The following is a 115,231-nucleotide window of genomic DNA, read 5'->3' as shown; positions in this document are numbered from 1 at the left end:
TTAAGTAGAAAAAGTTATTCTTAAGGTTACTGTACTAATGACTTAATTTAAAACATAGAATAATTTTAATAGAATATACATTACACAGGTTAAAATGTACTCGTACCATAGGTAAATTACTCTTAATAGAATCTAAATTGAATATAGGAATCATGGTAATTCCATTACGACAATATAACTATTCATAAATGTATAATTTATATATGTTTGAATTAACGTAAGTATTTAATCAGTTTTATATTTATTGGGGATGAATATCAAGTAAGTTGTTTTTTCTTTCCCTTTTTTTTTTTTAAAGATTTGTTCTGTCATAAAATTTTTTTTACATGCATTAGAAAAAAATTATTTTCGGGGCAAATTTACATATATTTATATTTTAATGGAAAGTAGTACGTACAAAAATTGTTGTGGGTACGTTTCAAGTATATGCGTTCTATGAACAACTCAGGTATGCATTCATGCAGTATATGCGCATATATTTCTAGGTCCTCTTTTTGTTTTTCATTAATTTAACATTTCTATATATTAAAAAAAACTGTAGTGGTTTTAATCCGTTGAATGAATGACTTACATATACAAAGGAAGGAAGGATTTATAAATAAAATATGCACTTGCAATAAATTTATCCCTTTCTTTCTTATAAAAAACGACAGCTAGCAGATTCGTACATAAGAATTCATCTATACCAATATTTATCTATGTTGTAGTTCCTTTTTTTTTTTATTATTTCTTGGACATAATATCTTTTTTTAATTGTTACTGTCCGTTAAATTTTAATTTATAATTGTTGGCTAAAAATATTTTTTTTTTACTTATTACTAAGAAAAATAAATTTAAAAAATGGTAAAAAGGAGCAAATATGCTGAACTAATCTAATTCTACACTGTTCCTTCATATAAGTTCCTTTCAAATGTACTATAATTTATTCAAAAAAAAAAAAAAAAAAAAAGAACCACCGGACTAATATAATTCTTGTTTTGTTCCTTTATATAACGTCTTTTCTAATTAAATCATAATTAACAAAAAGAAAAAATATGCTGAGCTACTATAATTTTTGTATTGTTTTGTTTCATACTATTATTATTCCCCTTTTTAATATTGTACCTTATACTTTTTGTTTTAATTTACTTCGGACTAATATATTTTATTTTTGTATTGTTCCTTCATTTACTTTCTTTTTTAAATTGTACCGTACTTTCCTTCAATTTACTGTTGATAAGTTATTTTACATATATATAGAATGTGTATCAACATGGTACACTCAAGCAGAACAACAAGAACAGTCAACGGCACCCTACAGGGAGCGTTGCCATCCCAAAGTGGTAGCGGCCAAAGTGTAGGAGCTAGTGAAAAAAATAGAATGGACGAAAAGAAGGGTGCACGTGGATCATCCTTCTTCACCAAGAAAATTGCTCTCCTCTTTGTTGTTTCTGCCTATATTTTTCTAAAGGTAAGTTCTACACACAAAAAAAGAAGAGAAAGGTGCATTAGCACACATATATAGATGCAGATTCGACAGGACGTTGCAAGTGCTGCACACAGTATACACATCTTATGTCATGTGACATGTACCCTCCCTTTCCTTCATTCCTAACCTTACTTCCTTCTTTCTTTCCTTCCTTCATTTATTTAATTTACCATCACTATCATTTCTTTTCCTTTTCTTCCATTATAGCATCAAGAGGATTTCAAAGGACAGGATGTGAATGCTCCATTACAACTGCATAACAATGTTGGTAGAAATTTAGCTGCAAAAAAAGATGGACCTTCACCACAAAATAAGTCTGAATTAGGAAAGAATAAGAAAGATCAGACTGGAAAAGGACGTAAAAAACCAGCACGACAACAGATCCAGCACAAGGAAGAGGGCTGCTGGTCCTTTATGCTATTCAATATATCTCACTGTTGGAGCTACTGTAGGTGCAGGAATCTTGATGACTTCGAAATAGAAGAAGAAGAAAAGGTATAGTCTGACGATGGACGGGAAGGAGAAGGAAAACAACAACAACAGGAGGGACAGCAGAAGGAGAAGTGTCAATAGATAATGCAAAGGCTGATTTAACAATGGGAGGTCCTATGAGCTATGACGCATTATTTTCACTCATTCTAGATGGAGATTTGTCGCATGAGCATATTAAGGAATACGAAGATTCATTTAGACAACACCTTAAGGATGCAGAAGCAAAGACGCCGTTAGTACAGGAACTACTACCCCCTCAGCAACGTTATGCAGTCCCCTCCTCTTGCAAGGTAGAGTGCCATAAAAAGTATGCGCCTTTGCATTTCTTTGCATCTGCGACCACACCCATTTGTGAACACATTCCATTTGTGAATATTCCATTTTGTGAACACACTCCATTTGTGGTTATGCCCATTTGTGATTACACCTATTTATTATTATACCTATTTGCGATGGCCTATTTGTGCGCGCGATGCGTTCAATTCTTTTTACCGTTTGGTCATCGCATGCCGTAATCCATCCTTTGTGAATGGCCTAACACACTTTCATTTAAACTAAATAATTAACGCTATGACACGACGTCGTCGAAGGATAATAATTTTTCGTTTGTTGCTCCCGCGCCATGGACACAAGAAATGTGACCATTCGTTCAATATAGTTTCGTATATGCCTACGCGCATATCGGTGTAATTCGCGTTATGGAAATTCTTAGTTACACCTTAGGAATTCCGCATGGAGTCCCCCTTCCCGGCTCGCGCACATTTGTGTACTTATCACAACACGGAATTATGCTTAGTTTTTTTCATTAAAAATAAGATCGTCCGCAGGTTGCACACAAAATGGATTGAAATTCTAGTTGCACAGTCCAAATAATGTTCAAGGGGGGGAACACATAAAAAAAGGGGGTCCATACTGTTTGCATCTTCGTCCAGCAGTAACGCGATGCATTAAATTTGTTGTGTTTTCCTCTGGTATATTTCTGTGTGAAAGTGCAAACGCACGGCTTGTATAATTTGCAAACATGATTATATGCCTGTATAATCGCACATATGCTCTTTTTTTTTCCTTTTTCTTCCTTCCTTTTATATATATGAATAACTATGCATGAAAAGGAAAGGACACTCCCAACAAAGGGCAGATCAAGAAAAAAAAAAAATAAGAAGAAATACAAAAAATAAAGGAAGGGAAATTACACTGTTCTGAAACTGAGCTCACAAGGCGCAAATATTATTTGTGAGGTTTGAATATTTACTATGGCAATTGTGAACAATTAGTATGAATAGAAAAATTTTATACTATATACGCTGCTTTTTTTTTTTACATTGTATTAAGTTTCTCACTTTCCTATTTAATCAATATAAGTGGGGGAAATTTTTTTTTACTTTATTTTGACCTGTTTGGAAAATTTTCTTCACTGAAGAATTAAAATGGTTATTTATTTCGTTATCAATTTTTATCTTCATAATTTTTCCTTCTTTTTTTCCTATTTTTCAAATATATAGAAACTTTTTCAAAAAGGTTAGTACTTCTTTTTCCCTTTATTTTCTTTACATACAAATACTTTTCTGAAAAGATCAGTACTTCTTTTCCCCTCTTTTTTTTTTCTTGATGTGCCCTTTGTTGGGAGTGTCCTTTCCTTTTCATGCATAGTTATTCATATATATAAAAGGAAGGAAAAAAAGAGTGAAATATGGGGAAAAAAAGAAAGGAAGGAAGAAAAAAAAGGAAAGAAGAAAAATGTTATTTTGTTCTTTACACACTGTATGAATTCTGTGCGTTTCTGTTACTTATACCCTCCCTCCATAAGGGGATGAACATTATATTCATTCAATGTGTTACATTCATTCAATGTTACATCACAAACGATGTGTTATATCACATGTTCTGATAACCTACCATCCCGCGACCCCGTGTATTATTATTTGTTCTTTTCCTTTCTCTGGTAGGCTGTCCTTGGGTAGAGTGCCTTGTGTGCGCCACAGAGCGTACTGTAGAATTTTCTCCTACTAAATCACCTATTGTTGATTCAGTTGTTGAATCATATCTTGAGCTGCTTTCTGTGAGTGCATCAAAGGTGCTCCGTTCGGTAGACCTTTTTCCTCTTCTTCTTCTTCCATTGGAATTGTTACCAAACCAAGAAGACCATGGTTTATACTAAAGGGAAGAAAAGTTGTTAGGTGGGTTGTTAGGATGGTGGTAGGTGCAAGGAAGGTAGTGTTAGGTGGAAGGAAGGTAATGTTAGGTGGAAGGAAGGTAATGTTAGGTGGAAGGAAGGTAATGTTAGGTGGAAGGAAGCTTGTTAGGGGTGTTGGAAGGAAGGTTGTGTTAGGGGTGGTAGATGGAACGAAGGAAATACTATTACTTATATTATATCACTTTTAATTTTGTAGTGATAATTATACCTTATATAGTAGGAAAGGAACTACAGTAACTCCTAAAGTGCCCAGTATAGAAGAGATGGAGGAAGTGGTGGTGGCCTTGGGGAGTGCGGCCTGTAAATCGTCCTTTGCAGCAGAGCATTCCTTAACTGCGGTTCCTTCATCTTCAAGGTCAGTTGCTGCTTTGCAGTACAGTTCTAACACTTTTGCCGCTTCACAATATACTTTATATTTACTCTTAAAGATAGAACAGTATGAATCACCACTACTTGTATGCTCCCTTATGCAACTTCTATTCACAGTTTTACATGCTTTAATAACTCCCTTGCGGTAATCTTTCCATTCGTCATCACAGTAGGGATCAATTTCCATTATATTCTTTTCTACGTAATTATAATCGTAGTAGTGTTCAAATACCTTTTTCCTGTCATTAAATTGGTCTCTCTCAATACGTTCACAAGGAATTTTACATTCCTTACCCTCATATGCGTCGTTTATATATGTACAAATAGAATTTATGTTGGTCTTAAAATGGTGCTCTGAAGCGCCATCCTTAGGTAACATACTTCCTAGCCAATAATATAGGAAATGAGAATATTCACAATAGTGCACATCGTCCTTTTTCCCTTTGGTCACGTAATACCAAGCTTCTGGAATTTGCTGCGCGTAGTCTGTACCACTCAGATATCCCTTTAGTGCAGTTTCTTTCCCAGAATCCAGGGGGTCAGCAGTATGGGTGTAAGTGGCCCCTTTTAATTCCCTATATATTACGGTTGAAGGTAATTGATTCAAATTCAGTGTCTACAAGTATAATTAAAAGGAATGCGTACATTTTCACATTTTCCATTACATAGCGGATGAGTTATTATATGCACATTATACAAGTGCCCCCCTTTGGATAAGGAATAATCCACATTACCTCAGCCATCTCTTTTGTATATGTGTGTATATATTTCTTCTTTGGTATATATATTCTACTTTAAGAGCGGTTGTTTATATATTTATACATTTATTATAAGAGGGGGAAGTGTAAGGAAGGGAACTGCATATATGGAGAAATTTTTGTTTCTTCTGTGAATGTGGATGAATATGAATATGGATGAATATGAATTGGTGAATATTGGAATTCCACATTTATTCATTCTTTCCCTATGTACTTTGTTATTGTATCCTGCTCTGTGCATGATTATTCAAAATATTTATATAATTAAACACTCCTTTCTTTCAAATCATTCCACATGTGCAACCAATATTAGGGTGAAAATGAATATGCTCAAGAAATCGTATAATAAAAAGAAAAAAAGAAAAATAAAAAATGATAGGGAACAAAATTATATATATATATATATATATGCTTTTTTATTCATTCATTTACATCGTTCTTAAGTTATACACAACCCTCATCCAGAAGTGCCATATTATTATTATACATTATTATTTATTAATATTATTTATTATTATTATACATTATTATATATTATTATTATATATTATTACTATTATATATTATTATTACTATTATTAGTAGTAGTAGTATTTACATGTATGCGCTTTGGTTAGTATGTATATGGGAGGAAGTGCAATTTTTTCTTAATAATAAATTTTAGCATATATACTATTGGTTCATGTTATATTTTTATTTTGAAGAAGGGTTCATTTAAAAATATTTGTTAACATGCATATATATGTACTACATACTTTATACGTCCAGAATATTTTTTCTCCCTACCACTGTGTGTGTATATATATTCATCCATATATATTTAGTGGGAAGAATTTGAATTTTTTAAAAAAAGTAAAGAGGGGAAGAAGGGGGGTCGAATTTCTTCTCATATACATCCCGATATTTCTTATGGATATTTTGACTGCTCATGATTGTGACTGTGATTGTGATTGTGTTCGTTTGGAATATTCGAAAACATTATATTTTCATTATTTACTTTATTCTTTGTTTCATTGATTCATGATGCGTGCACAGGGTAGTTTTTGCTCCCTAAGATAAAAAAAACATGAGCATATGTACTATATATTTATGCTCAATTTCTCCTAAAGGAGGGATTATTAAAAAATATTGTTCACATATATGCAATGTAGTATTTAGTTTATGTATACAACATATTCCTCTATTCCTCTTTTTTACACCCTTCCCATATGCTTTAATTATATACATATATATAGTGAAGGAGAAACTTCATATGTTCTTTTCTTTTTCCTTTCACCCTTTTTACTGATACTTCTTCTTTTATTAATTTCATTAATTTTATAAAACTCAAAAGGGATCACGGAGGTTGAGAAGAGTTCAGAGGTTAGAAGATTTCAGAGGTTGCCCTCGCCCTGTTTTTTTTCTCTATATGTGTTTGTACTATGTTAGGGAAAAAAAAACATATATATATATATAAGTACATATATGTATATATATAACATATACTTTCATACATATGTAGGTTCACCAACCCTATGGAAGGAGAAGGAAGTAAATGGCGGAAAGGGAAGAAGTAACACCTCACACACTTATAATTCGCAACTCATAGATTTCAATTTGGATTTACAACTTGTACAACTTATAACTTGTAAGTTTGAATTTTGGGTTTACAACTTGTACAACAACAACAATACACACAACTACTACAACAATCCTTGTATAAAACAACAAACAAACAACTACTACTACAACGAACAAACACAACAATCCTTGTAACAACAACAACAAACAATTGCACACAACAATCCTTGTACAACAACAACAATTACACACAACGCATAAGTTGGATTTGCAACTTGTACAACTTATAAATTATAAGTTGGATTACAACTTATGATTTGTATTTTTTGTATTAGGATTTGTATTTATAGTTTGTGTCTTTTGTATTTGGAACGTTGGATATATTTTTTTCGGGCTCGATAATAGTGACATCCTATCAGAGTACCTATTATGAGGAATCCTATTATTGTGAATATTGTGCGTACTATGATTGCGGTCTGCGGAGATACCTGAAATGAGGAACCTTTCTCATTTACAATTTTGAAGATTAACCCAGAACCTTCAGAAAGATTTTTCATATTTGAGCTCACATCAAACAGAACTAATAAACATAGGACCACAATAGCCAAAGTAAGTATTAGTAGGGTTCTATGTTTAAGTTTTCCATATTTACATTTTTTATACAACCTTCGACATCTATCTTTTAAGGTGGTATTTTTGTGGGTTTTGTTTCTTCCATGGGATGAATTCCTCAAATCTACACCTAAATCAAAATTTGAATCAAATTTTGAATCGAATTTTGAATCGAACCTTGAAGCGGAATTTGAATTTGATTTTTTAGGTGGTCCTTCATATGGCAGAGTATTTTTAATGGGATGGTCTTTATAACTTCTATGCTGAAATTGATTTGGAAATTGTGTTTTTGTACCGGTTCCAATACCAACTTCATCTACTGATGGTGATGATCCTGTACTGCTTGAATCGCTTCCATCTGAGGAGTCAAAACCGCTGGGCGCTGTTGTTATTCCTGCCTTGCCCCATGGCGTAGCGTGCACCATGACCTAAAAAATAAGTAAAAAAAAGGGTGCACATTCATAATTTACATAACACATAAGAATTAACATCCAAAAAAAAAGAAAGGGGGGAGGGGAAGGTTGTTAGGGATGGTAGGTGGAAGGAAGGTTGCTAGAGGTGGTGGAAAATTTTTTTTCCTTTCCTATTTTTATTAAAAAAGCATAAAAACATTGTTCATAATAAATATGTGTGCGTCAAATTAAAAAAAAAACTGTAACAGAAGCTTCTAAACTTACGTAGTTAGTATGTTGCGTCCACGAGGAGTAGAGCATGGCGAAGGTGAAAAGTATGGAAAGTTTTGTTAAAGGTATAGGTGCCATCATTTTGGTGTTTTTGCTCCTTTACTTTTATTATTTTTGTTCTTTTTCTTTTTTAATGTAAAAAAAAAGGTGTTTAAAATGAAAAATTTTTTCTTCCTTAGATATACATATATTAGCGTAGTTTGTATGATGATTATTTTATTCTTCCTTGTGTTGAACATAGAGAATGTGTTAAATTCAATCAATCATGTGTTGTATGCGCGATGTATACTGCTTTTTGTTGTTTTCACTGTAGGTGTGTTACATATATTTTTTAAATTAGAAAGAATTTATTAGTATACACAATAATTAATACGAAAAATGTGACAATTTAAAATAATGGAAAAAAATTGATTCTAATTACATATTACATGGTTCAAATTTTAATATTTAAAGCTGTCAATATTCTTTTAAGAGAGAAAAAAAAAATGTAACACCCCCTCCCCCACACCCTAACACACTTCCCTCCACAATAACAGTCACTCACTCCCACACTTACATCCCTAATCCTAAATCTTACACTCCCTTTCGATCACTCCTTTTACTTCCTTCACTTCCCATCACTTCTTTTTCCTTCACTCCTCCTTTCCTTCTACACACCTTCCTTCACTCTCATTCCTTCCACACCCCTTAACACTCCACTCCTCACCCCCCACACACACCCTCCAATGAGGTCGCCCTCTTCAATTATATATGTCGCACACTCCCCTTCCCAGTTATATATGTTGCGACCCACACACTCACTCTCTCCCTCCTCTTCACAATTATATATGTCACAGCCCCTACACCTAACCCCCCCCACACACTCCCCCATACCTAATCCCATCCAATGGGGCCGCTTTTCGAATTATATATCGTAGTTTTGACGGTGTAATAAGAGGTGCGATTTCCACAATTTGCGTATTAAATTCATATGCGTAAACTCAATTTTGCCGCTCCAATTTAGATGTAATGATGAATAGCAGCACTATAAAAGGTATAATGATAGATTTTTTTTTTTTTTCATGTGTTGGGAAGGAATGTAATATTCTTCTTCTTTTTTTAGGTTTGTTTTAGGGGGGCGATTTAGAGTTAGGTGTAGAGGGTGTTGTTAGGTGGTAAGGTGGTAGGTGGGTTCTTAGTGTGGTGTGGTGGATTATTATTAGAGTGTGTGGTGTTAGTGTGGTATTAGGGTGGTGTGGTATGGCACTATTATTAGAGTGTGTGGTGTCCTGGTGTGGTGATGTATTATTATTAGAGTGTGCGTGTGTATACATATATATATGTATATATATATATGTTACTTATATATACATATAATTATATATATGTATATTAATATTTTATGTGAGCACTTCCAAGCCATTCATGAGTGCACTTGTGATGAATACATTTGTGTACAAATCACGTACATAATGACAATATTTGTTTTCTGGTTTTATATATATATAAAATATTGCAGACACCCTACTTTATAATTTTTGTAGGGGAAAGGGCAAAAGGGAGGGTTAACACATTGCATAAACTACTTATAATTTGAATGGAGTAGGAAGGGCATGACATTACATTTAATGGTGTTACATTTCAATGGTGCATGGAATGGTATGCTACGTGCGATGATAACTTATATTTCGTCGCTGTTCTTCCCCTTGCCTCTGTTGTTGTGCACTCCTCCTTGTCGCCCTTCTGGTAGACAACGGTGTTGTAGTAGTAGTATATGGGCTAGCAGAACGTATAGTAGTAGCGTCTTCTGTTATGGTAGAACCTCTTATTGTTGAAGTGTCCGTTGAATCGTATGTTGAGGTGTCCTCCCTTAAAGTATGAAGATCGCGTACCATGGTGGAACTCCTATTTCTGCTTCTGGGGGAATTGTTGTTTCCAAAGAAGGAGTTGCTTCTTATCGAGGAAGGTAGAAGATTATACTGAAAATTGTGAAGGGCACAAAGTGTAAAAATATGTATATATGTATATGTACATTTATATAAGTACATATATATATGTATATGTAGACACATATATATATATACACTTGTATATGTAGACATATACACGTATATACATGTATGTACATATATATTTTTTTTTAATCGTAGGGGGAATAATTGTTGTAATTATTACTTTAATTATGTAATTATGTACTATTACAATTGTACCTTATATAACATAAAAGCAGCCAATGTAAGGCCTACTGTTATGGGAAGTATGGAAGATATAACAGTGGTAGTGGTGTTGGTGGTGGCAGTGGCGCTCTTGGTTTCGATCGTGGAGTCAACTGATGTTGTACGTTCTGCGGTAGGTATTAACTGGCACTTTAAATTTAGCACTTCACTTAATTTTCCCTCTTCGAATTCTTCCCCAAATTCTTTGCAAATTTGATGCCCTTGCTTCCCATTATATTGTGCTTTCATGGTCATGTAAGCAGAATTAATTTTCTCTAAGTACGTCAAGTACTTATTAGTACAGTTGGGGGTGGATGAACCATCCTCACCACCATCACCACTCTTTATTTGTTGTTGTATAGTGTCTTTGTCCGTGAAGTATTCATATAGCAATTTTCTTTGCGGGAAAAATTTACTGTGCTTTCCATTAGTGCATTTAAAGGAGCAACCATGATCACTTGTAAAACTTTCTACTGCTTTTCGAATTTTTTCCATGGCTTTATTGAATAAGTTCCTTTTACCCTTAAGTTCCTTCCATAATATATTTCCTACCCAAAAATAAAAAAAATTACAATACTCATTATTTTGGGGCGCAGGAGGGGTGTCCTTCATTTTTTGTACATAACATAGTCCCCTTATAATTTTATCTTCATTTTCCTTAATATGTTGCTCTGTGTTCCACTTATACTTTATTTGTTTCGGCCATCCGTCAGATTCACAAGTGTCCGTGCTCTCATTGAATTTTTTATAGTATTGTGTATAGGAAGGTAATTTCCTCAAATCTTTCACCTACCAAAAAGAAAAAGGTAATTGTACGCAAAACATGTATATACATATATATATGCATTTTTCATGTATGTTCCCATGTATTTACACCACCAATCACCAATGTTACTGCACATTATGCACATAAAAAGTGCTACATATTCATAATTTCCATATTATATGTGCATATAATTATTCATATTATGTGAATAATTTTCATATTTATTCCAAGTAAGTGAACGTACCCCTAAAACTCCATCAGCCGGCACTTCCGCGTCGTCTTTGAGCTCGTCCAGGTCGAGGAGGTCGAGATCGTCGAAGTCGTCTTGGTCGTGGTCGTCTTCTTCTTCTTCCTCCTCCTCCTCTTCTTCTTCTTCCTTAGAAACTTGTGCACATGCTAATGTTGGTGGTTGCGCGTCCTTGCTTTGAAAATATTTGTCATATTTTTTCATAAATGTCTTACAATTATGATCAGCATCACCACAAAGATCACCCTTCTTTCCATATGCTTTTTTAACAGCCTCCCAGTCTGCGTTATATTGTGGCCAACAAGGTTGTGGATTACCTAACGACGGTTTCTGTAATGTTCTATAGTTATAGTCGAAATCGAACAGTGTTTTACTTTCGTTAAAGAGAGGTTCGCCCATACCATCGTATATTTTACTGCATTGCCACGCAGATCCAATTTCCTTCAGTATTTTATAAATATCTTGGGTGGCCTGCACATAGTCAAACCTGCTTTCCCTTCTTATTTTTTCAACTATCCAATAGAACAGAAAACCGCAGCGATCACTATTGGATAAGGTGATACCCTGATTTTGACGTACGTAACAGCAGGCCTTCTTAATTTCATCCTTATGTGTATTTACATAAGTGCGCATGAACAGTGTACTCTGTTCCACTGTGTTAGTGTCACAACCGGAGGTACTTGTACTTCTATCGAATGCTTCATATACGTTCTGCGAAGGTAGTTCATTTTCTTCTTTCCCCTATAGAGATAATTGGGCAAATATGTATGTATTTCTCACACTTCCTATTACATTATGTATACATTGCTGTGTTCATGGCCAATTAGCTCCTATAGAAGGAGGAGATAATTTTTCCCCTGTCCCCTTTTTTTCTATCTTACGTTTGGCGCCATTTTTTTTTTTTGTAGTGGTATATGTTCTTCTTCCTTTTTATATATTAGTATATATAATTATGGTGAAAAATTGTTCATTATATTTATTCATGTAAGGGCTGATTCTTTTTAGAGCAATTTATTATAGAATACACATTTATTATAGAATGCACATTATTCATTATTCATTTTTAAAGCAATTATTTTGCTTTTTTTTAAAAAGCAGCAATGCAATTTATTATAGAATACACATTATTGATTTAACGTTGAAGTATGAGAAAATTTTTTGATTTCTTCCTCCCATTCGAGTTCTATATTTACTATATTAGAATGATAAAATTCCAACACTAATGGAAGGGAATTTATAGAATGTGTACATATATCGTACTATCGTACATGTATTATTCCTCCTTTTCCTTCCTTTAATTAAATTTATTCCCCTTTAATATTTATTTACACATACTTGAAGTTATTCACTCCTACTTGCAATTGCTCCCTTTTCCTGCAGGTGCAACTATTCTGTCCCTTCCTTTTTTTGAATTTGTAATTAAAGCACTTAGAACTATAATTCATTACAGTTCCTAAGATGCGGAAGGGAAGGAGAAGGGAAAACCTGTTTCATGTAGGATGGTAACCTACATTCTTCCGGTGATGACTTGGTGCAGTATTTGTCCCTCTCCTAACAGGTTTAGTAGTATATGGGACAGAGTACACCGTACTAGCATCTCCCACTGTGGAAGTGCCCTCTGCTGTGGTTGAATATAATGTGGAAGTGTCTGCAGTTAATGTGTCGTCTGCAAAGTGGTGACGTCGAGGGGATCTTTTCTTTCTTCTGTTGTTGTTGCTTCTGCTCGTTCCATTTCCAGAAGTGTGGTCACCAAACCAAGAAGGGAGGGATGTATACTGCATATGGAAAAAATAGTAGGTACAAATATGAAATATATATATACATTAGTTCACTTCCGTTCTTACTTCTTTTGTTTATGAAGAGGGTATTGTTTCCCTTTCCTTCCTTCCCCCTCCTTTCTAACATTATTCGTACATTAATATTACAGTTAGAATTGTACCTTATATAAAAGAAAAGCCGTCAAAGGAACTCCTAATACACCAAACACTGTAGACACTGCTGGGACGGCAACAGTTCCCCCATTGGAAGATGTGGTACCAACATCAGTAGATACTCCACTTCCACCATAACCTTCAGGACCGAGTTCAGGTGCGGGTCCAGATCCACGTGCATGCTGTAATGTACTACCTGTATGTGTGGTTCCTTCCACATGATGTTGTGCACTACCTACGGAATACATAGTTCTTGGTGTTCCCACGTTGGTGCATGTAAACTCTATTTTATCGCTACCGTTATATTTTTCATATTCATTTTTGAATGTTCTACAATACTCACCATCCCTGTGATCCGCACTTTGGCAATGATTCCAAACCTTCTTATACGCCTGAACAATATCATTGAGCTTTCTATAATAAATTTGATCACATCGTTTTTCAGTTTTGTCCAACTGTTCTTGTATAATTGCATAATCTTGATGATAATTATATACTTTTCTCCTTTGTTCAAAAATTGTTATATCATAAATATCAGGGTACACATTTTCGCATGGGTGCTCAATTTTCAAATTCCTCAATTCATCGTAAATTTTGCTCATAACGGTTGGGAATAAAGTACTCATCACATTGTTGGATACCTTTTCCCCCAACCAATAATACAAATAATAACACCATTCACTATCATTGTACGAAGTGTTCTTCCCTTTTTTTTGATGTGCTTTACACCAGGCATTCACAATTTCATCGATAGAATGATGTATTCCTCGATGTAGATTTAATTTATCCTTTAAACTTCTTTTTTTTCCTTCGGCAGAACCATCACCCAAGGTTGTAGTACAATCATTTGTGACTTTACTCAATTCATCATATGCCGATTGTGATGGTAATTTATCCCAATCATTCACCTAAAAAAAAAATATGGGAATAGCAAAACATTTATGTGTGTGTGCTTCTTCCATTTTTCTTCTATATTTTTCTTTATATTGTTCATAGGATGTTATATGAGTAATATGTGTGCGTGCATCCATTTCTAATGATAATAACATGCCGCTAGTGGTGATATCCCTTGTGGTGGTTTTGGTGACATGGTTTATGCACATATTCGTACATATATAATGGGTTCATATATTAATATGTGTGTTCTGTTCCTTCCATATATATATATGTTTATATGTATATGTGTACATATACATTCATGAATGTACTTTTTTAAATGATAACATTACCGATAATGCATCTTCGGCGGCGGCGGCTTTTACCATTGTTTCTATGTGTAATGTTCTATTACATAATTTCTTCCTTTCACAAAGTATTCATACGCACAAAAAAAAAAAAAAAACGAAAAGGAGGGTGTATGCCCCTCCTTTAATAATAATACTATTTTTTGCAGTAGAACATCTTCCTCCTTTCATTCATGGTTGCTTAATAGGAATAACATATTTTTTCTTTTCTTCTTTCTTTTTTCTTTTTTTCTTTCTCCCTTAAAACCTTCTTATTTTTACTCTCTTAAAACTTCCTCTTTCTTTTTATCCTTCCTTCTTCTCTTTTCCTTCCTTTTTTCTATATGTGTACACTATGTTACGGTGAATATATATATATATGTGTTATATATATATTATTATTATATATATGTGCACCATAAGAGACATTTATGCATTTATATTTGTTATAGAACGTAATGAAGATAAATCCTAATTAGAAGGAAGAGAATGTACACAGAGTTCACAGTTTATTAGTGTTGTGCATGCATATATGTATATTTTTTTTTCTTAATTCTCCATTAATTGTGAATGATTTAATTAAAGTATAAAAATATATATATATAAAATAAAGGGTACGTCAAGCAAACTTGTAATGCGCTCATTTCGCCTATATGTAGCAGTTTCCCATTATTAGAAAACATCAAGGTTTTTTCTATCCATGCGTGTATACGAATTATGATATGTGCGTATCGCGCACAATATTACTACTCATAAATACGGGAACCGCTTCCTCTATGAAATGCTTCCCGAAGAAGAAAATAAAGGGGGGGGAGTTGTACGCCCCCCTATATGTGGGAACATCTCATATAAAGGGGCATCTATATGGGGAGTACACTCCCCCATATGTATGGAGACCATCCCATATGTATGCGGAACGTCCCACATATATATATGTTGCAGGCAACACACCCATATATGTGTATGGGGGAACATCCTCCATATATATATGTATGTAGGTAGAACATATCACATATATGTACGTGTATGTGCGGAACATCCCATATATGTGGGGAGCATCCCATATGGAACATCCCCCATAAAAGGGGGGAGGGAACCCATATTTATGGGGAACATCCCATATGGTGCATGTATGTGGAGGGAACATCCCCCTATGTATGGGGCATCTATATAGAACATCCTATATGGAATATTCCCCATACATAGGGGGCATCTATATGGTACATTCCATATAGAATATCCCATATATGTGTATATGTGGAAGGGGAACATCCCATATAAAGGGGTGTCCCATATAAGGGGGTATCCTATATGGAACATACCCCATATGAAGGGGCATCTATATGGGGAACATCCCATATATGTATGTGGGGAACATCCCACATGTAGGAACATCCCTCACATAGGGGGGAGGGAACCCATATATGTGGGAGGAACGTATTATACCCCACACTGTAGACTTTATCACATTTTTGGGACGTTTTGTAAATGTGTATACATATATGTGGGAGATCGACGTTATCACACTTTTTTTTGTGGGGGTGGGGGAGGAACTTATTATACCCCACATTGTAGATGTTACCACAATTTTTTTGGGGGGGAGCGGAGAACTCTATTTATATCCAGTGCAGTTACTATTCTGAACACTTCACTGTGTACAGGGAACTAGTATATTTGTTATTTTTGGCAACGCCATGTTCTATAAATGAATGTAGTGTGCGCCGTTCTGTCCCCAATGCGGGGCAGCGCCTACTCCGTCCAAACAATACGTTTTCCAATGGTAAGTAGAACAATGTGGGGGTAGGTGCTATTTCCTAATGGTTTGTGGTAACACTAAATATCATTTCCCCCAAGGGAAAGGAACAACACTTACTAAGGGAGGAAGGAACAACATCACCTTCGTAAGGGAAGAAAAGGAAGGTGTATGATCCTGAAGGGAAGGAGAGGGAACAACAATTCCTTCTCCTTCAGAAGGAAGGGAAGGAACAACCTTTCCTAAAAAAGGAAGGGAACATTACCTTCCCCAAAGGGGGTACAACGTCCTTGAGGAAGGGAGGAACATTACCTTCCTGAAGGAATGAGAAGGAAGGAAGAGGGGAAGTAAACCTTCCTTAGAAGGAGAGAGTGAGAAAGAGGGGTGTTGGAAGTGTTGTTATGGTGGTGATAGGTGGAAGGAAGGTTGTTAAGGGTGGAAGAAAGGAAGGGGTCGAAGGAGGAAGGAAAGGGTTAGGGTGAGGTAAGGAAAAGGGGGGGAACATCCTTCTTCCCTGTGGGGGACAAAGGTTCCCCTTTGGGGGGACAATTTCTACAGAGAACAGTTCCTACAGTAAGTGGTCCTCCTTAAATATGCATTAAATTCCCTTAAGGAGGAAGGAATAATGTATATAGGGAGGGAATAGTGTATGGTATAGGAGGTATATGTGATCTATAATGTGCACATACACTTGTGAGCAGATATGGGATATGGCATACCGGTGTAGGGTACAAATTTTCGCCTTATAATGTTATTTTAGCAACTTTATTGTGAACAAATGCTGCTATTCACAAATCTTCCCTTTAAGAATTTTTTTTGCAGAAACAATTTTTCTTTTTTTAACTTTATTTGCTAACAGTTCTTATGTGCGGTAATTATTTATTTAACAGTTATTTCTACTATGAACAGAAAGAAATTGAACATAAGGGAAGGAAAAAAGAGGAGGAGATTCACCCTTTGGGGAATAATTTATACCGAACAAAATAAGGTATATACAACATATGTGAATAAACAATGAAAGAAAAGCTAAAGGGGAACATTCTGCTGTTTTCTCTTTTATTCTAATATTTTTGCATTTGTTCGAAAAGGAAAAAAGCAAAAAATGCAAATTTGAGAGGGATATACAGGAGAGTATTTCTAACGGTACGTTAATTCAGTTGAGAACAATTTTTTCATATTACGGGTGCATTTTCCTTATTGTGGGTGAAATTGTTCCCATATTGCGAGTGAAATTTTTCACATTACAGATGAAATTTCCATTATGGCGACACTTTTGTTCCCTCCCGGTCGGTGCATGAGCATTTCTTTCTTTTTTGCGTAATTCATCTATTCGCAATGTGCTCATGACAACTTTCTATGTAAAAATTAATGTGTTTGAAAATTCTGTATTGAGTAATATTTGTTTTCTGACAATAATTTGTTTTTAGTGATTTTCCCTTTTTTTTGGTGTTAATTCTTTCGTTTATTTTTTGGTGCCAAATTGTTTGTAACATTAATTTAGAGGGTATGTATGCGGAGAATAACTTCTCACCGTGGAAAAAAAAGGAATTGTGTTCAGCTTAAGTGTAAAAGTTGTACAAAACAAAATGAAAAAAAGGAAAGAAATGGCATGACGAATGGAATATATATGTGCAATATGTACAATAAAAAGCTTTGTAGAAATGGATGAAAGGAAAAATGAGGGAAGTAAGAAACTTTGTAATTTCAGAGGAAGCAATCATAAAATGATAATACGGTCGAGAAGGAATGTGTGTTCCATATAATACTTGATAGAATGCCTGTTCTATATGATAAGTAAAGCGAATTATTTAATAATGGGTAAAAATGACTTCGAAAGATGAAGATAAAATATTTGGCCCCTTAAAGGAGAGGTGGTTAGATGTGAATGAGTTTAGGGGGATGAGCAAAAGAACAGGGGAGGTAATATAATATAGTGCGACTTATTAGTAGTTTATGAATGTGCCATTGTACTAGGTGATTTTACTTCTCCCTACTAATAGGGAGTATATGCTACACAGGGGGAACACATATATGAATGTATTATTCTATCTTACAGACACAATTATTTCGGAAAATAGGAGGTTGGGTTAATGAAATGCTAAAGGAAATGTTGAATGAAGGGAGTAAAGGAATTGCTGAAGGGCTATGCGCAGAAGTAATGGAAGAAGGAAGAAGAATGACAGAGAGCGAGTTAGAAGTATGCGCCTTTATTGTTAAAAATTTATGGGATATGAGAACAAGAAGTAAGGATCAATGTGGAAAAGGAAATATTAATGAGGACATGAAAGAATTCATACAATGTGAAGTGCTGAACATGTGGTTATATGAATACCAGAATGCGCATTGTAAAACAGCTAATAATGTTATAGGGGGTGCATTCGAAGCAATGAAAAAACTTGACGGAGAATTCAAAATGAATGCAGGATGTAAGGAATGCGCACCCAAAAGGTTGGACCTCATAGAAATAAATGGTCATCCAATGTTAGGAACTATTCTTAGTATTGTTAAGGGAGAACAGAAAGTTATGAAATTAATAGAGAAGGAACCAAAAGATCCATGTCCACAACAACAACCACATTTAACAACAGCAGCAGCAAAGGGGACGACCGCCATCACGCCAGAAGAACAGTTTGCCAATATATTAGAAGGTTGGTTAAAACAAGGAACAGTAAGTAATGAAAATGGAGCTATAATTTCGTAACTCTTAGAATAGGAGTTATAAATTTATATAAGTATTAATATATATATGTGTGTCGAAGAATAAATGAATGTACATATAGAAGAAAGGTACTCATAAGCATATTTCTATCTGCTGCTGCTGTTTTAGGATAAAGTATGGGAAGAATTAAGAACAATATGGGAAGAACTAATAGTGGAACTAAAGAAAAGTGAGGGGAATGCAATAAAGAAGTTGTGTGAAAGTGATCCCGAGGGGGAAGTTAAAATTATTCCTTGGCACAAACCAATATGTAAAACATTAATGAAAGTATTTCTCTATATGAATGGAATAAAGGAAAATAAGAAAGGTGGGTGGGAAGAGGGGAAGTTGGAAGAAGGAAAATCTTCTATGATGTGTATAATAGGGACTGTGGCCATGTTCAAATTATTTAACGAACACTGTTGGTTTAAAGATTATATGGAATATGCACCCAGGAGAATAGCAAAATTAAGGGAAGAGGAAGGAATTAATCAGGGGTATGGGAAATGTGCATGGCTGGACTTTGATTCTCTGAAAATAGGGACAGAACTGTTCGGAGGAACAATAGTAGAGTGGATTAAGAAGGAACCCCCCGTAATTGCGGAACATGGAAATTTGGAACAAACGAAAGGAAAAGACTGGTGTCGAAACCAGAAGGTGCCAAAAAAAGGGAGGAGAGGGAAAAACGAAAATAGAGAAAAGCAGGAGTGGATGGAGAAAGAGGTAGTTGAGTTACAGGGAATAATGAAAGAGGAGAAGTACTTATCGGAAGTGATGGCGAAAGTACTTATGGAAGAAATGAGTAGGGATGGAAATATGAATGAAATAATGAGAAAATTGAAGGAGCGCTTGAACCGTGAAATACAAGGAAAGAAAGGAGGAACAAGGGTACAGACTAAGGGGACAGGGCCCGCACCCCCCAACTCGTCCGGTGGATCTAAATGTGACAAAATAAAGATTGACGGTGTTTCGGAGGAGGAACTAGGTATAGGATAAATTCTCCTTTTTAATGTAGACTTATATGGCACATAAATATATATGAACTGCATAATGTAAGGTGTTCTTTGCCGTGAGTCTACATGGCATAATGAATAAATAATAAAGTTTGCATTTGTATCCATGTTCATATACATGTTGCCTTTAAATTTTAATGTTTAGACATGTGGGAAGAGGAATTCACTGAATTTTTTAACACCGCCACTGATGACCACACGGGGTATGATTTTAAGGAGTACAAAGCACTATCATCTATTTGTGAGAATGAGGATGATCAACCTGAATTCGGGAAGAAAAAGGGGCACAAGGAATTTTGCCAAGACCTTGTAAAGAATTTGTTGTACATAGGGAAAAGGAAATATGACTGTGAGAGGGAGAATGAAGGAAGTGAAAAGAAGAAACAATCATGCATGAGGAAGTGTGACCTTCTGAATCTGTGGCTTCTTGGTTTAGACGATTATTGTGTTCCTAAAGAAATAGTAAGTAGCATTTTTGAGGGGGTTAACACTGTGAAAAATACTTTCCCGCATATGGGTAAGTACACAGAATGTGTCTACGGGTCAATGACTTATTTACATAATGACGATATGGATATGCTGAGTAAAATTATAAAATGGATGAAATTAAAAGCTCAGAAGAGGTGTTTTGGTCATGCTAATAAGTATGGTGTTTGTAGAATGCAGGTTAGGCAATATACTGTACAACTTCCAGGAATATCGGACAGTTCCACAGGGAAAGGAACAACGGATGCGAAGTTAAAACAGTGGAAGGGCGAATTTGATAATGCCAAAAAAGAGAAGGAGGCGGAATTGAACGAATTGAAGAAAGTCATACAACAAAACAGTCCACCACTACCCCCCGTCCCTCCAACAACTGATAGAGGAAAACCGACAGAGGGGCAACCACAACCAGCTGCCACTAAACCAGCAAATACGAAACCGGTTACACCGGGCGCACCTCCAAGTGCAGAAGGACCAGGTAAGATTGCAGAATCTTCCAACAGTAATACAAAAAGTGAAAACTGCGAACATTTGCAGAATACTCAGGATGCTGAGAGTATTGTTGCCTGCCTCAATTCTCAGGGAAATCAGACTTCTTCTGTAGATAATGTAAAGAACGACGATACTCCTGGTCCAGGTATCTGGGTAGCACGAGGTACTGAAGCAGGTTCTATTGATGTATCTGAAGGTGTCTCACCTACCATTTCCTCAGTTCTTGTGGGTCCTAGTCCCACAGATCCGGATAGTACTCAAAATCCAGATACTTTAGGTTCAGGTTCTGCTCCAGCAGCTGCGGAAGAGAAGAAAGATCTGGGTAAGGGAAATATAGACAGATTAACATTTGTGTATTTGGTTGCACACAACACTCCAGATGTTATTATTCCTGTTTATATTAAAAAAATAATTTCCTTATTCACTTTCTAGGTACAGGGACTGCTGGTGCTTCAGGTGATGGTACTTTACAAAGTATTGATGGTGCAGGTGGTGACGTGAAAACTGAACAGGAAGGTGGTCCTCAGGGAGATCCTGAGCCTGCATCCCCTGCTGCTGGCACTTCTGGTCCTTCTCAAGTTCATAACACTACAGTACAGACCACTCAGCCAGCACTACCAGGAGTACCAGCAGCACCAACGCTTGGTCCAAAATCACCATCACTAGCAACACATTCACCAAGACAAAGGAAGGTGAATGTACCATCCCTCCCTCGAGGGAAGGGGGATGGTTGGAAGGAAGGGATGTACAACCCTTCCGACCTCCTTACGCCATACCTTCCTACAATCCCTGTTGCCATCGCCACCTCTGTCATAAGTTATCTCCTTTGGAAGGTAAGTAAAAAAAACACTAATATAAGAAAAAAGGAAGAAAGGAAAAAAAAAAAAAAAAGGAAAATTAATATTAGAAGAGAAGAAGGAAAAACAAGAAAAGAAAAAACAAAAAAAAAAAAAAAACAAAAAACAAAAAACAATGTAAGGAAGGGATGTTAAGAGAAAGAAAAATAAGATTTCGCATTTTAGGGTGTGTGGAGGATTTCGCATTTATGGTTAATGTTTTCGGGTATAAGAACAACAATGTGGCCTGGTATTTAGCTGTTTTAAGGAGGGGTATGCATCTTAATTTGTGAATACGAAATTAAAGAAAAAAAAGAAGAAAAGAAAGAATAAAGGTGAATAAATGTATGAGCGGGTAAGTGTGTACGATTTCGCATTTAGGGATGTGTATGTAGGATTTCGCATTTTAGGGAGCGTGTGTGTAGGATTTCGCATTTTAGGGAGCGTGTGTGTAGGATTTCGCATTTTAGGGTGTGTTTGTGTTGGATTTCGCATTTTAGGGTGTGTGTGTAGGATTTCGCACTTTAGGGGTGTACGTGTAGGATTTCGCACTTGGGTTTGAAGTAGTAATTACTGTTGCATGAACATCATTTCACCCCTATTAAAGGAACATTTTCTCCCTTTTTTTTTTTTTTTTTTTTTAAGTATTTTGGAATGCTTGGTAAAAGAAGAAAACGTTACAGAAGGGCACGTCATGTACGTGGTCCTCCTTCCTTAGAGGAACCACTCCTTGCTTATGTGGATGACCAGGCAGATGGTCCACATGAATATACCTTAGTAAAGGAGAGAAAACCAAGATCTGCTCCAACAAAAACGAAGAGGCCAAAAAAACAGGGCGTTGATCGCCGTGCTGGTCATCGTGGTGTAGGTCGCCGCATGATTATTGATATTCATTTAGAAGTCTTAGACGAATGTCAAAAGGGGGATCTGCATTCGACGAAGGAAGACTTTTTTGAAATTTTGGTTCAAGAATTTATGGGAAGCAATTTCATACAGGAAAAAATGTTTCCTAAGGATGATGTTCCTAAGGAACAGGTTCCATGTTCAGATTCTGTGTTTAGGGAAGGAAAACTTTGTTCCTAAGGAGGATGTTCCTAAGGAGGATGTTCCTAAGGAACAGGTTCCAAGTTAAGATTCCGGGTTTAGGGAAGGATGACTTTGTTCCTAAGGAAAATGTTCCTAAGGAAAATGTTCCTAAGGAACAGGTTCCAAGTTAAGATTCCGGGTTTAGGGAGGAAGACTTTGTTCCTAAGGAAAATGTTCCTACGGTTGAGGTTCCTAAGGAACAGGTTCCATGTTCAGATTCCGGGTTTTAGGGTGTAGTAAATATTTTTCACTTTTTTTTTTTTTGTTTTGTTTTATATTAAATTTTTTACATGTTTATGTGTAGTGAATATAAGTGAAAAAGGAAAAAAAGAAAAAAATTTTTCCGCCTTGACTTCATTTTGACTTGTTTGGAATTTTTTTTTACTGAAGATCCAAAATGTTCATTAATTCCTTCTACAAGCTTCTATCTTTGTAACTTTTTTTTATTTTAATAATTTTTCCTCTTCTTATTTTAAAGTCGAATCATGGATGTTTAGAGAATGTCCAAATTGTGGAGGCCAGAAAATTCTTAAACGAAATAAATGAATTCTTGCTGCCCCATGAATGATCGGTGCAGTATATAATATATTAAGGTATATATATATATACTACAGGGCATATATACTGTTCATCACGTTTATAGGAACAATGTCTAAAAAGTTCAACTGCTACAATTATGTATAAGAATTTAAATGCATCCCTGACAAACACACGGAAAAACAAACAAGCGGACAAAAAAAAAAAAAAAAAAAAAAAGACCAACCGAACGGACAACGAACATGTGAATTTAAAATCATATATCCTAAACACTATCAACTATAGGGAAAAGCACATATGGTGAAAATTTAATTTTACAAAAAAAAAAAAAAAATTCCAAAACTGCGCCACGTAAAAATAGACTTCTCATATTTTAAATATGAAGCACTATTGCACGTGGGGAAAAGGAGAAATGCAACGGGGGGGGAGGGGATCCTTCGCGCCGCACAGGTGCACGACACAGCGCAGAACGACGCATATGCTCATCTACTAATCTACGCACCCGCACGGACACAATGCCCCCCGACTTCAGAACGCGCTTGAAAAAAAAAAAAAATTGGAATGCCTTTTTCCCCAGTAAAAGCACGCATATTTCGGTCGGCGTGGGGAAAGAGGAAGGAACACAAAAGGTACGTGCACAAAAAAGGGCAAAACGGGGGACAATTAAAAAAAAAAAAAAAAAAAAAAACACAACGCAGCAGCGCAACGGACTGCAACAACGCAACACACCAACCTTGATTGCATGGTGCAGACGGGCGGCGGAACGGAAAACGGGCAAAAGGACAAATGTAGAAAAGCACGGAAAGACTTCACAAAACAGTACGGAAACTTTTTCCCAAGCTATCAGCTCAAGTTAAATGAACGCGCTCCTCCATCATTGAAACGTCCTCCCTTGTGCATCGTTTAGCGGAATTTAAATTGAAAAAGGTGATTGTATAGGCTTCTGTGTACTCGTGTTGTCACGAGCATCCCATCGGTTCTGACCCCTTCCTGCGAGGATTCTCTGCTTCTGTTTGTTCTACATCTTCCATTTCATCTTCCTCCACTGCTTCTTCTTCCCTTCCTCAGATCATATTCTCATGTGCCACGCTGACTCTCCAGCGCACCCCGTCCCCTGCGGGTCGATTCGAAATGCAGTGGAATGGACACATCCAGCACAATATGTTGTTTCCGAACACCTGTCGAAGAGGGGGGGAGGAAGACGTGTAGGTGAGTCAGCCAAAGAGTCAAACGTGCAATAAGGAAGCAGAATAAACGCGAAATAAACGCACAATGAACGCACACCTACCTGCTTCGCGTTGTCCTCGCATCCCACGTTGTACATGTTATAGTCCTGGTTGTATATATCCATGTTTTCGATGGTAGTGGAATTCTTGGAAATCAATTTCAAGTGAAACTTGGTGAACGGAACTAAAGCGAAAATTAAAACGAACGTTAAAAATAAAACAATAGAAGCATATGTGTACTCCAGAGCCACAAAGGAAGACTTGTCGTGGAAACCATCCTCTATATATGCGTTTGCATTGTCAATGAAAATGTAGTGGAACGTCTGGACTGCTACTATAAACAGACAAATTAAGCCATAAAATAAAAGCTGTATAAAAAATCTTCGATTGAAAAAACCCACACAGTTGTTAATCCATGGACAGTGGTGGTCCATGTTCAGTACACATCTGTTACACGCTGAGCAGTGGTGTGTGCGGTCGGGTTTCCATACGTTACAGATTTTGCAGTATCGCCTTCTCTTCACGTCGTCGCCAATGTAGAAGCCCCAGTTGCGCGGCACCTTCCCGGGGTCCGTCGAGGCGCACTGCAAGGAGGTGAAAGTGTAAGTGATAGAAAGCGGGTGCGATTATAAGTAAGAAAAAGTACTAAGCAGAAATAGGCATAACTGCGCGAAGATAAGCCGAAGAACATGCAAAGGAGGGGGGGGAGAAAAAACGCGGCAACTAGCTATGGAGGCGAAATGCATGCACACACAGATCGGAGAAAAAAAAAAAAAAAAAAGTTGAAATGGTGAAAAGGGTGAGAATCTTGAAAATTGTATGAACAGTTCAGAAAAAAAAAAACACACACACACACGCAAGTGCAAGTGTAAGGCAAGTGCACACGCTATCGCAGCCGCGTAACCGCACAATCGAACAATCACACGCACGCTCGAAATGGGCTGCTTCAACGCACCAACTGGCTCTCTCTCCGTTGTAGAATTTTACTTTTATAAAACTTAGCAAAAACAGAAAAAAAAAGACGTGGAACAAGGCGGCTATTGTGAGGGAGCCACTCCTGTACGGGATGAACCAAGACCTCAGGACGATTCCCGTATACCCTATGTATATGAAGGCTGCAAGGGGTGGGGAAAAATAGGGAAAAAAAAAATAACATAGAGTAGGCGATACCGGTAGACACAACAGCGGCGTGAGGGCAAGCGATCAATATAACGCCGCTATGAGGGAGGGAGGTTCGTTGCAATATTTCTACTCCGCTACAGTGTTGCCTGCATGTTGGCGCGCTTACATAGTATGAAGAAGACGATAAATATGAATATGGAGCCACCTTTCTTTTTTTCTGTTTGTCCTTGCGAAGGCTGCATGTATTTAGGTCTCATTTTCTATGGGGATAGCTTTCTCTTCCAGGTGTGTACATTTAAGTATTTGCTTGCACAGAGGTACATGTGCGTGTGCCTCTTCACAGACGGGACGCATCAAACTGTGTGCTGCTGTTTTTCTCTCCTGTGAGAATTATCAGTCGCGCGCTGCTGTCCTCATTTGATTTTGTCGTTAGGTGAAAATGTGTTAATTCTTCATTTCAAGCTGTACACACATACAAGTGTCTTCATGCGCACACGGGTAAAAACCTATGACATGCACATGTACTTGCATGCATAAGTACAAGCATATACACATATATCTGTACTCTTTTATTTTTCAAAAATCAATGTTAGTTTTTACATTGCCGTGTTTATAGTTCTACAAAAAAAGAAGAAAAAAATTACTAATTACCATGGCTGTTTTTTTTTTTTTTTTTTTTTAATACTAATGGGTACATGCACACATGGACGTAAGGCTGTACTACTTTTTGTTGCACTTTCCTAACTTTGTATTAGTTTTTTTTTTTTTTTTTTTTTAACATGGAATAAAAGCGAACACTGGGGTAGTGTCCTCTCCGCCATTCTTTGCACACGCGCATATGTATACGTATATGTGAATACTTGCGAAGATGCATACATGCATATTCATATGGACACCGTGCACTCGCATTTCACGCTGCCCCCCCCCCCCCCCCCCCCCCCGTTGCGACGTCAACTGTGAGCGGTGATCTATCACAAAGACATTACACAATTGATGCATGCGCACACGCGTCTGCAAAGGTGGACTCCTTCTCACCAATGAACAATTTCGACATTCACAAGAGGGCCAGCAAATACATCACTCCACAATTTGCACACTGTAATGTGCAGTCACACTCACACTGGAGTCTTTTTTTTTACACACGCATGTATGCACATATACTCATACATTCATGCAAACATATGTATGTCCCCCTGTGCAGCCATACTATTTTTTCCCCCCCGTGGCACATACAAATAACTCATCGCTACTCTTCTGTACTCAAATTCACGACAACGAAAAATCAACTTTGTAAAAAGACAGGATAAAGCATCTGCATACTCTCTGCTTGGCGCACGTACATGCGTATGGTTAAGAGTTTACACCCACGTTGCGCATCCACCAAGCGCGTATCCATGCGTGTGCCCTTGCGCACGAGGGTGGGTGATCTTACCTTCTGTTTCGTACTACCGCGGACGTCAGAGGTGGACAGCCACACTCCAGCAGGAAAAGTCACCTTAAAAAAATTATGAACAGTTCATACAAAAAAAAAAAAAAAAAAAAGAAAATTCTCTGTCTTAAGACAAATGGGTACACCCTGTACAGTATACTGTCACATGTTCCTTTGCGTTTCGCTTCGTCCTAACTTCGCTGTGACTGTTTATTCGCTAGTTGGATGAGGAAAAATAAAAAGGTTGTCACAGTTTAGGGGAAATGATTTCAGTCTAATCGTGCATACGGTGTGTGCGCTCAGTTTGGGAGGCAAAACAATCGGCAAGTTGGTAAAGTGTGGGTAAAATTTTGACAAAGAGATGGAAAACAGATTGCAAAGAGGTGACAATTTTGTTGACAAAATGTTGACACCATGTTGGCAATACATTGACAAAGTGTTAACCAAATTGCTGCCAAATTACAGCCAAATAGCCGCACCCCAATTACTCCGCCTTTTTACCCATGTGCACACGCATACACACAAAGGAACGGACGAACGGGCGGCTAACAGGAAAAAAACAAAACAGGCAAAAACGCGCACTCTCGGTTAAACTGAAGAAAAAAAGGAAAAAGAACGAGCGGACAGACGCACGGACAAGAACAATGGAGAATAATCTTACCCCGGGGGGTATTAAAAAAAAAAAAAAAAAAAGCGATAGGAAAAGGGAACAAAAAATGAACAAAATAAACCACCACCACCCTCATACGCTGCTTCTCTTTGTATTCCCTTTTGCATCACCAAATTTATCGGTCACAGGAAAGTGAAACTCATTTCGATGGGCGCAAAGCCCGAAGGGTGTTTTTCCCCTTTTTCCATTCCTGTCCACCCAGGGTGTAAAATTAGAAAGTTGCACGATAGTACGCTCGCGTGGCTACCATAGTTGTGCGGGAAAGCTGACGGAGTTAACGCACCGTGCTGCTTCATCCCCCAAGGGGATCCCCGACCTTCGTCCATTTCGCATCCTCCGTATCCTTTCGCCTATTCTGCAGCCTGAACGGCTCGTCACTTGTCCGTATTCCCAGCTAGCGGTAGCCCTCTAATGGTAGCCCCTCAAAGCAACCGCTTAACATGGACGTCACTTTCTAATCATGCATGCGGGTTGCCCTATTATTAGGAAAGAAGCATCACCTAGGGGGAATTCTTGAACCAAGGGAAGAAGCCTCTAGTGGGGTGCGGTGCACCTAGGAATTCGTTCTCCTTTACACCTATAGTTCACTGCTGTCGTGTGTGCTTGTAGAGCACCACTTTCTGTGGCACTCGTTCGGCGGGGGAGAAAGCCACCCCATGGGAGTAGGTCGCATGTCTGTACACATGCACGTGCACCTGCATGTATAAATGTTTGCACGGGGCTGCAAGGAGGCACCACGTCGTGCACATTTCATAGGTCCTCACGTTAGAGTGCACGTACGTATCCTTTTTCGTGGTTACCTTTGCATGCATGCAAGGTTGCATGCCCCTGCCCTCACTTTTCCTCCTTACAGCAAAAAAAAAAAAAAAAAAAAAAAAAAAAAAACATGCTCTGATTTAACTTACTCCTGTTCGATTGGTAACACTCGGGGACGGTGCCTTAGAAAACTCGCATTCCGCCGTTTCGTGCGTTTGCATTTGGCCCGTTGTGTATCGGTTCCTTGCAGTTACTGAACAGCTACTTAGTTCCCTTTTCCCTACCAACGGAGTAGCGCAAAAAGGAACGCCTCGCGTGATGGTAGGTACGCCCCCGTTTGACTGCGTTCAAATGGAGACTAGTTTAATTTTCACCATGTGAGGCACTCCAAAGGGGAGTTGGCCAAATGACACGTAGTTGCCTATCGAGAGGGTGAAATGTGGGTAGGGGGAGGAGATAATAATTCACCCCTGGATTAGGTAGCTATTAAAAGGACGAACAGGGTGACCTGTGCTTGGCAACGTTTCCTTTTGGATCTGCTGATTCCATCTGTGTGAGGGAAAATACCACCCCCAAAAAACTCTTATGCACAAAAATGAATACCACGCCGGGCACCGAGAATGAAAAAAGGTACGAAAGGGACACAGGATTTTATCGAAAAAGGAATGCTAATGAGGACAAGGAGCACAGTGATCATAGCGAGTATAGCGATTCGTTTGTTGAGCATCTATTCAATGTGAATGGGAAAGGCCGTGGAGGGAGGAGGGGCAAGCTGTATGGACAACACCCCCAGTTTGAAAATGAGCAAGGGGACCGTAACTGTAACTGGTACGATGCGGGAACCAAACCAAATATCGTGTCAGGTGAGGAGGAGCCATACCCCGCACGGGAAGACGAAGAAGTGATGAAGTACTACTCACTCGTGAAGAGCAACAAAATGAACGATGACATTTTGCAGAGTCAAATTGATCACCTGCTAAACTTTAACAACAAAGTCGAGACGTATGAAGAAAAACAGAAGAAGTTGTTCCTGGGTTCGGCCAACGATGAGGAAATCGATCCGTGTCTCTACACCGGGGAGGACAACAAGGACGAGAAGGATGACGATGGTGCAGTTTTGTTTTCCCAATTTTTGGATGACCTAAGTAGGGTGAAAAAGTATCACCTGATAGAACGAACAGATGACCTCCCCCCAAGCAGTGATAAAAAAGGGATGAGTCAACCTGAAGGAGGTAATTCCAATGTTCCAGGTGACGACCTGGGTGGAAGTGAAATAACGCAATCGCTTAACAGCACACAGATCACCTTCAACGAAAAGAGACTCCTAAATATTTGCAACATAAATTTGAATAACATCCTTTATTTTTACCTTTGCTGCAATGAGGAGTATGCTTCACTGTGTCTGGAGGGGGGAGGGAAACTTGTCTACACGTATGATTCGTATTCCTTTGATAGACCCGAGGGGGGAACAGACGTTTCCAGTAATTCCTCGTCGGAGGGGACATCCAGGTCGAGCTCCATAAGTGACGAGGAGTTGCTGATGCTGCGGTATGATAATGCGGAGGGGAGTGACTACTCTGGGGAATGTGAGGAGGACTACGATGGGGAGGAAGAAAATTGGTATGGGGATGACCCCTTGTTCAGGAAAAAAACGCAGAAGAGGAAGAAAAAAAGGAATGCGAAGCGGAGCAGACACGGAGGGAAGGGAATCACCTCCACTGAACCAACAAAAATGAACAAAGAAGTAGAATCGTTAATGAACAAGGCGAACACCTACTATATTAGCCAAAATTTCGAAGAATGCATAACCATCCTAGAGAAGGTGATTAAGTTGGCACCCAGCTTACACGACCCTTTTCATCTCCTAGGTTTGATACACGAAAGGGAATACAAAAATGTGAAGAAGGCAATCAACTACTATTTAATTGCAGCGCATCTGTCAAGGAATGACTACCTATCCTGGTATAGCATCATTGAGTTGTGCAAAATAGACAAACAGTATAACCTCATTTTGTACTGCCTCTTCAAGGTGCTACGGATATATAGGAAAAAGATTGCCAAGCGGGAGAAGAAGCGCATTGGGGGGGGTGTCGACGGGGAAGACGATTATGAAGGGAATCACCACCGTTCCAGTGTCGACCCTGGGGACACCTTCCCCAAGGAGGATGACATGCATGATGACCATCTCGACCCGTCGAAGCAAAACGAACACACAAAGGTGACAAAAGAACAAATAAGCGACCTGGATGATTTTTCAAAGCATCTATATTTTAACATAGCCTTTACGTACCTTCTGCTGGAGGACTACAAGAACGGGTTGAAGTGGCTGCTGCTGCTACGGAACGCCTGCGGAGGGGAAGTCGACCCCATGGTGGACCTCTACGTGTGTGTCTGTCTGGTGGTGGTAAGAAACCCACAGGACAGTTACCACTTTTTAAAGCATATGTTTTTACGGGTGGTGAGGGGGAAGCGGGGGGGAGTAGCCTCATCAGGGGATAGGACACTCACCCGTTCTGAAAGCTGGTCTTACAAAGAAAAATCCATCGTCTGCTTCTTCATGCAAAGTCAGATCCTAAACGGAAAGTACGACGAATGCATTTTTGTGTACACCATGCTGGGCAGGATGAGTAACGAGCAAATCCATCTTGATATTTTCATCCAGTTTGTGAAGTCCCTCCTGATGATCGGCAATGTAGATTATGGTTACCTAAATAAGTGTTACTTTTTGCAAGTCCTTTTGGGAAACTACGTCCTGTTCGAGGATCTGATCTTCCACCTTGGTGAGTCGTACTACTCTCGGGGCATGTTCGACAGCGCCATTTATTTTTATCGACTAATCTACACCAACAGGAAGGGCGTCCTGTGCAGGGGTAACACTTCCACAGGGGAAGAGCGTTTCAGCCTAAATAATGCCCCCTCCCTATGCACCCCCAACCATGATACACCAGTTATCTACGACAACGGAGTGCACTTCCTCACCACGGTGTACAAGCTAGTGAAGTGCTACTACTACCTGGAGAATTTCCACAAGGCAGAAAAAATAATCCTTAAAATATTAAACAACGAACAGTTAGAAAAGAACAACATCGAAATAGACATAAAAACGCTCTACATAGATATACTACACAAAACGAAGAGACACAACAAGGCGATAAGTATTCTCCTCACCATTAAGCAGAAGAAGCTACGGTTCATGTGTTCCATTCCGAACCCCCTAAGTAACAAAGAGAGAGAAGTTCTTCTATTGAAAATTTTAAACAGAAAAAACAAACTTCTACTATACCTCTCTCACAATAGCTACATCATCCACATGTTCTACATATATCAGAAGAAGGACAGCGTTTTCTACAAGTACGATAATTTTTTGTCCAAGCGGGATGTGAACGATATAATTAAGCTGAGGGTTAACATTTGCTTCTGTTACTTCTGCGTTAAGTATAACTTTACTATTTTGGGATACCTCTACCTATACAACATTCTAATTTTTCTAGGTTCCAAGGGGGGGGCAGATAGTGCAATGACTAACCGATCTACCAACCGAGGAAACTGCATGACGGGGGAAAGTCAGCGCAGAAAGATCAAGGAACGTATTCAGAACCTGCACACCTACAGGGAGTACGTAGTGTTCCTCGTCACTTCTTTTCACATTTTCAAAAATAGGAAGAAGCCGGAGAGCCTGGAAATTGTGCACAAGGATTTGAAGTTGGTTGGCACGGAGTTGTTCTACAAGGAGGTGCTCATCTTCGACGTGAAACAGATGCTGGACCAGGGGGACGAGGCGAACGGATCGGTGAACACAGACACGAATTGCTATCCAAGCAGGGATCATCTTGGCGCTAAGGCGCAACTCCGCAGGCACCTACAGCGGTACACGCAGGGCGTAGAGTCCGAAATATTTAACAGCAAAATAATGGTAAAGTTTTACAAGTTCAGTTACAGCTTCTTCTACCTCCTGTACGAGATCGAGCAGGACTTCAAACGCATACACACCGCCATGGAGAAGGAAATTATAAACTTCAAAAGAAGGGGAAAAGACGTGAAGGTGGGGGAGGCGGATCCGGAGACGGTCGGATGGCGGTCTCTGTTCCTGCCGCCCGGGAATAGCAACTTGTACAGTGAGGGTAGTGAGCTGCCCAGTTTCTCCCCCATCAGGCAAGTTGCATCGTTTCGCCAAGTGGTGGATCCCACCCTCCCCCAAGAAGATCCCACAAGGGGGATAACACAATCTGCGGGGGAGCGTGCAAAGCGAAGCAAGCGGTTCTCCTTCCTCGTGACGAAGAAAAAAATGAACTTTTTTACGTTCGAAAATTATTTGGGTCTATATTTCAGTTTGCTCTTCCTTGAGGAGTGCTTCTTCATCGTGACGACGATGAACATGTATGAGGACGCCATACATATTCTGAGCATATATCTGAAAAATAGAAAGTCGAGCAAAATGAAGTTCCTCACGTATATGAAGTCGGTGAAGAAGGAGTTCCAGAAGCATCGAATCAGCAACCACTTCAATAACATAGAACTTTATTTCTTTAACAATGCCTACTCCAGTGCCATAAAGGAAGAAATGCGAAGTGAGTACAACAACTTCCGCAAGATGAATGAGCACGTCGATTGTAAGTATTTCCTTTTCCGTATTAATCTCCTCTTAAATAGGTTGTACATATCAAGTGGGAACTTTGAAAAGCAGATAAAATGCCTTAACGATGTATACATTTTTAAGCGAAAAGAAAAAGATGAATACAAGGTACTAAAGTATTACAGTGACATTGTCTTGACGGGAACCTTCTGCCAAAATTACTTATCGTCCATTTCAAAGTCTAGGTACAAGAACATTCTAATTACCTTTCGACTTTTCCTAGTTAGGACTTTACATAGTAAAAATAGCAACCCCTTTCTGATCTACCTGATCGGAAATGTGTGCAACCTTTCCTGCATGATTGTTAACTCGGTGCATGAGTACACACGCGCGTATGCCTTTCTGCTCAAAGGCAGGAAGGCCAACCGGCAGCGCCTACTGGAGTGGAAGGGGGGCGTAAAAGGGGTGAAGCAAATCAAGGGGGTAAAGACGGATGGTCAGGAGGACCAACTGACGGACTCGCAGGAGAACTCCCAACCGGATGATGAATCTGGTGACCAACTGAGTGATCAGTCCGGTCAACGTAGTGATCAGTCAATCCAACGGAGTGATGACCCCACGGACGAGCTCGAGGAGGAGCACTTCCTGTTCACGAAACTGAAGCTGTGCGCGGAGGGCAGGAAGCAAAACCAAGTGGAGGACAACTTCGAAACCGTGGCAGACGACCTGAACTTCCTTTTCAGCCTCATGACGTCCTACTTCAACTACGCCAGTGGCTACCGAGTGCAGAACAGGGAGTCGGTCCTCATGACATCCTTCTGCCTCCTAAACGATTACATAACCAAGAGGTACCAGCAGAAGGTTCTGGATAAAAAAAAAAAGTACCAAAAGTATTCTCTCTTTTATAAGCCATACAAGTATATTTACATCGCCGAAATTTTGTACAACTTAGGGAGGGCGCTGCATCAGCTGTCCTACTTCTCCGAATGCATGAAACTCTACCTAAGCGTCATCCGTTTAGTACAACGGGCTGACAAAGAAATGAAAAAAATCTGCTCCACCAACAGGTTAAATCTTAGCAGGAAATTTATTTACGAACACGTGATCAACATGAACCGTTGCATGTGCTACACGTGTCTCTACTTTGGCCACAAGGGACAAGCCACCCCGCTGCATAACCTCGCCAACTATTTCAGCAACCTAAACACCAAGTACTCCAACTTGTTTCTCCTTTTCTTCGACAAACGCCACCTGCTCTTCTCGGCCTCCTACAATTTGGGCGTCATTTTTAAGAAACTCAACAGGTTCGAGCAGGCCAAGTACGTGCAGCGCAACATCGTCTGGGATTGACCCAGCCGCAATGGAAGCAAAGATGTACCGATATGGTAACCGCGTCACCATACATTCGGGGTACACCAGTTTGTGCACCCTCCCCGCTGTTGCACTGCCTTTTTTTTTTTTTTTTTTTGTACCTATCATTCGTGGGGGGTAACCAAATACGCATAACTTGTTTACACACATGTGCATGCACTGTGAGGGGGTGGCCCTACTCCAGCTTCTTCATTTTGTGGCATTCTTCGCGTCGTATCATGCTGTTTTTTTTTTTTTTTTTTTTTTTTTTTTCGGGGGAAACTTTCCCGCACGAGAACTGTGCCCACGTGTATAAAACAAATTCCCCTTCCTTTTTTCCAACCGATGAGCTGAGGGGAAGCAACTCCCGTTCGTTTGTACAGAGCGGTGTGGCAGTTCATCGTTTAGGCACTCCAGGTGCATATACCCTCCTGGGCGACGTCCTACACATGGAGGAGTATTTTTTTTCCCCCGCCTCATGCACAGCACAAAAGGAGCTACTTTTAACGAGTTAAAGAAGGGGCAATGAAACCTTCCACACAGAACGGGAAAGCCTTGCAAAATTGGGGAATGACATTTTACCTTCACAAAATTTTGCCGCTTCTTCCTTTTAACATCTGCTCCTTTCCCACTTTTGCTTTTTCGTTTCCCCATTTTTCCATTTCGCCGCTCCGTTAAATGGTGAGAGAACAGCCTACAGTGGAATACGTTCAGGGGGTGAATTCCGGAAGAGCTGGCCCCCCGTGGAGACGCCAAGTACCCACTCCCGCTGACCAGATCACCTGAACAGCTCCGCCGCTCCTCCTCCCGCAGATAAAGAGGTACATCCGGACGAAGGTGATCACAAGCCTAAGCAAGTTCAAATGCTACAACATCGGGAACGAGTACACGGCCAGGAACTGGCCGAACGTGGACTGCATCGACCAAGAAGAAGAAAACGTGGCAAAGAAAACTGAACAGGAAAAGAGAAAAACAAAAACCATCCCCTACTACAAAAACTACATGCACGACTTTTATGGCAGACAGCTCATTCACAATTTGCACCTGCAAGAAATGAACAAAATGAAGAAGTTGCGAAATTTTAAAATGCCAAAAATCCACGCAGGGGATTTAGTGGAGGTGAAGTACGAGTTGTCTAGGTCTCAGCAGACCTTCGCCATTTTTCAGGGTGAGCACTCCAACGGGTGCACGTCACGTCATTACGCCACTGAACGGTGCATTGCTTCGTTACTTGACCACTTCGCTACACCACCTGGATACACCTTGTTGCTGCCCCCCTTGTAGGCTACTGCGTGGAGATACGCAAGAAACGGCTGGACTCCTCCTTCATCGTCAAAAACATCTTCGACGGTGTCGGCGTGGAGCAACTCATCCCCTTCTACTCCCCTAGAATTCTCTACGTTAAAATTGTAAAAAGTCTGCATAACATAAATGAGGAAAAGGCAAAAAGGTATTATCAAATCAGCAAGCCTATTACCAGGGACTACCGCTACATGTGGCAGTATAACTTCCGGGGCAAATACGAAAGGCCAAGGGGACAACATAAGCCCGGTATTAGGTCCTTAGAACCCAAAATTAGAAGACGACTAGCTAAACTGAAAAAAAAATACATGCGCAGAAGAATCGAAAGTAATCTATCGTCCTACATTTTTGGTGGTGTCTACGCACAGTACACAAGGAAGAGGACTAGACTAGTTCGTGCAGAAATTTACAGACGGATGCTTATCTACGCTCTCGATGAAGAAAACAGGAGGAAGCAAAAGCTGAACAAAAGACGGGAACGGGAAAGTTGGAATAACTTTAAAATTAATAGGACCCGCGGGGAGAATGCCTTTATGGCTCTGCCGGCCAGTCACCCTCTTGCGGGGGGTGAAACGATTACAGGTGAAGTGACCAGGAAGTGAATCTCCTTCGAGTGAATCACCCAAGGATGATCTTCCCACCTGTGGTGTGATAATATGGCCCACTTTTTGCACCATATACACGAATGGAACGCCACGATGGGTACCGGCGTGTTTCAATTGGGGTGTGTGTGGCAAAGTCACCACATGGGAGGGGTTCCGCATATGTGCAGTATGGGCAGGTAGACACACCCATCCGGCTGATCAGCGCAAGTGCACCTTCGAACGACGTTGGTACAAATTGTGCGGGTCGACTGGACAGGGCGGCCTGCGCATAGGGCAAGCAATGGACAAAAAAAAGAAAGGTAAAAAAAAATGGGCAAAAAGAAAGCCAAAAAAAGGGCAACAAAATGGCGGAAGAATAAACCGGTTCACTTTAAGCTGCCAAAATTTGCTTGGCGCACCTTAAGAAGACGATTCCCTTTCAAACGTCTTAAGTGTGTGTCCCGCCTACTCAGGAGGAGAAACACTTTTCAAATTTATTCGTGGAGCGGCAGCACCGGTACCCCCACTTCTTTTTCTCCCTATCATAGTAACTGCCAAAAACGGAAGAGTGGTCAAAGAGGTGAATATCCTCCTCGTACCTACTCATGACTTTAATTCTTTTCACTTTTGGGTCGATCTGATCCACTGGTTTATATTCTGTGTAGACCTCCGACTGAGTGAGTTCCTCCCCTAACGCTGCATCGTTAGATGCAACATTTTCACACTTGTACGTTTTTAAAATATCTTCTTCTTTTTTTTTAATGAGTTTTTTTTTTTTAGCTAAAAATTCTCTATACAGCAATTCAAGTTGTGTAGGCTGTGCATTGAAGTGCACGTTTTCTCCTCTTTTGTAGGTTTCCCATGCGAAGATTTCTAGCTTCTTCGATTCTATTGCTTCATCTGTATTGTTGTAGTAATTTTCTCCCTTGTAGTGATTGCTGTCATCGGGGAGATTTTTCCTTATGCCTGCAAATGGATCTTCTCTCATGCTCCTACTTTTAGGATCGTAGAAAGCTGAATTCAAGCTCAGGTTATACAGATACTTGGCTGTATCTTCCCTGATTCTTAAATTTCTAGCCACGTTTCTGTGTTTTTCACTGGTGTTTGCGTTGGTACTGCTCTTCTGTGGGTCCTCCACCCTGGTGGTTACCTTCGTTGCGTCGTCATCTTCCTCTGGGTCGTCACTATCGCTGCCAGATTGGTCATTAACATTGTCCCCATCTTCACCACCTGCGTCACCTGCACCGTCTGCACCACCGCTGCGCCTCTTCTTCCCCGTCGTGGCCTTCCTCTCATACTTCTGCTTCAGCTCCTCTGCTTTTCTCTTCTTTTTCTCCTCCACGATCTTCTCATATTCCTTATATACGTGTTCGAAGTGGTCCGGGTTGTAACCCACCCACCTGTCCCTATTCCCGTCGTACCCCAAGTCCTGCGTCAGACACACAAAATCATCGTCCTTCTCTCTGTTGGCAAAGTTAAGCTTCTTCTTCCTCGTTCTCTCAAGGCAGTATTTCTCCTTGTGTGTTGCACTTCCGCAGTTTTTACAAAAATCGGACACATTTTTCAGGTCCTTCACATACACCTTTTTGTTTCTTTCCTCTTCTATTTTCACCTTGTCGGTACCCTTGTACCGTTGGTGCTTCAGTCCTGCGGGGGAACGGAAAAGGGGGTTCACTCGGTTGGGCCGGCCTCCCCCAGATTGAGCCCTACTAAACTTTCCTAAGTCCTCTCAAAATTTTTTGCTCTTTTCTGCACGAGGATGCGCTTTCCACGTAAGGTGGGCACCTCCTGCCTTACCTGGTGCAGTCTGGTTCAGATACCATGGGGCTTTTATGATGTACTGGGGCATGTGGGGGTTTATGTCGTTTCCCTCTTCATCCTTCAGGGCTTCGATTTTGCCTGCGCTCAGGGGAAAACAAGGGAAAAAGGGGAAGTGGGCAAATAGAGAAACCGAAAAAGCGGACATAAAAACATGTGCGTAGATTATGCATATACGATCATACGCTTCGCGTGCCAACGGTACTTACCGGCCTTCCTGGCCTCGTTCAGCTCCTTCTCTTTCTTCTTTTCCTCCCTCGTGACATTTTTCGTATTCATTTTTTTCCTGACGTGGTTTCTGGTCTGTCCTTCCCCCCCATACGGATTATTACTTCCGCCGCGAGGAGTTCAACCGGGGGGGGATTCTCTGCAATTGCGCCTCGGAGGTGACCCACTTGGCGCACGTACATACAAAAACATTTATACGTATATGTAGGTATATGCCTACATGTATTAATTGCTCCTCCAACGGGGGGACTTCACCCAGGGGAGGAGGAATGCATTCCTTCACGCTGGCCTGCTCTTCCTACGTGCCATCCGTGGAGTTACAAAATTGCCCACTGAGATGATCACCCACTGGGAGGTTCATTTTTGCAAAACTGCTTAGATCTACGTATCCAATTTTTCCCGCTTTCTCATGCGAACGTTCTTTCCGCGTGTCGGAAAAAAAAAAAAAAAAAAAAAAAAGAACGTAGAGGAGGAGTCTCCTTTCCTCCTACAAGCTGTGCATAATAGTAGTACGTGCATGCGGGTGATGCAAGTTTACAACTTCGCATGTATATGTGCGTGCCGCTTCAGTGTTCGCAGTTAAGATTTGGAGAAGGCGTATTTTATGGAGAGTAAGCCTCACGGCAAAATGAGGCTCATTTATGGGTAACTCTCTCTCTCACCTTGTTCCCAGAAAAACAATTTCATTCGCGCGGTAAAGAGCTCCACACCTGTTAGATGAAAGGTCCGGTGGAAGAGAAAACTTCAGTTGGGCCAAGTTGGCTCTCCAAAGGGGGGCATATAAACCCCCTCCCTTATGGGTATACTATATATGCATATATGCTAACCCATTAGTGGGCTAAGAAAATGAGTGAACTCCCAAAACAAGTTTGAAATTTGTTTGTTGCGAATTGTGCTGTGCTCCCTCGCGGGCGCAGGGCAAAAATCTCACGATGGCAACAGCTGCTGAAGCCATGGGCCCTTTCGACAGAGTTAACAAAAAAAAGGAAAAAACAGAAAGTGAAAATGAAAGACGGGAAAAATAATAATCGTATGTGAGGTAAAAACAAGGACACTTCACAAGGAAGTTTTAACAGGGTAACTTCACAAAGATGTTTTAACGAGGGGATGAGAGAGACACACACACCCCTTGGGAAAACACTTCTTTCCCCCAGGTTGCAGGATGGTCCACACCACGTCCCCCCTTATTCACGTACCGTTTGTCACCTTAAGCTGCTCGAAAATAATAAGCCGGTACATATTTAAAATGAATTTCTTCGCATCTGCATCTAAAAACTTTTCAGCCTCCACGAGCATTTCCTTTGGAGCTCTCTCCTTCAAAACTTGGTCCACAAAATAGTTGCTAATTTGCCCTGTAATTTCCTTCTCCTCAGAGCCTATGTACTCTGTTATTTTTTTGCTTATCCATGGCTTTAACTTTGCTATTATATTTCCTTTCTGATTTAGTACCTTCCAGTCTATGGGGAAGCTAAATATGTCTTCTTCGCTGGAGGGAACCATCTCCAGGATTTTTTTCGAGTTTTCTATCACGTCAACCGTTTGGATGCTTTCAACGTCTTCAGCGGCTTCTATTGCTGCTTCTTCTTCTTCCGCCTCTTCCGCGTCTTTACCTTTTCCATCCAACTTCGCTAGTGGCCCCTTTTTCCTTCCAAACAACTCATCTTCATCGTTCGCGTTGAATACGTTTTTTAGACCTCTTCTGGTGGACACTCTGCTAGCCATTTCGGAGTCTGTGTTTTTTTTTTTTTTTTTTTTCTCGTTCACCTTTATGTTGATCGGTTCTGAAGCGGGTATTTTTCGCTTGCTCCTTCGCGCCTCCACGGGGGGTCTGTCCTCCGTCTCCTCCCCCGTGCAGTTCTCCACACAAGTCTTGTCCACGTTAGCGTTTTCCTCATTGTCGTTATTTGCTGCCTCGTTGGCGGTATTGCATTCTTCCTTCGCTTCCGCTTTTTCATTTGCCGTAACGCTGGCTTCCCCCCCGGTTGGCTGACCATCCAATGGCTCGTCGCCTTTCTCCTCCACCTTACCCTCACTGCTCCTGTCAAAAACGAAGGACAAGGCATTCATAAAAAAACTGCTCTTGGGCTTAGAAGCACTTGCACTATTTTTGCTCTCTTGTTGGTTCTGTGCTTTCCCCGTTTCGTCTTCTGGAAGTTGGTCCGACTTCTTCTCGGCTTCGTTCTCCCCCTCATCCGGGGCGTTTTTAGTGTCCTCCTTCGCTGCCTCTTCCCTGTCTCGGTCCAGTTGCTCCTTCCTCTTCTTGTCCTCCTCAGCCTCCCGCATCTCGTTATGGCGATCCAAATCGTCCAGCTCCTTTTCCTTCCTCCTCTTGGAGTTCCTCATTTCCCTCCTCTTCGACGTAGACAAATTAGCATTTTCCTGTTCCCCCTTTAAGTCCAATTCAATTAGTTTTGCAATATCCTTCTTTTTTATCTGCTGCAGTTTGTTCCACTCTTTGTAAGTATCATTTTTTATTTGCTCTTCCAATTCGATCCATTCCTTTTCCCTCTTCACAAAATCCTTTTCTAGTTCCTTCTCCTTGTTTATTACTTTCTGTATTCTTTCCCTTTCCCTCCAGTGTACTTTATATTCTTTGCTCACATATCTGCTTCTTCCTTCAGTCTCTTCGTTAGCAAGCTGCTTCTCTGTGCTTCGGTCCATTGCGTTGTTGTTCATCCCGTTGGGGTAACCTTTTTCAGCTTCTTCGAACTCATCTACATTTTGATGATTGGGGTAATTTTTGGCGTCTCCGTGGTGCATCAGGTGCCCGTTGGGGATTCCTTCCCTGGTTGCCAGGTCCATGCTGAGGGGCGTTCTTCCTATAAAGGAGCCTTTTCCTCTGGAGTAAAATATAGGCGATGGGACTGGATTAAATTCCTCCCCCCGGTAACCTGTCGTCACAATTCGTTTTTTAAATTCCCCCAGTACGCTCACGCATAAGCAAACACCTAACAGGAGCACAACGCTGAGGTGTGAACGTTCGATAGGGAAAAAAAACGATATGGCATTAACTGATTTTGTCTATGCCATTTCATCACTAATTAAAGGGTTTTCTCTTTTCATGGTATCGTTCCCCTTCCTCATCCACGTCAGCATCTTCTATACGTCACGACCTTGGTTCGATCTTCCTCGCCACCCGTTGGTTCTCCCTTTTGCAACACCACTTCTTCACTCTTCCGTAGTGAACGTGTTCGCCTTGCGATAAATACCCACTGGGGGGCTATACCATAATAGAAGCTTTAACCTACGCACCGTGGGTCCAAGCCTACACGTGGGAGTTACAGTGGTTCCATCACGCAATCGCGCTATCACGTCGATAAACTGTGCGCGTAACCTATTCGCAAAAAGAAGTGGTTACTCTCCAGAGGTGGGGCAAACTTCCATGCACGTCACATATAACCAACAGCCATTTTACCGCTGTCAGCATGCAGGCGTATATCCACTTTCGAATGCGGCTGCGAGGGGATGGGGCTTTCCCAAAATTCTGAGCAGTTGTGCAAATTTTGCGAAAAGGGCCGCGGAAAAAAAAAACAAAAAAAAATACGGAATAAAATTGCCAACAGTGGCCATAAATTAACACTACATGTAGGAAGAAAAAAATAAAATCATAAGGGAAACTACCTTAACCGTGACTTTCCCCCCTTCTGGCTCGTTTCACATTTTCCTTTAAAAACCCACGGCGGGTAAGGCAACACCGTGCCTTCTACTGGGAGAGCCATCCCACGCACGCGAAACATGTAACGGCGTGAATCAACCAACAGAGGGCTTCACATCTGAACTGACTCATGGGATATTAACATGTTTTCACCACATGCGTGGCTGCACAGTATAGTTTGTCCCCTTCCCCCATCGTCTTCCCCCTTTTTTTTTTAAATAATTTTGTAAAAAATATCTCATGAACTTTTAAGGTACATTTATATGTCCTTCTTCTTTTCTTGCACCCCCCCTTTGGTTCATCCTTTTATTTTCCAATCAGTGTGGCCGATTGCCATGTTTGGCATTATGGACACCACGGCGACGTTCCAAAATAATCGTAAGGAGGAGAGCTCCCCATCTGCTAAATGTGGCGACAAGCGCGACAGTACAATGGAACACAAAATATGGAAAACCCAACTATACAACTCTTTTTAACCACCACTACGACCCTCCGTGTGTGTATTCCCTCTTGTGGCAGAAACGTCATAGAGGAGACACTACGCAGAGGTGAAATTGTGCGACCTCCCTGTTACATGTACATAACCAGGTGGGTTGTTTTATGTGAATGCCGACCGAACGGGGAAGGTAAAGGACCTGATCGGTGAAGAACCCCCATTCGTACGCACGTTCCTTCATTTGGTCTCTTTACGTGCATCGCTTAATGGGTTCATTTTTAAACGTGGCGGAGCACAACGATGAACTGGTGTTAGTACCCACATAGCTTCACCCCCTCGGTGCGCAGATAAGTTACACGTATTGACGAATAATTGTACCTGCGGAATGGCACACTATAGGTTGTGAAAAGGACCTACACTGCAACTGTGTGATAATATACACGCACGCAAATACGTATGTGAATGGAAACCCTTTCCGATCGCCCACTTCGCTTTGGTGCATCCTTATTTAATTTTCCCTTTCATGGGAAAATAAGCAGCCAGATTGGTACTGCCGATTATGACTTCTCTCTCCCCGTATGGAGAAAACAATTGCGAAGGGAAAGCACGACGGCGTTTCATGGTTTCCCCTTTCCCATGTGCATATTGCTGCTTATACGAACACCGGCTTCCCTGCACATTTCCAACAACTATGTTATTTCGTAAACGAGGCAAAGTTATAATATGTTCAACCTGGAATTCCGCCCCAAGGGTGTAAACACAAGTGAGACAAAGGAATACCTCAGTAATCCGCTTTAAAATGTTACACGTGAGCAAAAGTTTACCTTACTAAATGGCATATGCGTGCCACATTTGGTGTGATGCAACCCAGCTGTCCTTTTAACTTAAACTCTGGGGTATTTTTTTTTTTTTTTTTTTCCCTTTTTAACCGGCCATTTGACGAACGGTGTGGGAAATTTAAAGGGGCGATCCCCAGTTATCCGCAAATTGGAAGTGGCATCCTTCACATTTTTCACCATCGGGAGAAGCACGTGCGAATGTGCTGAGGCACAGTTGGCGAAACCGAAGCGACGCGGAATGGGGATACCTTTCCTTTCCCCGTTCCTACTTATTTGTTTTTTTTTTCCCCTTTCGTGTTGATGAAGCTTTGACCCAGAAAACTGCAGCTCGGCAGTTACCCCCAATGAGGGAGCAGTCCCCCGGGGGGGGCGAGCAGTTGGCGCACACATGCAAGCACACAGGAGTGCACAAGTGCAGCATTATACATACATATATATATAAACATATATATATATATTTACATTCACGTGCATGAGTATGCGCATTTTCCTGACCGCTCCACCGCTTGAACTTTTTCTTCACATTCCACGAAAGTAAGCATTTATAAATATATATATATGACGCACGTATAAGGTGTATATTCTTATGTACGTACATTTACATGTATGTGCTTGCGGTGGGCTGGTCGTCTTTTCCCCGGTGTGCATACGCAGAGGGATACGTATTCATTCGTACACGCGTGTGCGTGAGGAGCACATTTTTCGCGCGTCGGTGGGAAGTGCACTCAACCGGCGGTGCGCATATATTATCCATATGGCAAGCGCCTGCACACACATACATGTATGTATATATATATATGTATATATACATATATATATTTATGTATACGATATATGCTTTTTTTATGTACACCTTCACGTGCGTAGTCGCGCACACCCTCTTTTTCACTCCAAATAGCCATTTTCCCGCTGTGCACAATCGCATGATCATGTTTTTTTTTTTTTTTTTTTTTCCGCAAAATTGCAGCTTTTTACCTTAACAGTTCAGAAAAAAAAAAAAAAAAAAAAAATAGCAAATTGCAATAATGCAATAACGCGGCAAAGCTCGACAAATGTGGGAAGCGGAAAAGGCCTCCCTCCACTTGAACACTTCCACCACCCACATAAAGGCGCACATGCCACACGCGCATAAACGTACACTTCGCAATATATATATATTTACATGCGCGCAAAATAAAAATTTCCAAAAAGTGAAAAAAGGAAAAAAAAAATCGTCCAAAACGCTCACCATAATTTGCATACACCTTATATACGTATATATATGCTCTTTTTTTTGACTGCGGAATATTTTTTTTTTTTTTTTTTTTTTTTTTTTTACGCATCCTTTTGACATATACATATATTTTAAAATATTTGAAAGAGATTTATTTTATTTTATTTTCATTTATTTAAAACACACACACACGCCCAAGCACTTATAGCATATACTCACCCATACACTAATTATAGCATACACGCATATATATATATATATTTTTTTCGCTTAACTAAACTTACAATTTACTTGAAAAAATGGCACGAACAAAACAAACAGCAAGGAAATCCACCGCCGGTAAGGCCCCCCGAAAGCAGTTAGCCTCCAAGGCAGCGAGAAAGTCAGCTCCAATTTCTGCGGGTATTAAAAAACCTCACAGATATAGACCAGGAACTGTCGCCTTGAGAGAAATTAGAAGATACCAAAAGTCCACTGACCTTTTAATTAGAAAATTGCCATTCCAGAGATTGGTGAGAGAAATTGCACAGGACTACAAAACCGACTTGCGCTTTCAGTCATCTGCAGTCATGGCTCTCCAAGAAGCAGCGGAGGCCTACTTGGTTGGACTCTTCGAAGATACCAACTTGTGTGCCATTCACGCAAAGAGAGTTACCATCATGCCAAAGGATATACAGCTAGCCAGACGTATCCGAGGAGAAAGATCATAAACGCGTGTACTCCGCTTAGATAACAACACCTGTGTGTAAGACTCAACAGAGAGAAGCCCTCAAACCAGAACTTCTTTACTGCTCATTGGTTTTATTTTTTTTATAAAATGGGTACTCACCGGCCAAGTGTGTGCCTGCGTGTCGGCGTATGTGAGTGTGTACGACCTCCTACGCTTGTGGGTTCCCGTGCGAGAGGAGGGGTGGCATCTCTGGTGAACCCCTACATCCGCGTCCCACACACGTGTGCATATATATAAACATATACATATGCGGGCACATGTACATCCAACCTTGCTACCGTTTTTTTCTCATTATAGCATTCGTTTTACGTTTACACTTACATTTACACTTACATTTACACCTACATTTACACTTACATTAACACTTACATTTACAGTTTTAGGTTTTTTTTTTTTTTGCAAATTTTTAAGGCTTCACTAGAAGCCATTACCATATATGGGATAAACTTCAAAATTGGGAGGCGACCTTTCGAGGCTGTTTCTCCCGTCGCATAAAAGAAAAATGCGCAGTTTGCACGTTCACTTATGGTGTAGAAAGGATAAAAAGGTGTTGGGGAACTCTTTTCCCCCGTGCGCAACGGTCAAAGACAAGCTCTTTATAAACGCCAGTGACGCTTTAGAAAAGTGGACAAGTTGTATGCGGGTGCAACTGCGGAATGTCTCCCCGCCCCCCAGAGTCTTCACAACTTACGTAGCAACGGATATTTCTTTAAATACTCCTTTACCGTATCCTTATAATAGGGTTTCAGCGCCACAGCAGTTTGTATGTTTTCCGGGAACTCCGTCCAAATTTTGTACTTCAAACATGCGTCCTCTAAAATGGTGGAAAGTTTTTTTATTTCATTTGTGTCTTCTATCCGTAAGATGACCTTGTGCATGTTGTTTATTTTTTCCGCACAAAGGTACTCCTTCACCACTTGGTCTTCCTGATTTTCGGCAATGACGGCGACGCTGTTGGGAAGGGGGTGAAGAAAAGCGTCTGCCATGTGTTTGCGCGTTTATGAACGAACGCGTGCAGGTAAGTAGGCAACCAAGTAAGCATGCATCCCTACTACAACTGAACAAACAGAGATACTTTTTTGAAACACGCAGAAAAGGTTATCCCACTTGTGTGCAAAAGCTCACCACGCATGACATGCCTGGGCTATGACAGACCCCAGCGGCCATTTCTTATCCAAGATTTCCTTGTTCACCAAAATGTACTGGACTATTGGATTTTCCTGCATTGGGTTCTTTGCAAAATTCGCTTTTGTTTTGACTTTTTTTTGTGCCTACTTTTTATATTTGCCTTTGGGATGGCAGAAGTGTCGAATGAGCAGAAAGCGCCAACGGAGAGGGCCTGACGTGGAATGTACGTAGGGGTCAAGGACGAACTTTGCCTTACTGACTGGGTGATAGCTTTTTTTGTGAATGACCCCACTTAACAGGTGAATTGCAAATACACACACAAAAAAAGGGGGGATGGTAGGATTTCTCTTCGCGATAGGCAGTTACGGAAGGAGAGCAATGGAGTGTAGAACTACTTCCATTTTATTAACACGCTTATACACAGTTTATGTGGAGAAGAAATAAAATCTGAACACATCAGGCGAATTCTATCCCCGAAAAATTTACGTTGTTGCGAAAACGGGCACGTATAAATGGGTTTGGCGTGTGCACACTGGTACTGTGGTCGAAATTGCATTGTTCTGATGAAGCACCTCTACTGAACTTAGCTTCCCCTCCGTTCACTTCTTCCCATTTGTTCTACACAACGGGGAGTTGAAGGTGCCAAGAGGGAGGAACCAGATTAACCACACGAGCTGTTATTCGCAAAGCAGATATGATCAGAACTCCAATTGGGAAGATACCACCTACCGCGGTGTTGTCAGCTTCGTCATGCAGCTTTCACGTTTAATTAATGTACCCGTCCTACGTTAGTCTTTCAGGGCACATATGTGTAGTCTCCCTTCTGCACAATCCGTAAGAGCGGCCCGCTGGGTTATCCCCCGACATTGCTTCTTTTGTTTTCCTACTGCGATGACCCAATCATGTGTATATTCGCATAAGTTCCCACTACACACAAACGGAGGTTTGCTTCTACACCGCTGTTTGGAAAGCCGCTAAACGTTCTCGTTTTGTAACTACCCCCAGTTCAAACCTCATTGGGGTAAGAAGAATAGCAAGGAAGGGGAGGTGTAGTACCGTCAAATGGGTCCAACAAATTGTTTTGCGTCTTTCCCATTTTGACATATGGGCCATTTTCGCTACTTTTAAGCAACTTCGGTGAGGAGCATTCCACAACCCTACAGAGGAAAAAGACGCGAACTAACATCGCGGTGGGTACAAAAGTTCGTATGTTTTCTCTTCTCATGTGTGCCTACCAGTTATTTCACCAAAACGTACGTTATGCACATTACTTTTTCTACACCTTTGCTATCTTGCCCGATGGGTAACTAAGCACACTCCCATCCATTAGGAACTTTTATTTTTTTTAAAAAAATGGGGCTGTAAAGAGGAGGGAAAATGACAGTCACCCAGAGGAACTCCCCAACACGGTACAGAAAGAATTTCCAAAAAATGGAAAGGTGAAATTTTCTGACCGTTATAGTTATTCATAAGTTGTGTTCGACGTTGGAAAGGCCACCAGAATGATCCATTCTTATGGCAGAAATATGATCAGAAAAAAAAAAAGAATGTAAAAAGATCACCGTTCTGGTGAGATGGATCACTTCACCTCAAAGAAAGAAGCTAAAATATCAGTAGAACAAACGCGTTGTAAATTTGCTCATTTCCTCGAAAAATTTCCCATAGAGATTTTCGTAATGTGTTGGTCTTTTGCCTAAAGGTGGGTATGACCACCCTGGGGGTGATCGTGGTGGATCTGCTTCCTTTTTGAAATTATCGGGCAAGCAAACCTCGCAATCGGGTGAGCCACTACAAAGGGAGGGACACCTCCGTGTAGAAGTCCCGCAATACAAGCACTACATATGACGATAATTGGGGCGCCCTGCCTAGCAGTGAGGATTTTACGCACTCACCACAACTAGAAGGACCAGTTACGAACATACCAAAGTTGAGCCTTCAAGGGGGACAAAAACTTGGGTGATATCTTTCCTCCTAAATGGGTACTACTACGTAACCGCATATGGGAATATTCTAACCAGCGCAGAAGGAAAATAAGGATGCACACACAGGTATACGTATTTTACGCTCTGTTCTTATTCCTCGTTCATTCCTTTTCGTGTGCATTCCCTTTGGCTGTTTTTTTTACTAAAATGTGTCATTACTAAATGGGGGAGGACCCTTTCAAAGAGAGCAATCGGACTTACTACATATTATGTAATGGCCTAACTAAGGTGCGCCTCGGGTGTTTTAAAAAGGAATCCCCAAAATGGGCAATCTTTATATTTTTCTTTATGCCTGTTGCGTGGTGATCAATTGGAACGGATTGCACAACTCTTCCAATCTGCGTCACCCTGTGGATGACTCGCCTTTAGAACGAATAAAAAATGTATACAACGTAAATGTATCGAATGGGCCATATCAATTTTGATGAGTGTATCCCCATGTGTACGTAACACTAGGATAAAATAAGGAGAAAAAGTCGACGTGTTAAAAATGCGCTAACGTGTAGATAATCAAAAAGGGGAAAAACATAAAATGGTAACCTTTCGCTGAGTTAATTTGTATTTCCCGTGAGGACGTCCCACATTTTTTTTTTTTTTTTTTTTTTTTAAAATTGCAAGTTAAGCTTTTTCGTAACTACTGCTTTTTCTTTTCTTCTTCGTTTGAAATGCATACATGACGGCGTACACTCGTCCACGCGAACAACCAAAATGGTGAAATAGGGATATCCGTTTACACGTACAAACGGATGCGCATTTATTTTGACGCACTTCGTAGGTTTGGCGAACTGCCCACTCAACGCAAGGTTTCCTTGTATTCCTATTTTTGCAATTCTTTTACCAAGCGGGAGAAAAACTTTTATCATGGCTGGGACACATGACCTCATTACACAGTATAAAATTGGAGCGCCCCAAACGAGCGGGGGGGGTGGGATGCAAAACATTCCGCGTATGTTGTGCGGTGTGTAGGGACATTTGTATACACCTGTGGCATATTACATGTGCTGCGCTAGCCTTGGCAGGAAATACAAAAGAGGAAATGCAAATCGCTTCTTTTTCTTCTTCCCCCACTAACCGACTCTGCAGCATTATCGAAGTAAATTGCCTATCCGAAAACCACAGCAATATTTTGTACAAGTGTTTGTCGAGCGATGAGTCTTTGAAGCAAAATGAAATGTACAAACAGGTGAACATATCTGGAAGCCTCATAAAAATGTAATGCGCGAAAGGAAGTAAAAAAAAAAAAAAAAAAAAAGAGGGAAAGATAACAAAACTATAGGCAAAAAGAAAAACCACATGGAAAATTGCCTCCACGTCCCTTTTGCCGAATTCCTGTTTCATTTTACGCGCCGTTTGCATGTGCTTACCCACGTCGCCTGGAAACTTCTCCCGGCATGTGCGGCGTAGTTACGCGCTCGACGTGGCCACCAGCGGGGGAAAGATAAGTTTCTTTGCTTCTTTATTTGTATCTTTATTTGTATGCTTGTTTGCTTCTTTGCTTCTTTGCCTGCATATTCTTCCTTTTTTTTTTTTTTTTTTTTTTTGCCACGCGTACACCGTGTACACTTGGCACTTGCGTACGCCCCTCATCTGTACAAGCGCAAACCACGAAGTAAAAAAAAAATATTGCCGGTTCTATATACTTGTATGTGCGTAGGTTTTGTGTGTAAGTATGATTGGCATATGCCACGCGGTTGCGCCGTTCAGTTTGTATTTTTTTTTTTGTGTCATTGTTGGGCGTTTTGCTTCTCGTCGCTTCGATTCACTTTGCTTCATTTCGTTTTGCGTTCCTTAATTTGCTTTTTTTTTCACCTGACCCTGGAAGGTGTTTTTTTTTATCACATTTTGCCTTAACCATTTTTATGATTTTCCATTTTATTTGTTTCCTTCGTTTTATCATACATTCTGCATTTGCTCATACGGATGTGTATAAGCAGGCGGTACTTTACGCAGCACCTACGTTGGTATGTCGTACACTCCGCGTGTATGACGCGAAAAAAAATTGACTACATGTTGCCTTCTTACAAACGGAGAGAGCAAACCAAAACGCGCGTGTACCCATTTGCGCAACACCACATAAGCATAGCATGCATACCTGTTTGTACATTTTTTTTTTTTAAATTCCCCCGATTTGCTTCCGCAGAGAATTGCAGAGCAGCACGTGCGAGGATATAAGGTACAAAGCGAAAAACATTTACGACTATTTGCATTTTTTTTTCAAAACGGTCGAAACGTTTACCTGACGGGAGGTGCAAAATAGTACAGCGGGAAGGAGAAGCATCCCAGCGGCGGACCACCTATCGAAACAGTTCACAGTTCTCCGCGTGGCCAGTCCCCCGTTCCAACAAAATGAACGGCCCAATTGACCAGAAATGTATAAACGAAATTCGCATGTTGTCGGCGGAGCTGCCGCTGAAAGCCAACAGTGGGCACCAGGGAGCGCCCATCGGGTGTGCGCCTATAGCACACATTTTGTGGGCCTACGTAATGAACTACTACAATGAGGACACCAACTGGATGAACCGGGACAGGTTTGTCCTTTCGAACGGACACGCCAGTGCACTCCTGTACACCATGCTTTATTTAACCAAGCAAGGATTAACCATGGAAGATTTGAAAAACTTCAGACAGTTTGGAAGTCTAACCCCAGGTCACCCAGAGAAACATATCACCAAAGGAGTGGAAGTTACAACTGGCCCACTAGGACAAGGAGCATCCAACGCAGTTGGGATGGCCATCTGTGCACATAACTTAGCAGAAAAATACAACACAAAGGAATTTCCCATTTTTGATAATTATGTATATGCCATATGTGGTGATGGCTGCATGCAGGAAGGAGTATTCTGTGAAGCCGCTTCCCTTGCTGGACATCTTGGATTAGGAAGATTAATCCTTCTATACGATGACAACAAAATAACCATCGATGGGAACACAGAGTTGTCCTTCACGGAAAATATAGAGAAAAAATTTGAAGCCTTAAAATGGGAAGTCAGAACAGTACCCAATGGAAATACTGACTTTGAAGGCATATTGAAGCAAATCGAGGAAGCGAAAAAAAACACAAAACAGCCTTCATTAATTATCGTGAAGACGTCTTGTGGGTATGGGACGAAAGTAGAGGGGACATGTAAATCCCACGGATTAGCATTAAAGGAAGAAGATTTAAAAAAAACGAAAGAACTTTTTGGTTTAGATCCGGAGAAGCAATTCCACATTTCGGAGGAAGTACAAAAGTTCTATGAAAATATTGTACAGAAAAAGAAGGAAAATTATCTCAAGTGGAAAAAAATGTTTTCCGATTTTACAGTGCAGTACCCAGAGAAGGCACAAGAAATTACTAGGAGATTTTCCAAGGAGCTTCCCCACAATTGGGTCGAAGTGTTACCAAAGTATACCATTACAGATGTTCCCGCTGCTACTAGGAATCTGTCTGGTGTCGTCTTAAACTGCATTAATAAGGTTCTACCCGAGTTGATTGGCGGAAGTGCAGACTTGACAGAGTCTAATTGCACCGCCTTGAAGGAAGAAAAAGACATAACCAAAGAATCCTTTGCAAATAAGTATATACGATATGGGGTAAGGGAACATGGAATGGTGGCCATCACGAACGGAATATATGCCTATGGAGGATTCGAACCCTTCTGTGCAACTTTTCTAAATTTCTATACGTACGCATTTGGTGCTTTAAGATTAGCCGCCTTGTCTCAGTATCACATTTTTTGTATAGCAACCCATGACTCAGTCGAATTGGGGGAAGATGGACCAACACACCAACCTGTTGAAGTTTTGGCCTTACTTAGAGCCACTCCTAATTTGAATGTAATTAGGCCAGCAGACGGGAATGAAGTGTCAGGTGCTTATTTGTGCCACTTTAAGAACCCCAAAACTCCTACCATTGTTGCGTTGTGTAGAAATAAAGTGCCCCATTTGAAGAACACCTCGGCAGAACAGGTCCTAAAGGGAGCCTACATTCTGGAGGACTTCGACCAATCGAATAACAAGCAGAAGGTCATCTTAGCTGGATGCGGTTCGGAATTGCATCTCTGCTTCGAGGCGAAGAATATTCTAACGAAGGAGCACAATTTAAACGTCCGTATTGTGAGTTTTCCTTCGTGGAATTTATTCAAGCAACAGTCTGAGGACTACCAACAGTCGGTCATGATGCACCACGATGGGAAAGTTGTTAGGTTCTACATAGAACCTGCTTCCACCAACGGGTTCGACACCTACTTTAATGTCTACCTGGGCATCAACCAGTTTGGTTACTCGGCCCCGAAGAACAAAATATGGGAGCACCTCGGTTTTACACCAGAGAACATAGTTTCGAAGGTGTTGGCCTTTATAAAGGCGCACATGCACGCGTAACGGTGGTAGCGATCCTCGTGGTGATGGCACCGGTGCAGCGTTCGCGCCATACAGTCAGCCCCCCATCATTGTACATTTTATTTTTTAAAGTACACAAAATGCACAGTTCATTAACCCCACTTGAATTAACGCTTTCTTTTTAAAAAAAAGAAAAAAAGAAAAACAAACGTCCATATTTGTTGTGCTTCACATTATTACATAGAATGAACGTTCATTCCACCCCATCCTTCTTTTAAGTAGCTGCAAACGTGGCCGCAGTTGCCTTGCCACCTTCCCATGGGGGTGACTAGCTAAAAAAAACTCAAAAACACTGTAGCAAAATGCGTTAAAAGTATATTAATAAAAAAAATATAGTATTAGTAGAGTAGAATAATGAGGAAGCGTGCCATCTTGATAATGGCTTCCGAATATGCACCCTACTTTTTTTCCAGCCCTTTCCGCTTAACCGTCCTCTACAAGCTTCTCTCTGACATTCCTGCCTCCGTTTACTATATCAATGAAATTGCTTCATCACGTGGGCAGTCCACGGTGGGTAAGACCCCCGGAGGAAACTTCCAACGGTTAGCATGCTAACATGTTAAAGGGTTAACACCACGTAAAAAAAAAAAAAAACGATCGGGAAAAACAATGTGTACAAATTGGGGAAAAAAAGGAACCGTGATCTTTTGAAGATATGCGTTCAGCACGCACATGTGACAGCGTTGGAGTGGGTGGCTACTAGGCTTCGGACAGGGATGCCCTTGTTGCGATCGCGCGTTTGCCTGGCCCTCACGGGAACTGCCTTTTAAACAAAAAAACATTCCTCACGTTGTAAGTAGATATGCCCTGCGTGGTATTCACCTGGATGTCCTCATTCTGTATGTTCAGAACGGTGCCTTCGACGACCTTACCCTCATCCACGACGAGCACTTGGTCGTTTATTCTGTTTGGCTTCAAAGGAATCACAGCATCAGACACGATGCTAAAGGACGTTTTCTCGGTTGCTATTTTTAGTATGGTATACAAGCTCTTCTTCATCACCTCTGTGACTCTCCCAATTTCGTTGTAAAAGGGTCCCGGGGTTATAACCTTTATCATAATTCCTTCGACTAACCAAAGTGGAGACTCCTTTTCTTCATTGTTTTTGTGTCGGTGTGTGTCCAAGAAATTAGATGCATTGGTAAAGCCAGAGTTGTTCACCCCACCATTAATGCCACCAGTGCCTTGGGGATCATCCCATTTTCCTAGCCCCTTGGAGGAGGTGCTGTTTTTACCGCCTCTTCTCATGCTATCGTCATACCTTTGGTTTGTATTCAAATTGTGGGAACCGGGTCCTGTCTCGTACTGTCCATTGATCAATTCTTCCGCCGTGTTGTTCTTTCTGGTGGTACCTTTTTTGTAATCCTCATTAAATCCTCCCCCCCTGCTATGTGGTTCGTTAAAATTAGTCGGATCACTTGCTCGCCCATTGTGATGGTAATTATAACTGGTGTTCCCGTTTGGGTGATTTTCGTGTGACGTTCTGCCCCAGTTTCCTTCGAAGGTTTTCTGCTCGTGCGGCAGTGGAGGGGGCGGATGCTGGTGGCTGCTATTCGTTCCTTTCCACCCGTTCGATTGGTTCCACGGGGCAGAATGGGAAGAAGCGTTTACGCCATTTGGGGCGCTTGCATCTGGGTGGTGACTTCCCCTCCAGCGTTCCTCCTCGTAGTTGCCGCCGAACTCGTTTCTGTGCCAGTCGGTGCTCTTCCTGCCGCTTTCGCTGTGGAGGGAGGACTCATACCCGATCCGGTCATACCTAGGGCTTCTGTCACTGGTGTTTCTCCACCTTGGGGAGGTGTCCAGCCCGTTGGAATATCTATCCTCCGTGATGGTGTAATGGTCCTTGAACGAATCCGCAATGGCGCATTCGGTTTTTTTCTGCCTTATGGTCTTGGGCTTAATCTTCAAGAGGAGAGTAAACTCGTCCCGCTCAGCATCTATGACGTCTCCGAGGAGGCCCTTATAAACCCCACTTAATATTTTCACTGTTTTTCCAATGAAGGATTGGTAGGTATTATTCCTTCTGGGGAGCATACTGCTGTTCGTTCGGAAGAGATTATTGTGTGTAACAATTCTTTTCTTTTCATTTGGGTTTCCACTGAGTATGCAGTTATCACTGTCCAGGACGACAAACCCGTTGTCCTCCACTTTCTTGTTGATCTTAGCGAACACTTTATTCTTCCAGATGTAGTTCACCACGGCAACTTTATTTTTGTGTATCCCTCTGACGATTTGTATGACATCCTTCGATTGGATAATATTTCCATTTTCGTCTTTGCACACTTGGCCAATGGCAGACCGCTTAGAGGTGATGGTACCAATTGTGGTGTGCAAAATTGTGTTATGGCTTGTTAACACTCGAATGTGTTTGTTCTTATCGATGTAGGTTAGTATACCAATTTGTCTGTCACTCAGTTCTATTAAATCACCGATGGAGAATCCGTTAAGGGAGTTGATTCCACCGAGTCCTTCATTGCTTATATGCTCACAGGAGGTGAGATCTTGAATGGAAGAACGAAATTCGGTATTCAACGAGGGAGAAAAAATAAGCGCAACGTTTTCTCTATAATCGAGCAAAGAAATGAGTCCACTCTTCCCTTTATGAATTCCATTGATTACGGTTACGTTATCCCCCTCGAGGAAATATTTCGTCACATCAGTTGGGAGGAATTTAAAATTTTTTGCTAAGTTATCCGGATTTATGGTTAGCACATTATCACTCACATTTGTTATAGTCCCAATCAGGTTGTACAATTCTCCCTTCATAATTTTCACCCTTTCCCCCTTCTTAAACAGGTGTAGAGAATTCTTATTAATAAAAGCTTTGGTGACGTGGAGGTTGATTTCCTCCTCGTTTGTGTTATTTCTGTTGAAGTCTCGAATTTCCGTTAGGGTTATGTTTGCATTTTCCGATAGGAGATATTTTATGTTCATTTTTTTTAGTAGGTAGCCATTTTCTTCAAAAATATTATTTTGATATTTTATCGTTCCTGGGTAAGGTCCATGTTCAATGACTCCTCCTGTTTGTTCGACTTCCTCTCGATCGAACAGCTTTTTTAATGGCCTTTCTTTTTTTTTCTTCCTCCTAATTTGTAGCGCTTCATCTAGCATTTGCAGCTCTCCATTTGGTACTGTCGTAGCATTTGGTACTGTTGTAGCGTTTGGTGCATTTGGCACGGTTGGTACGGTTGGTGCATTTGACACATTTGGCACTGTTGGCACAGTTGGTGTACTTTTGGTATCCCCCCCTATTACTGACCCTGCTGGGATGATGGCCTTGCTGCTGCCATGCTTGTTCAAGTTTGATTTACTATCCCCCATGTTGGAGGACTGATTCTTCGCATTTTTTTGATCCGACGTGGATGAGGGTCCTTTACCCGTGGAGGGATTAGCCAAACTTGCGTTGGAGTTACTACCCTTCTTATAATCGTTGTATTTATCATATTCAATTCTTGGTATTAACCTCACGATAGCATAAATGCCCTTTTCGTGTACCTCAAATATTTGCCCTATATCGTTCATGTAAATTCCTCTCTTAATACGAACATATTCATTCACCTTTGGGATGATCACTTTGGAATGACACATGGAAAAAATGGACGTCAACTCTTGCACTGGTACAATGGATATCTCATTTAGGTTAATAAACTTGAACCCTAAGAGGAACCTTTTTAACATGTATAGACTTTCCGCCTCTACATATATGTATCCTTTCAAATTTCCCGAAACGTAGACCCCCTTAATGTTAAAATCGTTGTCTTTTAACTTCATGTACTTGTAGTAAATTCCCATGGCTACATTTCTCTCTACTCCATTTTTGAATAATTTTATTAGCCACATTTTGGGACTATCAAAAGAGGTCAAACATTCCCCTTCGTCGAAGTAGTCTTCATCTTCTGACATGTCCTCATCTGTTAGCGTCTCCCCATCTGTGAGGCCATCTTTCATTTCCTTCTCATGTTCATACCGTTGAGATAGCTTGTTAATGGTCTGAGCTAAATGGTTCGTTCCACTTTTCAGCTTCATTTCGTACATTTTTTTCCTTTCCATCTTTTTTACTTCTTCGAATTCATCTACGTAGGAGCTGGCGTATTCTTCCTCCTCATCGTCGCCTACCTGCGCCTCCGTATCCAGGAAGGTCGACAGGTACCTCTTCTTGGACAGCTTTCTTTTTTTCAGCCCACTCAACCCTCTTGTTCTGCTGCCCTTTCTTTCTCTGTAGTCCTCCTCGTCATCATCATAATCGTCACTGTCATCACTATCATCATCATCGTCATAAATGTCGTCCTCCTCATCCGCTTCATCATCCAGATAGTGAGGCCTGTGCTTCTTATCTTTTTTTCGCTTTCTGCGTGCTGCCCCTTTGGAGGGTTTGTTAACCTGATTATCAGCAGCGTTATCGACGCCCGCCGCAGTTTGCCCCCCATCCTGGGGGGATCTTTCACCCTCCTTCACCTCCTCATCGTCGCCGCTGAACAGTTCGTTTCCCTCCACACTTGACCCGCTCATGTTGTTCACCTGGGTGGAGCAGAGGGGAAAAACGCTTGAGGGTCCGGCCCGCTTTTAAAAATAGGTAGCCCTCTTCCCCTCTGCACTGTAAATATATGTACGCATACACGCTACGTTATTATCGTAACGCCGCATACAGGGGGGTGGGTTAGATAAATGCGCTCCCCCAGCAGATCTGCACGTGCATGTTAACCTTCCCGCAGGAGGTACTCAAACTATGCAGACGAATTAAAAAAAGAATAAAACGGGAGGAACCTTAAAAAATTGCGCCTCTCCACTTTTGCAAAAGCTTCACGTGGCGAAATGCCAAACGGAAAAGCAATCAAATGGGTATGCAATCAACTGGGTAGGTAGTCAAATGGGTAGGTAGTCAAATGGGTAAGGCGTCAAATGGGCACGCCGTCAAAAGGATAGGTAGTATCGTGGAAACACTGTCACATGAAAAAAAATAATCACATAGGCACGAAACTGCAACGCAGGTGAATGCCAACAGGGGCATTTCAGCGAATGCGCAAATGGGCAAAAACGTCGGGAACAAGTTGCGGGCTTGATGCAAATTTATTACTGTATCAATTTGGCAAATCCCGGGAAAACACCTTCACTTCAGTGCATATGTCACACGTTATGTAAAATTGTATACGCATAGCATATATGTATTTTAATGCATATGCCAATATACAAGGGCGAACGAATTGCATGCCGCACGGTCCATCTTTGCTGCACTCAATTTGTAGTCCACTCGAGCATTTCCTTTTTTACTGCGCCGTCATGCCCTTAAAAAAAAAAAAAAAAAAAATCGGTATTATACATTTATCATTTTTTCTTTTCTCCCGTTTTGTAACCCCTCAATTTTGATGCAACGTTTTTTATTTTTATTTTTATTTTATTTATTTATTTTTTTTCTCTCCAGTGCGCGTGAAAACGAAACAGCCGTTTGTTTGCTAAAAACGGGGGAGCCACAATGCGCTGTTTTTTTTTTTGCAAGCTGTTTCACAGAGGGGAACTGGTAACCCTGTGTGCATCTAGTCACTCGTACAAATGGTAGCATGCTCGTATACGCGTTTATACAGGTGGGTACCCCGTGGAAAAGGTACATCTTCATGTGACCACACGTGGTAGAACGTCCCCTACACATTCTCACCCTTTCAGCCGCCTGATTGGACATAAAAAATACTTAAAGGGCACAATAGTCTTAACAGTATTCTTTCATCGCACATAAAGTATTAAAAAATAATAATTAAGGGTAATCAGCAATAGGGGGGAAATTCATCCCTGTGCGTTCTTCCCCACCCTGAATGAGTTTTCCTTTCCGGAAAGAAGTGGCAGAAAGGTTATAGTCGTGCGCGTATTTGGTCTCCGTACTGGAGTTGCGAAGTGGACATCCCAACTGAGCCTTTACGCCAAGTACGTAAGTGAGGATGTAGGGGAAAACGTTTATCCCTGGTTGTAGACCCCGACACGATCCCCAGTTTATATGACATAACGAACGCGCAACTGAAACCAACGGAGGATGTCCATCGCGTTGGCGGAAGACAGAACAGCTTTGCCATGCAGACGGGGCAAATATACAAAAATGTAAACCTGACTGCGCAACTGCATTGTGGTGATGCTTCTTCCACACAATAAGGTCCTTTTTATAACCCCTTCGCCATTGCAAAAAAAAAAAAATATATATATTTATTTCCTTTCGAATTTTCCCCCGCCGTTATGTCCGCAGTTTATATAACAGAAAAAAATAAAATAAAAAAAAAGATACGATAAAATAAAATACCAAACGCTAATACGCTGCCACATTAAAGGGTTAACTAAAAAATGGATGCAATTAAAAATATGAATAGGCTCAATATTCTAATTCGAATTAAGAGGGGATTCTAAAAATGGCACAAAAAAAAGGGGCGAAAAGGGAAACGCAGGTAGCAAACGCGGGGAGCAAACATGCATTACGTGGTTGCTATGCTAATTGTACAGGCACATCCAATTCGACGTGGTGGCGGGCTTCGTTCACATATACGAAAGCATACCGACGTCGTGCATGCACACATAAACGCACACACACACGTATAGGGAGAGAGGTACGAAAGTGTTGCGATGCATGCAGAACTGCACACATTGGTGATACCGCGAATGAGGCGTCCTAACTGCACGCTCGATTTGGATTCTTCAAATTGCAAGGAACGCGATGTTCCATGGGCTCACCTCCCCCAAATGTTCAACTGAATGTTCGACCCAGATTGAGCTATAGCCCAATCTCCCTATACTTGTACTTCATGATCGTCTGGAATAGCAGCAGCAGGGCGATAAACGTTATGGGGATGTAAAACGTCTGCTTCACATCAATGGAGGACAGCATGCTGATGGTCTGGCCGATGGAAACTGCAAAAAAAAAAAAAAAAAAAAAAAAATTAATAACGGAAGGTTATGAAGTATACGGGAAAACCGGTTTGATATGGACAGATAGGCAAACCAAACCGATGTGCCAAACGTGGAACAAACACACGCACGCGTATGTGACCGAACGGGGAATAGATTAACCCAAGGGGGTTACCTATGTACGGGCAAAAAATGCATATATATACACACTGACATGCATAAGGAGCAACTTCGCATGTGTGCACTTACCCAGGATAATCGTATTAGGCATGAGCCCTATGTACGTGCCCAACGAAAAGGGAATCGCAGGAAGGGAAAGGGACCCTACCAAAATGTTTACCAACGCATTTGGAAACACAGGAGTTAACCTTAAAATGGCAATGTAGAAAAACAAGTCAAGTTTAGTCTTAACCCTCTTCTTTATCTGCTCATCAAACTTATTAAGTGGCTTCCTAAAAAAATATTCTATGACTGTACGCCCATAATTCTTAAAAATAAAATACGTCACTAGGGGGGAAATTGTAGAAAGTAGGGAACAATAAAAAATGGAGAAAGCATAATTGTAAAACGCCCCAATTAGTATAGTTATGATACTACCCGTCCCTGTCATCCACCATAAGAATAAGGGAAAGGCTTGGTAAAAAATATATATTAAGGAGAGCAATAAGAGCAATATAAGGCTATGTTCATTTTTGTAGCAAATTAAAGAGTCATATAAAATTTTAATTTTCCCTTTGCTGTTCAATGTTATGAGATCTTTAAAATTTTTTGGAATCAGCGTTTTTAGTTTTTGCTTGCTTTCTGTGGTTAGGCCTACATGGAGGGATGCAATTGGGAGGAAAATAAAGGAGCATTTTGAGGGGTATGACACACACACATTTGCATTTACACGTGTGTGCATCTCTTGCGCACCGCTTAACCCCGTGTTGGCGAACCCTTCCAACCATTTGACGCACCCGGAATGAGATAAACATATATCGTAATCACCACAAGGAATGATACGAATATTAGGGAGAGGTAAACGAGGTGTAACTTCAGCTCTTTGCTTTTTACTTTTGGGAAGAATAATATATCAGTTTCGTTTCTCACATTTTTTGTTTTCTCTTTTTTCATCTTTACGACTTGCATGGTCTAGTTAAAATTGCCTGCACGTTAATGCGATACCGTAGGTGTGTGTGATGCCCAGGGGCGGTGCGGAAGCAAGAGCGCACTACGGCACATATGCGCATGTACCTATGCATGCATAGTATAACTCACGCGCTCATATATGTGTGTACGAACATATAATATGGTCCGCTAGTATGCGCACTTCCGCATATGCTGGCTAGCTTGTGCGAACTCCCACCTGTGTGCCTCCCCCTCTCGCTTGGGCTTTCTACGGGGTTCCCCTTTTCTTTCCGCTTCCTTCTATAGCTAGTAGTGTACTTGCGAGACGGTGCCTTGTCCCATAAAATAATCACGTAAATCTTTAAAATGAAACAAGCATACGAATGTGCAGTTAAATAATTCGCTTAGCTCCTTTTATAAGGCATTTTCAATTTTTATCAGCTTGTACACAGAGAAGTTCTCTTTTGCATATCACACGCATGCAATGTGCCTCCCCTACTTAGCACATATGCTGTATATTGGGGAATAATTTTTTTTTTTTTTTTTTTTTTTTTTTTGCGGAAAATATTTTTTTTTTTTTATGCTTTTCCAAAGCGTTGTGAGGTTACTAATAAACCCGTGCGTTGCTGGCGCGAGGTCCACAAAGGAATGAAAAAATAGTTAGGCACCACTTGTGCTGGTGCCATGAACAAGTCGCATAATAATTTTCCGTCCAGGCACCAACCCTTTTAGATTTTTCATTTTTCCTATTTGCATGTCTGCATTTTTTTCCCTCCTCACCATCCATGGTGCTGCCATCTCACGCTTACTTTTCGTGCAGGTGAATGGTTGCTCCAGTCCTGGGGTACTGGACAATGATACATGTTCGATCAAGCGACGGTCTTTCCTGAGAGGAAGTTCCGGCGCTTTGCGTGCTCTGCGATTTTGTGTAACCAAATTGTTGGACGCGTGTCTGTGTATATTGTCCTGTCTTTTCCCTTTTATATTTTTGTTTTCTTCCCCCATGCATGTCAACTCGTTTATGCGACCATCTGTAGCTGGCAGAATTTGCATTTCTTCCGCTCATACGTACAACAGTATGCTATATGTACCTCTGTGTGTGTGTATTTTTTAAGCGATGAAGACGTACTGCAACTCTTAATTACTGCCCAAGTGGGTGTCTTCCCATGGTTTGGCCTTTTTTCCCTTCCAAAAAAATGGAACATGCTGCGCAATAGGATTGATGTCCTGCGCCAACCGCGCGAAACGCGTCCCCCGCAGTTGCTAGCTTTTAGCATTATTAAAATTGAGAACGTTTTATTATTATCATTTTATTTTTTTTTTTAATTTTGGCTGTTTATGTTTATCACATAAGTAGGTAAATTTTTCAAAGGGAAAAAAAACAAATTATTCACAAATGCTAAAAGGAAGGAAGTCAAAAACAACTTTGCCATGTGACAACGCTCCCCATGTGCTTATACACTTAGGAGAACGTGTGTATATATATAAACATGCATTTATTTATAAACACATTGATTGGCAATTCCTTTTCAAACGTGCCATTTTCCATTTGTGCGAAATGCAAAATGGACTTGATAACAAAAAAAAAAAAAAATGAAATAAAATGAAAAAAAAAATGTGTACACCTTTGAACAAAGATCCCCCTTGTGTAGCAGCCGAAAATGTGCAAATTACGCATTACAAATATGTACAAATGGACACGTCAAATTGTTCCCTCTTCTCCGTGTGCGACGTTGTAAAATAATTGTACAGAACACTTCTATTTGTGAATATAGACTCCCCTTTTTCTTTCAAAACGGTACCCGCATTACACCTTCTTGTTTGAAAAGAACCTCCTCTTCGCACAGACCTCTCATTCGTGTGTATTACCCATGGCGCAACAGTTCTCCACGCATACGACTGTATGTTTACACATACACACGGTATACTGGTGCCTTAAAATGGAAAACTTGCATTTACCGATTTTTATCCACCCTTTTCTTCCGAATCATCCTTCATGAAATAATCAAAGAGCGAAAATATTTTGTTAAAAATGTAGTAATAATTTGTGCCTATGCAAATGCCTATTACTAGGCCTATGACTAGTCCAGTTGAAAACCCCCAAATGGATTTTGTTGCTTCCTTTTCTATTTCGTCCAATTCTTTTGACGCGAAGTAGTGGCTCAAGGACGCTCCGCCCAGGAATAACGCTGGTAGGTAAAATGCATTTCTCCTCAGGAATCGTTTAGGCATATTTTTATTTTTTTATTTCTGCCAAGGTGGACGGGCGATCTTTGTCTTCCTCTTCCTCTTCGTGCAGGCAAACGCGGGTGCGCACGTGAAGCATACGCAACATACGTTCATATGCAAATCTGTGTGTGCTCCTCCGTTTGCTTGTGCAGTCTTAACACATTCTCAGTAGTCTTCCCCTGGAGTCATACTTCAAACGTATATCACCGTAAAACAAGATGGCTTCACTTCAAATTCATAATTTGGGAAGGTATCTATCGTAAACACTGCCCATGTATTACGGGTGTGCCTTTCTCCTCATAAAACAAATAAAAAGAAAACATTATTCACCTTTATAAAATTACATATATTTCATGTGTATGTAATGCATGTATGCATTATTTTCCTGGTCATTTAAAAAGGTTTAACTTGAAGGAAAAATGTGAATACAAAAAATTGTCCATCCAGAGGAAAATTTTTTTTTTTTTTTTTTTTTCTCTCATTTTTAAAAATTCGAACTAATGTGCATATTTGTGTGGCGCACATTATTTTTCAATTTACGAATCGAGAATTTACAATCATTTAAAATTTTACACAACTTGGCGCAATTTGCACCAGAAATGTGAATTACGAAAGAGAGCAAAGAAGCGAACACGTCCCATGTAGCAAAATAATACTGACGCGTTTGTGCTGGTGGGGTATGTGTATACTTGCGCTTTTACCACGTTTTATTGTGTCGCTCGGCTTCTTTTTTTTTTTCCAATATGTAATCCCTTTGTTCTATTTTTTGGTATACCAAAATGTACATTAATGAGCAGGCACAAATGCATAAATAGGCAAATATGCAAATGCCCCAATACTCCTTTGTGTACGTTACAAGTGGCAAAGTGAGAGGCCACGAAATACCGGCAAAATAAAATAATTCGAACAAACATAAAAATTGGGATATTGAGGAATTTTTTTCTTTTTTTCCACGAACAGCGCAGATAATGACACACCGCATAATTCACGAATTTAACTCCTTTTTGTAACTCTCCGAAAAAATGCTTAGAACATGTATTATGCGCAGTCATCCGGTTCGTACAGTCACTAAGAGAAACATCTATACAGCAAACAGGGAGCAGATATCACACAGGAACATTTCCAACTTAGTGTTATGTTATGCACAGCCGCAGTCACCATTTGGACATACATTTCTCAGTCAAAAAAAATTCTTCGGGGTAAAAAGAGTTGTTCAGAAAAGAAGTTAGGCTAATTTGAATGCAGCTTGAAAACTGTATCTGCATATTAATAAATGTAACCGTTGTGACAAGCTTGTATTTAACTTCTACACCTTAAACGTTTCAGTTAAGACGGAAGGGGAAATACAAAGTTGAACAGCCGTCTGTTTTGCCGTGCATGTCTGTCTACGCATCATGAGAGTGTGTACATGTGTGTGTCACGTATTTTTCCCCCTCCCCCACATTTTTCAGAGTACATGCTAAAATTAATACAACCACACCAGGAAAAGTTTGACGCGGAAAAATACAAAACCTTTCTGGAAAAGGAAAACCTACGTGAAAAAATTGACGTAAACAACATCAACATCGACAATGAAAAGGAAGTTGAATTATATGAAAATTATTTACTAAATTATAAATACAACAAAAGGGAAGTTGAAAAGAATGCACCCCTGCCGTTGTCCCTGTTGTCATCTTCCTTCATAAGAAGAACCATTTACTCTAACAGGGAACACGTTTTAAAGAATTTAAAAAACATTAACTGGAAAAAGTATTGTTGCAATGTCAAAGGTGTGAGGTGGCATGCTAGTGGGGCATGGCGCGTCTACTTCTCTAAGAGAAATTACCAGCATAATTTTTTTGTCAAATGTGACTGCTATTTTCGAGTGAGTATTTACGGTTTTGAAAAAAGCAAAGAACTCGCCGTTCGGTATAGGAAGAGGTTGGAGTATGAGTACATATTGCTCATGAAGCGCTGGAAGGAAATCGAAATGTAATAGAAAAAAAACAAAACGAAAACGAAAAAATCATGAAAGAGCAAAAACAGCAGTAAAATTATTATAGCTGATTAAACCTCCAGCTAGCCAAATTTGTGCAATTTTTTTTTTTTTTTTTTTTTTTAACGTTCATGTAAATATGTGTAAATTTCCTACATGTTCATAATTTTTTTCAAATTTCATCACCTACTCAGGGAAAATGCTAAAAAGAGAAAAATGATAAAAGAGTTCAAAAAGAATAACCGGAACTTTGATCAGGAAGAAGATAGTGAACAAAATGACGACGAAGGGTACTACAAAGAAAATTCAAAACGCCAAGACGTAAACTATTAAGTGTGTACACGCCAATAGTTGTTGGAACTTGCAGGATAATGTTCAAATAATATTATGACAAAAGGATGAGTTTCATTTATCACTATATTTGCTTTTAACTTTATTTGCGCTCTTTCCATATGTGCTAATTCAACTGGTTATATTGTGTTAACCGTGAACATGTGTTTCTTCTTCTTAGGCACTTTTATAAACAAAATTTGTTTTTTTTTTTATTATACACTTTTTAATTCATTTCACAAATTCACTAAATTAAATTAACATTTGCTAATAGCTGAATTAATCTACATATAATTTGCCTCCTCTTTGGACCACTTTAGGGTGTAATTTAAACTCCAAAAGGTTTAAATGGTCTTTTTTTTTTCCATATGCGCAAAAACGATTATATATATGCAATGAGGTTCATAAAATATAAAATAGTAGAGTTTTTATTCCCTTCCCCCCATCCCCTAAATGAAGCTTCTGCAAAAGGTTTGCGCAACGCAAAATTGTGAAAAGGAATTTGGAGCACATAAGCATGTTTACACTCTGTTCTTTTTTTCCTTTTCGCCCGTGTAAAATTGCTGCTTGAATGTTATCAACAAATTGTAAAAAAACAAGAAAATCATTTTAGCCTTTTTGAAAATGTTGCAAATGAATGCACAAAAAAGGTCATGCATTTCTTTTTTGCACCTTTGTTATAATTTAATAGTTTCATTATTTTTTTTTTTTATTGAAAAATCGCACGTTAATTTCACGCAGTTAAAAATACCTAACAAAAATGCGTAGAATGTGAAACCGCTCTACGTTGACAAACCGTCAATTAAAAACATTCATTTGAAGGAAAGGAAACTGTAACGAGATGAAAATAAAAACAAAAGCCGACGAGCGTGTAAAAATATAGTTCCCACTTTTGCTCTACGTTATTTTATCTGTGTAAAATAACTAAATTGTGCTCCTTTTTCATGCAAACTTTTTCTTAATTCCAGGCGCAGAAACATTACTCAATTTAACAATTTAACCGTTTATATTTTTCGTAACATTGATACGCCCCACATTACATTTTTTTTTTTTTGGGTACCTTCGAACGCGAATACTTCCAAGCCTATGTGAACATGTGAGTATTTATGTAAACGCAAGTGTTCCCCCCCAAAAAAATAACTTTACATTGGGAACTTACCCTTTCGCAAAGAGAACAGAAAAAGATACGTTACTTTACACCACATATACTTCACCAAGTGGGATTTACCCTTTTGAATAAGTTCCCCCCAAATGTTACGTTGACTGTACTTTATAAATTATGGTAAACATAGAAAAAGAGATGACAAAAGAGCGCTACAAGGGTTGGCCTTTCTGAGCCATCTTTTCGTCCCTCCCCCGTGTGGCCCATTTTTAATTTTCACCTGACAACACACCGAATATATCACCTTCCCCCCCCGTCAGTTGCGGCTAAACAATGCAAGACTTTTTTTCAAAAGTAAAATTCGATTAAGTGGCGGCAAGCAGCATCCCAAATGGGTTGTAAAGGACAAAGAAAAGTATAACATATATACGTATGATAATTCCTATTATGGAGAAAACTTCCGGTATAACAATTTTATCCTACATTTAAGATCATACAAGTACTACATTGACTACATAGTAGAGAACGTTTACAGATCTGTTAAGAATTGTGGAAAATGTTTCTTTAATCCTTTGAAAAATATTATATTAAAACACAACCCAGATGTTCGTTACCAGTTAGTAGCCCTTATGGCTTTTTTCGGAACCACGTCAGCCATAACATGCTACCACAATGGCATCTACCAGAACATTATTGACGTAACAAATATGTTAGAGTTAGGCGTAGTAGATGACATGAAGGACAACAGTTTTTTCGACACGCAGAGCGAAATGCAGAACAAAAATATCGATGATTATAGTAAGGACCATGAAAGACTGAGTGACTTGTGGTAGGTTTCGTTTGCACTACATTTACATGTGTGCCTATGCATATATGCCATTGTGCACCCCTTGTGTGAATAAATTTTTCCCCGTGCATACCACTAAAAATGATGTGCAATTTTTGCGCAAATGTATTGCCCATGTTTTACCCCTCTTGCCTCCATCATTAGGGAAAGGGCACTGAAGGACGCGACGCAGAAAAATAGCTTTGATCAACTGTGCAGCTACCTAGCCATAGAGGATGGTGAGCCCATAGTAAACTTTAAGCCGAAGCATATCTGGAGATATAACATGATTCCCTATGGAGAAAATAACCCAGACACGAAGACATTTGAAGTTCCTGCACACGAGAAGCCCTTTAGATCCTTTGCATTAAACTTTACATATAATAATCTGTCAGGAAATTGGGGAGATTACATTGACAGGAGGGACAACAAGGGATCTTTGCTAAGACCGTCAAGGTACATGTTCACGGATGTAATAATACCCGCCACAAAATAATTTTAAAAACAATGGAGTTGCGAAGTTGCGTGCGTTTACACGAGTGCACGTGCGTGCGCTGCATATATATATGATGCACACCGCATACATGAAACATGCATTGCACATGTGTGTACACGTGTACGCCTTTTTTTAATAAATAGAAAAAAATTATTAATTTGAAAACGATATAAAAAAAAAAAATTATGTCATGTGCGAAATGAATTTGCTTTAATTCCTTCATTTAGCGAAAATTAAAAAAATGCAATTAAAAAAGAAATCGAGTTAAATTAACCACGACATTTTGTACACGGTTAAAAAGTTGAATGGGTACGAATGAGATTACTATAAAAATCAGTTCGGGTGGGGGTGCAGTCATGCACGGTGCGTGCCCTACCCTACGCATACACATGTACACACACATATATACATATACACATACATATATATATTACATATACGTACGCATGCGCATGCGTAAATAGACGTGTAATGGGCCTCCGCTCAACCCGGGCGGCTCCACCTACGGAACGTAGTTGTTCGCATTGTAGAAGTTCCCATTCGGATATACTCCGTCCATAGGTACTGGTACCGCCCCGGGGTACAATGGATTAAAACCATTTGGGGGAGGCATTTCATTAAAAGGGGGGTAATTCATCATGTATGGAACATTTGGTACAACTTGCTGTGCATACATGTTAAAATTACCTTGTTCGTTATTCTGCATGAAATTATGCTGGGGATTCATATTTTCTGGTAATTTATTATTATTCCCGTTGAATGCCATCATTTCAATGGGATAAGGGGGGGGAACAGGGACACCCATAGGCATAGACATAGGCACAGGCACTGGCATTGGGACGGGCATAGGCATGTTGCTGCTTTCGTAATTCATATTATTGTAAAAATTTTGCATAGGGTTGTTCATAAACGGTTCTGGTGCATTATTAAAATTCATATTTTTGTTTTGACAGTAAAAATACGCATTGTTATTTAAATCTGGTTGATTGGGATAACCATAATTCATGTTAAATTTATAGGGGTTATTATCGAAATTTTCCTCTGCACCTAGATGTAGTTTTTGCTTTTTACTTTCGCTTGTATTTATATCGTCTAATTTTCTTTTACAATCTAGGTTCATGGAATTTAAGACAGACTTCAGAACGTCGTCAAAATTTTTATTTTTAATTAATAGGTATTTTGAAATTCCCCTATGAACCCAGGGTAGTTTGTAATAATTATCATCATTGATATTTGCCGCTTGGTCGTATATATAGTTATTATCGTTTACACTTTCAAAGTCTACTGGAAATTTGCTATTCATCACGTGGTCAATAAAGCCACATGGGTTTTCATAAAAATTTGTGTAACGTAACCTTAAGCTATTTTTCTGTTTAATTTTACATAAGATGTTTATAATATCCTCATCCATGCTGTCTATTTCGCTTTGTATTCCATTTAGCTTTTCAAATATAGAAATTGCTGGAGAATTTGAATTTGCTCCTTTTTTATCACTGTCCTTGCGCGATAATGAGCCTTCTTTACCGGACCGTTTGTCCTTACCTTTTTCTTCACACACGTTTTTTTCGCCCTCCCCCTCGGCATTCTCACCATGGGAATTTTCCTCCCCTGATGCATTTCGATTCTGTTCGGTGCTGCTCTTCGCCTCAATGACTTCTTCCCTTTTGTCCTCTTTTTCATCAAACTCGTCTCCTTCCTTGCCTTCTTTGGAACTCCTCACATTTTCAACATGACATTTGCTCATCTTATCCCCGCTGTCATCCTTCGTTTCATTCATTTTCAAAAACTGTAACAGATCACTGAGGTGATGTGAATCCAGAACAAATTTTTGAAGCTTGCCACCTTCGAAAGATACGAAGGGTTCAAAAACGTCCACTACGATATCGTAGATGCTCTCCGATTCCTCTTCCTTCTCTAGATCAACAACGTGCTCTAGAACTATTGGCTTTTGAATGGACACATGTTTCTGTAAAATTCTGGGAAGATCACAAAATTCGTATTCATCTACTTCTAACACGTCTCTTAACACTTCATCCGTTTTCATAATCCCATTCGAATCAATTAATTCCTTCTCTAGGCTATATTCATAAATACGCTTTATAACTTCCGGCATGGTTTCTTCGGGGGATTGCATAAAATTCTTTAATTGAGGGGAAAGTTCGAAAAATGGTATTTTTTGGTCTAAAAATAGAAATATTTTAATTGTCTCCTTTTTTTTTTCATTCACTATACGACTAAATGTTAGCTTATCACAATCGTAATAATTTTTATTATTCTTATCATATATAATGGTTTCTTTGTCTCGCATAACCATGATGGTTGAAAAGAAGGAAGTAAATTTCATAACAGTGGTGTTGCAATAATCTATCTGCTCATTCCTGTCGGATAAATCACCGATGTCTGTGCCTGAACATTTGCTGTCCGCATCTTTCGTTTTTGTCCTACTTTCGTCTACTAAATGGCTCAAATCGTTACCATCATTTTTACTTGCGTTGCCTGGGACTGTATCCACACCAGGCGAATCAGCATCATTATCGTATTCATTTTCATCGGTATTTAAAATATAACCATGAATGTTAAATGTAAAAGACGAGGGAGAAGCATACTTGTAAATATTCTCCGAATCTGGTATTTCAATATCAGCTGGATAATTCACTTCTTTCTCGCCATCATTGAAAACGGTGTAGATGTGAACCCTCAACCTACGCCTTACCTTTTCTGTCTTTACGGTTGATGAGAATGCTTCATTAATGTAATAGTTGCTCATGTCAATACATCTATTTATCTCCCCTTCATACTTCACCAACGTTTTAATTAAATTGTAGTTTTTTTCGTCTACCTCTTTAACCGTCCTGGTAAGCACTGTGTTATATAAATTCTTAATAACATCTTCCTTCTCATAGTAGTTACTGTCAGCAAACATGCAATTCGAATTTAAACGATCTATGGGCTCCATGTATTCTGTCGAATTGTGTGCCGCCGTTCCAACAGTAGTTTATACGCAGAGGGGCGTACCAAAACAAAAGATCCAAACCAATTTTCGTAAATCCTTCCGTTATCTTCGGATATTTGATTAATAACATGCAAAATGATGCTAACAGGTGAGTTATCCATTCATTGAAGTTTTGCAATTTAAAAGTTAAAATTAAAAAGTTGAAAAAAAATAAAACTACCTTTTTAAAAAAAAAAAGGGGGGTTGGGAAAAAACGCTTGCATTCATTTTTGTACTAACTTTTAAAACTTTAAACCTTAAGAAACACAAAAAAAAAAAAAAAAGTCCACTTAACAAATTCCATAATTTATACTTCTTAATGGTAACAAATAATGAAAAATATATATATCCTCACAATTTCACTTTTTACATACAAAAACAAAATCTCATAAATAGCTGTACTTGAATGCAAAATCAGATAGAAAAAATGCTCATTAATTAAACGTGAATGTGAATGTATATGTTATGTACCATAATACATGCATATGCCATTTTACAATCCAAATGGTTGACCATTTTTAAGAAGAAAAAAAGAAAACCCCCCAAAAAATTTGTAAATATGCTGTGCTATTCCCAAAAGGAAAAAAAAAAAAAATATACCATAGCACAGATAAAGGAAACGTGCATAAAAAAAAAAAAAACTTATAAAAAAAGAAATAATCAAAAAGTGGCCTGCCCCAAAATTATATCTAAAACCATAACATCAAAAAAAAAAAAAAAAAAATAAATTTTTTTTGAAATGATGCTTTCACCAAATTGGGACCAAAAACACCCTTTTTAAAAAACAGTACAATTATATCAGCACAGACTTGAAAAGTGAAAATAATTGTCCAGGAATATAATCCTCATGGGGAAAAAATTCTGAACGATGACTCAAAAATTTTACAATTATGCATCACATGAAAAGATGCATACATATGTGTAACGCGAAAAATCCCATTTTATGCGTTTTTTAAAAATAATATGACGCATTTGAATTTTCAAACAAAACATAAAATAATAACATGGAAAATAAAAAAAAAAAGAAGGTATCATTTAAAAAAAGTCCCCCTTAGTGTATGGTACCCCTATTTGAAGCATGTAAAATAGAAGCATTTGAATAACAATGCAACTTTAAAGGATTTACTTTGCGAAATACAAGTGAGGTATACATGAATTCTTGCCTCTTAAACGTAGTACCAATGTATAACAAGGTTAACCAAAATGTTTTCATTCAAATAGGTATGTTCACAAACTCACCTAATAAGTGAGCAATAGTGCACACATGGGGAAATTTCATTAAAAATAAATCGAAAAGAGCAAAGTGAATCATTCCATGTGTGTGAAAATTCATGCCGCATGCGTATTGCATTCCATATTTTATATTTATTTGATTTTGATTCTAGCTAATTTGGTACTGTTTTAGCCATCCCCTTTTTGCATTGAATAAATTATTATACATGTACACTTATATAAACGTTTCTACCCCTCTCGTTAGAATAAGAAACAATTTTATTTGTGTGCTAAAAAAATATACATACACTTTTGCATTATTCATTGAAAGACGTCTTTTTGTGACGTAATGCGCCGAATTAAAAAAATAAACTAACATTACATCTATATAGTTAATTCTACTAGTTACAATGAACTGCGTACATTTTCCTTATGCTGAAGGGTAAAGTAACGCACCTATAAAACATGGACAACATGTCATTAGAGAAAAAAACAATAATCATAATCCGCTTGGAATTGCATTGATATTTAGCCCCAATGAAGCAGTTGTTAATTGTTTGTCATACGTGCTGCTTGCCTTCAAAATGGCTCCATCTACATACATATTACATTGACTATGAGCAAAATAGGTATTCATCTTTTTTTTTTTGGAAAATTAAAATGCATTTAATAGGATGAACACTCAGATGCGATTCATTTTCCCCAAAATTAAAACTGCATTACTTTTTTATTCCAAAAGATCATGCATATGGCCTTATTTATGCTTGTCTACTTCCATTTTCGTGTTCCCTAAAAGTTCATTTATACGAAATGTTATGTTGTCGGAACTCGTTTAAAGGACAAAAAATTATTGTAGGTATTATTATTTGAGAGAAAATTTCCTTTGTTCCGGTTTACTCCTTTTAAAGGTTTCATACTTAATACACCATGGGGAACATTAAAAACACGCTCGACATGTTGTACTATCGATTACTAAGTTCAAAAAGTAATGCGTCTACAGAATGTGCTTTTATCCTATCACTTATTCATGCATACAAATAGATTTTATGTCCATTGAAATTGCATTGCTGAGCACCACAAATCAACATAAACACGTACAGTTTACAACAAAGTTTTCACTTAACGGTGAAATTTAAATAAAAATGGAGGTTCTACAGAATGCTTTGTAAAGGGGCTTTACAAAATAAGCAAGAATAAACCTTAAAATCTAATCATTGTAACAGTACTACCTCTTTTACTCAATAAAAATGCAACAGTTTTCACAATTTAGAAAGAATGAACACGTCTCATTAGCTAATTTTAGTAAATGAACCAGTTTTATAAATTTTTTTTTCATAAATATATGATGGTTTAACTTTTAAGAATACCTGTTTTGTGTACAAACATTTGCGAAGCCCACTATTAATTATAATAACATTTTTTACTATTTTCTTTCCTTTTAATATGATAAAAGAATATGCTTGTCTTTTAAAGAATTTTTATTAGAATAAATTTCACTCGGTATATTATTACAATGTAGAATAGTATTACGCCTTATATTTACAATGTCTTGTTCTGCTTACTTTTATAATATTAAGACTTGCGAATGCAAATATAAAAATTAGGAATAACACATGTCCGTTATACTAGACAATATTAAATAAGCACGTTACACCGTGTAAACTTTCTTTCATCTCCTTTTATTAATGGAAACCATACGCATTGGGAACCTAAAATTCTTTTATAATTATCATAAAATAACATATTTTTCTATGCATATTCACTTTGTTCATAAGAACCTTAAGGGGGGCCTTTAGCAATAACAATTACTTCAGTTCCCCAAAAGTATCAATTTTAACTTTTCAAATTGTAAAAATAAAGAAAAATATTATTCCAATACATTTTTTTCCGTAAATGGAGCAAAAAAAGTTTAAGAATTAGTGCAAAATGTAGTAAGAACAACATTTATATAAAAGACCTAACTTCCTCTGGGACAGCAGGAAACACAAAATAGTAAAAAATCTGTATTTATTCAAAAAGTACTTTGTCCTTTTAAAGAATTCATAGAATGGGTAAAAAGTTAATAAATATTCAATTTTAATTGGATCGTCGAGAGACATGAAATGTACACTTATAACCAAAAATATATAAATTATGTGTAAAAACCCAACGTTCCTTTGCGACTTATATAGAAACATTTTATTGAAATAGAGTGAGTAGAGGGCGTTCAAAAAATTTATACTTCCTCCTACTTCGATATATTTTGAAGAACTTTTAACTTACACTAATTTTCTTTTAAACGTAAAATTCTAACTTTTTTAGTTCTTGTCTATGTGTACCATGTTTTCTTCACAGCATTTTTCTGCTTTTCCTTTAATTTTGTATAAAAACATTAAGGTCTTTAATTTTGTATACATAACATACACATTTACGTAAAAATTTTCGGATTGATATAGCATTTCTTAAATCACATGTAGCACAAAGACGATATTTTCTCTCTACATAATTCCTCGGGAGTCATCCATTGTGTCTATCATTGTAATTATCGGTTTCCGAATGAAGTGAAAAACATAAATATTTTTAAAGAAGGAACCAATTCACATGATTAAATGTACTTTTATGTGAAACAATTGTATTATAGAATACAATTTCTGGCCACCCTTAGCATATAAAAAAAGTAGTTGGATGAGAAAAGAACATTAATCTTTTCTTTATCAGTGGATGCAAATTTCTTATTTATGTCCTTTGTTTCATGAATTTAAATAAGAGATTCTCTGTTTTAGAATTTATTCACCAAGTTTATGTAAAACAGTGTTATTTTACGTTTATTAGGTTGAAAGGGTTCTACATTTTTCCTTCAATTCTATAGACATATAGACAGAGGAATATATGGCATAAACAATGTAATTTTTGGTTTTCCTTCAGTTCATTAAAAATCCCAGAAAAAAGAAATAGAATTTGAAAAAAATCTTATATTTTTTTCTTCACATATATATTCATTAAAATAAATGAGATTATGTATCTTTTCATCACCGAAAGTATACACTCATAATGCAAACATTTATTGTAGACGTGCATTTCAAGGTGATTTTGAGAAATGTTTCTACTGTTGCGTTGAATGAAATTAAGCTGTTTCTACATAAATTTTGAATTTTTAACTATTGTTAAAAAAAAGGGAAAAGAGGTAAAATGTGTCATTGTTCCTTGCTCTTCAATATGGTTCTGTTCTTTCAAAAGAAAATTGAGGCTAATTCATTAAAAAATATGATCTCTAGAAATACTAAAGAGCCAAGGAGCAAAATGCTTAATTTACCTATATATTTTCGTGATTAAAAAATTTCCAGTTTTTGCGCAGAGGAATATGCTAAAGCGTGAAGTAAAAATGCCCAATTACAGACAACTATGAGTTGTTTCCTTTTGTACTACAATAGTTTATTTGCTTAAACCGTTCTCCATATATACATATTCCATTTTTTTTAAAATGTAATTCATTATATGTAAGTCATAACTCTTGAAAGAGGGTAAAACAACAAGAAAAATGTATTCCCATAATTTGTGCGATTAAAAGGTTCAAAATGTTCCTGAGTCAATAATCATGTATATATTCATACCTAGAAATTAACCCCCCCCCTGAGGATGTACTTAACATTATCAGGTTCATTAGTATTTGTAAGTCTAATAAAAACATAGACGGGATATAAAAGAAATATGACTTCTTAAACTTAAAATAATTTGAAATTATGCTATATGTTAATGTTACGCTGAAGGTTCTTTTTGTTGAATTTTTGTTATCTATAGAAAAAAGTCTTGAACATAATATCTTATCATTTATTTTTCTTTTATATATATAAGTGTGCGTATACTGGAGGGAAAAAAATTGTTTTTATGTTCCACTCACAAACAGTAAGCTTCTTCATAATATTATAAAGCCATGTGAAGTAATATTTAGTGTCTAAAAAAATCGCATAAAAATGATTTACACACATTCACATAATTAACACCGGCAAAATTAGTCTCACATATAAAAAAAAAAGAATAATATTCATGAATTATCTTATATATTTTAACAATTAATAATTTAATTACAACACAATTTATTAAAAATTGATATAATATATACATAATTTACACTTAAATTATATATAAATAAAACAAATTATAGCAAATAAAAAGAAATCTTAATTATAAAAGTTTAATAAAAATAAAATTAAATAAAGTAATTATAGACTAATTAAATTTAAAATATATATTAATTATTAATATATTGTACTTAACGAGAACCTTTATTGTATTTTAAATAACAAATAAATATTTAAATAAATTATTAAATAAATAAATTGAATATATTAAATAATAAATAAAATCAATATATTAAATATGTTAAAAATAAATAAATTAAATATATTAATATGTTAATAAATAAATAAAATATTAAGTAAATAATAAAATATAAACATAATATAAAAGTAAATAAATTATGTTTAATAAATAATAAAATAACTGTGCATTAACAAATAAATTGTATATTAATTAAATAAAATATTAAAATATATTATATGGATAAATTATTAAATACATATTAAATAAATTAATTAAATATAATAAAGAAATAAAATATTAATTAATTATAAATGTATTAAGTATTAAAATGTGTTACATAATTTATAGTTAATTATATGCTATATTAATTTTATTAAATTAAATATATTTAATATATAAAAATTTTAATAAATTAATTAATCGTGTTAAATATATTATATAAAATTAATTATTAAGAATATTTATTAAAATAAGAAAATTATATATATATATATATAATTATTATATTATGTGTAATATATTAAAACATTATAGTAGTTATAAATTTTAAAAGGAACAAATGAAATAATAAATACAGAATTATAATTAGTTAATATAACAATTAAAAAAAGTAATTAGCACAAATTAATAAAATAATAATTAAATAATAAAATTAATTTATTAAATAATAATAAATAAATTTAATTAAATAATTATAAATCAAATAATTATTTAATATAATAAGAACGAAAATAATAGATAAATTAAAAATAAATAATGTTATTATTTATGTATATTAATTTATTAAAATATTATTTATTAATACAAATAATTAATAATTTTAATTAAATTAAATACTTATATTTAATTATAAATATAGTAAATATTAAATAATAATAAAATTGGAAATAATTTTATAGTTTAAATTAATATCTAAATTTAATATAACATTAAATAATCTATATGTATATATATATATAATAAATAAAATAACTAAATTTAAATATAATTTATTTATTGTTTTAAAAATATATAAAACTTATTTATATTATCTAAATAAATTATATTAATTAAATTATTTAATAATATTAAAATAACTTTTATTATTTATTATTAAGAATAACTAAATAACTATTATAAAAATAAATAATTATATTTATTATTTTATTAAAATTTAAATAATAATTAATATATTTGTTTGTATAAATTAAATATTAAACAAAATAATTAATTGTATTATTTAAGGAATAAATTATTATTCATACTATTTAAATAATTAACCCTGTATTAAATTATTAACTATTATATATTAAAATAATTTGTTCATTTTATTAAATAATTAAATTTATTTTATATTACAATATTATTTTATAATAAATAATTTATTTTGTTAAATAATTAATTAAGTATATTTATATTTTAAAATAATTTAGTTTATATTAAATAAAATATTAATATGTTTATATTTATTAAATAATTAAATTATATTAAATAAAAATATTAATTTAGTTTAATTTAAAATAAATAATTTGTTATTTTACTTTGTTAATTAATTTCCCATATTAAAATATATTAATTAAAATATTTTTCAATTTTAAGCAGTTATATAAATATAATTAAATAAATTAATGAAGCAATACCCTATAATTGAATAAATGATGTATTATTTTAATTAATTTAATTACAATATATTAATAATTTTATTTAATTATGAAATAATATTTAAATTATAATTATTAAATATTATAATAAATTAATGTAAACAAAATTTATATATTATTTTTTAATTTTACGAAATAATAAATTTAATATTTAATATTTTATATTTTATATATTATATATTTTTTATGAATATATAATTTAAATATCACTATTATCCGCATTATAAATATAATTAATTATAAATTATTTGTAAAACTTTTATTGTGTTTTATGTTTGTTATTAAATGCATTTCTTTTTATATTATTTGTATTTTTTAACCCTATTAACAAGCTACAGTTCTTTTAAAATAAAACATGAAGTTCAAAGTTTCGTAGTTTCTTAATGATTCAATTGTGCAAACTTTTAAAGGGTTTTTATAAATGTTTTTAAGCTTGTATATCGTTAAAATTTTTATTTTTGTGATTAAAGGTAAAAGGTAATTTGCATCAATTTTATCGTTATATTATGTTTCGATTATTTAGTATTTCTTATTAGCTCCTAATATTAGGTGTCTACTTTGGAAAATTCATTAAATTTTACTGACATGAGAGTAGCAAGATTTTTCAAAATATTTCAAAAAAGTTTGATTTAATGAAGAAATGTTGAAATAGGAGTGTTTTTTGCAATACTTTAATACCTACATACTTTCTGTCTAATCAATGAAAAACTGCAGTTATATGTGTATTGTGAACTACAGCAACACGAGAAACCATTATATGCAATGAATAATATGATGGACTTTATTTGAGGAATGACTTTTTTCTTTTCCTTTTCATCATATCTCAAAATATAATACATTGTGGATATAATGATATATTCATAGTTTTAATAAAACCCTTTCTTCATAGTGATATTATTTAAAAAATAATGAATTATTGAAGTGTGAAGCTGTTTAATGAATGATCTATGGAAAAAATTAAACAGTAAATGCTTAATTTAGTATATTTTCATTTGAATAAGCTTTAAAGTACTTATTTTGTGTAAAAGTATAAAGCCAAATCGTAAGGTATATCTAAAGAAATTGTTTCGCATTAAAATTTTTAACATCGAAATATTGAGGAAAATTAATTAACACATCCTTAACTAATTATTTCGCTTTCGTTAAAAGAAGAAACATATTACTTTCTCATGATATTGTCTACTCTTTTTCTTTAATTACAAAAATGTTATTTGGTTTATAACACATAATAGAAGGACTTTTCAGCGAATTTTGGTTTTTACAATAAGTATAGGTGAATAGTAACTGAAGTTACAAGTTTTTGAACACTTGTCTGAAATAGTTTCTACATTCTATGAATTATTTTTTCTTGAAAGGAAAAAAAAAAAAGTGTAAATATGTAACGTTTTACGAAAAGTTCATTTATTTCATGAAAAATGTGAAATACCACCTTGCGAAGTGCATTGCATGTGCGCTTTTTCTTCGCAAATTCCTAGCCGGCTTTACCATTTGTTTTGAGAACCCCCATATCCATGTTTACCTCTGCATTAGGAAAACCCTTAAACATGTATACATGTAATGATGATGAGCTGATATGAGTAAAAAGTTATTAAACACCTACTCAGAAGCGAGTTAGGCTTCACCTGAAGGTTCGTTGCAAATTGTTCTAAAAAAAAACTGAAAGCTCAAATTACGTGCAACATAACCTGTTAGTAATAGACAACATCATTATACGTTTGCACTGCTTTGTTTTTCTGATTAATACATTGCAGTATTCATTTTTATAGATTGAAAAGGAGTTTTCAGATTCATATCAATAAAAACACTGAATTTGAACGAAACAGTTAATTGTTTAAAAAACATCACTGATGTATGCTATTTTGGACTAAACAAATCTAACAATTGCGGTGGATGCATTTTTTAGTTTGTGTATTTGTACACACTTTATATTAACTGATCTGCAAATTCGATGCAGTAAATAAAAGGCAATTAAAAAGGATAATATATGGCCAAAGTATTCACTATTTCTCATGCATCTTTTAATAGGAGCATAATTTTTGCATTGCTTAATTCATATAGCAAGTATTATTATGTCTAATTTGTGGGTAGATAAATATGCATATTGCAGAAAGGATAATTTTTACTTTGTAATGGGTTATACGAGCTACGTTAGTGGTCATTTTCTCTTAGTTAAACTAGTGCAGAATTACGAGTATGTTATCTTTTTATCAAATGAAAAGGGATATTAAATGATTATAAATACCTGATACAGAACTTGAAGCTAATTTATAGAAGTCTAATTAGCAAAAAAGAGGAAAAAATCATTTTATAGTAGTTTATTCCATGGAAAACGAAGATTAGAACTTATTATCTTCACCTACCTTATATATATATAAAGTTTTATAGGACAACATGGTTTAGACGATTAAGAGTTTATATATCTAATTATGTGAAGAATTTGTTATATTTCCATAATTTTATACCTCTATTTTTTTACATTGATTCCTATTATTTGTGGTATGCACAATTTGCTTTTATTTCAATTACCGTTTATCATTTTACAAAAAAGGTAAATTTTACTAAATATAGTTAGCATAGTTAATGTTGTTTTCTAAATTTATATAATAGGTTGTATATCATTCAGAAATACTTAATTTGTATTATTGGAACATGTATATGTAAAAAAAATACTTTAAATAAAATAGTCCTATATAATCATTTTAATATTTTGAGCATGAGTAAAGAGAGTAAAAAAAAAAGAGCGGAAAGAAATTCTCCTGAAATTTTAAAATAACTACATGAGGGTTAAAAATAAACATGGAGCAACTATATATGCACATAGTATTAAACGAACTAAAGACATGAAAAAAAATTGCTAGAATGACGCTTTGGGGCTTATTAATAAATAAACATTTTTGCATTTTTTAAAATATAAAAATATTTATAAATTTAATAATTTTAATTTCTTTCATGATTTACACAGCAGTACTTATAAACACTTAGGTAAATACAAAACATAAAGTGCCCCCAGGATGTACATTCCTACGTTACGAACTTTATTCCCTCCTAAGGGCTTGTTTATTCCTTTTTTCTCCTAAAATGCAATAGCTATTGCTTGTCAATATTTTTATTAGAATATGGATTGTCGTCAGTAGCGTCAGGATATAAATGGTCACAACAGCAATTATTATAAGAAAAATTTAAGTTTGAATCTTTGTCATTTTTTTGAGACCCATATAACTGTACACTTCTTTGCAAACTACGTAATATGTTTTTTGGAATGCATCTATTTATTGTTGTGGCGAAATCTTTAAATTTCCCATTGCTGTCTAATTCATGGTATTTTATTAAGTTATTTAATTGGGGGGTTATTGATATATTTAATTTATTTAAGCATAAGTAAAATTCGTTCTCTGAAATTTTGTTACTAATATAATTTTTTATTAAATTTTTCACTGTGTTATTAAAAAAATCATGTGATATGAATTCTTCTTTCTTCATGTTAAAATTTCCCCTTCCCCTTAAATGATTTGAAATAAGTTCAACATTCTGAATTACATTATCAGCATCTGTTACATTTAATCCTTCCCATGCTATTGGGTTTCTATGCATGTCTTGAAAACACCGTTGTTCATTTTCATCAATATTTAACTTTCTCCATTTTTCGTCCTTTATTTTACTTACAAAGTTGTTTCTATTTTTTCGATTTTTACTGTCGTTAATGTATAACGTTTTCATTACATTTGCAAAACTTAATGATCTACTTGGGCCATATAAGTATAAAGACCTTTCAAATTCCGGAGTTATATCAATATTCCCGTTAATTAGCTTGGCCTTGAATTCGTCATCTCTTAATAAGCATTTATCCCACTGGGAGTATAATTTTCTTATAATTTCGTTCTTTTCTTGGGTATATTTATCAATGTCTTCATACCTATCCTGACTGTCCATAAATTTAGGATTAATGGATTCTTCCACAGATTCAGAATTATTTCTAATCGTTTTGGAAGGGTCATGAATAAGCCATAATTTCTTATAGTTCACAAAACCGTCTTCAGTTACAACGCAATGTTTCATCAAATAATCTATAATTGAACTTCCATACTCAATTTGAAACAAATCCAAGACATCAATAAAGGTATTATACATAATTAGTCCGTTCTTGTTTTTATCTCCTTTCTTTAATTCGCTGCATATTTTTTTCATTAACAGATCGAAATTGTCACCATGCATGTTGCAGCCATGGTTGTTGTTTTGCATTCTTTCGACCATTTTGTGAAATGTAAAATGAAAAAGAAAAAATAAGGTTATTGCTTAAGTACTGTACGCTCTGATAGGGTACATTAAAGAAATTAGACACTCAAGTAATATTATGTCTTTTTTAGTACATCATTTCTGTAAAAGTAAACTGCTTGTTTTTTCTTTCCTGAATTATTTTTTCCTCACGTTCTTTTGCTTTGCATTTTTTCTAGAGAAATATTTTCCTTATATGGCCTACTAAAATTACAAAAAACGCGTGCATTTGTATATGCCCTACATATAAGTCAAATGCGTGAAACATAGACAATTACAATTTTTAAATTTCTGATTTGTAAGTGGGGGACTAATGGAGTACAGCACACAGAGCCTTTTAAATTAGAAATAATTTCACAAAAAACAAAGAAAAAAAAAAAATGGAACAAAAACAAGAACTAAAAAATAGCTTTCTATGTTGTAGGAAAAACATTTCACGAGTATGATATATATTTTTTTAAAAAACACATTTTTGCCATTCTTGCATTATACATAATACTGCGAGCGCGTTAATTCCCACAAGCGGAGAAGGGTGTAGAATTTTCCTTATCACTCCTTTTGCACACTTTAATAAATACGATATGGTGTATTTATAGGAAAAGCTCATAACCTTCTTTATATTGCATTTTATTTTCATTTCACTTAATCGATAGTTTTATTGCTACATAAGACAACAAGTATGTGCACGGATAAGCTACTTTTAGTGGTAAAAAAATTGCTTACATTTTTTTCAATTGTAGCGAGTATTTTTACCTATTTTTTTTTGAAATATGAAAAAAAAAAAATAAATAAATAAGCAAAAATATTCAAATGGCACTTCAAAAAGGCAAAGTGCGTTCAACCTTTTCCACATGTGGGGTACTGCATACACATGCATACTTCCGTGTATATGTCACGCGCAGAGGAGCATTCTATTGTTCCTCCTTTGTTCCCAACTTAGGATTTTCCTCACTCCCCCCCATATGGCTATAACGCGCAAATGAATTTAAAAAAAGGGTGTATTGACACACGTACGCGAGTTCGTTCATGTAAATTTTAAGGCACGCAAAAGAAACTTGCTCTCCAAATGATGCACTCCTTGAAGGGACCTTCCTACTCTGGAAGCGGTGCTTGTAGCCAAGATTCGTTTTGTTCTAATCACATTGAAATGTTATTCATCCACTTGTCATTAGGTGAAAAGATGTGAATTTTTTTTTTTTTGGTAATTTTCGCGAAAAAAAGGATACTCAAAGGAGTGTAGTGCAACTTTTTTGTTTCACCCCACCGTGAGTTTGACAAGCTGGTTTGCATTTCCCAAGTGAGATTCTTTAAGGAGCATGAGGAGTAACTTCGCATTTATTTTTTCTTTATACACGCAGAAGAAGACTCATTGTCACTGCGTAGCTTGCGAAGTGTGTTTATGTGTGGGGCGAGAGCCTGTCCTCGTTGGCACAGTTGGCTAGCTTATCAGAAGGGTAAAAAAAAAAAACAAACAAAAAAAAAACATTTGAAGATTTTCCGAAAGGAAAACCCATTTATCATCTTACCCTGGATCACCGCTTCGCGTAAAACTGCTTTATATAGTTGATGAGGGAGGACTCGTTTTCGAAGTTCTTTTTTATATTCAGGCGAATGATGTGGGTACTATACATGATGTTTACGTTTTCCTCTCCAACTATATTGGAAGTGATGGTCTCGGCTGATCCCTCGTAATCTTCTATATTCAGCGACGTGTTGGAATTTACCTTTTGCGTTATCTGCACGTGGATGTTTATATCGCTGTACTTGAGGAGGCCCTGCTCGAATTTGGACGTCTCGACAAGGGGGGAGATTTTGCACTCGCACTAGGGGGTGGGGAAGCGCGGAAGTGAAAAAGTAGTTGGTTCAAGGGGAGGAGGAACACATTAGGCCATGTGTGCACTTAGATGGCGACGCCCATTCGGTCACGAGTGTCCCTACCTTGATGCCGTTCTGGATCAAGCTGTTGTAGAGGGAGAAGGCGTACACGAGGAGTTTGTACGCCTTTGTCGTGATGACCACGCTGGGGGAGTGGAAGTCGATGTGCATGTTGGCACAGTTGTTCTTTCGGACTTTCTGCAAGGGGAGAGGGAGTGGCAAGCACGTTAGGGTGCGCATATATGTGAACAAATGCTAAGGCATGGGTGTATGGCGCTACTTTGCGAGGAGGCGCACCTGGAGTATCAACGCCGAGATGGTGTCCACGAAAATCTCGTAGACAAAGTTATACGTGGCCTCGTTGGGAGGGCGCTCGGCGGAATGCGAAAAGGCATCCGTGGAAACTCCCCCGATGGACAACAGTGCAGTTCGATCAACATCCGGGTAAACAGCAAAGGCGAAGGAAAACGAAAACACTTGTTCATATTCGCTCATGAAAAAGTCCCATAGGAATGTATTCTTGGATGTGTTAAAGTGTTCAAACAAACTCTCCAAATAAATGACAGTGGAAGCTAAATAGCTAATGGCATTCTTGTTCTGATGATCTAACATAAAATACATTTTTTTAACCTTGTGCATCTTCTGTTTTAGGTTGTCCGATGTGTCCACTACTATCGAATATAATATTTTCAAAACTCTATCGTCGTAGGTTAAGTTGAGAAAGTACAGTAGCTTTTTAAAATGCTTGTACTTAATGTTTGGCTGTCGTAATTGGGTTAAAATGAATCTGGCTTTTTCGTCTTCGTCTATGAATAGGACGTCTCGGATGATCTGCATGAGCATGTGTGTACAGGACCACTTGATGGTGAGCTTTCCCAAGTAGTGTTCGAATCGGTGCAGTATGCTTAGCACGTTGTGTAGGGTCATGAGCTGGTACACGCAGAAGGAGAGGTTGACATCTGTTTCCTGCACAGTCGCGGGGTCTCCGCCCTCGCTCTCACTTCCACGGTTGGAACGGTGCGCGTAAGAGGTGGCATCACCGGTATTGTTCACATGGTTGGCACTGTTAACTTTCCTAGTGCCGCTAACTTTCCTGGCGCCGCCGACAGTGCTCGCCCCGAAGTGGAGATCCCCCCGGCTGTCTACGCGCACCACGCTGCTGTACAAAACGCTATTCTCCCGACGCACCATCTCCTCCTGCCGACCTCTTTGCAAAAAGTGGTTCTGCGAAAAGAAGAACGAGCTGCTGAAGTTTTTGCCCTGGGTACTATGCGGGATTGCATTCATGTATGACTCGGTCAGGTAGAATGGGACGTACAAAAGCTTGTTGTTTTTATCAATAAAAACAATTCTTTGGTTGGACCGATTTAATACTGGGTAATTTTTTTCTTCCTCTGTTTTTTTCTTTGTCTCCCACGGGGGACCGTTGCTTGGCGGGCGTCCTTCGCTTTCCTGCACGTCGACATCCGGGCCGATTGGAATATCCCCCTGCTCGCTGCTCTGCTGGTCGTCGCTATGTTGATCGTCATGTTTACCACTATGCTGGGCGCCATGCTGGCTGTTATTCTGACCACGCCCCGCTGGCCCGTAATTCGAGTAGTACACCTTGTTCTCCCCCTTCGCACTTCTCCTCTTCTGCACTTCCATTTTTTTAATAAAATTCGTGGGGATCTTCTGCGCGAAGTTGTTGTCCACGGTCGTCTGTTCAATCCGTGGACTTCCCCCCCTTCCCGGGTGCAACAGAAAGGCGAGGGGGTGACTATGCGTTGTGTTTTTTTTAGACAACACAGTGCTGATATGGTCAAACACGTAGCTACTTATGACATCATACTCATAGGTACGGACGTTGGCGTACGCCATCACATTTCTATTTGTCCCCATGAGTTTCTCCTCATTTGCTTCCTTCTTCTTGAGCAAAACTGTTAACACGTTTTTACACTCCACAGGGGAATTTATTTTCAGCTTTTGCAAAAAGTATTTAAATAAGTCTCTCTGGATAACCATGGGTATGAGGGGGCAATTCAGGAGATGCTCCGCTGATATTTTGTGCGTCTCATCCTCATCGTCGTTTCCAGACAAGTCCGTTTTGTCCTTTTCCTTTGCTTCTGCCTTTTCTTCTTCCATTTCCTCACCGGCGAGGGGCGACTTCCCCTTGCAGTAGAGCACTTCCTTCTTGTAGCTATCTACGGAGAGGAAATTTTTTTTTTTTGTTTTTTTTCTCCCTTGACTAGCCAACCGCGCGTCATTGCTGTTGCTGGCGGCGATGTGGGGGCTCCACTTCCAGTCGTCCGTCTTTGCACTCAGGTTTGAAATGTCCGAGTATTGCAGTCTCCCAAGTGGTTCCTTCCCGAGGTAATCACTAGTCGTATTAATTAAAATGAACTTCAAAACCTTAACAGCTCCATCATCGCCAGCATTCTTCACAAAATCTTCTGGGAAGGTTCTCTTTACGATCATGTTCCTCAAGTTTATCATTTTCTCCTTTGGAGACGTAAAGGGGACATGCAACATTTCGTAGAGGACTAATCCCAGGGAAAACAAATCCAGTTCTTCATAGCTGTACTTGCGTTTAGCTAGACAGTTGTATAGGTGTTGATTATATGAGTGTGTATAAAATTCATTCTGCTCCTTGGGTTTCTGCGATGTTTCACTCTTCGTGGAATAATTCTTTTGATCCTCCAGGAGCTTCTTTCTTATGTGGTTTTTCATGTGGGCGAAGAATGACCCCTTTGTTTCTTCTTCCAGAGTGTCGGTTGTTCCTCCCTGTGCTTGAGAGACTCCTTTGTCCGCCTTGGTGCTTTGCTGGGCTGTCTCTGCGTGAAGTGTCTCTTCTCCCGGTTTGTGGCCTATTCTTCTGCTTCTTTCCGAGGTGTCTCTCCCCTGTGGACTATCACCCCGATGGTTATCCTGATGGTTTCCCCCATGGCTACCTCTCTCCTCCTCACGGTAGAAGTTTCTCAAAAAATTAGCCATGTAAGAGCAGTTCCGCTCATAGGAAGAACTGTAAAAATAAATATAGCCAATCAGATTGCACGCAGTGTAGTTAACAATCTTGATGTGAATCCCGTACTCATCCACATGCACAAACATATTCCCCGTGGTTAAATTTTTCAAGTAAATGTCCCTCTTGTGTAGGTAACTTAGGCACTCCAAAATTTGTCTAAAAACAGTCCATATTAGGTACTTATTATTTTGGAAAATTTTTTTTTTAATTTCTTTCTCCAAAATTTCTCCCTTGCAGTATTCACACTGGACGTAGAGGACATCATTTTTCTTTTCCTTTTTGCTTGTTAACCTTTGTATGAATTTGATTTTTTGATTTAGCATTCGTTCTGTGCGTGAGAGTTTAGGGTTGTCCCCCTGAGTGTCTTTTTTCCCCTTCTCTTTCTCATTGCTCGTGTCGTCGAGTGTGCTCTTTCTTTTATTTGTGCTTTCACTTAATGTTGAAGTGAAGCCGTCAAGTGGGGTGGAAGAGTCGTTTTTTTTTTTTTTTTTTTTTTTTCTTTTTTGCCTCTTCGTGGGAGTCCGCGTAGTGGTTGCCTTTCTTTCCTCCGGGGTTTCTAGCCGGTCGGTGATCACTGCTATTGTGCTGGTGCGGGCTGCTCCCATCGGGAAATGTGCAACTGCGACTGAAGCTGTTTGCACTTTGCGGAGACGAGTCTATATTGCGCGCAGCGCTACTGCTCCCTTCCATGATTTCTCTTTTTTTTTTTTTTCCTTTTTCCTTTTCCCCCCGACTTTGTTCACTTTCGCAGTTGTCCCTGCTTCGCACCTTTTGGAAGAGGTCTTCTATTCGCTTTGCTTGGTCTTGCCTGCACAGGTGGGTATCTTTGGCTTCCGTTGCGCCAACCGCATGGCCATTCCCCACCTCATAGTTGCGGAAGACCCTGCTCAGGATGAGCATCTTCACCATCTCGAACACCCTGCACAGGTTCCTGTTATCACCAAGGTCCTCGTTTAGCTCGACGTGCTCCCTCTGCGACCAAGAGACGTGGTACCTCGCTAAGTACTTGTGTTGAATTTTTGTCAGCCTCAAAATCTCCCGGATAATTTTTTTCAAGTTCATTTTCTGGACCATACGAAAATGCTTTACTACCTTTTTTAATCGCGCAAAGTTCAGCTCGTTCAACGCGTGTAGCAGCGTCTTCTCGTTCTCTGTGCTCATTAGACAATGCTTTCTGGCATAGAGTTCGTATTCACTACAGAAGTAATCGAGGCACGAGGGGTCGCACAACTTCGCGCTGTTCCTCTGTGTGCGGAATTCGTTTATATCTTTCAAAAAATCCGTGAAGAGTTTCTCATTTTTCTCGTTTTTTTTTTTTTTTTTTCTCTTTTTCACGTTGTCGGCAAGGTTGCCAGCATTTGTCGCGTTTGCCGTGTTGGCCGCTGTTTGCTGCTGTTCGCCGTTCTTCTCACCGAGGTTGCAAAACAAGTTGAAGCCCCTGTTGCAGTGCAGCAGGTGGTTTAAAAAAAAAGCCAGGAAATCAAAAACACCTAAAATGGCATACGTGTGAATTATATACATATTGGTGTCTATGTTGTGTCTTACAAGCAACTTATTTCTGTAGTAACTTATTTTTGTCTTTTTCAAAATCTGAAAGTGCTTTAGCCTTCCGTTTCCATGTGGGATTGGTCTTTGTTCATTCGATTCCAGTGTTTTTTCTTTTAGTCCATTTAGTTCATCATCTTCCGATATTTTTCGGACTTGTGTTTTTTTTTCTTTTTTTTTTTTTGTAAAATTATTTAAATGTTCTTCCTCTGCTCCGAAGACGCAGCTATTTATGGATGAAAATCCCGAGATGCTATTGGATTCATGTATGTTTCGGAAGAATCTCCCCTCGGTGGGTGCCATGTCGTAGTATCTCTCGCCTGGATGACCGCTGCGCCGTTCACAGGGAGGGTGAAGAGGTTTGCGCTGGGGGGCTACGACGTGGGCGCTGGCGCAATTGCTCCCATTGCTACTAGCACTCCTGCTACCCTTCATGCTGCCATGGGTGCCGCAGCTGCTGTTTCGGGCGTTGCGTCGATCGTCCAAACTGAAGCTACTGTCTCCGAGCTCTGCCTCTCTCCTTTTCTCATCTTCTAACCATGTTGCTCCACCCTTGTGCGTTCTAAAATATTCGGAAGAATATGACCACAACCCAGCTGCCCCAGCGGGCAAGGTTCCCCCCGAGATGCCGCTACCAAGTGCGATTCCCCCAGTAGCAGTCCCTCCAGTCATACTTTCCACAACGTCCTTCCGATCTGAACACTTAGATGCCTGTTGGTGCAGACTGTGTTTCCCCCTGCTCCGATCATCCATCCTGTGTTTCATTTCTTCCCACAGATTCTCAAAGTTGTGACTCAAAAGTTTATTGAAATATTCGTTTGAATAGATACAGATATCGAACAGAGTAATCCGTCCATAATTTTTAGCACAGATTTTCTTTACATTCAAGGAAAGGTGGGTTGTCTGTTCCTTGCTCAGGGCTCTACTCATGTGTAGGTAAATGTTAGGGTACGAGTATGGGTACTTACTATCAAACGTGAATGAAATTCTGTACTTGGGAAGGTCATTATCGTAGTTGAAGAAAATACAAACTTTTACGCAACTCTCTTCATCAATTTCGTCGTTCATTTCTATTGGGACTACTGCCGCGGTCAGTTCTTTGTTCTTCTCATTATATTCTTCTTTGCTCATCAGGTCGCTTGGCAAGTGCGCTTTCTTGAGGTGTCTACGGTGGGGAGAAGCAATAATGTGTAGCAACGATGATATGTAGCAGACTATCCACATGTGACACGCCGAAACTTGCCACCCATTCGGGGATGCCCTGCGTGTCTGTTCCTATTAGTTTTGAGGGGAGGGGGGGGGGACATACCCTGGACGGTCCACATAGATCGGGAAGTAAATATGGTTCAGTGCAAGTATCTCTTGGACCTGCTCCGCGTACAGCTCTTTGTGGTCCTCTTCCGGGTTCTTTGCCTTTTCGGTTTTTCTGCCTTCTGAGGGGGAGGTTCGGGGCGACATGTTAAGTGGAGAAGTGAGTCATGGTGGACAGAGTCTGCCATAACGTGTCACACCCTTGCCCATGCGCAGTGTCCTCCTCTCGGATACTTACTACTTATAGGCTTCTTTTTTTTCCTTTTCCTGGGCTGCTCCTTTTCCGCAGAGATGGAACCCGCCATGGTTAGGGATGATCAAGGTCTTGGCGGGTCTCCCCCAAAAAAAGTACAAAAAAAAAAAAGAACCGGAGCTGCTAAATCGCTAAACTGCTAAATTGCTGAAGTGTAAAATGCTTCGCTTCCACTGGATCCACGGGCAGACCTGTAAAAAAAAGGAAAAAAATAAAAACTTCGTCATGACAACTTCGTCTGCAACAAAATAGGGAAAGGTAAAATTGCAGGAAAAAGCAGTCTTGATTAGCATTTTTTTTTTCTTATTCTTCTGATGCCCGAAGGTGTGCTCCCGATGCATCCGTCGCTAGATAAGTTCCGCCTCTTGCATGTTCTTCACGTGTACGAGGGTGTATTCCTTGGCTGTAATAAGAGAACCACGCGGTCGCGCGGGAATGTGTGTACACCTCGTGGGAGTAACATTATGTGTGACCCATCTGTTTTTTATTTTATTATTATTTTTTTTAATGTTGATTAGTGTTGATCATTTTATTGTGTATTACTTTTTTTTTTCTTGGTGCTCCTTTTTTTAACTCTTCCCCGTATGGATTAAAAATTATAATTTTCCGATTGGCACATTTATTTTTTAAGATGTACATTTTGCGGGGGGTTATTTTTTTTTTTGGACTCTTCAACATTCACATGAAAATGGGAAATATTAAAAAGAAGAAAAAGTCCACTTAAAAAAAAGAAGGGTGGTCGAATTAAGCAAATATTATGTTCAATTGTTGTAATGTCACAAAACAATGGTTCCTATATACGGAATTAATAATATGTATGCATATAAACTTAAAAAAGAAGGGAAACGCGTGGTCTAATAAAATTTTCGCGGATCAAAAATTAAACGAAAATTTACTTATATCTGTGTCATTTAATTATGCATTAAAGGTCTGCACATTCATATAATAATATTAATATTACATTATATAGATATGCTCTTAAAAAAAAAGGGAAAAAAGAAAGTGAACCTCTTGGTAACACGTTTACAAAAAAAGATTTATTAAATTTGACAAATGCAGGAATGTTCAAAAATGCAGACACTCCTAAGGATGCCTATCTTTTCTTAAGTATAAGCATAATATAACGTGTGAAGTATAACAACATACCGTCCTACTGTCTCAAACACTTTGTAATAAATAATCCAAATAAATTTCCTTATGCAGGATGCTTTCTTCCAATTCACACTCCTCAAACACACAACAATGCCAAAGGATTAGCATCCACAATTTCGCTACAAATAGTTTCTTCCTAAGGAACCTGTTCCTCAGGAAAAGAGTCTTCCATCCTAAACCCGGAATCAGAACATGGAACCTCTTCCTTAGGAACATCTTCCTTTGGAACGAAGTCATCCTCCCTAAACTCGGAATCTGAACTTGGAACCTGTTCCTTAGGAATATCTTCCTTAAGAACAATGTTTTCCCCGATAAACCCGGAATCATAACTTAGAACCTGATTCTTAGTAACATCAACCCTAAACCCGGAATCTGAAATTTGAACCCCTTCCTTAGGAACTTCCCTTCTTTGGAACATCAACACTAAACCCGGAATCTGAACTTTGATCCTCCTTCTTAGGAACATCTTCCTTAGGAATATTTTCCTCCTTTATAAAATTGCTTCCCATAAACGCTTGAATCAAAATTTCAAAAAAGTCTTCCTTCCTTGAATGCAGGTCCCCCTTTTGACATTCGTCTAAGACTTCTAAATGAATATCAATAATCATGCGGTGACCGACACCACGACGACCAGCACGGAGACCAGGAACCCGTTTTTTTGGCCTCTTCGTTCTTCCCGTTGGAAGAGATCTTGGTTGTCTGCGTTCCTTTACTAAGGTATATACATGTGGACCATCATCCTGGTCGTCCACACGATCAAGGAGTTGTTCTTCTAAAGAAGGAGGACCAGATACTTGAGGAGCTCTTTTGTAACGTTTTCTTTTTTTACCAATGAAAAAATACTATAAAAAAAAAAGAAGGAGAAAAGGTTTTTTTAAGAGGGGTGAGTGTGTTATTTTTAAGAACAATAAGTACTACTTTTAATCTATGTGCCAAATCCTACACGCTCCCTAAAATGCGAAATCCTACACACATCCCTAAATGTGACATTCTTCACCCCTAAAATGTGAAATCTTACAATCACCCTAAAATGCGAAATCCTACATACACCCTAAAATGCGAAATCCTACACATCCCCCCTGCTCATTCATTTACCTTTATATTATTTTTTTTTTATTTCCTTTCTTTTCCTCTTTTCTTTTCTTTTTTCTTTTCTTTTTTCTTTTCTTTTTTCTTTTCTTTTTTCTTTTCTTTTTTCTTTTCTTTTTTCTTTTCTTTTTTCTTTTCTTTTTTCTTTTCTTTTTTCTTTTCTTTTCTTTTTTTTTTTTTTTTTTGTTTTTTCTGTATGCATATTTTAGATATATACCCCTCCCTAAACAGCTAAAAAAACAGACAACATTGTTGTTCATAAACCCTAAAACAGCTAAGTACCCAGTTACATTGTTGTTCTTATACCCTAAAACAGCTTAAATACCAGGTCACACTTGCTGTTCTTATAACCTAGAACCATAACGCTAAATGCGACATCCTACACACACTCCTTAAGTGTGAAATCCTAAACACACCCTAAATGCGAAACCTTACACTATTCAGTGCGAAATCCCACACCACCCTAAATGCCAAATCTTACACTATTCAGTGCGAAATCCTACACTCACCCTAAATGCGAAACCTTACACTATTCAGTGCGAAATCCCACACCACCCTAAATGCCAAATCTTACACTATTCAGTGCGAAATCCTACACTCACCCTAAATGCGAAACCTTACACTCCTTTACTCATTCACTTATTCATTCACTCCTTCCTTTCTTTCTTTTCTTTTTTTTTTTTTTTTTTTCTTTTTTTCTTTCTTCTTTTCTTCTAACATTAATTTTTTTTTTTTTTTCCTTCTTCATTTTCTTTCTTCATGTATGCACACATTAGGATGAATTCCCCTCACTAAACAACTAAATACGAGGCTACATTATTGTCCTAACACCCTAAAACATCTAAATGCCAGGCCACATTGTTGTTCTTAAAAACCCTGAAACAGCTAAGTACCTGGTCATATTGTTGTTCCTTACACCCGAAATCGATATTCTCCATACCATGAACCTTTAATTCCCATTCCCTGAAAATTTAGTTCTTATACCCTAAACCTCAATTCCCCAAGAGCGAATCACTATTCTTATACCCTGAAACCTTCATTCCAATACCCTGAACCTTAAGTACGGAATGCTACACACCTAAAATGTGAAATCTTACACTCCTTTACTCATTCATTCATTCCTTTCATTTTTTTTTTTTTTTTTCTTTTTTTTTTTTCTTTCTTCTTATATTAGTGTTTTTTTTTCTTACCTTCCAAAGGAGGTAGGTGATAGCAGAAATACCAATGAAGACGGGAATGGTAGGAAGGTATTGGGTAAGGAGGTCGGAAGGGTTGACCATCCCTTCCTTCCTCACATTCCTTATTTCCGCAGCCCTGGGTGCTTTTGAAATAGTTGCACTTCCCTTTCCACCTCCTGAAGCACCTGTACCCTGAGAACTGAAACCCCTTCCTAAATCCTGAACTCCAACATTCACACCTAAACCCGGGTCCGAACTTGGTGCAACACCTGGAACACCAGGTACAACACCACCAGCAACAGGTACCAAACCACCCAGTGCACCAGCAGCCGGGTCAGTTGGTTGTGATGCACTATCACTACTACTACTGCTGCTGCTACTAGCAGTAGTATCAACACTTGGAACACTGGTACTATTACTACTATTATCTGGTGGAGTAGGAGGTGCTGGACCAGCGGAAGCACCGGAGTCAGGTGGTGAGGGAGTCTGAGTGTCTGTTCCTGTGCTTGGAGTTTGGGTTTCACCATTTGTACCTGTTCCAGTAGTTGCAGCATTAATATCTTGCCTTTTCTTTCCATCTTCTCCTGTATTACTGTCTAAATTAGGGCCTAAAGTGGTAGAAGTAATTTCAGTTGTAGTAACAGTTCCAGCGACACCAGTATCAGAAAAAGTGCCAACACTTAGGTTATCATCATCGAACACGCCACAGTCACTACCATGGCAACCTGTTATAATTTCATCGTCCAATATAGGGATAACTATGGGATCTTCAATATTCTTTGGACTCTTACCTGGTTGTGTTGCAATTTCCCCATCTTCAGTATCACTCCTTAACCCTCCTCCTGGTGCTTCGGTTGCTTTGTTATCGGGTTTGGGTGGTGGACATATTTTACTTAGAGCATTCTGTATTTGTTTATTCTTCCCGAGTTCCCCTTTTACATTATTCAATAGATTTCCTCTCACTTTTACTGTGCAACCTAAATTTTTTTCCCTTATACATTCTACACAATTAGTATCATCCTGACACAACTGTTTATGGAGCTCTGTACTTTTATTAAATGCTTCTTTCACGCCGTTCAGTGGTTTACATGGATCCTTGTTCTCCAACATATCTGCATATGCATTCAGGAAAGCGCATTTCATAGTTTGATGGAATATTCTACTATTTCCCTTTGAACTCTTTTCACTGCTTCGTTCCCCTTGAGTTTTGTATACATGCATCAGTCCACTGACAATTTGCCTACATGCTTCTTTGTTCTTCTCGTCAGTGCTAGTACAATAGTTGTCCACAGCTGCGTCCGTATTAGACATGGCCTCGGCAAGTGGGTTAATCCTTTTCTCCATATCGTTCCAAATGTCCGTCTACACATACAACGGAAAAAAGAAGGAAAAAGGAGGGGGGAACACGCAAATATAAATAGTACTTATGCAAAGACATTTCTATTCTTCCCGTGAAAAAATATATATTTATCGTTCCATTTTAATTTTAAAAAATTAGACAGCAATGTTTAATATGAATCCTTTCAAAACCTCCCAAATATCTTCGCGCTTCGGTTCGCCCTTCGTTTTGTTCCTCTCTATTCTTTTGTCCCTGGTCCATTGTGTTATTACACATTGGGTGCGATCACATAAGGACTTAAATGTAGAACTTAGACCTTGATCTAATTGTTCTTTTTTGCTGTTACTCTTGAACAATTCATGCAACTTTTGCCCTACTTTATCTGTTTCTTTAGTACCGCCTATTGTACAATTTGCATAATCCCCATACCTATCACATTGAACACACTCACTCTTACCATTCACCTTATGCTTACACCATTTCACACGTTCCCCATTCCCTTTATCAAATGCTTGTTTTATTGTTTCGTCACTGACCTCACAGGGGGATTTAACCTTCTCCCGCAACTCATCTGCAAAGGCGTTCAAAACTAAGCATAACATTGTTTGCTTAAATAAGCGATCGTCTTCTGCTTTCTTTTTCTCCTCGGGTGCATTCTTCCCTTCATCTGCTTTAATTTCATAAATATGCTTTAATCCTGCAGTAATATAGTGACATGCTTTCTTTTCTGGGTCCGTGACTCTTCTACTATCTGTTTCTGTATGTCCAGCAGTACAGTAACTTTGCATTTTTGTGCTATTTGTAGATATAGAAGCAAACATACATGTGGCCACACTCTTAATGTCACTTTCCATGGAGTCCTACTCATGTGGAAAAAGAGGAAGGAACATATATATACATATTCCCTCCATATATGTACATAAATTCTACAGACAGCACCACATTTTAAATTAACGTTCATAGAGAGTACTATTTATTATACAACAATAGACTAAAAGGTAGTAAAATATTGTTCCCTTACCCAGCTTGCAATCTCCCCATGTCCCTTATTTTGGCTCCATATATTTGCTAGGCAATTTATACGTTTACATAAGTCAACTTTATCCTTGCTGCAGTCTTCACCTATAAGAAAAGAAAGAATGGAAAAAACAGTGAGTGAAGACATGAATAGTAGGATAGATTCATCCTTTTCTTCTACATTCCCCCTTTTTTTTTCTTTCCTTCCTTTTCCGTTCTCCTTTCTTTCTCCTTCTTTCTCTTTCCTTTCTTTTCTTTCTTTTCTTTCCTTCCTTCTCTTCCTTCTTTTCCTTTTCTTTCTTTCTTTTCTTTCCCTTCTTTCCCTTCTTTTCTTTCTTCCTTTTTTTTCTTTCTCTTTCGTCCTTTTTTTTTTCCTTTCCTTTCGTTCTTTTCTTATATAATACTTTTAATAATATTACTTACCTACCTGCTTTGGATTACTCGATAGTGCTGCCTTCGCTACAGCTGCTTCCTTCTCTTCCTGTACTTTATTTTCAATTCCTTTTTTCAGTTTCCTCTTCATGTCATCCTCACTATCATTCGGATTCATTTTTTCCATTACTTGGTTTGCACCTGTCTGGGATACTGTTTCGCCTTTATCTATTATTTCCTTTATTTCGCTTACTTTTTCTTCTATGTCCTTCCGTTCCTTATTGTTATCCTCCTCTCCTGTTCCCTTCCTGCCTTTTCCACTTGTCGCATCTTGGGTACAATTTTTCCCCTGTGTTTCTATTGCGTTATAATTCCGTATTTTCGCTTGGTCTTTCCACTTTCCGTCGTTTATCCAGTCGCTTATAGTCTTACTAATAAGTTTTCCCCCTATTTGTGCATCTTGACGATTAAATGCACTACACTTTTCATCCGTCATTTCCTTCCCATGCAACTGCTGCACCGTTGCCCCTACTATTCCTGACACATATGGGAGTACCTTATCAAATCGACAATTACTTCCATACAATTCTACTAAAACTGCATTCCCCACTAAACACCTAAAGTAAGTGTCTACTATATCCTCACCATCGACTTTCCTCCTTACTGCTAAATCTTGCGTTAATCCATTAGTGTATAGTACAACTTTCATCATAGCTTTGCATAACTCCTTTTCTGCATCGCCCCATTGAGCAATATCATTCTCCTCGGCATCCATTCCGTCCTTGCATAGATCTCTTATTCCGGGTTGCTCACCCCAAAGAGTATTCATAAGATTAGTAAATATTGTCTTCATGTCATCCCATATTTTAGCCTGCAATTTAAGCAATAATTAATCGTGCATACAAATGTGTCCCCTGCACACTCTACCATAGTTTATTCTGACACATATATACTCCTATTCATTTACTCTTCCTTCCTTTAGCCTTATTTGCTTACATTAACGGCATCCACCATATGCTGGTGCCTCGTCCGATCCTTATGCCACCTTCCTACTAATTTCCTCACAATATCCGTCATGGTGCCTCTGATATTATTAATTGATCTTTCCTTTAAAGAAAATTCAAATGACCATTTCCATTATGGAGTCTTATCCATAAATTCCTTCACTATGCTTCTTATACTTCTATCATTTTCTTTAATTTTATTTCTACTTCCTTACACTCTTCCAAACTCCTTTACAATCTTTTTTCCCTTTTTTTCCATAATTCTACTTTTTAAATTATTCTTCCTTTTTTTCTCTCTTTTTCCGTCCGATTGATTATTTCTTCCCTTCACTATACAAAGCATTCGGCCTCTAAAGAAAAAAGAAGGGAGAAGGAAGTAATTACTCACCTTCTTTCCTTTTTTTTTTTTTTTTTTTTCTTTTCTTTCTCATTTAGAACTTCTTTTCTTTTTTCTTCTTCCTTTTTCTCTTTTCTTTGAAAAAAGCGGAAACAGTAAAATTCCTGCATGCAACTTCTTTTCCGATTTTCCTGTATACCACTTTCCTTCTGAAAAAAAATAAAAAGAAGAAGAAGAAGGGAGAGGAAGAAAGGGAGGAATTACCTACCTTTCTACTTTTCGCACTTTTTTTTTTTATTTCCTCGTTCTCTTTTAAAAAAAAGAGAGGAGAGGAATTATCCACCTTCCCTCCTTTTATTTCTTTTTTTTCTTTATTTTTCCTTTTTCCTTACAAAAAGAATAATCTTCCTTCCCTCTATCATAATATGCATTCTTTCTGACGAAAAGGAGGGAAGAAAATAATATTCCCATACATTCATTACCTCTTTTTTTAAAAAAAAGGGAGGAAAATATTACCCAACCTCTCTTATACATTCTATCTATGCACTTCTACTACTCTTCTAAAAGAAAGAAAAAATTATTCACCTTCTTTTTTCTTTTCTTTTTCTCCTTAAACCTTCGTTCTTTACACCATAACAACCTTCCTTCTTTACACCTTCCTTCTTCTTTTCTTTCTTCCTTAAACCTTCCTTCTTTACATACATTGCACTTTTCTGAAGAAAAAGGAGGTAGGAATTACCTACCTTATGTTCTTTTTTTTTAAACCTTCTTTTTCTTTTTCCCTAAATTTTTTTCTTTTTCTTTTTCTTTTCTTCTTAAAAAAGGCTAAAGCGAAAATTTTCTGCATGTAATCATTCTCCCTGATACCCTTCCCTGTACACTGCCTTCTTCTAATGAAAAAAGGAAGAAGGAAGAAGAGAGGAATTACGCATCTCTTTTTTTTTTCTTTTTTTAAATTTTTCTCTCTTCTTTAACCTATTTTTTTTTTTTTTTTTCTTTTCTTTCTCACTTAGAACTTCTTTTTCTTTTTCCTTCTTATTCCTTCTTTCCTTAGACACCTTCCTTTATTCCTTCTTTCCTTCTTTCCTTCATTCATTATTCTTTCTTATTCCTTCTTTCCTTCTTTCCTTCATTCATTATTCTTTCTTATTCCTTCTTTCCTTCTTCCCTCCTTCCTTAGATCCCCATTCCGTTCCTCCTTAGATATCGTTTCCTTTCCTTTCCTTTCCTTTCCTTTCCTTTCCTTTCCTTTCCTTTCCTTTCCTTTCCTTTCCTTTCCTTTCCTTTCCTTTCCTTTCCTTTCCTTTCCTTTCCTTTCCTTTCCTTTCCTTTCCTTTCCTTTCCTTTCCTTTCCTTTCCTTTCCTTTCCTTTCCTTTCCTTTCCTTTCCTTTCCTTTCCTTTCCTTTCCTTTCCTTTCCTTTCCTTTCCTTTCCTTTCCTTTCCTTTCCTTTCCTTTCCTTTCCTTTCCTTTCCTTTCCTTTCCTTTCCTTTCCTTTCCTTTCCTTTCCTTTCCTTTCCTTTCCTTTCCTTTCCTTTCCTTTCCTTTCCTTTCCTTTCCTTATTTCTTTTTTTCTTTATTCAGTATATTTCCTTATTATGGCCGAGAAAACGAAAATCTCTTAAAAATAGAGGTAGAATGTCCATTGAGCGTAACTCTGATGAATTTACGGAAACTTCGATAATAAACTCCACAACAGCAGAATCAATGTTCGATCGGACGGAATATTCTACCACAATTGGTTCAGTAGAAAATGTAACTGGAGCTTCTACAGTATATACTACTGCAACATCACCATCCAATAGAAGAAGAACAAACAATAGAAAAGGACATCAACGACAAAGGCAAAGAAGGACGAATATTAGTTATCAAAACATGTAATGTAACATCGTATATGTAACAACACACATCACATTGTGGAATGTAACACAACACGTCACATTGTAATACATTTGGAATGTAACAACACAACACACATTGATTGTAATGTGTAAACAACGTACATTGTGTGGAATGTAAGAACAACACACACATTGATTGGGATGTGTAAACAACGTACATTGTGTGGAATGTAACACACAATACACATTTTGTGTGTGAAATGTAACACCCATTTGCAATGTGTAATGTTCCTTCCTTCCCCTCTTCCGAGGGGCAACGTAAGTAACAACGTCCCTAGTTTATACAGGATGCAGGCTAAATGACCTTTCTTTTTTTCCTTTCTTTTCATTCCTTTTTTTATTTTTTTTTTTCGTTTGATTAATTTTTTTTTTTCGTCCACCTTTTTTTTTCCTTCCATTTGTTTATAGGAATAACTCTGTACTTAAAGGAAGAAATACTCCCGAACAGAGCACAAAGGAAAAAAGAGAAAAAAATATTTACCCTTCTCAAGAAAATATTTAAAGAAAAAAATTTATAAAGGTAGAAAGTTGTAACAAAAAAAATTTAATGAACATATTTTGGATCCTTCAATAAAAAAAAATTTTACCAAAACAATCAAAATAAAGTGAAGGAGAAAATTTTTTCTTCCCGGCTTATATCAGATACACATGAGAGTGAACACTTCCATACAAAAAAAAAAAAAAACAGAAAAATATTTACTACACCCTAAACCCGGAATCTGAACTTTGAACTTCTTCCTTAGAAACTTCTTCCTTAAGAACAAAGATTTCCTCCCTAAACCTTAAAACCTGAACCCGGAATCTGAACTTGGAACCTGTTCCATAAGAACATCTTCCACAGGAACACCTTCCTTAAGAACTTCTTCCATGGGAACAAAGTCTTCTTCCCTAAACCCTGAATCTGAACATGGAACCTCTTCCTTTGGAACAAGGTCTCCCTTCCCTAAACCTGGAATCTAAACTTGGAACCTGTTCCTTAGGAACATCTTCCTCAGGAACATATTCTCCTTTTATGAATTCACTTCCCATAAATTCTTGAACCAAAATTTTGAAATAATCCTCCTGAATCAGTTCGGTGTCCCCTTTTTGACATTCGTCTAAGACTTCTAAATGAATATCAATAATCATGCGACGACGTACACCACTACGACCAGGAACCAGTTCTTTCGGCTGCTTCGTTTTTGTTGGAGCAGATCTTGGTTGCCTGCGTTCCTTTACTAAGGTATATTCATGTGGACCATCTGCCTGATCGTCCACATGAGCAAGGAGTTCTCCTAAAGAAGGAGGACCGGATACTTGATGAGCTCTTCTGTGACGTTTTCTTCTTTTACCAAGGAAAAAATACTAAAAAGAAAAAGGGAGAAAACAATTTTTAATAGGGGTGAATGTTTTCTTTTTAAAGCAATAATTAATACTTCAAACCCTAAGTGTGCGAAATCCTACACATACACACCCCTAAAATGCGAAATCCTATACACTCACCCCTAAAATGTGAAATCCTACACTCCTAAGTGTAAAATCCCACATCCCTAAGTGAGAAATCCCACACCCTTAGGCGTGAAATCCTACACCCCTAAGTGCGAAATCATACATACACCCTAAATGATAAATTCCACACACCCCGCACTGATTAATTCGCCTTAATTTTTTTTTTTTTTTCTCTTTTTTTCTTTTTCCTAACACCCTAATACCATATTACACCCCTAAGATGCTAAAGAGCAGGTCATATTGTTGCCTTTACACCCGGAAACGCGGAACCCGGGACGCAGAACCCTAAAACTTTTTTTTTCTCTTTTTTTTAACTTCATTTTTTTTCTTCTAATATTAACTTTTTTTTTTTTTCCTTTTCTTTTTTTCCTTTTTATTTTTTTTCCATTTTATTTTTTTTCCTTTTTATTTTTTTTCCTTTTCATTTTTTTTCCCTTTTCTTTCTTTACTTTCCTTTCTTTCTTTTTTTTTATTCCCTTTTTTTTTTTTTCTTTTCTTATTTCATCTCTTCCTTCTTATTTTCTTAACTTTCAAAGTAAGTAGGTCATAGTAGAAATACCAAGGAACACAGGAATGGTAGGAAGGTATGGGGTAAGGAGGTCGGAAGGGTTGATCACCCCTTCCTAAGACCTCCTTTTTTTCTTTTTTTTCTTTTTTTTCTTTGTCCTTTTTTTCCTTCCTTCTTTTCTTTTTTCCTTCTTTCTTTACTTTCTTTTCTTTTTTTTGTTTTTTCTTTTCTGTCTTTTCTTTCTTTTCTTACCTTCCATAGTAGGTAAGTCATGGTGATGATTCCAATGGTGGTAGGAATTGTAGGAAGGTAAGGAAGGACGGGGCTTTCCATTTTGTGAGTAAGTGGGACAGGAAGAGGGTGACCCTTGGCTTCCATCGGCTTTAGTATAGGATCTTTTGAACTGTGTCCTCCAGTCCCCGTTGGACCATGTACTGATGGTGTCACTACAGCTGATTGTGGTGGTAGATCATTGGAACCATCGGGTTGACCTGCAGGAAGAGAGACATCTGGAGTTTGTGTAGCTCCATTGACCGTAGTACCTGTAGGAACAGTAAGTTCAGGAACAGCACTTTGGACAATATTTGCAACATCAATAATGGCCCGACCACTGCCTGGAGCAGAAAAGGGGCCAGTGGCTGCAGTAGCTTCCTGGTCTTCATCAGGAAGAGGAGTGGATAGATCTGTTGGTGGCAGATCATCGTCAAGACCATCAAGAGGTGGGAGACATGCCTCAGCAGCATCAATATTTATACTACCATTCGCTCCATCCTCCTCGCATTTTATATCCTTAGACTTACCTGCTTCTGCCCGAGTAGGAATTGCATCTGTATTTTTCTCTGGATCCTTTTCTGTAGATTTCTCTGTCTTCACTTCTGCCTGCCCTGCAGATCCTGGTTTCTCTGGTATAGGTGTTGATGGTTTCTTCTTTTCCTCAGCAACAATATCCTGTCTACCAGGTGCTGTTCCTTCCGGTGCTCTGCTCCCACCACTAGAAGATGAGCCACCTGAAGATGATGCTCCCCCCACTACCCCTCCTCCATTCTCTCTGATCCTGTCGGAGACGGAGACGGAGACGGAGACGGGGGGTGGACCTAAGGGTGGAAGTTCTTCCTTCGCAGTATCTTCGGCTCTGCCACGGGACTGTCCACTGTCAGTTTGCCCTTTACTCTCAGCTTTCTCTTGGGACTTCTTATATTTCTGTCCTAACTCTTCATTCAGACTTCCCATCATACTCTTAAGTGTATCAACTCCCCCTGCATCCTTCGCTTTCTTTAATACTTCCTCCATAGCTTCCTTTCCCCAACTTTCAGTATCTTCTCTTATGTCTGGTTCCTTTCCCCTACCCTTCACTCCTAATAATTCTAAAGTATTTGAACTACCCTTTCCCTTCTTCTTTTCCCCCTTAGAACAATTTGTTCCTGCACCCTTCACTCTGTGCAGAGCACTGTCTCTTTCATTTACAGCTCGAAAACCACCGTTCTTCTGTGCACTATATTTGTCTACCCACTGACCAACCTGCCCCCATATTAACCTTCCTCCTAATCTTACACTTTCATTATCTACTTCCTGACATATTTCACTCCTATCCTCAACTCCGTGCATTTCCCTCATAGCTTGTGCAGCTTCCTTAACGAGTCCTGCTACTTTGTCTAACTTACAGTGTGTTCCTAACATTCTCATCATAGTCACTCTTCCTACCAGACATCTAAGATAAGCCTGCAGACCCTCCTCTTCATTATTTTTTATTTCTTTCTTTTTCCAATGCCACCCTTTCTCGTTAGTCCATTCTTCCTCTAACCCATTTATCCAGTTAAACATTCTGACCAATATTTTGCACAGTTCTTTACTTTTATCGTCCCCTTTCAATAATTCCTTATCGTCCTCGTCCGTAATAGCACAGAATAATTTTTCTTCTTCCGTATCCTCCTCTATATTTCTCATCATGTCCTTAAATAATTTATCCAAATCATCCCATATTTGATCCTACAATGGTAAATTGCCATGGATATACATGTATACATTTGTCAGGCCTAAAGTATACTATAAACTCCTCCTCAAAACATTATTTTTATATTAACATCCTACTACTCTTTTATTGTATATAATATATTATTACCTCAAAGCTGTTCAATCCCGACGGACCCCTTTCCATTACCCATTTTGTTATTAAATTGGCGATGAAATGAAACTGCCCTGCGCTCATTGTTTTATGTGCTGTTTGTTGTGGTTCTCTAGGAATTTTCTCCTTTGGACATGGACCTCTTGGTCTTTTGTTATACATTTTCCCTAATATCCCGCCACCTTCATTCATCTTATTTGCTATTAGAGCATAAATACATCCACCTCCCACGTGCACAAGCTTAATTTTTCCATATTCACATTTATTACATTTCTCCCCATCCTGGGATACTCCTTGGCAAAATAGGTCCCATACACCGAAAGCCTCTTTCATAACTTCCTAAGCCTTGCAGTACATTTTCTTATATAGATAGAACCATACTTTTCTTATAGCGCACTCAACGTATTCCGCTATTTCCGCATTCACAGGATTACTACTTCGGTCATTATTCATCTTTTTTTTTATTTTCCATAATTCTGCCACAATGAGTGTGCACCATGCTTTTTCCTCGTCGGTTGCGTCAACCCCATTTATTTTAATATCCTGACACCCCTGTTTCCCAATTTCCCTATCACCGTCTTCGATTTCGCCATTCATTACACTGATCCATCCTTCTATCATTTTCAACAGTTTCCCCTGCAAATGAAAGGAATACATTTATATGCAAGGTTCGCACAGAACATACATTTCACCACTGTATAGCAGATTTATTTTTACATTTATGCTTAGACTATAATTTTACATATATTCCTTAATATAGCATTTTACCTCCGTCTTCTCATTTCCTACTCCCCCTGCCTGAATCCATTCATTTTTCAAATTATGGAAGTCCCTGATTGATTCCATTTTGCTTTCATTTCATATATTTTTTTTGCACTAGTAGAAAGTACTATTTCACCAGATATTACATGCTACACATTCTTTTCCATCTACATCTGCATGCATATTAACACACATGCACACCCTTTAATGATTGACTGATTTTCCTTCCAAGCACATATAGAGAGGTCCTTTTTCCTTCTTTCCTTCTTTCCTTCTTTCCTTCCTTCTTTCCTTCTTTCCTTCCTTCTTTCCTTCCTTCTTTCCTTCTTTCCTTCCTTCTTTCCTTCCTTTATCTTTATTCATTTTTTAAAAGAACATCATTATGCATATTTCTTCATATTTTTTTTCGTTACATTATTTCATTCTTTTTCCTCGCTTCTTTTTTTTTTATTCTGTTTTTTTATGCAACTTTTACACATAGCTTTAACGCAATGTCCTCATGTGGAAGGTGCCCCTTCAACATGGAAGTTGCTTCGAAGTAATGTAAAAAAACTTTTCACAGGAAAATATTAACCCAAAAAAATTTACCGAAAAAAAGAAAAAAATCACTAAGAACATTTTATTGCCAGGAAAAAAATGTTACGCACGCTAGAATTGTTAAATCTACAATTTTTCCATTAAAATTACGAACAACACCTTGTTAATAAATTGCGAACAACAGGAGAGAGAAGAATGCTCATGCACCGACCAGGAGGGAACAAAAGTGTCGCCGTAATGGAAATTTCACCTGCAATATGAAAAATTTCATCCGCAATGTGAAAAGTTCACGTGCAATCGGAAAAAATTCACTCGCAATATGGGAAATATTTCATCTGCAATAAGGGAACAATTTTTTTTTTTTGCTCAATATGTGAATTTGCTCAATTGGAATTTATGTATGTATATGTATAACACCGCTGTTGAGGATATACGTTTTTTTTTTCTCTCTCTCCCTACCGTGTATATATATCCCTAAAATGTACATTTTTTCCAATAAATGTAAATTTTTTAAAAAAAGGGGAACAACAAAACGTTCCCCTCTTGCTGTTTTTTAATATTTATTCACATATGTTGCATATACCTTATTCTTTCTACATAAATTATGTTTAGCGCTAATTCTCCTTTTTTTCCTTTTCCTTTTCTTATCTCCTATTCAATTATTTTTCCTTTTATGCAAAATATAAGGAGAATGGTCAAATAATAATTATAACACGTATGAATCATTAATAAATAGGGCCAAGAAGGAGAATTATTCCTATGGAAAATTTTCTGAAAGGGAAGATTTGTGAATAGCCGAATTCGCTTGTAATAGAATTGCTAAAATAACCTTATAAGGCTAAAATTTTATACGCACAATTGTCATCATACCAATCGGAGTGTTTAACATTTTGTTTCATATTTGTTCTATATTTTGTTCTGTACTACCAAATGAGAAAAGGGAAGTATGGAACTTGCAGGGTAATGGTATTTTATATCTGCTTAATTATGTGCATTATAGATCACACGCATACCCCGTCCCCCATAATATAATAAACACTCTCCCTCCACATATATATTATTCCTTCCCCCTTAGGGGAATTTAATCTTTATGAGAAAAAGAAAAAACTGTTCTATGTAGAAAGTGTCCCCCCAAAGGGAAAACGTTATCGCGGACCGTTAGAAGTAACAATGTTCAATGTTCCATTTACCATTGGAAAATGTCCTCTGCTAACTGAACATGCACTACCCGAATAAGGCAGGGCATATATGAAAATCAGTGCTTAGTAGTTTTTCCACCCCTTTCTCCACAGTTAATTAACACAAGCAGAGGGAGAATTGTGGGGTATGTAGGGGATACTCCCCAGAAAGGATGCTTCTTCGGGGGGACGCAAGTAAAACAGATAATATTTGCTTATAATGCCTATATGAGGGGGGTTCCATTTGGAGCGGCCTGCCTCGTCAAATCACGTCAAACACTGGGAGAATCCTTTTAACGTACACTTAATAATGGTACAGTTGTGTTTGTCACTTAATAAGGGAGGGAGTATGTGTTTGTTTTTTTGTTTGTCACACTTAGCGGAAGGTTATATTTAGTGAAGAGTTTGTCCCACTTAGTGAGGGAGTGTTTGTTGTTACACTTAGTGGAGGATGGTAGGGAATGTTAGTTTGTTTGTCACACACTTAGTGGAGTCAAAATGTGCAGTGGTTACACTTAGTGTGGAGTGTTTGTGTCACACTTAGTGAGGGGTTGTTAATTTGTTTGTTTGTTGTCACACTTAGGGGAGTCAAACTGTGCAGTTTACACTTAGTGCAGTTTACACTTAGTGCAGTTTACACTTAGTGCAGTTTACTCTTAGTGCAGTTTACACTTAGTGTAGTTCACTAATTGTAGTTTACTTAGTGGAGTGTTTGTTGTGTTTGTTGTTGTTGTTTGTTGTGTGTGTTTGTTTGTGTATATGCACATATTAGTAACAATTTTATGTGTATAATATATTAAGGGAATAGTAAAATAATGAAGTGGAGGTTAGAAGGTGAAAGGAAAGAGTAACATATTGGGGACATTCTTAAAAGTTGTAAGGTTCCCCTATATTATACGAAGAATAGAACTCAACTTTTTTTTCGTACACTTAAATATTTCTTTATTCTTTTCTATATATTTGATTTTAGAAGGGTAACTATTGGCCGCACCTGTATAGTTCTATTAAGGGCGGAATGCACAATATATATTATGTCCTCTGTAGAAAAGAAGAAACGATATGAATATAAGAGGGGAGCAATGCGGAACAACAATGAATCTACACTTCTTCCTTCCTTTAAGGAATGATTACTACGTCTGTTAAATATTCAAAACAAATATGAAGGAGGGAAGCAAACTAAAATATGTTGTAATATTATAATCCTATTTCTGCATATATATATAAACTGTGCATATGAATCATTTTATTGGAACAAAATTAATATTTAAGCACGCACAGGAAGGAGCCGGCAGAATTTATATGTTAAAGGGGGGAAATCGTAAAAAAGTTCTATAAACAGAAAGAAAGGCTATAATAATATAGTAAGTAACAATATATATAGAACATGGAAGGAAAAGTTTTTTTTGGCCCATAATGAAATGAAAAAAGAATAAAAAAAAAAAAAAAACAATTAAAAAAATAGAGAAAAAAGAAAGAACAATAACGTAACATGAATATATATGTAAAACATAATCTACATTAAAAAGAAGAGAGAGAAGGAACAGCTTAGGTAATACACTTTATATTTTATGTAAGGGAGTTATTTAAAGTGTACTAATCAGAAAGGAAAAGAATAAAAAAAAAAAAAAGGAATAGAATGAAAAGAAAATTATTATTATTGAATGATTATACGAATAAGGGAGTAACTATACTACGGAGTGTTCTTACAAGAATGCATATTGTACTTTTGTTCTAAGCATAATACAATTCTCTCTGTTGAAAATTTTTGTCTGTATCTTGCTCATGAAATAACGCCACTTCAATGAGTATAAATTGATATACACATTTAAAAAAGGGGGGAAGAGTGTACTATGCATATGCATGAACTATACTATATATGTGTGATCAATTTTTTAATGGGCAATCTCCCCTTCCTCTAAACAAAACAACAATAAAACATAAAATAAGCAATGTACCTACATACACATATATATATATATATATATATGAAAATTCTTTTTATCCAAAGAGGGGAAGGGTGCATTCACATTATTATATGTATATGTAGAAGCTAAGGCGTGTAAGTAGTAACATAATGTTCTCAATAATCACGCATAATCGAACCATATGGAGCATGCATAAACAAGGAATATACAGAAAATTGTGAGTTCCATTTTTCTTTTCCTCTACTTTATTTCATGTTATTTCCTGCTTATTTATTCCTACATTTTTACCCTTAATTATACAAATATGTGGTGATTGAATATATATGAGCATAATATGTTATCATTGTTCAAGGAACTGTGCAGTATATATATATAAGGGAAAAGAATAGGAGTTTGGTGTATGTTTAATATTTATAATAATGGAGCAAACAGTATTTTCACATTTTCCTTTATTTCGATAAATGTGTGAGCACATGTGTAAAGAAGTTCTAACATAAAATTTACATTACATATACATAGAAGGAATGTGTATACACGATGACAGGAGGGGTAACGGTAATTACATTTATTTCCTTACTCAAAATAGATTTAAGCCGTCTGTACATATAATACCCTACGTATAATATAATAAGGAATAATATGGAATGTGTAGTAATACACATATGTATGTTGCCTTAATTACCCTTTATAGGAGAAGCATTTGGAATTATTCCCTTCAAGGAAATATTTATACGGGGAGTTATTGAACAAAAAAATCTCCGACAATTGTAATATGGAAAATAAAGTAGAAGAAGCTAAGGATCAAATAAAAGTTTACCTTAGGAGAGGAGACTATGCAGAAAATATTGCAAGGGCTTCATGTCATGTACAGGAATCAGCGAAGGCCACGAAGTCCGATGACGAAATCTGTTATGACCTATATTATTGGATAGGGGGTACAGTATCGACGAACGCAAGAGTCCCCGGTTCCTTTTCAACCATCATGAGTGACATTTACCGTGTACTGAAAAATTCAAGTATTGTGAATATATGCACTAACCTATACCATAATATTGATAAAAACACCTTCGACGAAAGAAAACCAATGTATGATTATTATAGGGACTACCTACTTATTGAGTCATATTCAAGTTTAGCGCAGAAATCTTGTACTCAGGCATATCACGAACATTTAGAAAAGCTAAAAGGAGCATGTTCTCCTATCACACAACACTGCCAGAGTGAGAATAATGCTACGAGTGATCCATATTGTAAGTGGTTTAAAGAGAAAGGAGAGGATTACTGCACAAATCAGGACAAACTATCAAAATTAACCTGCACTCCCAAGAAACCATCTGCTGGAGATGACTTCGACCTTGGCGACGCCGTCGTCGATGGTAAGTGGTACATTTATTTATGGTGCTACATTGCTTTATGATGGTGTGGTGGTAGGAAGGCTGTTAGGTGGCTGGGTAGAAGGATGGGTTGTTAGGGTGGTGGAAGGAAGGTTGTTAGGTGGTTGGTGGAAGGAGTTTTGTTAGGGGTGGTTGCTGGAAGGAATTTTGTTAGGTGGAGGGAAGGTGGTGTTGGGTGGTGGAAGGGAGAAGGTGAAGGAAGTGAAAGAATGGGGAGTGTATGTTCCCCGTTTGGGGGGAGTACACCCGAAGGGTGTATAAAAAAAAAAAAAAAGAAAAAGAAAATATTATATTGAAATTATTTTTCCTATTTTTTTCTTTTTAGGTGGAAATGACGATCCACCACCACCACCCAAACTCAAACCAAATCCCAATCCAAATCAAGCTGGTAGTAGTGGTTCTTTTAGTGATGCCGATTTAGTGGATGGTGTCTCTGGTGGAGAAGGAAAAGGAGGGAGTGACGGTGGTGGTAGTCATAGAAAGGAGGATGGTGAAGAATCTGATGCTGCAAGCAGAATCGTTCCTGCTGCTGTATCAGGTGCATTGGCCACCGTAGCATTACCAGCATTGGCATACTTTTTTTACAAGTATAAATCACACCTCTTCTTCCTTAAGGGGAATAACCACTCTGGAAATGGAAGAAGCAGAAGAAAAAGATCAATTTTCAGACATGATTTGAACAACTTATCAGAAGACGACGACGACGATATTTCAACAACGGAATATTCGTCCGAATATTCTATTCCATACACCACAACCACCACAACTGCTTCATCATCTTCCAGATGATGATGATCATCATCCCTATAGAGAGGTGAATAACTCCATAAGTGGGTATCTCAAAATGGTATACATAATATAATATGTGCACATTTATGAATATGCATAAATTATTTATAACATATTTGTCAAAAGGTTGGAGTAAGGGGAAGGGAAAAATTACTGCTGTTAACCAATCATAGAAATGAGAAAAAGAAAAAGCGGTGCGTGTATCACCAAAGAACAGCACTATGGATAGTATGCATATATTTTTCCTATTAACATATAATTAATGTAATTTTCTGCATTATATCTTTTTTACAGTTCTCCTATGTATTTTCACAATTCCCCATAAAAATATTGATTAATGTATATATGTTGAAGGAAGGCATAAATGCTCCACATACATATAAATTGCATACTTCGCATGTACATAGTAGCAGTTTTTAATAATTTTATCCTTCGCAGAAAAAAAAAGCATGGATGATTAATATAAATATGAAATTTTCCCCTTAAAAAGTGGAAAGAACTGCATCCCACTATATATACATAAGCACTACATATGCGTAAGCACTATATATTCGCGTATACATAAGATAGGAGAGCATACATCCAAAAAATATATATATAGTGTTCTGTGTTAACATGTACATTCGAATAAAATAAATGAATGTAAAAGGGGGAGAACTGTGTGTTAAAAAAATTTTTTATTTCTGTTTCTCTCTCCTGCTTATGTTGTTACCTTCTTCTAGCATATTTGTTCCTATTTTTAATTCAATTATGTGCATGTGAGGATTTCGATGTACATATGTATATATATATGTGAAATACATTCTAACAACGCCCCATCAGAAGAAATTTGAACAAATGTGTGCACGTTATTGGTAAAGGAAGAAAAAGGTAAAAAATATTTTTGGGCAAGCATATGTACTTTCCTCCCTTTTTTTTTTGTGTGTTATAATCCTTGTTAAAGGGACGAAATTCTCACATTCATTCTACTCTAAATATATATGAATAATTTCTTAACATAAATTCATTAAACAAATAGAAATATACACAGCCAAAAGGACAAAAATGGTAAAAACAGCGGTAAGGATTCATTCTTCTCCTCCCTCCTTTTTTCCTTCGTTCACAATATGAACAACTGCATATTTAGTATGTAATACCCTAAGCATAATACAATAAGTTCAGGAATAGGAGTACACATTTATACATATTCTGCTAATTATGTTCATAGGATCCCTTTAATGTGAATAAATTACCTTCCAGAAGAATATACAACCATTTCAAGAATAATGGCAAAAATCAGTATGAGTGTGACAGTTCTTGGGCAACAGGAATAGGGAGTATTTTAGGTGGTAAATTAAAGGTCCTTTCGGATGCTAGTACATATGCCGAAAAAATCGCGAACACATGGTGTCTTTTATCTAAAGTGAAAACAAAAATTGTGGCATGCACAGAGAGGGTGTGCGACTTCTTTTATTTTTGGATAAGAGATATATTAAGTAAGAATTTGCATATATCTGGTCAATTTAGGAGTATTATGGAGGAAATCTGCCAAAAATTAAAAAGCTTCGGCGGCAAGCACTGTGAATAAAACACTATGCACAATAATGTTAGCAAAGATCTCTTCGACCAAAGAAAAACCGTATTTGATTACTATCATGACTATAGAACAATAATAAGGGAACTGAAAGGTTCTGAAGAGTCCTGCACGACTCATTGTACTGGAGCATATAAAACATACCTAGACAAAGCTGCTGGTAAGTATGGACCGGTGAAAGCAAGTAATCCAGATAGCGGTTATGCATATTATGATCAAATTGTAAAGGAGATCAAGGATAATAAAATCCCAAAACCATCACAACTTACATGTGAAGGAATAGACAAAATTGGTCTTGAGTCAGACGAGGAGAACGAGGACGGAACAAATCTGGTTAATTGCTTCGCACAGGAACTTTCACAACTTCCTGAATTAACGCAACGAATGTCAACGCATCAGTTACCACAGGGTGATGGTGGTGGAAGTGGCGTCGCCCCTGCTGCTGTCTCCTCTGCTGTTGGATTAATAGGATTACCAGCGGCTGCATTTTTCCTATATAAAGTGAGTAAAAATTATAATAGATATTTATATATATAGTGCATATATACACATATACATATGTATATATATACGGGTATATATATGTCTATATATGTATGTATACACATATGTATATATGTATAAATATGTAAGTATATGTATGTATATATATATGTACATTTATATGTCCATATATATGTTTACATATATGCTATATATAATGCATATTTCTACCCTACAACTTCGTCCTTTACACTTCTCCTTTCTTTAGTACAATATCCTACCTCCTGTGATAAAGAACGCCTTCTTTGGAAGGAATAACAACAACAACAATAGAAGCAGAAAGAAAAGGTTTGTTAGACAAGACTTAAACGCATCATTTTCAGGATACGACGACTCTTCTACAGATTATTCCACAACGATGGGTTCTACAGTAGGAGACTCCAGCACATTATATTCTGTCCCATATATTAGATAAGTTCCCCTTCGTTTTTTTTTTAAAAAAAAAGGGAGGGTGAAGGAATAATAAAATTGATCATTGTTAAATTATTATAAACAAAAAAGAAAAAGGAAGGGAAGGGAGGATAGAGTATTCTCCGCATATATATATAAACTGCATTATATATGTATGTTAATATATTTTTTCCATAATATAATGCAAATTTTAAAAAGGAAGGCAAAAAAACATAAAATGAATCATACATATATTAACATATATATAAGGAAGGAAAGGAACAAGCACACGCACCCTTTTTTTAAACTCAAATCTAATTATATATATATATATATATACATAGGAAGATTAATATATATATATATATGTAGATATATATATACATACATACCTAAAAACACAAATGCTAAGAATGGTAAGCGCAGAAAATTTTTTGATAATACCAACCACTTCATTAAGTTACAGCTTTTGTGAAACAGGCAAAAAAAAAAAAAAAAAAATATATGGGAATTGAAGGAAAAAACTTATTATTATTAAAATGATAATATATATTTTGCTATTAAAATGATAATATATATTTGTTATTAAAATGATAATATATTTTTGTTATAAAAATGATAATATATATTTGTTATAAAAATGATCCTCCATGAAAAAGGGGAAGGAAAGGAGATGGGGGTACTATGTATATGTATATATATATATATATATATATATACATACATATGCATACATACATATATATGTATATATATATGTATTACAAAATGCTTGTTAGAAATTATTTGATAATTTTTTTTATAAAAAAAAAAACAATTAAGCATAAAAATATATATGTTGATACATTTTTTTTTTGGTCCAGCATGAAAATATGCGCGCGCATTCAACTAAAGGAGGAAGAACATAGTATTTACTTATGTGTAACAGTGGTATGGAATATGCATGATTATCATGAATTATTCATTATATATATAAAAATATATAGGAAGAAACAGCGTACATTTTTAATACAAAAAATCATTGTATACAAAGGAATTACATACGAACCATGGTAAGAATAACACAATGCATTCCCTACCAAGAATATATAGAGCAGTATGTAAATATATAATGTTCTGCATGTATATCATATAATAATAGGAGGTACATGTATGGACATGTATACGCACACATATTTCAATTCTACACATTTAGGCGGGAGCAGGTACAAATGAGTTACCTTCACAAAAAATATACGATGCGTTAAACAAAGGAGTAGGAAAAAGGTGTATGTTCCAAGGGGAGGGAAAACAGAAGAACCCTACTGAACTGGAAGAACAACTGGAAACATCATTATGGTCTTACCAAGTGAGAAAGTGGGATTTGGCTCCTACAGTTGCAAGAAACTACTGTTCTGCATGTAACGATGGAAGGGGAGGGTTAGAGGATCTCTCCGATAATGATCGTTATGCCTTTTTTTATTATTGGTTAGGAACTAAAATAAACGGGAAATTTAATGTTTCCAACTTTCGGGCGATTATGAGGGCAATTTATGATAAGCTGCAGAAATTCGATCCTAAATGTAAGTGTAATAATATATACAATGGTATTAGTAAAGACAGGTTCGAGAAGGCTAAGAAGGTATTCGATTGGTACTATAATTATAAAAAAATACAAAGCAGCGAGGAGTGTCACAATTATTGGAGTAAAAATGGAACTTGTACTAGCGCCTACGACGCAGCTGTAATAGCATATTCTGAGTTAACTTCAACTTGCAAAAACGAGGGCGGAGAATCATATTGCACAGTATTTGATAGGGAAAAAAGTAAGAAGGATGAATATAACGAACCCCGAAAATTAGACTGTAATGCTGCTGCCAAATCAGCGGCAGCAGCAGTACGATCCCCCGAACCTGTATTATCAGCATCATCACCAGCACAGGTTTGTTCTTCCTGCTTAAAATAAATAAATATTATAAATGCAATTTCATATATGTACACATAGTGTATTGCAATGACATAGGGGCAATGTACATATAGGAATGATAATATTTATACATGCTTCACTCTTCCTTCCCTTCCTTTTACCAATTCTATATATTCTTTTTTAGGAAAAGGCAGGCGGTTCACCTCCATTACCCTCAAAAGTGCAGTACAATGATTTCGATAGAAGAAATCATTGTACAGAAGGAGTCCGTGGGGGGGAACAGTACTGTAATCAAGATTTAAAAGGAAAAGTAGAAGGAGTACTAGAAAGGTGGAAGAATGATAAGAACCTAGCCACTAAAATTGTAAGAAACTGCGATTACGCATGTAATGTACGCGTGGACACGACCAAGTCACCCCACTTTGATCCTTGTAAATTTTTATATTTTTGGATGGGTGATAGAATAATAGGGAAGGTGTCTGAGAATTCGCAGTTCTCAGGGGCCATGAGTGAAGTTTACCAGAAACTGCAGGATGCCAAGTTCTGGAGTAATTGCACAAATAA

At 37.7% G+C, this 115,231-nt stretch overlaps 22 protein-coding genes across 22 annotated transcripts; 10 read left to right on the top strand and 12 right to left on the bottom strand.

Moving 5' to 3' along the window:
• Nucleotides 1–18,075: 18,075 nt before the first annotated feature.
• PCOAH_00035980 (SICA antigen) lies at nucleotides 18,076–18,952 on the top strand (the record flags this gene model as incomplete). The annotated part of the gene is made up of 2 exons (XM_020060389.1): nucleotides 18,076–18,171; nucleotides 18,308–18,952. 2 exons carry the CDS (start codon nucleotides 18,076–18,078, stop codon nucleotides 18,950–18,952), a joined length of 741 nt encoding a protein of 246 aa, XP_019915584.1.
• A 63-nt stretch (nucleotides 18,953–19,015) lies between these two features.
• Nucleotides 19,016–19,945, top strand: PCOAH_00035970 (Uncharacterized protein; the record flags this gene model as incomplete). The annotated part of the gene is made up of 2 exons (XM_020060388.1): nucleotides 19,016–19,021; nucleotides 19,079–19,945. The coding sequence occupies 2 exons, from the start codon at nucleotides 19,016–19,018 to the stop codon at nucleotides 19,943–19,945; spliced, it is 873 nt and encodes a 290-aa protein (XP_019915606.1).
• Nucleotides 19,946–22,116: 2,171 nt separating this feature from the next.
• Nucleotides 22,117–22,990, top strand: PCOAH_00035960 (SICA antigen; the record flags this gene model as incomplete). Its single annotated transcript, XM_020060387.1, has 3 exons — nucleotides 22,117–22,128; nucleotides 22,419–22,808; nucleotides 22,835–22,990. The coding sequence occupies 3 exons, from the start codon at nucleotides 22,117–22,119 to the stop codon at nucleotides 22,988–22,990; spliced, it is 558 nt and encodes a 185-aa protein (XP_019915752.1).
• Nucleotides 22,991–24,460: 1,470 nt separating this feature from the next.
• On the bottom strand, nucleotides 24,461–26,114 carry PCOAH_00035950 (Palmitoyltransferase; the record flags this gene model as incomplete). The annotated part of the gene is made up of 4 exons (XM_020060386.1): nucleotides 24,461–24,574; nucleotides 24,685–25,206; nucleotides 25,610–25,737; nucleotides 25,911–26,114. 4 exons carry the CDS (start codon nucleotides 25,999–26,001, stop codon nucleotides 24,461–24,463), a joined length of 855 nt encoding a protein of 284 aa, XP_019915906.1.
• A 3,080-nt stretch (nucleotides 26,115–29,194) lies between these two features.
• On the top strand, nucleotides 29,195–34,522 carry PCOAH_00035940 (Uncharacterized protein; the record flags this gene model as incomplete). The annotated part of the gene is made up of 1 exon (XM_020060385.1): nucleotides 29,195–34,522. One exon carries the CDS (start codon nucleotides 29,195–29,197, stop codon nucleotides 34,520–34,522), a length of 5,328 nt encoding a protein of 1,775 aa, XP_019916052.1.
• Nucleotides 34,523–35,335: 813 nt separating this feature from the next.
• PCOAH_00035930 (50S ribosomal protein L19) lies at nucleotides 35,336–36,426 on the top strand (the record flags this gene model as incomplete). The annotated part of the gene is made up of 2 exons (XM_020060384.1): nucleotides 35,336–35,690; nucleotides 35,807–36,426. Coding segments are annotated over 2 exons (975 nt in total), but the record flags the coding sequence as incomplete, so codon positions are not given.
• A 451-nt stretch (nucleotides 36,427–36,877) lies between these two features.
• PCOAH_00035920 (Step II splicing factor) lies at nucleotides 36,878–38,505 on the bottom strand (the record flags this gene model as incomplete). The annotated part of the gene is made up of 3 exons (XM_020060383.1): nucleotides 36,878–38,055; nucleotides 38,206–38,307; nucleotides 38,436–38,505. The coding sequence occupies 3 exons, from the start codon at nucleotides 38,503–38,505 to the stop codon at nucleotides 36,878–36,880; spliced, it is 1,350 nt and encodes a 449-aa protein (XP_019915687.1).
• Nucleotides 38,506–39,642: 1,137 nt separating this feature from the next.
• On the bottom strand, nucleotides 39,643–41,256 carry PCOAH_00035910 (Uncharacterized protein; the record flags this gene model as incomplete). The annotated part of the gene is made up of 1 exon (XM_020060382.1): nucleotides 39,643–41,256. The coding sequence occupies one exon, from the start codon at nucleotides 41,254–41,256 to the stop codon at nucleotides 39,643–39,645; it is 1,614 nt and encodes a 537-aa protein (XP_019915839.1).
• Nucleotides 41,257–44,896: 3,640 nt separating this feature from the next.
• On the top strand, nucleotides 44,897–45,307 carry PCOAH_00035900 (Histone H3; the record flags this gene model as incomplete). Its single annotated transcript, XM_020060381.1, has 1 exon — nucleotides 44,897–45,307. One exon carries the CDS (start codon nucleotides 44,897–44,899, stop codon nucleotides 45,305–45,307), a length of 411 nt encoding a protein of 136 aa, XP_019915991.1.
• A 491-nt stretch (nucleotides 45,308–45,798) lies between these two features.
• On the bottom strand, nucleotides 45,799–46,871 carry PCOAH_00035890 (Uncharacterized protein; the record flags this gene model as incomplete). Its single annotated transcript, XM_020060380.1, has 3 exons — nucleotides 45,799–45,849; nucleotides 45,958–46,278; nucleotides 46,453–46,871. The coding sequence occupies 2 exons, from the start codon at nucleotides 46,551–46,553 to the stop codon at nucleotides 46,008–46,010; spliced, it is 372 nt and encodes a 123-aa protein (XP_019915905.1).
• Nucleotides 46,872–49,298: 2,427 nt separating this feature from the next.
• On the top strand, nucleotides 49,299–49,653 carry PCOAH_00035880 (Uncharacterized protein; the record flags this gene model as incomplete). Its single annotated transcript, XM_020060379.1, has 2 exons — nucleotides 49,299–49,390; nucleotides 49,521–49,653. 2 exons carry the CDS (start codon nucleotides 49,299–49,301, stop codon nucleotides 49,651–49,653), a joined length of 225 nt encoding a protein of 74 aa, XP_019915751.1.
• Nucleotides 49,654–50,783: 1,130 nt separating this feature from the next.
• On the top strand, nucleotides 50,784–52,799 carry PCOAH_00035870 (Transketolase; the record flags this gene model as incomplete). Its single annotated transcript, XM_020060378.1, has 1 exon — nucleotides 50,784–52,799. The coding sequence occupies one exon, from the start codon at nucleotides 50,784–50,786 to the stop codon at nucleotides 52,797–52,799; it is 2,016 nt and encodes a 671-aa protein (XP_019915605.1).
• A 768-nt stretch (nucleotides 52,800–53,567) lies between these two features.
• Nucleotides 53,568–57,326, bottom strand: PCOAH_00035860 (Transcription elongation factor SPT5; the record flags this gene model as incomplete). Its single annotated transcript, XM_020060377.1, has 1 exon — nucleotides 53,568–57,326. One exon carries the CDS (start codon nucleotides 57,324–57,326, stop codon nucleotides 53,568–53,570), a length of 3,759 nt encoding a protein of 1,252 aa, XP_019915989.1.
• A 2,196-nt stretch (nucleotides 57,327–59,522) lies between these two features.
• Nucleotides 59,523–61,311, bottom strand: PCOAH_00035850 (Uncharacterized protein; the record flags this gene model as incomplete). The annotated part of the gene is made up of 4 exons (XM_020060376.1): nucleotides 59,523–59,699; nucleotides 59,946–60,509; nucleotides 60,653–60,841; nucleotides 61,042–61,311. 3 exons carry the CDS (start codon nucleotides 60,822–60,824, stop codon nucleotides 59,563–59,565), a joined length of 873 nt encoding a protein of 290 aa, XP_019915836.1.
• Nucleotides 61,312–62,768: 1,457 nt separating this feature from the next.
• PCOAH_00035840 (Uncharacterized protein) lies at nucleotides 62,769–63,035 on the bottom strand (the record flags this gene model as incomplete). The annotated part of the gene is made up of 1 exon (XM_020060375.1): nucleotides 62,769–63,035. The coding sequence occupies one exon, from the start codon at nucleotides 63,033–63,035 to the stop codon at nucleotides 62,769–62,771; it is 267 nt and encodes an 88-aa protein (XP_019915685.1).
• Nucleotides 63,036–64,054: 1,019 nt separating this feature from the next.
• On the top strand, nucleotides 64,055–65,340 carry PCOAH_00035830 (AP2 family; the record flags this gene model as incomplete). Its single annotated transcript, XM_020060374.1, has 3 exons — nucleotides 64,055–64,256; nucleotides 64,484–65,003; nucleotides 65,202–65,340. The coding sequence occupies 3 exons, from the start codon at nucleotides 64,055–64,057 to the stop codon at nucleotides 65,338–65,340; spliced, it is 861 nt and encodes a 286-aa protein (XP_019915591.1).
• Nucleotides 65,341–66,616: 1,276 nt separating this feature from the next.
• PCOAH_00035820 (Uncharacterized protein) lies at nucleotides 66,617–67,761 on the top strand (the record flags this gene model as incomplete). Its single annotated transcript, XM_020060373.1, has 3 exons — nucleotides 66,617–66,619; nucleotides 66,760–67,268; nucleotides 67,431–67,761. 3 exons carry the CDS (start codon nucleotides 66,617–66,619, stop codon nucleotides 67,759–67,761), a joined length of 843 nt encoding a protein of 280 aa, XP_019915926.1.
• A 502-nt stretch (nucleotides 67,762–68,263) lies between these two features.
• PCOAH_00035810 (Uncharacterized protein) lies at nucleotides 68,264–70,717 on the bottom strand (the record flags this gene model as incomplete). The annotated part of the gene is made up of 1 exon (XM_020060372.1): nucleotides 68,264–70,717. One exon carries the CDS (start codon nucleotides 70,715–70,717, stop codon nucleotides 68,264–68,266), a length of 2,454 nt encoding a protein of 817 aa, XP_019915771.1.
• A 10,274-nt stretch (nucleotides 70,718–80,991) lies between these two features.
• PCOAH_00035800 (Uncharacterized protein) lies at nucleotides 80,992–82,155 on the bottom strand (the record flags this gene model as incomplete). Its single annotated transcript, XM_020060371.1, has 1 exon — nucleotides 80,992–82,155. The coding sequence occupies one exon, from the start codon at nucleotides 82,153–82,155 to the stop codon at nucleotides 80,992–80,994; it is 1,164 nt and encodes a 387-aa protein (XP_019915625.1).
• A 1,553-nt stretch (nucleotides 82,156–83,708) lies between these two features.
• On the bottom strand, nucleotides 83,709–90,216 carry PCOAH_00035790 (Serine/threonine protein kinase; the record flags this gene model as incomplete). Its single annotated transcript, XM_020060370.1, has 6 exons — nucleotides 83,709–83,999; nucleotides 84,115–84,249; nucleotides 84,349–87,487; nucleotides 87,708–89,765; nucleotides 89,910–90,033; nucleotides 90,150–90,216. The coding sequence occupies 6 exons, from the start codon at nucleotides 90,214–90,216 to the stop codon at nucleotides 83,709–83,711; spliced, it is 5,814 nt and encodes a 1,937-aa protein (XP_019915665.1).
• Nucleotides 90,217–91,708: 1,492 nt separating this feature from the next.
• PCOAH_00035780 (SICA antigen) lies at nucleotides 91,709–95,021 on the bottom strand (the record flags this gene model as incomplete). Its single annotated transcript, XM_020060369.1, has 3 exons — nucleotides 91,709–92,158; nucleotides 94,523–94,945; nucleotides 94,989–95,021. The coding sequence occupies 3 exons, from the start codon at nucleotides 95,019–95,021 to the stop codon at nucleotides 91,709–91,711; spliced, it is 906 nt and encodes a 301-aa protein (XP_019916029.1).
• Nucleotides 95,022–95,077: 56 nt separating this feature from the next.
• On the bottom strand, nucleotides 95,078–101,079 carry PCOAH_00035770 (SICA antigen; the record flags this gene model as incomplete). The annotated part of the gene is made up of 5 exons (XM_020060368.1): nucleotides 95,078–95,782; nucleotides 96,403–97,182; nucleotides 100,342–100,403; nucleotides 100,467–100,896; nucleotides 101,035–101,079. 5 exons carry the CDS (start codon nucleotides 101,077–101,079, stop codon nucleotides 95,078–95,080), a joined length of 2,022 nt encoding a protein of 673 aa, XP_019915864.1.
• Between the last annotated feature and the right edge of the window lie 14,152 nt (nucleotides 101,080–115,231).

The sequence above is a fragment of the Plasmodium coatneyi genome, chromosome 11 (assembly GCF_001680005.1).
Source record: "Plasmodium coatneyi strain Hackeri chromosome 11, complete sequence".
In the NCBI taxonomy this organism is placed as follows: Eukaryota; Apicomplexa; class Aconoidasida; order Haemosporida; family Plasmodiidae; genus Plasmodium; species Plasmodium coatneyi.
This window is presented reverse-complemented; position numbering and strand designations above follow the sequence as displayed.